This window comes from Delphinapterus leucas, chromosome 5 (assembly GCF_059928025.1).
Source record: "Delphinapterus leucas isolate spDelLeu-1000000601 "Yukka" chromosome 5, BTC_Dleu_Yukka2, whole genome shotgun sequence".
In the NCBI taxonomy this organism is placed as follows: domain Eukaryota; kingdom Metazoa; phylum Chordata; class Mammalia; order Artiodactyla; family Monodontidae; genus Delphinapterus; species Delphinapterus leucas.
Window position 1 is genome coordinate 94,886,663 of NC_143133.1, and position 144,179 is coordinate 95,030,841.

The window sequence follows — 144,179 nt, forward strand, 5'->3', positions numbered from 1 at the left end:
TTCTCCAGAAGACCTTTGAAATTCTCCAGCAATGCCTTTAAATTAAAACTCATGGAGTCTTATACATCTCAGTTGTCTTTTCTGTTCCATCCTCCATTCTTATCACAGCACCATCTGCTCCAGCCCCATACTTTCTTCTCCAGAAGACCTTTGAAATTCTCCAGCAATGCCTTTAAATTAAAACTCATGGTACTCTGTTACATGAAACTACTCAGTGACTTCCTATTGCATTTTTTCCCATCTTTATTGGAGTATAATTGCTTTACAGTGTTGTGTTAGTTTCTGCTGTATAACAAAGTGAATCAGCTATATGTATGCATATATCCCCATATCCATCCCTCTTGAGCCTCCCTCCCACCCTCCCTATCCCACCACTCTAGGTGGTCACAAAGCACCGAGCTCATCTCCCTGTGCTATACAGCATCTTCCCACTAGCTATCTATTTTACATTTGGTATTGTCTATATGTCAGTGCTACTCTCTCACTTTGTCCCATCCTCCCCAGTGAGGTGGATGGACCTAGGGTCTGTCATACAGAGTGAAGTAAGTCAGAATGAGAAAAAGAAATACTGTATGCTAACACATATATGTGAAATCCAGAAAAATGGTACTGATGAACCTAGTGGCAGGGCAGGAATAAAGATGCAGACCTATCTCATTTAAATCAAATTGAAAGTCATTTTTAGAGCCCACTTAGCCTACAAAATTTAGGTCCTACTTAATCCTAAAATTTATCTCATGTCATCCCTTCCCCATCCACTTCTCTGTTCTCACAGTAATCCAGACACAATGACCTTCTTTCTATATTTTTGAACAAGCCAGGCGATTTCCTGTAAGAGGACCATTGCATTTGCTATTCCTTCTGCCTGGTATGTTATTACCTAGCATCTTCCCATGGCTTTTGTATTATTCAAGTTTCACTTAAAACATTTCCTCCTCAGAGAGGCCTGATTCAACCTATCTAAAGTAGCTAGGTCCTTTCCAATTAATATCAACTTCATTGTTCTCACAGCACAGTATCTATACCTACAATTATTTGTTTACATATTTATGATTCTTCTTTCTCTACTGAAAATCATTGTAGTGAGAGCAGGGACCTTATCTTATTCACCATTTATTATCAGTGTTTAGAACAGCGATCTGCTTATGGATTCTCAATAAATATTCATTAAACATGAGAATGAATGAATGACCTGAAATCTTTCTTTAGTAGTAGTCTCGTCTCCACTGACTCCCCGTCCCATACCTCTGAAATGTATTCAGCATTGAATATTGTTTAGGACTTTGCTACTTTTATATCAGTTAGCTTTTACCTAATCCCTTTAACTCTCCACATCAGGACTCCCCAAACCCTGGCCTGTTAGGAACTGGGCCACACAGCAGGAGGTGAGCAGTGGGCAAGTGAGCAAAGCTTCATCTGCCACTCCCTGTCGCTCACTTGCATGACCGCCTGGACCATCCCCACCATCGCTCGCATTACTGCCTGAACCATCTCTCGTGTTACCGCCTGAACCACCCTGCCCCCCACCATGCGTGGAAAAATTGTCTTCCACAAAACCGGTCCCTGGTGCCAAAAAGGTTGGGGACCACTTGTCCACATGGTCACCCTGCATTTCACATTCCAGGTAATGCTGCACAGGCTTCCTTTGTTCATTTGCTTATGATTGCTGGGTGGGGCAGCATCACCTGTCTTTGGGGGCTGAGGACAGAGAGGTGGACACTTACTAAACCCTTGGATAAGTTCTTGTTTCCTCCAGAAGGTACTCACTTCCAGGCAATGTTGATTGGCAATATCCTTTAGACCATGCACAATCTTGTATAGAAGGCAAAGTATGGCAGTGTGAGTTTTTACAATCCCACCATGTTCCTAATTTATACATAGGGTTGAGGACATCTTACTAGAGAATGTGCTCATTGTCATAGCAACAATTTACAACTAATTTTGAGACATTCTTCCATGCTTGCTGGGAAGTGGTCTGGTGTTGGAGAGAGCAAAGACTTGAGTTTGGAAACTTTCATTCGGAGTTCCAACTTGGCCATTTACTAGCTGTGAGTCCTTGGGCAAAATATAATATTTTTCTTATGTGATTAAAAAAATGAAAATAGAAATGCCTAACTTACTTAGTAGAAATGCAAGTAAAGCCCCTGTCACATAGAGGATTATCAATAAATTGTGACTCTTATACTTCTGGCCATCAAATGTGCATATGACTCATGCCCATTTTGAGGTTAACATTTGGAAAGTGGGTAGAAGAAAGATATTTTTCTTCTCTCTTTTGTTCAGTTATGCATTTAATCAATAAACATTATCGTATGTCTTCTCTGTGCTGGACATGAGGCTTGACTGTGGAGGAACAAAGGTACATGATGGTAACATCCCTGATCACAAGCAGCTTACAGTCTAACAGGGGGACAGTCAAGAGACCAATAAGATACAGTATGATAGTTAGAGAGGAGAGTTAAGAAATGGGTTCTGTGGAGATACTGCATAGGGGCAGGGGGGGTGGGTCCACAAAATCCTCCAAGAAAATGAGTTCTAAGAATAAGAGAAAATGCCCAGATGGTAAAGGAGAAGAAGTTCCTTCCAGATTTCCATATGGGGAAGTTGCCTGTCTTCTTCATTAGACTGTGAACTCCATGAGGTCAGGTTCTTATTTCGTTCAGTATTGTATCTCCAGCACCTAGGACAGCGCCCGATGCACACTGGTCTTTCAATAAGTATATTTGAATGAGCCCCTCCAAAGCAAAGTATGATTAACTCTGTTCAGAAGCCTATATTAAAAGATATAGATGAGTTTTTTAACTTCGAATTGTGTGGAGACAATGAAAAAATTTTTTGAGGTTGACAGAATCCAGTCTATAATGAGAATGATAAATAATTTACTACACATTCATATTCAATGAATTATAGAACCTCACTATATAATGAGTTCAGGTATCAATTTATAGTTTCTCCTCACTAAGGAAGTGGTTTTAACCCACAATTAGTCTTGTTAATTGAAGAGACTATGTTCTGGCTCTGTCATATCTTCATTGTCAGGATGCAGTTATCCCACTGGGATGACCACATTCTGTCAGCCTCTCTTATTTCTGATTTCTTAGTCTTCGATCATGCCTGAAGCCCTTTGATCCAAACCAATAACACCATGCAAAATTCGAAGTGCCTATCAGCTTGCTAAAAGGAATCTATATGTGATGTCTTAGTCATTTTTCTCTTACTCCCAGATTGTCTCTTATTCTCCTAAGCAATTGTATTATCCTTGCAAAATGAATGTTCCATCAATGTTAATGGTGGAAAGGAAGTAAAAATCCCTTTGTTCATAAGAATCACTTTGTTTTTGGAATCTGAATTGTAAAGGAAACCTCCCTGCCTGCCTGCCACCCCACGAGCATAGCAGAGGCTTCGTAGTCAAATGCTTGGGTACAAATCCCAGCATTATCACTAACTATTCCACATACATTGATTTTGTTTCTTCATAGCCTCTTCCATTCTTCTCTCCACCCTACTCTCTACCTAGGGAGGCTGCTTCTATGGGGTACATGCATGGTATCAGGGATCTGGACCCAGTTAGATTTGGCCAATATGAGGCTCCAGCAGGAAGGTATTTATTCCCTTGATCCTCCTTCTGTGAGATTACCTATAGCTATCTATGTCCTTTGACATCAGTTATCTGCTCCGCTCCAGCACGCCCCCAGCCTGTGCATCTCTCCTTCCCTCTTGGGTTCTGATAAACTCTCCCACTCGGGGGTGAGGGAGAGGCCTGTGGTAGGGATAGTGTCAGTTTCAGTACTAGTAGCCCTGGCTTCATGCAGGATCCCTTGTGATGACCCTATATGCCATTCATTAATCCCTGCGTACATACACAAATGTTGCCGTTGTTTTCTGTTGGACTTCTGACTGATACACTAACCATATAAGCCTGGGCCCTAGCTCCTCCTCTTGCTTTAGTTTTCTTATCTGTAAAACAGGATTAATAATGTTACCCACATTGTGGGACTTGTGTTAGGATTAAATGAGAGAAATTTTGGCACTTAGTAAACACTCTTTAAAAGTTAGCTCTTAGCACTAGTATTATTTTGTTACGTGGTGACACTTTCTGTGAAGCATGATTAAATAAATAGCACGCTCGCAGTTTATCTTGTTGGACTTTGTTTAATCACCTCAGATCCAAAACCATGTTGGTTATACACGTTCTTTGAACCAAGGCCCAGGGGAGATATTAAGCATACAAAGTTAGATAAAGATATAGTCTCCAGTCTCCAGGGACCTTGAACACTACAATATAAAATAGTAAGTGCAGAAAGAAAAATATTTTTAAAACTGTTATGGGAGCTCAGGTAACAAGCAGAGGAAATTCCCAAGATGCTTCTATTTTCAGAGGGAAACATCATTGAATGTGAGGGAAAAAAAAGATATTGTTGAAAGTTTGAGGAGGGAAGATATAAAAAAATGGGAGTGTGGGAGAGGGGAAGAGCTTATCATAGACAATTATTATGCAAGCGCTATAGGTCCAAAGAAGTTTATGGTCATTAATATTTGTGAGAAGAGTCATTATAGTTTTCTTTTTTTCTTGCCAAACTCAGTCATAGCTATGCAAAAACAATAAAAGGAAAGTTGGATCGAAACAGTACTGGAATTTTTTTCAATGAGTGTAACAGGATATGTGCAAGGAATTTGAAGAGGTATGCAAGTGAGCAATTATGATGCTCCACCATGGAATCTTAGCTGTATAAAGCGGAAAACGAGTATATAAAGAGGGTAGTAAACATTGAAACATGGTAGTTTAATGGATCAGCAGTTCCAAAGATCTGAAAGGGCTTCCAGATTATGTGAGCTAGAAAAATAGGAGGTGGAGGTTCAGAGAGTGGTATGTTCGGAGAAAAGATTTTGGAGTCGTGTAGTTAAAGAAGAGTATACATTCATTATAGAAAATTTAGAAAATATCATGCTATAGAAAAACATATACACTATACGCATACACATTTGTGTGTAAGGGTGTGTTTCTGAAGTATTACTTTCCATTATCCATCTATCACTGTACCAATGATATAAGATTTAATTTTTGTAACTTCATATCTAATAATGCAAGCTCTGCTGTTTATTCTTCCTTTTCAAAATTATCTTAGATAATGTTAGCCACGATCTTCAAGGTAAAATTCTAAGGAATCAAAAGTACCCCATTGGTATTTTGCTTAAAATTTTAATACATTTATTTTATAATAATATATTTCCTTCAGCAATGTAGCCTCTTTATTTAGTTTTTATGTTATTTTAGAAAAGTTTTTCATAAAAGATGTTTGGAAGAATGTTATAATTTTTAAAAAGCATACTGCAAATAAAGATTGTATGCACAATAGCTAATAGGTTATTTCTAGTGTGAAACCAAGCTATTATTTTTTTGTGTAGATATTTTGTACTGGTTTCAGTTAGCTGTCTCTGATTTTCTAAGTAAATTATCATTCTATATACAAATATAATTTTTCTCCTTTCCAGTATTTAGAGCTTATATATACTTTTAATATTATTTTCATTCATTAAAATTTCCAGAACATTTTGGATACTAACAGTGAGATCAGACGTTCCTAAGTTCTTAACCTCACTGGTAATGCAAAGAAGAACCTTTTTAAATATGGACAGTTTTGTAAGCTGGGAGAGAAAAAAAGTTAATAAAGTCAATGATCTCCTTCAGAAATCAAATCTCCACCTGTCGAAATATGAGCAAAACTCTTGGGTTCTTTATGGTAAATACTTATAGATTGCAAAAAATAGCCACCATTCTTCACTTTGTCTTTTATCTGTGCCCCTTTGCAATGACACTTGGCAACTGCTCCCATCAAGAAGAGAAGTCACTCTGCCTGCGTCTTGAATCTCAGCTGGCCTGTGACCTGCTTTGTGCAACAGGATGTGGAAGGAAAAGTCTGCTGGTTCTGAGAATAAGCCTCCAACAGGGAGGACAAAAGCTGTCTTTCACATAACCCTGAGAAGTGTGTGAATAGTGAAAAGATATGTCTAATTGCAAATGAATAAGAAGATACAGAATTTTGAAATAATTATCAGCATAAAAAATTCAGAAAATAACTTGTATCAGAGAAATTTATAATGACAGACCTTTTGAAATGTTAGAAAACAATTGTTTGTCCAAACTTAGACTCCATTTGTAAAATCATTTCTCTTCCAAAACAAAACAATTCCCTAAAACTAATGATTCATAAAGGCATTCCAGAGTCTTAAAATTCTAGGCGATAAAATTCTTTCTTCATTTGTCTTTATCAGGGGGCATGCTGACAGTCTCAGTGGGGGAGTCACCAGTACTTAGCTTGTCTGACAGCTTTCATACTCTGAAATGGATGTTTTTGTGCAGCAACATACTGCTTAGCGTGCTTTTTGTTTAACTGACTTTGGCTTCACTCTTGAAAAAGTCCCATTTCGATGTATCAGGTTTATGCCTCCTCATTAGTGTTTGGCAAGAAAAATCAGGCAACACATGTACTCAACTCATAACAAGTTTATGAATTTGTATTTTAATCCACTTCTGGGAAAACACAAGCAGCCAGAGATCCAAATGATATGTTAATGGTCTAAATTGTACTTTAATTCATCTTTTCCCAACACGTGAGAAGTAATGAGGACCTAACTAAGCATTCCATAAGTCTTTTGATTCACATGTGAGGTCACAGATCATCTCAGTAAAATCTCAGGTTCCACATGCTCCTTGGTGTCTGACCCCCCACTTCAATTTCAGGAATGCTTGTATCTTGATATTGATCAATAGCTTGTTCTTGTGCTTTTCATTGTTATTTTTGTTACTTAAAAAAAAATCTGTGTCTTTTGCTTAGGTTGCAAATAAATGTAGACCATTATTCATGGTTTCAAATGAGTATCATTTGATTTACTGAAATACTTGTGTTGGTTGTAACTTGAATTATTCTAGAAAAGATTAAAGGGTCTTATCTAAGGACTATGAGCATTTTGGAAGTTTTCCTCTTATAAACAGCATCATCATTTAAAAGAGCCCTTCGATATATAAAGTATAGAGTTTTCATGTGTCTTTTGGGAAATTAACTCTGATTAAAAAGTTATTAGAATGAATAAGACCATATATTGTATGATTCCATTTATATGAAAAAAAATTCAGAAAAGGAAAGTCTATAGAGATACAAAGTAGATTAGTGATTGCCTGGGTCTGGGGGTGGAAACAGGGTTAACTGCAAATGGGCACAAGGGATCTCTTTGGGGTGATGAAAATATTCTAAAGCTACATTGTGTTTCACAGCTCTAGAAATTTACTAGAAGTCATTGAATTATACACTTAAAACTTTAGAATGAATTTTATGTTATGTAAACTATACCTCAATAAAGCTATTATATTTTTTAAAAGAAAAAGAAAGGTTAGTAGAGAAGTTTAAAACAATTATTTATAACATTTTCTAATTCCTATTGAAACAACAGAGGTATCCAAATAAGAAAGCTTTCAATTACTAAAATATGTCACACTCAAGCTGAAATAAACCTGGTTCTTCAAAGGGGCTCTGTTAACCTATTATATCCATTCTGGATGCCAGAATCATGATTTTACTGTCAATTAGGCCCATCCTGTATAATACCTGGAAAGATTGTTTAAATTTTAACTTCAAAATACATCCAAAGTTTTAACTGAGGATGACTAAATTTAACAAATGAATTGAACCATGTACTGCAACCTAAACATAATTATACAAACTTAGGTAATGGAATTCTGATATGATCATTCCATTTCCTTATCCCAAAGGAATTGACAAAACTCTTAACACAGTATAACTACAATAGTGACAATATAGTAAAAAGTTTTTTAAACAATAGGTAATATTTACTGAGGTTTTATCATGTACTAGGCATTGTTATGTGCTTAGCAAAAATAGTCTTATTTAATTCACACAGCAACCCTAAGAGGCAGGTGTTATGACCATTTTGTAATAGAGGAAACTGAATCTTAAAAAGGATAACTAACTTACCAATGTCACAAAGTAAGTAGGTGGCAGGGTCAGCATTTGGATCCAGGTCTGTGTGTCCACTGCATGGTGGTTAGGAGCATGGGCTTCATGGGAAGTAGGTGTGTGAGTGTATGTGCCCTACTCTCTAGCTGCATGTCCTTTGGGAGGTTCCTCAAACTCTCAATGCTTTGAGGTCCTACATTCATAAAATGAGGATAATAATGCTATCTAGCCATTATATATATATTTTAGAGAATTAAATAAGATGATAAATATAAAGCTAATATTTTGCTCAAAACATAGTGGGTTCTTAATAGATGATAGATAGTAGTATTAATGGTAGGAGTAATTAGTATTCACGTTGGAGGAAAATACACATTTTATAAATGAACACATTAAATTAATTAATCAAGAGCATTAGTTAACTTCATTCTAATTCTCTAACTTCCTCTCACCTCTTCTGTCTCATTGTTTTTCTAGTACCCTACACTGTGCTTTTTATTTTTAATTTATTTATTTATTTATTTATTTATTTTTGGCTGTGTTGGGTCTTTGTTGCTGTGTGCGGTCTTTCTCTAGTTGAAGTGAGCGGGGAGCTACTCTTCGCTGTGGTGCGTGGGCTTCTCATTGCGGTGGCTCAACTTTGTTGCAGAGCACGGGCTCTAGGCACACAGGCTTCAGTAGTCGTGGCACGTGGGCTCAGTAGTTATGACTCGCAGGTTCTAGAGTGCAGGCTCAGAAGTTGTGGCATACGGGCTTAGTTGCTCTGCAGCATGTGGGATCTTCCCGGACCAGGGCTTGAGCCCATATCCCCTGCACTGGCAGGTAGATTCTTAACCACTGTGCCACCAGGGAAGTCCCTACACTGTGCTTTTTTTTTTTTTTTTTTTTAATGAATTTATTTATTTTTGGCTGCATTGGGTCCTTGTTACTGTGCGCAGGTTTTTCTCTAGTTGAGGGGAGCGGGGGCTACTCTTTGTTGTGGTGCTTGGGCTTCTCATTGCGGTGGTTTCTCTCGTTGCGGAGCACGGGCTCTAGGCACAGGCTTCAGTAGTTGTGGCACGTGGGCTCAGTAGTTGTGGTTCGCAGGCTCAGTAGTTGTGGCGCACGCGCCTACTTGCTCCACGGCATGTGGGATCCTCCCAGACCAGGGCCCGAACCCGGAACCCCTGCATTGGCAGGCGGATTCTCAACCACTGTGCCACCAGGGGAGCCCTACACTGTGCTTTTTTAATGATGCGTTTCTAAAGTTAAATTTGTAATTTCCTGACTATCACCAATTACTATACATCAACAGTTCTAATCAGATTTTTAAAATAATTTCATAAAGCGTGTTGTTCATTAGGAAGATTTTTCATTTTAGCAATTTTTTTTTTAATTTTACTAAAAAGTTTTTTTAAAAATATACTTTTACACATATGTAACCATACCTGGAAAGATATGAATAAAGTAATTTTCACTTGGTCTGTACAGATTTTTGTGAAAACAGCTCCTTCTGAATATTTTCCTAGGTCTAAAATTATAGAAATTTTAGTTGAACATTTTGTTTTTATTGAAAATAAAAGCAATCATAGATACAATGATCACCAGAATTCCTGTTGGGAAAGAAACAGTATTTGCATGTTGTTTACAAATTGAGTGAATAGGGAAGAAGGTAAGGCTTTGGCAGCACCTAAATGTGAATTTAGCAGTTTCATGCAAGACAAAAGAAAGAGATTATTCTGTTACTCTGTAGAGTGGAAAGACAAACACGTAGAAGGGAGAGTTTGCAAGAAGGCTTAACCACAATGTTATAACAGCTTCAGGTGTACCACATAGTAATTCCATATTTTTATAGATTATACTGCATACAAAGTCATAATAAAACATTGACTATGTTCCCTGTGCTGTATATTACATCCTTGTAATTTATTTATTTTATATCTAGTGGTTTATACCTCTTAATCCCCTTCATCTATTTTGCCCCTCCCCCCCCCACTCCCCTCTGGTAACCACTAGTTTATTCTCTGTATCTGTGAGTCTGTTTCTGGTTTTTGTTATATTTGTTTTATTTTTTAGATTTCACATGTAAGTGAAAATATACAGAATCAGTCAGCTATACTTCAATAAAAAAGAAAAAGGAAAAAGAAAGAGGAGGCTTAACTAACTAAATGCTTAGGTCCAAGCAGGATTTTGGCCTCTTGTTTATTTTGGTGTGTTTTGTTTTGTTTTGTTTTGGGGGGTGTTCAGTTTGGTTTGGTGTAGAGACTTGCTGGATTTTGCAGGAACCTACTTAAGGGCATAGGACTTATGAATATAGAGAGGCATTAAGAGTTTGAACAACCCACCCAGAGACACACAGTGAACATGGAGGGAATAACACTTATACCCAGTTTGGCCTTACTTGAAGTTATCTAGCTTCAGAAAACCCCAAAATCTCAGGATTCACAAAAATCACAGAGCAGGCACTTAACTCTCACAAGACTAGAGAAGTGAGATTTGAAATTTATTCAGATTTCCATGGACAGAGGGCTTTAACACACATGGCAAGGATATATATAATAATGTAAAATAGTGAAATTATGGTCAAATATATATCATTTTAGACAATCAGTCATTTTATCCACAAGAACATTAAAGACTAAAGATGTTTAGGTACTTGACTAAGTTAAAAACTGAACAGTCAAGCTTGTATATTTTAATTCTTTACAATCTATATTTATTCTATAATATTTAAATATTTATTCTCTTGGATCTAGAACTTAATGAGAGAGATAAATTTACCACAGTGATGATGACTTATTCTACAGTTCTATCAATTTTTGCTTTAGCTATTTTAAGGCTATGTTTTCAAAGGTTCATTCAAGTTTAGAATTATTATATCTTTCTGTAAATGGAATCTTTCATCATTATCTAGTGACTCTCCATCTCCAGTAATGTGTTTTGCCTTAAAGTCCATTTTGCCTAATATTGATATGCCAATACCAGCTCTCTTTTGGATAGGAACTTCCTTTTGTGTATTCTTTGATTATTTAATTTTCAACCTTATATTTTACTTCATATTTTTGTATTCACTCTAATAATCTTTGTCTTTTAACTTAAACATTTGGCCATTTACACTTATTGTAATTACTTAATTATTTAAATTTATTATTATTGTATTAATTTGCTAGAGCTGCCATAACAAAATACCATAGACTGGGTAGCTTAAATAACAGAAATTTATTTTCTCATAGTTCTCAAGGCTAGAAGTCCAAAACAGATCAAGGTGTTGGCAGATTTGGTTTCTTCTGAGGCCTTTCTCCTTGCTTGCAGATGGTTCCTCTCACTGTGTCTTCACATGGTCTTTTCTCCATGCACACAACCCCCCAATGTCTCTCTGTGTGTCCAAATTTCCTCTTCTTATAAAGTCAGATTGCATTAGGGCCTACCCTAATGGGCTCATTTTTACTTAATTAACTCTTTAAAGGTCCTTTGTCTAAAACATTCTCTGAGGTACTCAGGGTTAGGTTTCAACATATGGATTCTGAGGGAACACAATACAGCCCATAATACTATCATTACATTTGTGTATTTTACTTGTCCTGTCTCTTCCAAATTTTTCCTCTCCCTTCTTGCCTTCTGTTTCATTGATTGACTGCTTTTTCCTCACTTTGTTTTATCCTCTAATAATTTAAAGATGATATACACTATCTCCTGTTGTGACCCAAATTTATACATACATATTTAGCAAATTCTAAAGTTAATCAGTATAGCTGCCCTCATTCTAAAAAATTTAGACACTCCAACTTTAACTCTGACAACTTTCTCCAAACATACATTTATATAAAAAATTTTAGGCATACTGTTATTTTTATTACAGAAGATACTGTTAACATTTGTTTATATTGACCTATATATTTAAAATATTTGATTCTATTCCTTATCTATTCTATTTTTTCTTATTATTCTACTCTTTATCTCTAACTTCCAGCTGGAGTCACATTCTTTTGCCTGAAGTACATGCTGCAGAATTTCTTTGAGCAAGAGGCTGTTGTTAGCCAAGTCTCTTATTTATTTATTTATTTGGTCTAAAAAATCTATATATTGTTCACCATAAAAGTGTTTTCTCTGGATGTAACTCTGGAGTGATTCTTCTTTTCTCTGAACACAGTGGAGATATTTTTTCATCCTTTATTTGTTTCTCAGCTTTATTTTGCTGCAATAGGTCCTGTTAGTCTCTCTATCTGAAAGACTGGATTTTGTTTCCTGTCACCCCCACCTGACATAATCATGAAATCTTTGCTGAGATTCTCTAAGGTTGGGCAAATACCTGCAAGACAAGGATGACTTTAGGGTTCTGCTTTCCTCTCTGGGCTCCTGCTTTCATTTATTTTTTGGACTCTGAGTATTCATCATTTTCTTGCCAGTGTATCAATGCATGTTACAAGTTATTTTTTAGATTTTATCCAGATTTCTTATTTGTTTTCAGCAGGAAGTTACAGTTACAATACCAGTTACAATATCTGGTATGCTATTCTGCTAGAAGAATAAGGCTGGTCCATCTCTCACTTAAAGAGAGAAAGACAGAGAAACAGAGAAAAAAACAGAGACAGAGAGAGACAGAGGAGCTTTCTTTTCTGTTAATAGAGTTCCATTTTGAAAGGAAAGGACTTATTTTGGATCTTTTTCCCCCTCTCAGTCCCTGCATGATTTGCCTTACATCAGGAGCAGCCTTGATTGAATAAAGATTACAAGCACCTTTCGTATTACATATGAAATATGTATAGCTCATGGCCTTGTTTAAGTAGGGACAGCAAAGTTAGTTATTGGTTTAGTTGTGTGAGAATCTCAAGAAGTCTAAGTTCCTATCCATTTAAATTTTGTGCTGTATAAACTAAAAACTAGGTGACTAAAAGCATGGAGAAATCCATATAAATTTAACTGGGAGTTACATGGGGGAAATGAGAAGGACTATGGATTGAGTTTATACACAATTGGGCACAGAAATAACAATGAATATTAGTTCATCCAGGCATATCTATGGGAAACATCACTAATCCAGTACAACCCTCCCTCCCCTTGGGCTAAGAAAGTGCCTCAGGATTCTTCTCAGCACCCAATGCTGTTCCATAGTAAGCTGGAAGATGAAGCATCAGCAGAATAACAAATAATTCTAAGCTGTGTCTCTGTTCCTCCATTTTTCTGTTGGCATATTGTTAGCAACCTGTTTTCATAGGTGTGGCAGGGGAAAGAATTATTTCAATTTTCTAAATTCACCCTTTTGGAAATTCTGCTATCTGAGGTGACCTGTGTTAGTGCTCCCTATAATTGACTACACAAAGACCCAACAAGTAACAATCCAGTAATTGCTCAAGAGGAACAGGAAGGCTTGTTTACAGGTTCTTCCAAATATAGAACTTCTCCATGAAATTCTACATTTTGATCTAGGTTTGGAAATGAATACATTATGAACTTTTCCAATTACACTTAGCGTTTTTTTCTTTTTCTTTTTTTCCTCCTAGAACTTGAGATCAATGTCTATTGGCTTGAGCAGGAAAAGGCTACAATTCTTCTACTTGCATTACCTTGTTTCCACTTTAGGGCCTTTCTACCAGCTGTTCCCTTTTCCTGATAGGCTCCTATTCTAGATCTTTACAAGGCTTACCTCTTCTTAGCCTTCAAGTCTTGGCTTAAATACCTCCTCAAAGTCTTTTCTGATTATTCTACCTAAAGTAGCCTTCACCACCACCAAATCCTCTAGCCAACCATCTTCTTTATTTGCTTTATAACACTTATCCCTCACTGTAAGTATTGTTTCCTTTTCATGTCTATTGTCTGTCTCTGCTTACCTAAACATAAGTTCCAAGAGATCAGGACCTTTACTGTCTTGCTTATCACTGTATCCTTGGCACATTCAACAGTGTCTCACATGTAGTAGCTGCTCAAAGATATTTGTGAAGGAATTGATACAAAGGAGAAATATGTACTTTCTGTATAGGTTTGACCTATAGAATTAATTTTCTAAAGAGATTTTAATTTGTAAAGAGGTTTTTTTTAAGTGGTTCATTTTTTTTAAACTATTTATTTATTGGCCATGCTGTGCAGCATGCGGATCTTAGTTCCCTGAACAGGGATCAAACCTGCACCCACTGCAATAGAAGCACAGAGTCTTAACCACTGGACCACCAGGGAAGTCCCGAAAGATTTTAATTTACAAAGAGATTTTAATTTTGTAGAGATTTTTTCTGACTCTTATGATAATAAAAAGAAGGGACCCCATTTCTCTATATATAACATAAAATATATAGCTGTTTAAGTGGAAAAAGAATGTAATGATTAGAAGGACAAACACATGAGCCTGGGTTTTAATCTGAGCTTCTCAATTTACTAGCTGTGTGAGGTACTCAACCTCTCTGTTTTTCAGTTTTTTAACTTGCAAAATGATGACAAAGAGAAGACAATGGGACTGGGAAAAAAGTAAATAATGTTTTATTTTCAAATACTGAAAATAATGTCTGTCCTTAGGAAGACGTCTATGAATTATTTATTGATATTGTTATATACAATTGCTATATATAAACATTATATGCATGTTCAGTTAACTTTTCATAAATTTCTTCACTGCCAGGAGAAAATAATAATACCTACCCCATAGGATCATGGTAAGTATGAAGCATAAAGCACTTAGAATAGGGTATAACACAGGTATCACTCAATAACTGTAGATTTTATTATCATGTAAAATTTACTGAAATGAATTTTGTTCATTTACTCTCTCCATTCTCTATTTTTCTATGTACTAGTCCGTGATCTTTATTCGTGACAGAAATTCTCATGGGCAGGAGGTGTCAGGATACATTGACTATGCCCACAGGCTAAAGATTGAAGATTTTGAAGTCTACTTTAGTGGAAAAAAAAGACTTCTTCCAAGACCCACAGATATGAGGTAAGTTGTGCACATTTTTCACAACTTCAATAAGAGAACAAGCTTCTCAGAGGTAAAGATAAGGATTTTTATTTTATTTTCTGGAACACTAATGTATATATAGCAGGAATGTGGTAAGAGTGGTTTGAATAAAAAGTAAATACATTTTAAAACAGGGAATGAACATAGATGCATATTTTCCATTATCAGCCTGAGGAAGGGAACTCTTCAGAGATGAGATAAGTAAATTCTCAGTGACATTCCTTTTAAATGATAAGTAGAGACTAAAATTTGCTACTCTCACATGGCTCTTGCCCTACTTGGGACTTCATCTGTCTAAAAGCCTCAAGAGCAGTCCATGGAACACATTCTCCTCCCACTTTTTTTTTTTTTTTTTTTTTTTTTTGGTCACCAACCAAAATCCAGGCCTCTGAGTAGCTCACCCTCATTTACTCTCACCACTGGCCTATTTGGTGATTTCTTCTACTCATGATTCTTTTTACTATTGACCCCTATCCTTTCCTCTGTAACCCTTATCCCACCACATAGGATCTACTCTACAAAGTCAACCTATTTATAGATCCCGATCCTTCTATCACCTCCTGAATAGCTCTCAAGCTAAACTTTTTATTCTATACCTCTCACTTATCACAGAACACAAAAGTAGTAGCAGCATTCTGCTTTAACTCTCCACTGCCGTATCCAGATTATTTAATACTTTTTTTAATTGGGGTATTAATGAGAACCTGCTGTATAGCACAGGGAACTCCACTTCACTGTACAACAAATTATTTGACACTTTTAACAACACTATTCCTCTGACATTCCTGCCCTCTTGTGTCCATCCTTCTTGCTATTATCTAAAGGCTTCATAACCCATCACCATTTCATGGACATACCCCTTTTCCTATCCAACCTAGATGCATAGCAAAATCATTTAACTTGCCTCTTGCAATAATCCCAGCTGCCCATGTCTTTTTGTGCTTTGGTTGTATCTGTCCTGATAACCCTCAAAAGCAGATTGACCCAATTATCCTCTTGCTTGCACCGTTAGCTTGACCCCTGGGTAACGCAGAAGGAAATTTTAAGAAATTTCACAAAGGTGTGGATGGCTGCTGCCAATAATTTATGGTCTCCAAACTCAGCCAGCCCCTTTTTGGCCCTCAGCCACCCATTTATTTGCTGTTTCTCAATTCGTAGTTTTACCATTCTCCCCCCCAAAATATTCTGAAGCTGCACCACTCTCTCAAAATCATTGTTCTCAACTGCTGACCCTGACTCCTGTCCATATTTGCCTCACATTTCACAGAGGACGGTAAGTCTAAACATAGAAACCAACACCTGATCTGTCTCTCTGTCAACCAAAATCAGCTTCCTCACTAGCTGGTGCCCCCCTCAGAGTGCCCTTCTGATTATTCCCAATCACAATTCCATTCTGGCTGCTACTGGCCCCTGGGCCCACCATCTATGTTCAGAACACATCTGCCCCTAACTCTTAGAACACCACATGCCCTCCTTCCCTCAGCCCACCTCTCAGAGGCCCAATTTGCTACACACTTGTCCACATTCTCCCAACACAGCAAGGCTTAGGCTTCCCCAAAGACCATGAGGGAGTATATGCCCTCAGAGTGACTCAGGCTTTTCTGGTGACATTTCTGAAATAAAATAAGTGGCTGCGCTCTCTACTTTTTGAAACAGTTTTTTTCTGGAAAAAAAAATTAGTAGTTCATTTTTATTAAGTGAAATATTCCTTTATACATGCATCTACTCTCACCACACTTTTCCAGATTCAGAGAGAAAAGGACTCCTTGACTTGGTTAGAGCTAATTTATTCAACTTGTTTTTTATCCTTTTCACCCTTCTTTTCACTGAAGCCATACTTTATCTATCGTTCTCTTTTTTTATATATATACATTCTCAAACTGACTCTCCCAACTGGCTCTTTTATCTTGCCTCTAAACATGCTGGAACCATTTCTATATTAAAGAAAAGAAATCCTCTACCTCTCTTACAATTTCCTGCTAAGCTCCTCAAAAGAACAAGTGTCTCCAACTCTCACTTCTCATGTAGGTGCTAACCCATTGTAATTAGCCCTCTGCCACCGTTATTTTTTTATTATTATTATTATTATTTTTTGCGGTACGCGGGCCTCTCACTGCTGTGGCCTCTCCCGCTGCGGAGCACAGGCTCCGGACGCGCAGGCTCAGCGGCCATGGCTCACGGGCCTAGCCGCTCCGCGGCATGTGGGATCTTCCCGGACCGGGACACGAACCCGTGTCCCCTGCATCGGCAGGCGAACTCTCAACCACTGCGCCACCAGGGAAGCCCCTGTCACCGTTATTCAAATGAAATAACTCCTGCTAAAATCACCAGTGACTGCCAATTTCAAAATCTTATGCACTATTTTTATTTCTCATCTTATTTAACTTCTCGTCATTATTTAATTACTGTTGATTAATCCTTATGCTGATTAATTCTTTCTTCTCAAAACTATTCAAATATTCTAACATTTTATGTCAGAATCTCTCATTGAACTCTTCCCTTGTTTATTTCATGCATGTTGGTAATCACCAGGGTTCATCCTTGGACTTCTTTTCTTACCATATGCATTCTCTTGAGTGATTTGATCACTTTTCTGGTAAACTATAACCCTAGCACAGATCTCTTCTTTATTTAAGACTCAATTATCCTATTGCTCGCTTGAGAACCTTCTGGGTATCCCATTAGCATCTAAAACTTATTTTCAAAATTAAAATCATTTTTATCTGTGAAACCTACTGTTGCTTCTGTGTCCCCTTTCTTGGCAAATAGTACCACCCTGGTATCCCAAGGCAAAATCCAAATGTTATCCTAGACCTCTTCCTCGCCATCACCACCACCTCTATAACTAATCTAAAAATACTAGATTCTGTTATATTAAAAGCTTTGTTTATATTAAAGCAAATATAAAATGTCATTTCACTTGTAAACACTTCAGTATGAATCTTCATGTGATAACATTTTAAATAAAACAATCATGACATTATACCTAACAAAATAATTCCTTAATATCATCTAACACCTAGTTAGTCCTTATTCATACTTCATTGACTATCTTAAAGTTATCTTTCCATAGCTGGTTTGACCAAATCAAAATCCAAATAATATTGTGTTATTCTTTTACTTTATAACAGCCCCCTTCCTCCTTTTTATCTTTTATGCTGTGATTTGTTGGAGAAACTAGGTCATTTGTCCTAAGAAATGTCATATTCTAAATGTGACTGATCGTGCTCATGCTGTTGTTTGTTACACACTCCCTCTATCCTCCTATTTCCTGTCAACTGGCTTGATGAAATTCAGTTTCAATTTTTTTTAGGTAAGTTTTTTTTTTTTTTTAATGTGAAACTCTGTGAGTTTGATCAGTGGGTTCAGGTGGTGTCAGTCTGATGACTCTATTATAAAGTTCCCATCAAATTTCACCCAGTGGTTTTAGCATACAATAATGAAGTCTTCCTAAATGTTTTTACTAAGGTTTGTGTAATGGTGATTTTCTAATTCTATCATTCATTCTGCATTTTTTAACTAGAATTCTTCCACAGAGAATAACTTTTCCTCATTGTTTATTTGATTGCCCTGAAATGGAATTCAATTCATGCAGAAAGACAAAATAAATGTTTTATTATTTTCCTTAGTTTATGAAAAAATGCAAAGCCGAAAGCACAAGAGTGTACAGATAGTGCCAAATTGTTTTCAAAGTGGTTATGCTATTTTATATCCACCAAAAATACTATATAAGTGTTCTCATTAGCCCTCATCCTTACCAACACATGACATCTACAAACTTTTTTTTCCACTGTGCTAAGTTATAAATGATCTCTCATGGTGGTCTTAATTTTTATTTTTGTGATTACTAGTCAGATTGGGGATCTTTTATTGGTTGTTCAGATTTCCTTTCTTTGAAGTATCTATTAAGACTTTTCCTCATTTTTTCTATTGGTTATTTATTCTTCCTTTTCTTATAAATTGTAGGAGTTCCTTTTGTTTTTTTGAATATTGATTAATCCTTTGCCTCTTATATATATTGAAAAATATAATCTTCCAGTATGTAATTCTCCTTTCACTTCCTTTACATGGACTTTTGATGGTCAGAAGTCAGAAATTTTGATAGATTAGCTCATTTTATTAATCTTTTCCTCAGAGGTTTGCATTTTTTGTGTTTTGTTTAACAAATTCCTACCTTTCTGGAAGTCATAAAGATATTGTCCTATAAAGTACTGTAGTTTTGCTTTTTATTTTATATCTTTAACCTACCTGAATTTAAAACTGTATATGGTGGTTAGGTAAGGGTGCACTTTTTGTTTTTGTCTTCCATATGACTAATAATGTGTCCTAGCAACATTTATTGAAAAGTCCACTATCCCTTCTCCCACATCTGCAACACCATTTGTGTCAAAAGTTGAGTTCTGTATGTGCTGGGTTGTTTCTGGGCTCACTCTTTTGTTTTACTGGTCTCTCCTTAAAATAATAAAATCTTACTCATTTGTTATATGTTCATAATAATTCTTGATATAAAGAAAGGCAATTTCTCCATCTGGTTTTTCTTTTTCAAGCGTATCTAGTCTATGCTTGTCCTTTACTCTCTCATATAAATTTTAGTCAACTTCAAATATTCACACACACAAAATGGTGTAATTTTGATTGGAATTGTTTTCAAGTTATGACCAATGTACCACTGATTGACATCTTTATGGTATTAAGTCTTCCATTTATTTATTTACATTTATTTATGCCCCTTTAGTGTCTTTTAATAATATTTTATAATTTTCTCAATTAGAGAGTTTTGTCATTTTGGGTTTTTTTTCCTCCTCGGTGCCAGATTTCTGAGCTTTCAAACAAAATTAGCTCTATTACGAAGATCCCACTGTAAAACTTTACCATGTTGAGTTTAATTTACGCCATCCATCAGAATCATACTTCAGATTTTTCACTCAAGAGATTTCATGCCATTAAATGACAGTTGTTACTAGAGGAATAAATAAACAGTTGTTACTAGAGGAAAAAAATATCTTTGGTATCCATAATTCCACACTTAGTTTAATTCAGAACTAAAACAAAGACTTTATAAAGCTTTCAAAAGGTCCCTTTCTATTTACTTATCTTTTGACATGCTGTTTTATTCTGTGTAGGAAGAGACAGTAGTTCTGTGATTAGAATCCTGCCTTGCATTTTTATTGTGGAAAACATAAATATGAGCAGACAGCTGCAACTGTTATGAAATGCAGCAGTAGAAAGGGCTGAGAACTTGATCACCTTGTCAATTCAGACTTCATCTTGACCATGTGTTTACAATTCAGTACCTTCCTTTGGGCATGATTGTGAATAAACTATAAGCAAATAGCATGTTACCATTTACCAAGTTCCTTTACACTTCCCTAGAATAACTTTGTGAAATAGGTTCAACAAGCATTATTCTTAACATCTGAGGGAGGATAAAAGAGGATAAATCACTTGCTAAAGTTCACAAGTGAAACAGTGATAAGTGAGAACAAGTTCTTAGGAATTCACTGCTTACTTCCAAAACACTCTTCTAGGTTTAAAAGCGTTTGTATCCTGAGGACATTTGCACTATGTAGAATCCTTGAGTTACATTCTGCCCCACATTTAGCTGCTTAAATTTCTGTATTTATGTATTGTTGAACAAAGATCTAAGGTCTGCCTGTCAAGCTCTACCGATCCCTCAAATAGAATGCTCAGGAGGAAATGAAAAAGTTCTCTTTGTGTTTCTCTTTGGAGAGTCCATGAAATATTCATACCCTTGACCGAGGAATGCCCCTAAATACTAAATCTTAGAGAGGTATTATTGTCAAATTTCCCTTGCCGTCCCATTGTCTGTTTTATTAAAACGTTGAACGTGCCAAATCTCTGAAGTTAGAACTATAAAGTTGCACTTATCCTGTGCTTAAATGCATTCTCATGAAAGCATCTGGTAACATATTGGCAGGTTCTGAAGTTAAAAAAAAAAAAGGAGTAAATGACTCAGTGCTTCTACAAGGGGTATATAAAATATTGCCTATTTTAAAGTTATTAATATTATTCCACATCTAAATATGGTGACCAAACATTAGAATATCAATTTAGTCTCTTCAACAGATATTTGCTAAATTTGAAAGAGAAGGGAGTGCTTTGGGGGGCAAAAGTGCTGATTGAAGAAGACTTGCCATAACCATCTAGCTCCTAGATATTCAAAGCATGGTCCATGGACCAGGATCACTGACACCACCTGAAAGCCTGTAAGAAGTGAAGGATCTCAGGCTCTATCCCAACCAGTGAAGCAGAAATGGCATTTTTAACATGATCCCCCAAATTTCAATATGCATATTAAAGTTTGAGAAGCATACTGTAGACCTATGCTGTCCAGTAGGGTCGCCACTAGCCATATATGGCTATTGAGTACTTTCAGTGTAACTAACCCTGAATTAAGATGTGCTATAAGTGTAAAATACACACCTGATTTTGAAGACATCATAAAAATATAAAATATGTTATTAATAAATTTACATTCACTATATGTTAAAATAATATGCTAGATATATTGAGTTAAATGAGATATATTATTAAAATTATTTTCACCTATTTCTTCTTACTTGTTTTTAGTGTGGCTACTAGGAAATTCAAAATGACATATATGGCTCATGTTTATGGCTCACCTTATACACACACACACACACACACACACACACACAGCACTGTTCTGGTCTGCTGGTCCCCAACCCAGAGGTTCACTCCCATCCTGATCTTTAGGACCAATACTGATCTTAGGTAGGTGTGATACAAGAAGTCATAAACTAGAGATCACCATTTAATAGGGTCTGGCTGCAGACATGTTTTATTTGGCCTGCACAATATATTTAAAAGTTGTGTCAATGTCAATGTTCTAGAAACAGGAAATGTCACATAAAATATCTTTGAGTTGCAGATTCTCCTAAAAACTGATAAGGTCTTCCCACACTGAGCCTACATTCTCTCATTCCAGCCATGATCTTGAATTAAATAGAAGCTGCTCCGTGAGATGGGGTATGTTCTCACCAGATTAACAGAGACTTGCCCACTCATACTAACTGCACTGTCATCCTTGAGTCACTCATTCAGATAACACCTATCAGATTCTTCTAGGCATTTGAGTTTGTGACTTCCGGTCTAAATTCCCACCTTAGGTTTTTAAAGTCATATTTGCCATTAGCCCAGTCATGATCTCCTTTGCTAGACCCCTCTGGGTGGGTTTAACTTCAGCCCTTGGGCTCTCTCAGGTTTTTCCATACCACTGTGACTGGTCTGAGTCAAAGCCTGAGATGGTTATGATGCTGATAAAAATTAACTGAGAGCTTACCGTACACAAGGCACTGTGCTAAATAATTTATATACATCATTTCACTTACTCTTTACAACAACCTTATGGGTTAGGAATACTTTTCACATTTTAACATCAAAGAACATGCATCATAGTGGTGTTAATTGGCTTAACCAAAGTTACACATAGACAGTTGCACTCACAATCCAGGACCAAATAGAAATCTGTGGAACCCCAGATGCCATGATTTTTTTTTTTTTTTTTTTTTTTTGCGGTACGCGGGCCTCTCACTGTTGTGGCCTCTCCCGTTGCGGAGCACAGGCTCCGGACGCGCAGGCTCAGAGGCCATGGCTCACGGGCCCAGCCGCTCCGCGGCATGTGGGACCTTCCTGGACCGGGGCACGAACCCGTGTCCCCTGCATCGGCAGGCAGACTCTCAACCACTGCGCCACCAGGGGAGCCCCATGATTTTTTTTTAATCGATGCTACATGATTCTACTTTAGGACTTTGTCATGAAAAGATATTTTCCCCTTTGGTCTCATATCCATATCCTAGTCATTGTCATATATTTCTTTTGCAGATGTGTATCTGACTTGACAAGACCTAATTTGGGGTTGTTTTTCAGAACTTTAAGCAATCCTGCTATCCATGGTTAAGACTGGGGAATTTCAGCCATCCTGTACCCACCCTTGCCACTTCCTCCTTTCATTGAGCTTGGCAGAAAACAACTCTTTGTGCTTGACCAGGCTTTTATTTTCAGTCACTATGAGTAAGAATTATAGTGTCCCACAGCTTTGTGTGTGGAAGAGCTCAGGACAGAATTAAAAGTGGCCTTTAATTGTGGCTTCAGCCTAAAAATCTTTAGGGAAAAAATTGGCCCTGACTTGTTGAACCTCAGTTACGTTCCAGGATACTTTTAGAATCTATTCATATGCTCTGAACTGTGGTTCACATAATTTTTGTAATATCTACATGGAATTCTTTTACAAACAAATTTAATTTTCCAATACTTAGCTCATTTTAGTTTTTCCTTATCCAAAGGTAAACACTAACTACTATCTCTCATGGAAGACTCAAGGATGGAGAAGAGAGATCTGAAAGATGGACTTCCTTCTGTTGGTCTATAAAACCCAAATATACTAGAATAGTTCCTACCGAATTCCTACTGAAATATCTGTCTACATTATTCTATGGTAGAATTCTATCTAGGCTGTTTGGCTTATTGCCTTAAAAAAAGTCAGAATCCCAGAGCAATTATCTGGTAGTATCTTTAATTGTCTAGAATGTGTTTCCCTGAAGATTGTGTCTCTGGGTAAACCTTAAGTGAATAATTAGAGATCTGAGACAACCTCTAGTTCACTGACAACATTTACTGTGGTTGTGACAGTATTATTCTTTACACAAGATTTTTTCCAGCATTTAAAAAAATTTGGTAAAATATACATAGCATAAAATTTACCATTTTAACCATTTTTAAGTGTACTGTCCAGTGGCATTAAGTACCTTCAAACTGTGCAACTCTTCCAACTTTTATTATAAAATTTAAAAAATTTTTGAAAAGTTTGAATAACAGTACAATAAATGCCAATATACTCACAACCTACACTGAACAACTGTTAACATTTTTCCAAATGTGCTTTATCTCTCTTTTATATGTTGGTGTGTGTGTATGTGTGTGTGTACCATTTTAAAGTAGCTTGCAGATTTACCCCTAAATGTTTCACCATTCATGCCCTAAGAATAACAACATTCTCCTATATAACATTACCATTATCATATACAAGAAAATTAATAATTATTTCCTATTATTATCTAATATCCAGCTCATATTCAAATTTTCCTAATTGTTCCAAAAAGTGTTTTGTAGCTGGTTTTGTGAACCATCATCCAAACAGTATACAAAAATTGCATTACTTATGTATTTTGACTCTTTTTTATTCTAAGATAACACCTTCTCCCCTACTTTCCAACAAGGTATTTTTTTCTTGGTCGTGATATTGTTTTTTTAAAGAGATAAGGCCAGTTGCCTTTTACATTGTCCTGTATTCTGGATTTGTCTGATTGTTTCCTTGGAGTATTATTTGATTTGCTTCTCTCATATCTGTATTTTCTTTAAACTGGGAGGTAAGTCTAAAAGCTTGATTGTATTAAGTGTAAATATTTTTTCAGTAAGAATTCTCTATTGGTGACAACTGTGTATTGCATCATATCAGAAGGTGCTTAATGTCAAATTGTTTTATAGTTAGTGATGCTCAATTTGACCCCTTAGTTAAAGAAGAATTGTTAAATATTTCTTCTGAAAAGCTATATTTTATTTTCCTTGGGAAAATTTTATAGTAGCTAAACTAGTATGAACTTTTATGTATTTGTTTATTTCCTATTTAAAATCTATGTTTTTTAAAAGAAAGACCATTAGTAGCAAATTAACCTTGATATCCAGAGTTTTTTCATTTAATTTTCTAAATCAGAAAAAAGACAGTATTTGTTATAACAGAATTCAAATAAAGTTATACTGTAGAGCTGTCAGAAATCATAAATAATTTCTAATATGTAGATAAACTGTGCACCAAAACTGCACTTGTTTATGGAACTCAGAACCATTTTCCTAGAGAAACTATCAGTCCATTCCCTAGGTCAACTCACAAAATGCCAAACCCATTATTTCTTTTGAAAAATTAATTTTGTTTTATGTAGCAAGAAGAAACTCTGTGACAGCAAATAATGTCTCCACCCTCTTGCAAGTTCCCTGCCTCACGTATATGGTGACCATCCCATTTGGGTTAATTAAATAAGTAGGGACACACCATGATAATCTTCCTTCAGGTAACATATCTGTGACCATCATGGAATCAAAAAAGGAAGGTAACATGCTTCAGGGAACACATCTTGCTCTCTGGAGTAGTAGGCAAGATCAGTTCCTATTCTTTGAATACATGCAAATCAATACATTCCGGGTAGATTCTGTTCAAAAGTCCAACATTCATAACTGGGGGAACACTATCAATCTGGTGATGATTGAAAATCTAAATATCTAAGGACGCTTACGTGTAAATCTCACAAGTGAGAAAAGGATTAATGGCTTGCTTAAGCACAAAAGGGTAAATGTAATAGAAGTGATGTGAATTAAATTTTTACATGATCATGCTGTCTCTAGAATTAAGAGGAAACTATGGAGAGAGTAAAGATAGAAGCAGAGAAAAACAGAGGCTACTGGATCTAAAATGTCAACTTTCTCAATGGTAGTCCAGTAATTCCATACACTGGGTTTTCTGTTAAAGTTGGTCTAATCATGGGTCCTTAAACTTCAGCATACACATGAATCACATAGAAGACTTGTTAAAACCAGATTTCTGGACCCTACTCCCAGAGCTTTTAACTTAGTAAAATTAAAGTAAGACCTGAGAAATTGTATTACTAATAAATACTCAAGTGATACTGATGCTGCTAGTCCAGGCACCACACTTTAAGAACCACTGGTCTAGAGGATGCCTCTACTTCCCCCTGTCAATGCCAGGCATCAGGGCTGCCTGAGGAAAAGCTGGATCTGCATAGCAAACAGTGACAGTTTTATTTCTTCTTTTCCAATTTGGATTCCTTTTATTTCTTTTTCTGTGTTGAATAAAAGTGGCAAGAATGGTTGCATAGAGTGAGAAATTAGAAGTTTTTAACAAGGAATTAGAAAATATAAAGAACAACCAAACAGAATTAAAGAATACAGTAACTGAAATGAAAAATACACTAGAAGGAATCAATAGTAGACTAAATGAGGCAGAAGAATGGATAAGTGAGCTGGAAGACAGAGTAATGGAAATCACTGCTGTCAAACAGAAAAAAATCAAAAAGAATGAAAAGAAATTAGGACAGTTTAAGAAACCTGTAGGACAATATCAAGCATGCTAATATTCACATTACAGGAGTCCCAGAAGGAGAAGAGAGAAATAGCTTGAGAAAATATTTGAAGAGACAATAGCTGAAAATTTCCCTAATCTGGGGAAGGAAACAGTCACCCAAGTTCAAGAAGCACAAAGATTCTCCTACAGGATTAACCCACAGAGGGATACACCATGACACATTGTAATCAAAATGACAAAAATTAAAGAGAGAATCCTAAAAACAACAAGTGAGAAGCAACAAATAACATATAAGGGAACTCCCATAAGGCTATCAGCTGATTTTCAGTAGAAATTCTGCAGGCCAGAAGGGAGTTGCATGATATACTTATTATATATACTTAAAGTGATGAAAGAGAAAAATCTACAACCAAGAATACTCTACCCAGCAAGGCTCTCATTCAGATTTGATGGAGAAATCAAAAGCTTTACAAGCAAGCAAAAGCTAAAAGAATTCAGCACCACCAAACTAGCTTTCCAACAAATACTAAAGGATCTTCTCTAGGCAGAAAAGAAAAAGCCACAACTAGACACAAGAAAGTTACAAAATGGAAAAGCTTGCTGGTAAATGCAAATGTACAATAAATGTAGGAAATCATCCACACACAAAGCTAATAGGGAGGCTAAAAGACAAGAGTGGTAAAAATCATTTGTATCCACAATAAACAGTTAAGGAATACTCAAAAAAATTAGATGTATAATATAAAGTCAAAAATGGTAATCATGGAGGGAGGAGAGTACAAATGCAGGGTATCTAAAATGCATTTTAAATTAAGAGATCAGCAACTTAAAACAAGCATTTATAAATACAGACTCCTATACAAAATTCTCATGGTAACCACAAAACAAAAATCTGTAATAGATATACAACAAAAAAGAAAAAGGAACCCAAACATAACACTAAAGATAGTCATCATATCACAAGAGAAGAGAACAAAAGAAGAAAGTGGAAAAAAAGAGTTACAGAAGCAAATCCAAAACAGTTAACAAAAAGGCCATAGAATGTACATATCGGTAATTACCTTAAACGTAATTGGACTAAATTTCCAATCAAAAGACAGAGACTGTCTGAATGGATACAAAAACAAGACCTGTATATTTGCTGCCTACAAGAAACTCACTTCAGGGCTTCCCTGGTGGCGCAGTGATTGAGAGTCTGCCTGCCGATGCAGGGGACATGGGTTTGTGCCCCGGTTCTGGAAGATCCCACATGCCGTGGAGTGGCTAGGTCCGTGAACCATGGCCACTGAGCCTGTGCGTCTGGAGCCTGTTCTCCACAAAGGGAGAGGCCACAACAGTGAGAGGCCCATGTACCGCAAAAAAAAAAAAAAAAAAAAAAAAAAGAAACTCACTTCAGATCTAGAGACACATACAGACTGAAAGTGAGGGGTGGGAAAAAGGTATTCCATGCAAATGAAAATCAAAAGAAAGCTGGGAAAAAAAAAAAAAAGAAAGCTGGAGTGGCAATTCTCATATCAGACAAAATAGACTTTAAAATAAAGACTGTTACAAGAGACAAAGAAGGACACTACATACTGATCAAAAGATCAATCCAAGAAGAAGATATAACAATTATAAATATATATGCAGCCAATATAGGAGCACCTCAATATATAAGGCAAATGTTAACAGATATAAAAGGAGAACTTGACAGTAAAACATTAATAGTGGGGGACTTCAACACCCCACTTGCATCAATGCACAGATCATCCAGACAGAAAATTGATAAGGAAACACATGCTTTAAAATGACACATTAGACCAGATGGACTTAATATTTATAGAGCATTCCATCCAAAAGCAGCAGAATGCACATTCTTTTCATGTGCACATGGAACATGCTCCAGGATAGATCACATGCTGGACCACAAAGCAGCCCTCAGTAAATTTAAGAAAACTTAAATCATATCAATCATCTTTTCCAAGCACAAGACTGTGATGCTAGAAATCAACTACAAGAGAAAAAAACACTGCAAAAAACACAAACATGTGGAGGCTAAACAATATGCTATTAAACAACCAATGGATCACTGAAGAAATCAAAGAGGAAATAAAATATTACCTAGAGCCAAATGAAAATGAAAACACAATGATCCAAAACCTATGGGATGTAGCAGAAGCAGTTCTAAGAGGGAAGTTTATAGTGATACAATCTTACCTCAGGAAACAAGAAAAATCTCAAATAAACAACCTAATGTTATGCCTAAAGCAACTAGAGAAAGAAGAACAAACAAAACCCAAAAGTTTTGTTTATTAGTAGAAGTTAGTAGAAGAAAGTTAGTAGAAGAAAAGAAATCATAAAGATCAGAGCAGAAATAAATGAAGTAGAAACTAAAAAACAGTAGAAAAGATCAATGAAACTAAAAGCTAGTTCTTTGAAAAGATAAACAAAATTGATAAAACTTTAGCCAGACTCATCAAGAAAATAAGGAAGAGGGCTCAAATCAATACAATCAGAAATGAAAAAGGAGAAGTTACAACCAACACTATAGAAATAAAAAGGATCATAAGAATCTACTACAAGCAACTATACACCAATAAAAGGGACAACCTAGAAGAAATGGACACATTCTTAGAAAGGTACAATCTCCCAAGACTGAACCAGGAAGAAATAGAAAATATGAACAGACCAATTACCAGTACTGAAATTAATTCGGTAATTTCAAAACTCCCAACAAGCAAAATTCAAGGGCCAGATGGCTTCAGAGGTGAATTCTACCATTTAGAGAAGAGTTGACTCCTATCCTTCTGAAACTATTCCAAAAATGAAAGAGGAAGGAACACTTCAGAACCATTCTATGAGGCCACTGTCACCCTGATACCAAAACCAGACAAAGATAACACACAAAAAAAGAAAATTACAGGCCAATATCACTGATGAACATAGATACAAAACTCCTCAACAAAGACCAGAAAACCGACTCAAATAATACATTAAAAGTATCATATACCATGAGCAAGTGGGATGTACCCCAGTGATGCAAGGACTTTTCAATATCCACAAATCAGTCAATGTGATACATCACATTAACAAATTGAAGAATAAACACCATATGATCATCTCAATAGATGCAGAAAAATCTTTTGACAAAATTCAACATTGATTTATGATAAAAACTCTTTGGAAAGTGGGCATAGATGGAACATAATAAAGACCATATATGACAAATCCACAGCTAGCATCATTCTCAATGGTGAAAAACTGAAAGCATTTCCTCTAAGATCAGGAAGAAGACAAGGATGCCCACTCTTGCCTCTTTTATTCGAAAACTAATTAAAATTTTAGTATAATCTTTCGCTGTTTTCATAAATGTCCAAGAATATAGAGTGTGATATGTACAAAGTGTCTGAATTTCCTTCTGGTTTTTGTATAGAAGTGATTTCCTTTATATTATCAAATTTCCATTTGGTTCTACTTTGTTACATAAAAGGAGTGTGTAGGGCAGTAAGTCGGGATAAAAGAGCTTAAAAAATTTAGAACTTGAACTGACAAATTACTTGTAAAATTAAATTCATTCCAGTTCTACTAATTTATGAAATTGAATGAAGCAACGTGAGACCAGTTTCTTTAAACAATATATGATTTCATTTTCAAATGTTACAAAATTTTTCACATAAATTTCAAAACCAGAACAACAATTTGAAAAATCAAGCTGATCTTAAAGATTTTGTTGTAAAGAGAACACTCTGTGTGTTATTTTTTATTTTCCCTACCCCTACTTTTAGGAGTAAGGCTGCTCATTTTAAAAGAATTAAATAATTCAGTTCAATTTGATGATTTCTCAATTTTGTTTTCATGAGCAAATGAGAATAATGAAATCAAAATCCTGATTCAATTATGTCTTACCTTTGTCTATTTCTATAAGAGGATCCAGGAACATACAAAGATTTCACACCTAGCCCTAGGCACACTCAGCTGAAGAAGGCAAACCCAACTGCAGTTTGCCTGAGCATTTGAATTCAGAAACAATTAATATAATTCTTTGATTTCCTGACTTTCCCACATTAGCACAATTAGATGTTATTTAGCTATGGAAACAGCAATACAGTGTATATATTCAAACTCTCACACACACAAATATTGTAAAGGCTTGTTAACACATTCATATTCTGAGTCATTTATGTTCCATCACACATAAATTTGTAAAGGCACAACAGAAGGGAAGTTAACTTGATGACATGCATCTAAAAATTCCATACCAACATTTTTATTCTTTAACTCTCAGGATCTTTACTTTATATCAACATTTATATTTGATTTTTACTTATTTTTACATAATCATTTTTTGAGAAAGAATGTGAACCAGATAAGCCCTCAAGCTGTGTAATTCCGATTCATGAACACACCTTACAATCTGGTAACATGTGCATGCACTTCTGTGCCAAAATTTAATGAAATGGAATAATGGCACTTTAAATGGTTTAGCATCTTTAGCCATAATCCAGAATTCAACCTCTCATTTCCCTCCCTTACCTTCAAATAAGGAAAGCAATAAACAAGTCCAACATGAAAAGGCAAGTCATTGGGAATGCCAACAATCCTTCTTATTAGTTCCCATAAGCTCTGTTCATTATCATCCATCTGAATGGAAGCCTGCATGTCCGATCCTTGGGATTTTACTGTTTAAGTTGGAGAGTATGCTGGTGCTTAAGTCCTTTGTCTGTGATGAACTGTCAAGAAAGTGCAGAAAAATGAACACAGTAAAAAAAGGAAAGGAAATTATTGCTTTAGTTTATCAGCTCACGTTGATTGAAGCCACTTTAAAGGCATTTGGGTGAAATACTCCGTAGAAATTATTTAATCAACCTTTAGTAGAAAAGAACAAAATTAGAAACTCTCTCAATTTGCTGGAAAGGTCCATTTTCTTTATTTCCAAATGCATACTTTATGTTCTTCGTAATTTGAGACCTTGTCTCCACTAGTTTTCAAAGAATACGTAAGATTTGAAGGATGCAGAACCAGATAATGATGTTTGGTGCTTTTCTATAGTCAAGTTTACTTGAATACCTGCAGAAAATAAAAACATACATGTGTATATGAGAACTGTCACAAGGAGATTTCAGTCACTGTGTCTGTGAAAGCCATGTAGGATTAAACCATAGTTTAGACTTGTGTAAAGATGAAAATGAGCTATTTAGCTCATCTGGGAAGCAGCTGTACAGAACTGTGGAAGGCAGTGGTAAGGAAAAATCACTATTACGTAAACAAAGCAACAGAAAGATGGTGAAAAGGGTAAAGGAATAAGAAATTAGAATCCATTCAAACAAAACTTAACTTGGATGAGTGAGGAAGAAAGTCTTTTTCTGCCAACTCAGTAAATGTTTAATCTGGAAAAGCATGCTTCCACATCTGGCTTATGTTTAATATTGTAAATATTATCTCTTTGATTTTTTACTTTATTTTTGATGTAAATATTTGTTTATTAACAAAAATAAAATAAAAATCAGTGGAGATATTATTAATATTACAAATGCTAGATATTTCAAAAAAAATATTCAAAATACAAAATAATACCTGTTTTCAAACATGTGCTAACAAAAGCCACTAAAGAAGAAAATTGAAAATATTGGAAATAATAAACCTTTTTATTGTTTGAATATGAGTCACCTAATATATTAAATGCTATGAAAGAAAATTCTCTAAATGACCAGAGAAGTAGTCATTTTGGTATACTTGCAATACAGCATGATTTTGAAAATGAGTATAAATCATTTAAAAGGAACAAAGAAAGTAAAAATCATTCACTTGTGTTTATCTGTTTGAGGACAGTATTATAATGTTTTGTATGCAGGAATGAACTAGCTCCAAACTGAATTGTTTCTTAATTTTCTGAGTAATTACTCTGAGGGAGGCTTCTACACTTCAAGTCAGCCATACAGATTAGCATGCGTATGCCAAAGGCTTCCTGGCCCTTCTTTCTTGGGCTTCCAAAAGTCAGGTCATGTGTAAGTCAGTCCACAAAAAGAAGATAAATGGAATAAATTGGAGGTCTACCTACCCAGAAAGAGAAATAAGTGAAATTGAGCAATAACTTTCCTCTGCTTCTGCATGTAAAAATAAAGATAATAACTTACGTTTGTGAAAGAGACATGTACCACAATGTTCATTGCAGCATTATTTACAATAGCCAGGACATGGAAGCAACCTAAGGGTCTATCAACAGATGAATGGATAAAGAAGTTGTGGCACATATATACAATGGAATATTATTCAGCCATAAAAAGAAATGAAATTGAGTTATTTGTAGTGAGGTGGATGGACCTAGAGTCTGTCATACAGAGTGAAGTAAGTCAGAAAGAGAAAAACAAATACCATATGCTAACACATATATATGGAATCTAAAAAAAAATTGGTTCTGATGAACCTAGGGGCAGGACAGGAATAAAGATGCAGATGTAGGGAATAGACTTGAGGACATGGGGAGGGGGAAAGGTAAGCTGGGATGAAGTGAGAGAGTAGCATTAACATATATACACTACCAAATGTAAAACAGATAGCTAGTGGGAAGCAGCTGCATAGCACAGGGAGATTAGCTCAGCGCTTTGTGACCACCTAGAGGGGTGGGATGGGGAGGGTGGGAGGGAAGCACCAGAGGGATGGGATATGGTATATATGTATACATATAGCTGATTCATTTTGTTACACAGCAGAAACTAACACAACATTGTAAAGCAATTATACTCCAATAAAGATGTTAAAAAAGAAAAAGAAACTAGGGAGTGAAAGTTGGACAGGGGACAGGATATTTACTAGTGTCAAAGTATCTTCCCACAAAAATACTTATTAATTACAAAGGGAAAAAGAGAAACTTTATAGTGGAGACATCTGGGCAATGCCACCTTACTCTAGTGATCAAACTACCAGGCATGGGGCAAATCAACTTCAAGTGCCCCTCAAGGGGATGCAGCATCACACATCATTCTATCAATATGTAGTTCCTGCCCAATACGCATAATCTTCATGTTATTGTGAAGACACATCAGACAAACACAAACTTGTGGAGTCTACAAAATAACTGACCTGTAATCTTTTGAAATATTAAGGTCATGAGAGTCAAGGGAGGGCTGAGGACCTGTTCCCAGAGACTAGACAAAGTTAGTTGCAACACATGATCCTGGATGGATCCCTTTCCTAAACAACATTACTGGGAGAGTTGGAAAAACTTGAATAATGTCTCTGGGTAAAGGGTACATGAGAGTTCTTTGTACTGTTCTTGTACTGTTCTGTGAGTTTGACATGATTTAAAATGAGAAAGAATAAGAATTATGTTGTTAGAGTTCCTGAGAATGTACTATTGGAATAAACCCTATTTGGTCACATGGAAAGAAAAAATAACTTACATTTGTGAGTTTATAGCACATTTTCACAAAAGCATTTTGTTGTTTTAATGTTCTTCACCCATACATTTTATTTCACCTAGTAATTGTAACACAATGACTCAGAATAATAAAATGTTATTATTATTAATCACATTAATATATAATATTAAAATGTTATAAATACTATAATAAAATATCTACAATGTATTACAAGAACACAGATTAAGGTGTGATTAATTAATCACTTGGGGGAAGTACAGGAGAGGCTGCTGCAAGAAAATAATTTGGCTTGTCCTTGAAAAACAAGTAGGAGTCTATGTAGTAGAAAAGTGGAGGACGGGGTATTCCAAATAGGAGCAAAAGCTCATGAGAAACCACGACAAATTTTAGGAACAGTGAGTAACTGATACCTATTCAGCAATCTTGGTCTCCTTGATACATCATATTCTAGGACCAAGCTGAAATGAAATATAATACACATAGAGAAAGAGGAAGGTAGGCTGGCAGGAGGTTTTTTAGCTGGTATTCCAAAGCAGTTTCTATAATTGTAGAAGAAATTAAACATTTTTAAATCTTTGTCATGAAATTCAGTAATAATATATTAACACCTGCTATGAGCTAAGCTCTACTTGTCAGTGGGAATTCAGCAATCACCAGTAAAAGGCTAACTTCTCTTGAAGTGCTTATATTCTGGCAGATAAGACAGAAACAAAAATTATTAGATATAATGACCAAGGTTCTTAGTTGCAGACAACAGTCTACTAAATCTGGTTTAAGCACAAAGAGGTTTAATATAAATATTAATAAGGATTTAATAAGAATATTTATATAACTTATAAATATATAACTTCATAAAATCATTTGGAGGACTGAAGAAACAGACTCCAGACTGAGTTTCTACACTTAAGTCACACTGCAGAACTGAGCTGGCAAAAAGCTGCAACTTCCACCACAATCAGGAAACTACATTATCAAGAAGCTTCTAACACTGTTGACAGCTCCAGAACCATGCTGGTTCTGCAACAATCAGGAGCTGCAGTATCTTGAATTTTCTGCCACACCTGTCACTTCTAGAACTGTGCCTTTTCTGCCAAAATCTGTTTGAGCAAAACTGTTCCTTATGGCCCCACATAACTTATTTCTAAATTAATTACCCCTGTGAGAGCTTCTAAATGGTGGAAACTAAATCACATGGAAAAACCCAGCTGCAAGGTAATTTTAGAAAAGTAGATTTTAGGCCTCCCACCTCAGCAGTTCAGGAAGGCACACCAGAAAGGGATTAGAATGGGTATTGAGCAAAACAATCCATGTTATCTGACAAAAGTAAATGATGAGTAAACTGCATGACTTACAATTTGTAATAAATAATTTCAAAGAAATAAATAGGAGGCTAAGAGAGAACAAGCAGGCAGGAGTTGCTCCAGATAGGATGAGTAAGGACAGCTTTTCTGAATAGGTAAAATGTAGGCTTATTCCTAAAAGAGGAGAGTGCTTCCTAACTTTCCACATGAAGAGTGAGGAAAGATGATTTTAGGCAAAGAGATATATAGAGTCTAGTAAAGAGTAAGATCTCTAGAACTAAACTGGGTCAAAAACTTTCTCTGCCTCTTGCTTACTTTGTGATCTTGGGCAAATTACTCAAACTCTCACATTATTCTTGTTTATAAAACAAAGATAATAATAACACTACCAAAGAAGGTTACTGTGAGGATTGTATGATTTAGTGTGTGTAAAGTACTTACAACAGTGACTGACACATAATATGTGTAATAAAAACGGTTGTCATTATCATTAACTTTTCCTACATGTTAAGTCTGAGTTACCTATGAGATAGGTCTAGAGATACAAATTTGAAAGTATTCAACAGAAAATTAGTATTTAAATCTCTGGGAAGGAATGTTGCTAACTAGGGGAAAGAATAGAAGAGATATAATGTGAAAATGCCAAATTTTAGATGTTGGGAAGGGAAAAGAACCCAGTAAACTAAACAGAAGGAAGGTACAGTGGCATAGAAGGAAAAGCAGAGCCCAATCATATGATGGAATTCAGCATAGTGATTAAAGTTAATAACACTCTTATGTACTTGAAAGTTGCTAAGAGAGTAGAGCTTAAATGTCATCACAAAAAAAGAAATATTAATTATGTGATGTGATACAGGTATTAGCTAACACTGTGGTGGTAATCATTTTGCAGTATATAAGGGTATCAAATCAACACAGTGTATACCTTAAAGTTATACAATGTTATATGTCAATTATAACTCAGTAAAGCTAGGGAAAAAAGAATGAAGAAGTGCCATCTATTGATTAAGATGAGCATTTTAAAAAGTCCATTGTGTCTGGAAATGTGGAGAACATTAGTGAACTTTATAAGAACAGTTTCTGTCATATGGTGGTGGTATTGGGAAAACTGTATTGTAGTGGATTGAAAGGCGACTTGGCGGTGGAGAAAGAGAAACAGCATGAGTAGAAAACTCTAGAAGTTCGATGAGAAAAGAAATCAAAGTGGAAGAAATTGCAGGTGTGTGTGTGTGTGTGTGTGTGTGTGTGTGTTGGTAGGGGTAGATGAGAATAGTAGTCAATCAAGGAAGAGAGATATGAGAACTAAAAAAGTTCTTTAGGACAAGATAGAAGAGTAAAAAGGAAACGGAATGGCATTCAAATCATCCCATCCTATGTCATTCTAAATCAATTCTTTCATATTTTTCTCTTATATGTATACATGCCCATTTCCTATAACTACACAATGATTATAATAGGGAGGTATTAAAATAGCAATGTCCTTGTCTGGTTATATGCCTTATATTTAAAGAGCCTGGGCTTTGGAATCACTCAACCTTCATTTCTAATTCTGGTTCTGTCATCTTGGACAAGCATTTGACTTCTATGACCCTTAGTTTCTACATCTTATAAAAGTTGATAAATAATATCTTCCTCAAATGATAGAGGATCATATGATCATATGGTATCGCATGTAAAGTACCTAGCATGAAAACTAACCCATAGGAGATGCTTAATATATTAAGGCATTGTTAATTATTTCATTAAGTGCTGAGTGTCAATGAGTAGTGAAGTTGGTTTAAAAAATGCAAGATTAAAAGGAATTTATGAAGGCCAGTAAAAATGTAAATTTCATAGACCACCTATCATGTGGAATATACTTTGAGAAAAATACATGAAGTGCTAGAATAATTTTGGTTCTAAAACTGGAAAATGGACAGTTGTGAAACAGCATGGGAAAAATCACAAGTCACCACCATAGTAAGCAACTATGCACAAATCAGACGGCAAGGTTGCGTATTGAGGCAGGACTCTCCCTTTGGGCATGAAGGGGTGGAGAAGGAACGTGGAAGGGTAAACAAAATATACCCAATGCAGAATAAAACAGTTTCAAGTATAGAATCTGTAGCATAGACTAGAACATGCACACGTGCGCATGCACACACACACACACACACACACACGCGCGAACACATTACATATTAAGCAATTTAAATTTTTGAAATCCATTGCTTTATCAAAGGGTTGATTTTTTTTAGCAGCCCTCAGGATCTGCTAGAGACATTCTCTTCTCCCTTGGATGAAGCAGCATAATTATGTAATGTATGTTACTGGATATTCTTATTAAACATTCTGGGTCTTTCTGAGGGTGAAAAAAGAACAGAAATCATTTGCTCTCACATTCCATCATAGTAAACATTTTCAAGAAAGATGTTTGCCTTCACTTTGTCAATTCTAAGATGTTTATGGTCCTTAGGTATTGCCACAGGTATATGACAGCTTGTTTTATCTGCTTGGAACTTTAAAACCCACTGAAATTTGGTCACTGCAAATATTCATCTTATTCCACTGTCTAGAATGACAGGTTTCTGGACTACAGATTTAATAATTATTAACATATTATCCTCTTGGCTCAATCCCTGTCAGCTATTTGTCCAACTCTCTCATTTCTTTCAGATATGGATACCTAGTTTAGCTTAAATATGACTAGAGACTTATTAAGCCGACAGTTTCCAAAGAGAACTCTAAATTAATCTTTCAAAGTTTTAGAATAGTTTTCATTTTTCCTTCTCAAAAATTGCCAGGTAAATTCTCCCCCTTCTTCCTGAGTTGGCCAATTAGTTTTTGCCTTAGGCTAATGTTTTCTTTCCCTCTCCGCATACTCTGATCTCCCCATCTCTAAAGTTACACACTTTTACACATATTCAAGAGTGGAACTTTAAATAGTAAAATTGTGATATTTTTCATCTGAGTCAGGTTCCTCCCTCTTTCTCATTGTGAGATGCCCTGAAGTTACATTTCTCTGTGAGAAAAGTTTGAACATTTTCCCTAAGGAAGGAGAAGCTGCAGAACATGTAACCCAGAGAGCCCTTTCTTTCTCTGGGGCCAGGATGGAAGTAAGAGCTGTCTCAAATATCTGCATATCTACAATAAACATGTGGCAGAAGATGGCTCCTGGTTTTTAGTACTGTTCTTTTTTTTCAAATCTGATTCAGGTAATCTCTAGTTAGGACTGCAGTAGTCAGCCCTCAATATCATCCATGGATTTAACTAACTGTGGATCAAAAATATTCAGAAAAAAAAAAAAAAAAAAAACAGTTCCAAAAAGCAAACCTTGAATTTTCATACTCTGGCCACTATTTACATAGCATTTAGATTGTATTTACAACTATTTACATAGTATTTACATTGTATTAGGTATTATAAGGAACTGAAATGATTTAAAATATACAGGAGGATGTGCATAGGTTATATGCAAATACTGCATTACTACATTTTATATAAAGGGCTTGAGCATCCCTAGATTTTGGTATCTCCAGGATGTGGATGAGGGATGACTGTACATCATCAGCCTTTGGTGAAAAAAAAAAAGGATGGTTGGTTTGCTAACCACAGAAGAAATGGTTTCAAGAGAACATCACTTTTTATAAATGCAGATTTCTGGAAGTAATTTTTAAAGAAGTTGATAAACAACTTTTTACTTCCAATTAGATTTTATAACTGTTCAAATACAAGAGTAAGTTGTTTTTACAGAGTAAAATGGTATACAGACATACCTCATTTTATTTTATTGAATTTTATTTTATCTTTTTATACAGCAGGTTCTTATTACTTATCTATTTTATACATATTGGGGTATACATGTAAATCCCAATCTCCCAATTCATCACACCACTGCCCCCAGCCACTTTTCCCCTTGGTGTCCATACATTTGTTATCTACATCTGTGTCTCTATTTCTGCCCATACAGATGAACCAAACCAGTTCATCTGTACCATTTTTCTAGATTCCACATATATGTGTTAATATACGATATTTGTTTTTCTCTTTCTGACATACTTCACTCTGTATGATAGTCTCTAGGTCGATCCACATATCTACAAATGCCCCAATTTCGTTCCTATTTATATTACATTGTATATATGTACCACATCTTCTTTATCCATTCATCTCTTGATGGGCCTTTACGTTGCTTCCATGACCTGGCTATTGTAAATAGTGCAATTAATATTGGGGTGCATGTGTCTTTTTGAATTATGATTCTCTCTGGGTATATGCCCAGTAGTGGGATTGCTGGGTCATATGGTAGTTCTATTCTTAGTTTTTTAAGGAACCTCCATACTATTCTCCATAGAGGTTGTATCAATTTACATTCCCACCAATAGTGCAGGAGGGTTCCCTTTTCTCCACACCCTCTCCAGCATTTGTTCTTTGTAGATTTTCTGATGATGCCCATTCTAACCGGTGTGAGGTGATACCTCATTGTAGTTTTGATTTGCATTTCTCTAATAATTAGTGATGTTGAGCATCTTTTCATGTGCCTCTTGGCCATCTGTATGTCTTCTTTGGAGAAATGTCTATTTAGGTCTTCTGCCCATTTTTTGATTGGGTTGTTTTTTTTGTTTTCTAATATTGAGCTGCATGTGCTGTTTAAATATTTTGGAGGTTAATCCTTTGTCCATTGATTCATTTGCTAATATTTACTCCCATTCTGAGGGTTGTCTTTTCATCTTGTTTATAGTTTCCTTTGCTGTGCGAAAGTTTTAAATTTCATTATGTCCCACTTGTTTATTTTTGGTTTTATTTCCATTACTCTAGGAGGTGGGTCAAAAAAGATCTTGCTGTGATTTATGTCACAGAGTGTTCTGCTTATGTTTTCCTCTAAGAGATTTATAGTTTCCGGTCTTACATTTAGGTCTTTAATCCATTTTGACTTAATTTTTGTGTATGGTGTTAAGGAGTGTTCTAATTTCATTCTTTTACATGTAGCTCTCCAGTTTTCTCAGCACCACTTATTGAAGAGACTGTCTTTTCTCCATTGTATATCCTTGCCTCCTTTGTGATAGATCAGTTGACCATAGGTGCGTGGGTTTACCTCTGGACTTTCTGTCTTGTTCCATTGATCTATATTTCTGTTTTTGTGCCACTACCATATTGTCTTGATTACTATAGCTTTGTAGTGTAGCCTGAAGTCAGGGAGTCTGATTCCTCCACCTCCGTTTTTTTCCCTCAAGATTGCTTTGGCTAATCGGGGTCTTTTGTGTCTGCATACAAATTTTAAGATTTTTTGTGCTAGTTCTGTAAAAATGCCATTGGTAATTTGATAGGGATTACATTGAATCTGTAGATTGCTTTGAATAGTATAGTTATTTTCAAAATATTGATTCTTCCAATCCAAGGACATGGTATATCTCTCCATCTGTTTGTGCTATCTTTGATTGCTTTCATCAGTGTCTTATAGTTTTCTGAGTACAGGTCTTTTACCTCCTTAGATAGGTTTATTCCTAGGTATTTTATTCTTTTTGTTGCACTGGTGAATGGGATTGTTTCCTTAATTTCTCTTTCTGATCTTTCATTGTTAGTGTATATGAATAGAAGAGTTTTATGTGCATTAATTTTGTATCCTGCAATTATACCTAATTCATTGATTAGCTCTAGTAGTTTTCCGGTGGCATCCTTAGGATTCTATCTATATAGTATCATGTCATCTGTAAACAGTGACAGTTTTAATTCTTCTTCTCCAATTTGCATTCCTTTTATTTCTTTTTCTTCTCTGATAGCCATGGCTAGGACTTCCAAAATTATGTTGAGTAATAGTGGTGACAGTGGACATCCTTGTCTTTTTCCTGATCATAGAGGAAATGCCTTCAATTTTTCACCATTGAGAATGATGTTTGCTGTGGTTTTGTTGTATATAGCTTTTATTATGTTGAGGTAGGTTCCCTCTATGCCCACTTTCTGGAGAGTTTTTATCATAAATGGGTATTGAATTTTGTCTAAAACTTTTTCTGCATCTATTGAGATGATCATATGGTTTTTCTTCTTCAATTTGTTAATATGGTGTATCACATTGATTGATTTGCATATATTGAAGAATCCTTGCATCCCTGGGATAAATCCCACTTGATCATGGTATATGATCCTTTTAATGTGTTGTTGGAATCTGTTTGCTAGTATTTTGTTCAGGATTTTTCCATCTACTTTCCTCAGTAATATTGGTCTGTAAGTTTCTTTTTTTGTAATATCTTTGTCTGGTTTTGGTAACAGGGTGATGGTGGTCTCATAGAATGAGTTCGGGAGTGTTCCTTCCTCTGCAATATTTTGCAAGAGTTTGAGAACGATGGGTGTTAGCTCTTCTCTAAATGTTTGATAGAATTCACCTGTGAAGCCATCTGGTCCTGCACATTTGTTTGTAGGAATATTTTTAATCACAGTTTCAATTTCATTACTTGTGATTGGTCTGTTCATATTTTCTGTTTCTTCCTGGTTTAGTATTGGAAGGTTATGCCTTTCTGAGAATTTGTCCATTTCTTCCAGGTTGTCCATTTTATTGACATAGAGTTGCAAGTAGCAGTCTCTTAGGATGCTTTGTATTTCTGCAGTGTCCATTGTAACTTCTCCTTTTCATTTCTAATTTTATTGATTTGAGTCCTCTCCCTCTTTTTCTTGATGAGTCTGGCTAATGGTTTATCAGTTTTGTTTATCTTCTCAAAGAACCAGCTTTAAGATAGCCTCATCCACCAGAGGGCAGAGAGCAGAAGCAAGCAGAACTACAATCCTGCAGCCTGTAGAACAAAAACCACATTCACAGAAAGACAGACAAGATGAAAAGGCAGAGGGCTATGTACCAGATGAAGGAACAAGATAAAACCCCAGAAAAATCGACTAAGCGAAGTGGAGATATGCAACCTTCCAGAAAAAGAATTCAGAATAATGATAGTGAAGATGATCAAGGACTTCGGAAAAGAATGGAGGCAAAGATCGAGAAGTTGCAAGAAATGTTTAACAAAGACCGAGGAGAATTAAAGAACAAACAAACAGAGATGAACAATACAATAACTGAAATGAAAACTACACTAGAAGGAATCAATAGAAGAATAACTGAGGCAGAAGAACGGATAAGTGACTAGGAAGACAGAATGTTGGAATTCACTGCTGCAGAACACAATAAAGAAAAAAGAACGAAAAGAAATGAAGACAGCCTAAGAGACCTCTAGGACAACATTAAACGCACCAACAATCGCATTATAGGGGTCCCAGAAGGAGAAGAGAGAGAGAAAGGACCCAAGAAAATATTTGAAGAGATTATAATTGAAAAATTCCCTAACATGGGAAAGGAAATAGCCACCCAAGTCCAGGAAGTGCAGAGAGTCAAATACAGGATAAACCCAAGGAGAAACACACGGAGACACATAGTAATCAAATTGGCAAAAATTAAAGACAAAGAAAAATTATTGAAAGCAGCAAGGCAAAAACAACAAATAACATACAAGGGAACTCCCATAAGCTTAACAGCTGATTTCCCAGCAGAAACTCTACAAGCCAGAAGGGAGTGGCATGATATACTTAAAGTGATGAAAGGGAAAAACCTACAACCAAGATTACTCTACCCAGCAAGGGTCTCATTCAGATTTGATGGAGAAATCAAAAACTTTACAGACAAGCAAAAGCTAAGAGAATTCAGCCCCACCAAACCAGCTCTACAACAAATGCTAAAGGAACTTCTCTAAATGGGAAACACAAGAGAAGAAAAGGACCTACAAAAACAAACCCAAAACAATTAAGAAAATGGTAATAGGAACATATATATCAATAATTACCTTAAATGTGAATGGATTAAATGCTCCAACCAAAAGACACAGGTTTGCTAAATGGATTCAAGAACAAGACCCATATATATGCTGTCCACAAGAGACCCACTCAGACCTAAGGACACATACAGACTGAAAATGAGGGGATGGAAAAAGATATTCCGTACAAATGGAAATCAAAAGAAAGCTGGAGTAGCAATACTGATATCAGATAAAATAGACTTTAAAATAAAGAATATTACAAGAGACAAGGAAGGACACTACATAATGATCAAGGGATCAATCCAAGAAGAAGATATAACAATTATAAATATATATGCACCCAACGTAGGAGCACCTCAATGCATAAGGCCACTGCTAACAGTTATAAAAGAGGAAATCAACTGTAACACAATAATAGTGGGGAACTTTAATAACACCTCACTTACACCAATGGACAGATCACCCAAAATGAAAATAAATAAGGAAACAGAAGCTCTAAATGACACAATAGGCCAGATAGATTTAATTGATATTTATAGGACATTCCATCCAAAAACAGCAGACTACATTTTCTTCTCAAGTGTGCACAAAACATTCTCCAGGATAGATCACATCTTGGGTCACAAATCAAGCCTCAGTAAATTTAAGAAAATTGAAATCATATCAAGCATCTTTTCTGACCACAACCTATGAGATTAGAAATGATTTACAGGGGAAAAAATGTAAAAAATACAAACATGTGGAGGCTAAACAATACGTTACTAAATAACCAAGAGATCACTGAAGAAATCAAAGAGGAAATCAAAAAATACCTAGAGACAAATGGCAATGAAAACAAGATGATCCAAAACCTATGGGATGCAGCAAAAGCCGTTCTAAGAGGGAAGTTCATAGCTATACAAGCCTACCTCAAGAAACAAGAAAAATCTCAAATAAAAAATCTAACTGTACACCTAAAGGAAATAGAGTTAGAAGAACGAACAAAACCCAAAGTTAGCAGAAGGAAAGAAATCATAAAGTTCAGAGCAGAAATAAATGAAATAGAAACAAAGAAAACAATAGCCAAGATAAATAAAACTAAAACCTGGTTCTTTGAGAAGATAAAATTGATAAACTATTAGCCAGACTCATCAAGAAAAAGAGGGAGAGGACTCAAATCAATAAAATTTGAAATGAAAAAGGAGAAGTTACAACACACACCGCAGAAATACAAAGCATCCTAAGGGACTACTACAAGCAACTCTATGCCAATACAATGGACAACCTGGAAGAAATGGACAAATTCTTAGAAAGGTATAACCTTCCAAGGCTGAACCAAGAAGAAGTAGAAAATATGAACAGACCAATCACAAGTAATGAAATTGAAACTGTGATTAAAAATCTTCCAACAAACAAAAGTCCAGGACCAGATGGCTTCACAGGTGAATTCTATCAAACATTTAGAGAAGAGCTAACACCCATCCTTCTCAAACTCTTCCAAAAATTTGCAGAGGAAGGAACACTCCCGAACTCATTCTATGAGGCCACCATCACCCTGATACCAAAACCAAAGATACTACAAAAAAAGAAACTTACAGACCAGTATCACTGAGGAAAGTAGATGGAAAAATCCTGAACAAAATACTAGCAAGCAGATTCCAACAACACATTAAAAGGATCATACACCATGATCAAGTGGGATTTATCCCCGGGATGCAAGGATTCTTCAATATATGCAAATCAATCAATGTGGTACACCATATTAACAAAGTGAAGAATAAAAACCATATGATCATCTCAATAGATGCAGAAAAAACTTTTGACAAAATTCAACACCAATTTATGATAAAAACTCTCCAGAAAGTGGGCATAGAGGGAACCTACCTCAACATAATAAAGGCCATATATGACAAACCCACAGCAAACATTATTCTCAATGGTGAAAAACTGAAAGCATTTCCTCTAAGATCAGGAACAAGACAAGGATGTCCACTCGCACTGCTATTGTTCAATATAGATTTGGAATTCCTACACTTGGCAATCAGAGAAGAAAAAGAAACAAAAGGAATACAATTAGAAAAGAAGAAGTAAAATTGTCACTGTTTGCCGATGACATGATACTATACATAGAGAATCCTAAAGATGCCACCAGAAAACTACTAGAGGTAATTAATGAATTTGGTAAAGTTGCAGGATACAAAATTAATGCACAGAAATCTCTTGCATTCCTATACACTAATGATGAAAAATCTGAAAGAGAAATTAAGGAAACACTCTCATTTACCATTGGAACAAAAAGAATAAAATACCTAGGAATAAACCTACCTAGGGAGACAAAAGACCTGTATACAGAGAACTATCAGACACTGTTGAAAGAAATTTAAGATCATACCAACAGATGGAGAAATATTCATGTTCTTGGATTGGAAGAATCAATATTGTGAAAATGACTGTACTACCCAAAGCAATCTGCAGACTCAATGCAATCCCTATCAAATTACCAATGGTAATTTTTACGGAACTAGAACAAAAAATCTTAAAATTTGTATGGAGACACAAAAGACCCCAAATAACAAAAGCAGTCTTGAGGGAAAAAATCGGAGCTGGGGGAATCAGACTCCCTGACTTCAGACTATACTACAAAGCTACAGTAATCAAGACAATATGTTGCTGGCACAAAAACAGAAACATACATCAGTGGAACAAGATAGAAAGCCCAGAGGTTAACCCATCACCTATGGTCAACTAATCTATGACAAAGGAGGCAAGGATATACAATGGAGAAAAGACAGTCTCTTCAATAAGTGGTGCTAGGAAAACTGGACAGCTACATGTAAAAGAATGAAATTAGAACACTCCCTAACACCATACACAAAAATAAACTCAAAATGGATTAGAGACCTAAATATAAGACCGGACACTATAAAACTCTTAGAGGAAAACCAAGGAAGAACACTCTTTGACATAAATCACTGCAAGTTCTTTTTTGATCCACCTCCTAGAGTAATGGAAATAAAAAGAAAAATAAACAGATGGGACCTAATGAAACTTAGAAGCTTTTGCACAGCAAAGGAAACCATAAACACGATGAAAAGACAACCCTCAGAATGGGAGTAAATATTAGCAAATGAATCAATGGACAAAGGATTAATCTCCAAAATATATAAACAGCACATGCAGCTCAATATTAGAAAACAAAAAAAAAAAACAATCAAAAATGGGCAGCAGACCTAAATAGACATTTCTCCAAAGAAGACATACAGATGGCCAAGAGGTACATGAAAAGATGCTCAACATCACTAATTATTAGAGAAATGCAAATCAAAACTACAATGAGGTATCACCTCACACCGGTTAGAATGGGCATCATCAGAAAATCTACAAACAACAAATGCTGGAGAGGATGTGGAGAAAAGGGAACCCTCTTGCACTGTTGGTGGGAATGTAAACTGATACAGCCACTATGGAGAACAGTATGGAGGTTCCTTAAAAGAGTAAAAATAGTATTACCACATGATCCAGCAATCCCACTACTGAGCATATACCCAGAGTAAACCACAATTTAAAAAGACACATGCACCTCAAAGTTAATTGCAGCACTATTTACAATAGCCAGGTCATGGAAGCAACGTAAAGGCACATAAACAGATGAATGGATAAAGAAGATGTGGAACATATATTCAATGGAATTTACTCAGCCATAAAAAGGAATGAAATTGGGTTATTTGTTGAGACATGGATGGATCTAGAGACTGTCATACAGAGTGAAGTAAGTCAGAAAGAGAAAAACAAATATCGTATATTAACCCATATATGTGGAACCTAGAAAAATGGTACAGATGAACTGGTTTGCAGGGAAGAAATAGAGACACAGATGTAGAGAACAAACGTATGGACACCAAGGTGGGAAAGCCACAGGGGGGTTGGGAGTGGTGGTGTGATGAATTGGGTGATTGGGATTGACATGTATACACTGTTGTGTATAAAATTGATGACTAATAAGAACCTGCTGTATAAAAAAAAAGGAAAAACCTATTTATTAAAAAATTATTAAAAAATAATAAGAAATAAACAAACAAAAAAAACTTTAAAAAGTTTTAAAATTTTTTTCTAAAAAGCACCAGCTTTTAGTTTTATTTATCTTTGCTACTGTTTTCTTTGTTTCTATTTCATTTATTTCTGCTCTGATCTTTATGATTTCTTTCCTTCTACTAACTTTTGGTTTTGTTTGTTTTTCTTTCTTTAGTTCCTTTAGGTGTAAGGTTAGATTATTTATTTGAGATTTTTCTTGTTTCTCGAGGTAGGATTTTATTGCTATGAACTTCCCTCTTAGAACCACTTTTGCTGCATCCCATAGGTTTTGGGTTGTCATGTTTTCATTTTCATTTGTTTCTAGGTATTTTTTTGGTTTCCTCTTTGATTTCTTCAGTGATCTCTTGGTTATTTAGTAATGTATTGTTTCGCCTCCATGTGTTTGTGTTTTTGACGTTTTTTTCCCTGTAATTGATTTCTAATCTCATAGTGTTGTGGTCGGAAAAGATGCTTGATATGATTTCAGTTTTCTTAAATTTACTGAGGCTTGATTTGTGACCCAAGATGTGATCTATTGTGGAGAAAGTTCTGTGTGAACTTAAGAAGTAAGTGTAATCTGCTGTTTTCAGATGGATGTTTTATAGATGTTAGCATTTCCCTTATGTATTGAGGTGCTCTCATGTTGGGTGCATATATATTTATAATTATTATATCATCTTCTTGGGTTGATTCCTTGATCATTATGTAGTGTCCTTCCTTATTTCTTGTAACATTCTTTATATTAAAAGTATTAAAGTCTAATTTATCTGATAGGAGTATTCTACTCCAGCTTTCTTTTGATTTCCATTTGCATGGAATATCTTTTTCCATCCCCTCACTTTCAGCCTGTATGTGTCCCTAGGTCTGAAGTAGGTCTCTTGTGGACAGCATATGTATGGGTCTTTTTTTTGTATCCATTCAGTGAGCCTGTGACTTTTGGTTGGAGGGTTTAATCCATTCACATTTAAGGTAATAATCAATATGTGTGTTCTATTACCATTTTCTTAGTTGTTTTGGGTTTGTTTTTGTAGGTCCTTTTCTTCTCTTGCTTTTCCCACTTAGAGAAGTTCCTTTAGCATTTGTTGTAGAGCTGGTTTGGTGGGGCTGAATTCTCTTAGCTTTTGCTTGTCTGTAAAGCTTTTGATTTCTCCATCGAATCTGAATGAGATCCTTGCAGGGTAGAGTAATCTTGGTTTTAGGTTCTTCCCTTTTATCACTTTAAGTATATTGTGCCACTCCCTTCTGGCTTGTAGAGTTTCTGCTGAGAAATCAGCTGTTAACCTTATGGGAGTTCCCTTGTATGTTATTTGTCATTTTTCCCTCGTTGCTTTTAATAATTTTTCTTTGTCTTTAATTTTTGTCAACCTGATTCCAATGTGTCTCAGTGTGTTTATCCTTGGGTTTATCCTGCCTGGGACTCTCTGCCCTTCCTGGACATCAGTGGCTATTTCCTTTCCCATGTTAGGGAAATTTTTGACTGTAATCTCTTCAAATATTTTCTTGGGTCCTTTCTCTTTCCCTTCTCCTTCTGGGACCCCTATAATGTGAACATTCACGTGTTTAATGTTGTCTCAGAGGTCTCTTAGACTGTCTTCATTTCTTTTCATTCTTTTTCTTTATTCTTTTCCACAGCAGTGAATTCCACCATTCTGTCTTCCAGGTCACTTATCCGTTCTTCTGCCTCAGCTATTCTGCTGCTGATTCCTTCTAGTGTATTTTTAATTTCAGTTATTGTAATATTCATGTCTGTTTGTTTGTTCTTTAACTCTTCTAGGTGTTTGTTCTTTAATTCTTCCAGGTCTTTGTTAAATATTTCTTGCTTTGCTTCCATTCTTTTTCCAAGGTCCTGAATCATATTCACTATAATTATTCTGAATTTTTTTTCTGGAAGATTGCCTATCTCCACTTCATTTAGTTGTTTTTCTGGGGTTTTATCTTGTTCCTTCATCTGATACATAGCCCTCTGCCTTTTCATCTTGTCTATCTTTCTGTGAATGTGGTTTTCATTCCACAGGCTGCAGGATTGTAGTTCTTTTTTCTGCGTCTGCCCTCTTGTGGATGAGGCTATCTAAGGGGCCTGTGCAAGCTTGCTGATGGGAGGGACGAGTGTTGGGTAGAGCTGGGTGTTGCTCTCATGGGCAGAGCTCAGTAAAATTTTAATCCCCTTTTCTGCTGATGGGTGGGGCTGAGTTCCCTCCCTCTTTGGCCTGAGGCGACCCAGCCTTGGAGAATAGAGGCTCCTCAGTGGGGCCAATGGCAGACTCCAAGAAGGCTTATGCCACAGAGCACCTCCCAGAATCTCCACCGCCAGTGTCCCTGTCCTTGTGGTGAGCCACTGCCACCCCTTGCCTCTGCAAGAGACCCTCCAACACCAGCAGGTAGGTCTGGTTCAGTCTCCCCTGTGGTCACTGCTCCTTCCCCTGGGTCCTGATCTGCACACTACTTTGTGTGTGCCCTCCAAGAGTGGAGTCTCTGTTTCCCCCAGTCCTATGGAAGTCCTGCAATCAAATTCTGCTAGACTTCAAAGTCTGATTCTCTTGGAATTCCTCCTCCCATTGCCAGACCCCCAGTTTGGGAAGTCTGAGGTGGGGCTCAGAACCTTCACTCCAGTGGGTGGATTTCTGTGGTGTAATTGTTCTCCAGTTTGTTAGTCACCCACCCAGTGGTTATGGGATTTGATTTTACCGTGATTGCACCCCTCCTACTGTCTCTTTGCAGCTTCTCCTTTGTCTTTTGATTTGGGGTATCTTTTTTGGTGAGTTCCTGTGTCTTCCTGTCAATGATTTTTCAGCAGTTAGTTGTGATTCTAGAGCTCTCACAAGAGGAAATGAGCACACGTCCTTCTACTCTGCCATCTTGAACCAATCTCCACACCTCATTTTGTTGTGCTTTGCAGCTATTGCATTTTTTACAAATATAAGTTTTATGGCAACAGTGCACCCACCATGTCAATTAACACCATTTTCCCAACAGCATATGCTCACTTCGTGTCTCTGTATCACAGTTTTGTAATTCTCCCAATATATCAAACTTTTTCATTATTTTTATATTTGTTATGGTGATCTGTGATCAGTTGTTTTTGATGTTACTGTTGCAAAAAGATTATGACTTGCCGAAGGCTTAGATGCATGATAGCATTTTTTTCTTTTTTTTGGTGGTATGCGGGCCTCTCACTGTTGTGGCCTCTCCATTGTGGAGCACAGGCTCCAGATGCGCAGGCTCAGTGGCCATGGCTCACGGGCCCAGCCGCTCCATGGCATGTGGGATCTTCCCGGACCGGGGCACGAACCCATGTCCCCTGCATTGGCAGGTGGACTCTCAACCACTGTGCCACCAGGGAAGTCCCATGATAGCATTTTTAGACAAAAAAAAATTTTTTTTAAATCCTACTACTTTATTTATTTATCTTTTATTGAAGTATAGTTGATTTACAATGTTGTGTTAGTTTTAGGTATACAACAAAGTGTTTCAAGTTGTTTTTTCTGATTATATTCCATTATAGTTCATTACAAGATATTGAATATAGTTTGCTGTGCTATACAATAAATTCTTGTTCCTCATCTATTTTATGTATAGTAGTTGTATGTGTTAGTGCCATACTCCTAATTTGCCCCTGTCCTTTCCCTCTCCCCTTTGGTAACCATAAGTTTGTTTTCTACGTCTCTGAGTCTGTTTGTTTTGTATGTCGATTCATTTTTATTCTTTTTCTAGATTCCACATATAAATGGTATCATATAGTATTTGTATTTTCTGATTTATTTCACTAAGTATAATATTCTCTGAGACCATCCATGTTGCTGCAAATGGCAATATTTCATTCTCTTTTATGGCTGAGTAATATTCCATTGTATATATATATATATGTACCACATCTTAAGCCAGTCATCTGCTGATGCACACTTGGGTTGTTTCCCTGTCTTGGCTATTGTAAATAGTGCTGCTATGAACATTAGCAAAAAGTATTTTTAAATTAAGGTATGTACATTATTTTATGCACACTTTGAAGACACACTTTTTGAAGACATGCTATTGCACAGTTAATAGAATACAGTATAGTATAAACATAACTTTTATATGCATTGGGAAATCAGAAAATTTATATAACTTGCTTTATTGTGGTATTTGCTTTATTTTGATGGTCTGGAACCAGACTTGAAATATCTCTGAGCTATACCTGTATATAGGACATTATGGTAGTGGATTATTGAATTATATTTACACATAAACATGCCATCTATGTATACATATTATAAATAATCAGTGGATATTATTATGCTTCAAATAAATTGAGATTATTTCAATATTTTGGTATAATTTCATATAAAGCATTACACTATAACCAGGTCATCATGATTTACTAGACTCTTAGGAATTCTCAGTCAAAGATAAGTCTTTTAAATGAATTTATTGGCAAAGACAAAGTGAGAAAACCTAAATCTTTGGTGAGATGATATTGAAAGTTCCTACCTTTTTGGATAGAGGAGACTATGGAATGTTACAAAGCATCTTTCATTTTGACAGCTGTTGCCCCACTGGGACACCCTGACCTCAGAATTCAAATCACATGTCTGTCTGCAGATGTGTCAGGGATAAGAAATCCTCAGTGTTGGTGTTGTCCATGACCATATATCATTGGTCTGCATAGCTGAAGGAGAGATTTTTCCTAGTGGTCCAACAAAGAACCTAAAATTCCAGAGAAATTGGGGAATGGAAAAGGGAGAAGTTTACCTCTGTTTATTATCCAGAAGGCAGATTTCTAGTTCTATCACAGTTACATAGAAAAAAAATTAAAATCAAATACAAAGAACTTTTCCTAGATGTTCTTATCATAACACTTATTTTCATAAGTGTTCTTATCATCACCCTTATTTTGGTTGTAATTATAAAGCTAATTTACCTTTAGTGAAGACAAATAGTATACAAAAGTATAAAGAAAATTAAAATCATCCAAAATTTTATCACTCCAAGATATTACTGTTATTATTTTGATATTTCCTTCTGGTATCCCTTTAGTTGTGAAGATATATAATTAGCAATAGCAAAATTGATATTAATATAGGTACACATAAATATGTAGATCCTAATACAGGTTTTTTCAAAATTTGAATCATGCTGTCATACAAGATTATTTCAACTGCTCTAGTAAATTCTTTTTTAGAGCACAGATCTTCCTCAACTTATAATGTGGTTATATCCCCATAAACCAATTGTAAATTAAAAATATTGTAATTGAAAATGCATCAATACACCTAACCTACCAAACATTATGGCTTATCCTAGCCTACCTTAAACTGCTCAAACATTTAACACAGGGGCCCCCAACCCCTGAGCCACGCAGCAGGAGGTGAGTGGCAGGCAAGGAAGCAAAGCTTCACCAGTATTTACAGCCACTCCCCATTGTTTACATTACTGCCTGAGCTCCGCCTCCTGTCAGATCGGTGGCAGCATTAGATTCTCATAGGAGTGCAAACCCTACTGTGAACTTCACCTATGAGGGATCTAGGTGGTGTGCTCCTTATGAGAATCTAATGCCTGATGTGAGCTGGAACTGAGGCAGTGATGCTAGCACTGGGGAGTGGCTGCAAATACAGATTAACATTAGCAGAGAGGTTTGACTGCACAGAGACCATAATAAATCAATTGCTTGCAGACTCATATCAAAACCCTATCAGTGAGTGGCAAGTGAAAACAAGCTCAGGGCTCCCACTGATTCTGCATTATGCTGAGTTGTATAATTATTTCATTATATATTACAATGTAATAATAATAATAGAAATAAAGTGCACAATACATGTAATGCACTTGAATCATCCTGAAACCATCACCCCACCCTGGTCTGTGGAAAGATTGTCTTCCACAAAACCGGCCCCTGGTGCCAAAAAGGTTGGGGACTGCTGATTTAACAGTAGCCTGCAGTTGGGCAAAATCATCTATCAGAGAGCCTATTTTATGATAAAGTGTCAAGTATCTCACATAATTTATTGAATACTATACTGAAAATGAAAAATAATGGTTGTATGGGTACAGAATGATTGTAAGCATATGGGTGGTTTATCCATATGTACTTGTGACCACATGGCTGACTGGGAGCTGTGGCTGCTGCCACTGCCAATGCCCAGCATTATGAGAGAGTATCATACTGCATATCACCAGCCCAAGAAAAGATCTAAATTCAGAATTCAAAGCACAGTTTCTGCAGAATGAGTATCACTTTCACACAATTATAAAGTCAAAAAATTGTAAGTTAAAGCATCATTAAGCTGGGGACTGTTTGTAATTATTTTATTTGTTGTAAGAAAGTTCCTCAAACATATATCTGAGAGGCATCTATCAGTCAATTCAGTGAAACCCATTAAATAATTTTGATTATCTATAACATACACAGCATCTGTGTACAACATACACAGTGTAACACATAGTCATTAGTCTCAAGAAATTTTTATTACTCCCTGCACTTATACAGGGATTCATAGAAAAATAAAGTTAAACAATTTATACTTAATCAGGAGCATAGAGAAACATTTCTGAATTGCCCAAAAACACATACACTTAGTAGAAACTCTATCACTTTTTATTTGGCAATACACTTCATAGAGGTAATATTATTTCAAAATGATTTGTATGATATACTTGTGTGCTTTAGATTCTACTTTAAGCAATACATGTGCAGTGCAATTAGCTAATTATCTATGGATTTAAAGTAAAATTGAAGGTTTCCCAGTTTCAAGTGTATAGTTTTTGGAAATGTTGCCTTCATTGCTCTCTGCCAAGCATGATGCTAAGTGTTATCTGGCTTAATCCTGAAATTCAATTGGAGGAATGACATGTTTGGTGTGAGGAACCCTGAATCCAAGCAATGCATCTCAGAACATGGTTCAAAGTCAGGTGGGAACAGCTTCAACTATTTTTAGAGTCGTGGAGTGCATATTGGCAAGTCAATGAGTGAGGCCTGCTGCAGTAATGACATAAAGACACCTGCCTCTCTCCACCCCATCCCACCCCAAGGTCCTGGTCAGATTGGCAGGTAGGGTCCTTTTGCTTGGATGCTATGGGGAATGGTTTAAGAAGCTCTACATTGGATAATTTCATCTTTTTGTTTCATACCCTAGTTAAGGGGATGCTCTTTTCCCCCTCATTTTCCTTGAAGGACTTTTCCTTGGGCTTTGCCTTTCCTCACAATTGGTGTGGTAATATCTGGAGAAACCTATATTGGCGACCAGGCCAAGATAAAAGGAACAAGGAGGCTGTTCAGCATGTTTTTTATAGGCCTTAAGTCAACCTGGTCTAGGAAAGCCATCCATGGTTCAGCCTAGCTCTCAAGGTAATGCACTGGAATTTGGGACAAAAGCCTAATAATAAAAATCATCCACGTATACATCTTAGTGAGAAGAAGTGAATCGTTTGATATGCAGTAAAACCGATATTGATCCTCAGGGAAGCCGGTGAGGTGATATGTGTCATAAGAAGCAAACATGAGTATCTTAAGCCTTTGTCACAGGCGATAAAAACCATCTACTGAATATGAGGAAGAAAGCATTGTACGGTGGGAGATGAATACAAAATGGTTTTGCAATGTGATAGGCTGTTGTTAGAATATCCAGCTTTATGATATTTTAAAAGTATGTGTGAGATAATGAAATTCTACATGAGTTTGTAATAAAGACATGATCAAAATTGTATAAGTTAAAACAATTTTTAAAAGACACAGTACTCCCACTCCCTATACTTTATAAATTAAAGTTCCCCATTTCTTGAAATTAGGAAAAACTGGAAATGCTTAATTACACTAAAAGAGCACTCCTTGGTTACAATGCAAACCTATGTACTACTTGCCAACCAACTTTCATCATTTCAATTATTTGATCATTTCAGTCCATCAACTTAATTGTAACTATATTTGAATCTAGTCCATTCAGTGAAAAAAGCCAGGAATAAAGGAAAACAGCTATTAAACCAAACTTACTGGTGAGTTTGCCCATAGATAAGGACTGCTATCTAATTCCTGCTCTTCAACAGAGACTGCTGGGCTGCTTTCCATTGTTCCTTCTAATCACTAAAATAGTTTTTAACCAGAAAATATATCTTTTTTAAAAGACTAGAATTCTAAAGACTTGGATGTACACGGCAGTAATGTTCTTAGTACTCAAAGAAAATCTCCTGACAGTGTTTTTACTCTGAATCTCTCTCACCCAGAAAGGTTCCCAAAAATACATCAAGTTCACCAGGAGAAACCTGCCAGGAAGCTTAAGGGAGCTCATGCCCCATCACCTTGTTGCTGCAGTGGGGAAACGGTTCTTTTAGTTACTGTTAGCTTTCAATGCAGTTTCCCTGTGGCAAAGGGCTCGTCCTTGCAATTTTACATCATGCTTTTTCACCTTGAGATTAACAGGCAAATGCAAAATGGTTTCAAACTTTGCTTCAGGGAGCCTGAAGGGTCTTGTTCATTGGTGTTGGAACTTCTCAGTTCTCACAAACGCTTCTACTACTTTTTCAGTGGTCCCCAATAATCACTGTTAGCGAGTGCGTAATGAACTCTGGTGTTTCAGTTGAGACACTTTACATCTGTATATGACGACGACTTGACTGCAGGTAGTGGACAAATCCTGCGGGTTACATTTATCAACGCTGTGAAAACAGCCGCAAAACACAGTCAAGTACGCTTAATTTATTTTGCTGATAGGATGTCCCATAGAGTTTAAACTTTAAGAATATTTTTTTGAGTTCAAGTTTTGTTCTCCACCGCTTCTTTGTTTAATATTCTGAGAATATGGGTTTAGCGTGACATTCCTACCTGCTTAAGTAACAAGGTTTGGGAAAAATTAGTGGAGAAGTGATCCAAGATAGAGTTGCTCCCATGCCAGGATTTTATTTTTCCATACTTTGCTTTGGTGATGCACCTGCCCCTACACATTAGAGTCAGGAGAGAGAAAGCATTTCTTTAAGAGCTGATTCTCATTACATCTCCAGATTAAAATGACCTTTGGAAGTAAGTGTGCAAGCCAAATTGCGTTGTTGGTATTGGTGTACTATACCTTGTGTACTATCGCTAAGGTTGTTCAAATTGTCAATTGACATATTTGCTGAAGCAGTTTGCAAGTTTATTGAAGTTATCTTTAGGTGTTAATGCTCACCTCTTTCATCACCACTTTACTCTTGTGCATGATCTATACCAAAAATATAACTCTGGATCTAATGCAAATGTTTGAAAATGCATTTTAAATTTACACACATTAACATGCATGTGTGCGCACAAACACACATCTGAACTCACATTCTGTCCTAGTCCCACCTGATTTGAGCCCTCAGGTAATGAGAGTCATGCCCTGATGCTGACATTATGACCCAAACTTCTGGAAAGTCTCATAGCATGGTAAAGGCTTTTTACTCTACCAAATATATACGCAACTTCATTAATTCTCACAATTCTCCCCAATTTTCCAAATGCAAAACCTGTAAACACATACTTAAAACATACGTCTAGAGTGGTGGCTGTGAATTTAAATCCAAATCTATTTTACCAATTGACTTTATATTTTTTACTACTTGAATACTAACAATTAACTATATTTTGTTCAATAGTCACCAAACTTTAGCAAGTGCTTGGGCTAGTTCATGGTTGCAGTAAAAAAGGGTTCAGTATTTTCTAGAATTTATCTGGATATTTGTTACAAGATTTAGTTTCCTTCCAGCTATGGCACCAGATTAAAATTTGTAATTTAATTGTGACAATCTTAATGATAAATTCATAATTAGCTGTTCTAAACAGATATGAAAAATGAATCTATTATGTAATGGTCTAATGATTCCAAAGGAATACATACCAGTAATATGTATTTTAGAGTCCCAGGAAACATCTAAATTTGATGTACAATGTATGCCTTGCTGTTGTAAATTTTTCATTCTGAGAAAGTTTTTTTTATTATGCCTTGCCTTTCTTAAACTTCCAAATTAAAAAAAAAAAAGCAATTTGGATAATGTAATAAATGTTCAGTAACACTTTATCTTACAAACTTTTCCTAATCTTTGGCTTTCAGTTTTTTGACTCATCCCAAACTTAACATTTTATTCTTAAAATAAGTATTTATATTTAAAGTATTTATACATTTACAATTGAGCACTTCAAGAGTATCTAAATAAAATGAAACATAAGTGGTTTGTTCCTTTTTTGTTTCTCTGCCTCTGGTCAGATCCATTATTCAAAGTTTTTGCTTGATTTTGTTTTTTTTTAAGCCACCTTATATATAAAATATCTCCTTTTCTATTGCAATCACTCTTTTTTCTAACCTTTCGCATCTTTTTCACTCATACACTCCTCCCATTCTATTCTGCCAAACTCACTTCTGAAGACATTATTCTGACATAAATACAAATTGGTTTTACAAGAATTTTCATATCAAATATACTAGTGAATGTGTTGATTAAAGAAGAAAGAGAATCAAAACATTTTTTGGTTTAATTTTATGACCAACACAGGTGTTGGATAGATTCGGAACCAGGTATCTATTCCAAATAGCAGATTTTTTTCTTTTTTTTTTTTATCATTTATTTGTCTGTATGCTAAAAAGAAATTTAAGTTGAGTACATTCATCATCCAAATTGATGTCAGGCTTAGGTTGTTAGGAAAAAATTTGGCTGCAATAAGATGCTGGTCAATTCCATAAATCTCATGATGACTTTCATGTCATACCAAAGCACATCACACCAACCTTTAAAACCATACCACATACCAGAGGAAGGAAATCAGAATTGCTTCTGTCAGGATCAACATAATGCCATAAGAAGTACTTCTTGAAAGGGAAAATGATTTACAAAAAAGGAAGAGGCACTTGTTTTACATTCAAGAAACCTGTGTCTATTTACTTGGACTTTTTTTATACCATGCAAAATGGTTTACTCTGTGACATAACTGACAAAGAACTCTCTTTCACAAGCAGAATTTGGCTGGAATTATCTAAAGAAAAAAGTGCGTATTTTCCTTTTTTTAATTTAAGGAATGCTGACCTCAAGGCAATAGACCAACATTATTTAATAGCTTCTTTTTTCAGAGAAAATATTAAGCATTTGATCCCCTGAATGAAATGTTTGATTTATTGAGAAGATTAAGTATTCTGTGGGCCTTCCAATCTGTCAGAGAAAAAACAAACAAACATACAACAGTAATGGCATGCTAGTGCCTAATAGAGCTAGATGCACTGGAAATGCAAAAGAAATGTAAGATACAGTGCTCCTTCTCCAAGAACTTATTCTACCTCCACCAGCATAATTAACATTTAGGCTGCAGTTAGAGAATACCTGGGCATCAGATTATCACCACACACCTGTCTTTACCAGGAGACAGGCAAGGGACTCATGGTCAATGGGAATGAAGAAGGTACAACCCTAGATCCGTATGACCTAAGACAGACCTAGGCAAACAATATGTCATCTTATTAGTCAGAGTCAAGAGAGAACATTAATCGGAAGAGCTAATTGGCACAGTTGAGCAATAGTGTTGAAAGCCCTTGGAGAGGATAGACATGACCAGTCCTGGAACACTGCCTTCTTCATTGCGTGGGACCTGTGGAGGCCATAGAGTGCTGTAGACCTGAGCAGGGCTGCAATCCTAACAGACAAAGTTGACACATCCATCAGGGGTAACCTGGTGTCCTGAATGCTTCCTGTGTCAGACATAAGTGAGGCTCACTCAAAATCAACTTCATCCCCATTCTTAGCAGCACAATCTCTTGTGATCTCATGCTAGAGGATCCAGCTACTGGGTCTAGGAAGACTCTGAAAGTATGAAGCCTAGAGCTCCTCGAGTCTTCTGGTGGATCCCACAAGCATGAGTTAGGGATAAAGGAGGGTCAGAGAGGACCTTCAAGGGGAAAAACAGGGACCAGGGAAAACACAGGTCTTGGTGATCTGATTCTCCACCCATACAGCACTGCCTACCACAGTTGATCTCCACCACTAAGTACCACTGTAAGGGTATTTTGACATTTTTTAGAAGGGCACTCCAAAGAATAGGGGCCCCTGATATGTAAGCCCTGCTTCCCTGGGTCTAGAAGCAGTATTGCCAGAAAGAAGGGCTGGATGGAGCTAGGCTTGGAAAGATAGTAAGGATCCAGATAAGAATAAAGAAGGACTTGACAGTAAGCGAGAAAGAAAGGTTGGAAGGTAGCAAGAGAGAGATCCCAAATGAGAAAGAAGAAAATAAATTACATGAAGAGAAGCAGGGAAGAGACTAGCCAGTCACTACTTTAAGGTGAACTGAAGAATTGTGGTGAACACTTTGGACTGGCTCATTTGTTTTTGGTTCCAACTTCCATTTAATATGCCTTAATGTGCTATGGAATCTGGAGCTAAAAATCATATTGCTCAGACTCCAGTACAGCTAGACTCTGAAAAATAGGTTTCCCTACTTCAGTTTGGATGTGTGTTTATGGAGAGGGAGGCGGGTGGTGAGCATCCAGTTTGGGAGTGTGAACTATGGCTCTGAAGGGGGTAGAGGGAACTGGAATTGTAGAGGCAGCTTCCTCTTTGGGCAGGGGGCTTCCCAATTTTGACAGAGGCTGAGTGGTTCTGAAACCCAGAGTTATAGAAGGAGTTTCCCTCATTTGGAATGCAGTTTCTTTCTTTATTTCTGCCTTTAATCAGTTTATTCTGTAATCTACATACAATAAAACTTCCTGATTTTAAAATGTACAATTTGTGAGTTTGGGCAAATGTATGCAGTCATGCAAATACCACCAAATACCACCACAGTCAAGAATCAATGTAGAACATTTTCATCACCCCCTAAAATACAACTTTCACCCCTTTGTAGTCAATCCCCAACCCCCAATCTGGCCCTGGTGGTCTGCTTTTTGGTACCATAATATGTCTTTTTCCTGAATTTCATAAAAATGGAATTAAACAGCATGTAGTCTTTGAAGTATGGCTTCTTTCACTTAGATTAATGCTTTCAGGATTCACCCATGCTGTTGCATGCATCAATGGTGTATTTCTTTCTATTGCTGAGTAGTGTTTCATTATATAGATATGCCACAATCTGTTTATTCATTAACAAGTTGATGGATATTTGAGTTCTTCCCAGTTTGTTGCTAAAATGAATAAAATGGCTATGACAATAAACAAGTCTTTCTGTGGCCATACGTTTTTGTTTTTCTTAGGTAAATACCTAGCAGGAGTATTGTTGGATACAATAAGCTCATGTTTAACATTTTAAGAAACTGCCAAACTTTTTCCCAAAGATGCTGTAACATTTTCTGCTTCTACCGGCATTTTATGAGATCCTCTTGCTCCACATCTTTACCAACATTGGTATTGTGAGGCTTTTTAATTTTGGCTACTCTACTGTGTATGTAGTGTCAGTTTCTTAAGCTCAGCACCATTGGCATTTGACGCCAGATAATTTTTTCTTCTGTTTATTGTAGGGTGTTTAGAAACATGCCTGTCCAATAACAATCCTCTAGTTATAACAACAAAAGCTGTCTCCAAACATTGTCAAATGTCCCCTGGGGGCAAATGACCACCTCCTTATTGAGAACCTCTAATGTAGTGGTATATCATTGTGGATTTAATTTCCATTTCTCTAATAATGAAGACAGTGAGCATCTCTGAATGAGCATATATATAGGATTCTTCAGGTTGCCTGTCTCCTTAATTGAGCTTTGATAGTTTGTGTCTTTTAAGGAACTTGTCAGTCTCATCTAATTTGTTAACTTTATTTAACAGAAAGTTATTCATAATAGTCCTTCATTATCCTCTTTACCATCTGTAGGATATGTCTACTTTCTTTTTTCTTGATCAAGCCGACTGGAGTCTTATCAATTTTATTGATCTTTTCATGGAGCAAGGTTTTAATTTCATAGATTTTTCTCTCTGTCATTCTTCTGTCCTCAATCTTACTGATAAAAGTACACTTTTATCTTTATTATTTCCTTTTTTTCTTAGATCATTGATTTGAGATTTTTTTTCTTTTCCAGTATAAGTACTTATTGCTGTTTCTCTAAGCACTGCTTTAGCTTCATCCTACAAATTTTTATATATTTTTTTCACTTTTATTCATTTAGAGTATTTTTTAAATGCTCTTGTGATTTTTTTCTTTGATCCGTGGGTTGTTTTAAAATGTTTGGAAATTTCTCTCAATTATCTTTGTAAGCATCTTTATTTCATCTTCATTTTTGAAAGATATTTTTACTGTGTATAGAATTCTAGGTTGACAGATTTTTTTTTCCTTAGGTACTTTAAAGATGTCACTTCATTTTCTTTAGCAGACAGTTTCTGATGAGATATTGTCTATCATTCTGATCCCTTTTTTTAATCTGCACATAATGTATCTTTTTCTCTGGTTTTTAAGATTTTTCTTTTCATCACTGATTTTCTACAATTTGGTATATTTTCCACAATTTTTGGTGTATTGCTGCCTTGGTGTATTTTTTTTAATGTGTCTTCTACTTGAAGTTCATTGAGCCTCTTACAGCTGCAGGCTTGTAGTGTTCACTAAGTTTAGAAAATTTTAGGCCTCTATTTTTTCAAGTATTTTTTTCTGAATTCCCTCTTTACTATCCCCTCTGGATCCTCCCTCTCTTTCCTAACCTCCTTTGAGGACTCCAATTACACCTTTGTTAGCTCACTGAGCTGTTAAGTTTTTGGATAGCTTCTATTGCCGTGTCTCCAAGTTCACTGGTATTGTTTTTCCTTCTGCAGTGTCTAATCTGCTATTAATTCCATCAAATTTATTTTTTATTTCCAATACTATATTTTTTCTCTTTACAATTTCATTTGGGTTATTTTCATATTTTCCATGTTCTCTCTTTACCAGGTACATTGTTAAGCATATTTAAAACATATATACTGGCTCTTTTATAAATTAGGCCCATCATCTTTGTCACTTTTGAGTATATTACCATTAATTGATATTTTCTTCTGGCTGTGGATCACATGTTCCTACTTCTTTGTATATCTAGTATATTAATTAGAACTGGGTATTGTGGATTTTACATTTTTGGGTGCTGGATATTTTTGTATTCCTTTAAAGAGTGTAGCACTTTGTCCTGAAATGTAATTAAGTTATATGGAATCAGTAAGATCCTTCTGACATTTGTTTTCAAGCTGTGTTTGGGCAGATTCAGAGCAATGACTCTGCCCAATAACCCAGATATTATGATACCTACAGTTCAGCTGAAGGGAACCTGAACTACTTTAATCCCTTGGGTGAGTTCTGGGAACTCTTCCTCCGATACTTTAATAAATTCCTTATTTTTCAATTCAGCCAGGGCAGGTTCCAGAAAATTCTAACAGAAAGGGAATAATGGTTGCTGGGATTATATACTTAGGAGAAAATAAGTTATAAAAGACATTGAAAGTCTAGCTGAGCAGCCAAGTTACAACTCAATTCAAGTGTAAGGATGGAACTATTATTGGTTTTTGAAAAGGTAACTGATAAAATACAAGGGAATAAAATCTGGGGTGAAGTAATTTGTGTTGTGTATTCAAAGAAAGAAAGTGTGGAAATAGGGAGACCAGCTAGGAAGTTAAGTAATCCAGCATTTCCCAACAGTGATAAGTGTGGAGCAGTAGAGAGAAGGTGGTTACTATGAGCAACATTTGGAAGGAAGAAATTATTGAAAGGAAAGGCCTGGTGACACACTGGGTATAAGATATTAGGAATGGAAAAGTCAAAGCTGACTCCAAGATTTCTAGCCAGGGTGATACTAAAAGAAATGGGCAAGGAAAAATAGCTTTCAAGAGGAGAAGACGAGCAAGTTTTGGACTTGCGTTTCCTGATGAAGGTGGCACGTCCAAGTAACCATGTCCTGGAGGCTGTTGAAAGACAACTGTGTTACAGATAATTGATCTGGGCAGGAGACCTAAGTCTAGACAAAAAATGACATGGTCAGTATGGATGAATTTAGTCACTTCTCAAATGCATTACCCTTCAAAATTCTATCCTCATATCAGTCTTAATTTGGTAAAAGAAAAACTAATAATAATATTTTCTCTGTTTTAGATTTTGAATGTCTTTTGGTTTCTAGATTTGAAAAGGAATTAGAAATATCATAATAATTCAAGGGAAGCTATTCTTCTGTGTAATTACTTACACAAGTATTGGAAGCCTCACGTAAAATGTTGTGTTTGAGGGAACTCCAGCTCATATTCTTTACCAGAATTTTGGCTAACCTTCAGATAAACAAGCCTCCAAATTGTTCAATAGTCACCGCCAGCAGTTGCCAGGCTAATGCTTTCATTTCCTTTCCATGGCACATTTCCCAAAGAATCTGAGCCTTTTGTGCTTTGAGGAAGGATTTCATACAGCATAAATAGGCTCTAAAAACACAATAGATGATTCTTTTGCTCATTTCATAACACAGACAACTTCCAGAATACATCACACAGTTTTCTGTTCTGTATAATTTCCTAGGGTAGCAATCCATTCACCACTGTTACTCTAAATTAATCATTAGACAAAAACATAAATTATAGCATTCCAGGGGACTTTAGAAATCACCAACTCCAGATGCTTTCCTATATAGATATAGAAATTGTCGGTAGGAAATGGTATACTTTCCTGTCCAGATTAATGACACAGTTAGAACTAGAATTAAATGTGATGTCTGTTCAGTGCTACATGCTGTACCATTAGCTCTGCTCCTTGCAAATATTTTTAAAGCCTCTCTTAAGATAGGAAGATGCCAATCTAGCATGATTTTTTGATTTCTTCACCTTAAATGTTGGTATCTTACATTGCCCTGGTTTTCTGTTGCACTCATAAAGCAGCTGGGTAACACTGGGTAATCTCCAATTGACCTACGATGATTCAGTTGAATTCACAACACATCTGAAACAAGCATTTTGCCTATATCTCTTTTGTTACTGCATGCCTTGACTCTAATTACAAGATGAATTTCTAGTTTCCATGGCTGTGAATAACAAAGTAAAATTTCCCCCCACTTTACAATGGTGGGGAAAACTAACAAATGATATAATCTAATTTATGACTAATCATATCTAGCTTATCTTTGTAGACCCCAATTTACAAATGATTTATATTCCAGAAGTTTGCAAACTGGCTATTAGAAATATTTACTGTATTTTTCCAACAATATTACATATCGAAGTCAGATCTGTTCAATGATACTATTACTTCTGTAGTGTGTTGTGTGTGGGGGGGTGTCTGTAAACTTTAATGGCAAACTGATAACTGTCTTTTATCTATAGTAGTGGTTTTATGTAAAAAACATTTTATAAGTTCTAATGTTTATGCTTAATATCTAATATAATAATATATCTAATATAATTAATAATATATAATATCCAATAACATAATTTTCCCACCCTAAAGGTAAAAAATTTCCTACGCTACTCAGGCACAAGTGTCACAATCCAGCTCCAGTAGACGAAGAGAGGGGGATAGGTAAGGAAGACAGGCTGAATGGAATCTTACAGGCAGTGTCTGGGCTGCCTCAATAGCAGCTTCCCCTGAATCAGGGGAAACTCTGGGTTCAGGGAGGTGGTTTCTGAGGATGTAAGTTCTACTTACAGTGTCCATCTGTAAGGAAGCTAAGTAGAAGTAAAAGATCTGTAGACTGTGATGTGGCTGAGGTCTCCAGCAGCAGCACAGGCCCTTCTGTCAATCAGGAGGGTAAAGAAAGAGCCCACACACAATAGCACGTGTAACTGTTGGTTGTAAATTGTATGAGCAAAAGCCAGAGACTGTCTGTAGTTTCCACAATCTGGCACTGAACCCAAAACCCTGAGGACTTAGATTTATTTTCTTCTTATTATTTCAGTAAACGCACATTTAGTTCTAAATGTTAATTCCTAAAGCATACTACAAGCAGCAAATTACAAAACAGAATATTCCTAGTTAGAATGGTTTCCAGATTCCACAATTCAGGTTATAATCCAATGTATTATATCGGTATTTAGCCTCCATATGTTTTAATAACCATGTTGAATTACCATGCAACCCTCTAATTCAACTTACTGGACAAATGTGGTATATGAAGTTCAAGAATTTAGCCTCAGGTCACAATCATGTCTAAGACAGAAATGCAGTCATCTGCGGTTTTCAGCACATTATAATTCAAATGGGTAGAATTTTCTGTTATAATTTCAGGCTATTGCAGTGTTTTCCATCTTCAGCTCTTACTATGAGACCCTCAGGTGAAACTGAATTATCCGTTACTTCAAGTTAAGCAGTCCTCTCATTTTACAAGCTACATGAGAAACTATTTTCTCTCTGAGTCAAATCCATGACTCACAAGTTCAATATCTGGATCATTTCATTTCTAGGTGGGCATCATTTTCTATTGTTTTGGTCCAGGTTTATCTGGTTCACATAGAATCAGGACATCAGGTTCATTAAAGGAAAATTTATTGGGTCTATAATTCCAGGCCAATGTTAGATACTACTATTGCAAAGATCACCATCCAGATAATATCAAAGGGAGCTGTAATTTTCTTACATGAACCTAACTCCCTCAGGTGTCAAAAGTAGGAGGCCTACCCCAGATCATTTGCATAGGCAGGGTTTGACGTGCCCCAGTGTACATGGGCCTTCTAGGATACCCCATCTCCAGCTCCACAATATAGGCCACAGACATAACTTCTCTCTTAAAGAATTATCTAACCTGTTTTTTTTTTTAAATTCTTAGTAAAAATTTGGACTTGTAAAACCTCCTCTATGCAAAATACTACTCTTGTGTGATGCACTTCTCCATCTCCAGCTCCACCCCAGGATCTTGCACTGAAGTTACTTCTACAATTATACATACCTTTTCAAACTTATAGAGCAAGACCAATAATCCTGGTCAAAATTCCTTCCTGACAAGTAAGGTCATAAGCAGATTTGTCAATATCCATCAAATGAATATGGAGCTGGACTCCTAGCTCCTCACTCTGAATGTGACTCATCTATCTTTTCTCCATTGAATACACACTAGATCCCACTGGAGATGAAAGTATTTCCTAACTAAACCAAATTGAATCAATGCTAAGCAAATCAAACGGGGGTGGGTCATATAGAATATGAGCCAGATTGTAGTGTCGGTGTACCTAACCTGCTTCCTGGACTGCAGAAGAGGCCAAGATTCGTGACCTAGGTCTTCACATGATGCCTTTAGGCCTTGAGAGGGTATGCCACTTCGATGTCCTCTTACCCTCTAGTTCTAGCCCCTTCTCCTACCTTCTTTTCCCATAATGCATCTTCCTTTTAGCTCCTTTCTGTGTGATGTCTCTGAGCCAGCCTGCCCTAAGATATGTGACTTTTACTACAAAATAGTGACGCCTCAGCCTCCAGTCTCTTTACATTACTTTTTAGTAATGTCCAGAAGTCCCCTAAATATCCATGACTTCTTTCTGCCACAGGAAGCGAGAAGCTCTGGCCTCAGTTTCTAATACTTTTAGGAGTATACATGGGGATTTGGGAAAGGAAAGGTTGAGATGTGGTTAAGGTAGGGATGAGGACTTCTATTCTTGGCTGTGGCTAACTTTCTAAAAGTAACTGAAAGTAAACCCAACTTACCAATAGAATATTATTTCCTTATCAAGTGTTACTCAACCTAATCCTTCTAAAACCTACAAAGTACTTCTATTAACCTGACTTTTATTCTATTTCTCATGAATTAAATAACCATTTTCTTATTTATTAATATGCACATTTGTCTCCTTCCAGTCTACATTTTCATGACACCGTTTCCCCCATATTAATTGACAAATGCAAGCACCAAGCCCAGTTCTCATATCCTTAATCTTTAAATAGTTCAGTTTATCCTCCCACATGTCTTTATTTTATTTTCTAAATTTCTATTTATGAACCTACTATGCATTGGGCATAGCATTAAGTGATTTTATAAAAGATAAGATACAGCTCCTTCCCTCAAGGAACACATTGTCCAATAAAAAGTTAGAGACATAGAGAAACAATTATAAAACAGTTTAGAAATAGAAAGATATAGATATGCCCAGGGCATATCCAATTATAGAGGAAAATATAGAAAGAATTCATGTGGGTAAAAGACAGGGCATTCTAGAGGAGGTGCCGACAGAACTCATTCTTAAGGAATGCATAGGCGTTTCCAGGCATGGAAGATGGCGAAATGGCATTTCAGCAGAGGGAACAGCATGAACAAGGGCATAAAACTAAAAAACAACAAATGCCATAGGAAAGGAACTATTCACAGTTCAAGGTTGCTACAGCATAAACCTCAAACTGGGAGCTATAAGACATGAAGGCCCATGCAAACCAAATTAAGAAGCTTGGAATTTATGCTACAGGTGATGGTGAGTCATTGAAAGGGATTTGCATCGGGAAGCAACGTGGTTAAATCTGAGCACGAGAAACACCCTGGAGGCTGTGTTGAAGATGGACTGAATAGATATAAGACAGGAAGAAAGGAGACAGACAAGCTAAGGGCCTGGATTAGGGCAGTAGCGAGGGAGGCAGGATGACCAGGGACCTGATATGAGAAATATTAATGAAGGGAAACTGGCAGAACTGAGTGGAAGCGGGCTATGTGGAGAGGAGAGAGGAGAGTCAAGCCCAATTCCAGATCTAAAACATGAATATCTCTATAAACAGAGGTACCAACAAGTATAAGAAAGAAAATTCAGGGCAACAGTAGTCCAGGGGGAAGATCAAGGACTCAGTTCTGGATATGTTGCATTTAAAGTGCCAGTGGAATATCTAAAATACAGTAGATAGATATATAATTCTGAATCTCTGAGATGTCCAGGCAGAGAAATGGATGTGGAATTTTAAAAATATAAGTAGTAACTAACACAATGAGAGAAAATGAAGTTATCCAAGGAGGTCATTCTTTATACCATTAGCAGTGATAATGCTCCTTTTATAGGAGTACCAGTTTTGTTTACTGTTTTTGACGAATGACTATTATTATTTTGTGTATATGTGAATAGCACATATGTTTTGAGGTAGACAGTTGACAAATATCATTAACTTTTACTTTCAAATTAAAATATATAAAGGTAAGGAAACAGGTACAACTCTTTTTCATGGTTTTATGACTAAAAGCTTGAGAGGTAATTTTAAATATATTTCTCAAAAATAAAACAATAACTTACTGTTTATAGATGGATTTCATGTCAATTTTTAGTGTCCCAGATAAAAACTCAAGAGTAGTCTTTTTTCTCAAAATCAGCCCCCCAGTTTATACTTCAAGATTTTTCATATAATCTTGCAAAGCATATCACGTCCAGACATACTTGGAAACAAAAGAAAACCATGTATTTTATTTATTTAATATATGTATTATAATAAAGAGTTTTCTTTTTCCTCTATTTAAAACGAAACATTTTGCTCTTTTTGGACTTAAAACTATTGTATGCTCATTGTGGAAAACATGTAAACTATAAAAGCATATGAAGTATAAAAGAGAAAATCAAAATCTCTCCTAACTCAAAATCCTGAAGGGTTATAAATGTTAAAATGTCATAAACAGAAAATTTTACAATTATTTTAAATGTTATAAATATAAACAGTATACATAGATATATAACATATAAAATATATGTATGTATAACATACATAGACACACACATATATATTAGGAAGAGACAGAAGATTGGCTATTGGGCAAAATTCTGTTCAGTTCAGTGACTGTAGGTCAAATGTGTGCCATATAATCAGTTACATGCCTGCTACTTGCTAAACAAAGGCAAGAGCAGCAAAACATCTACATTTTTCTTAAATAACCTATTCCAAAGGGGAAAACATCACTAGCTCAAGGAGGGTTTCCTTCCTGGTTGTTACGGGCTTTGCCTTCAAAGGATTGCTGCTAATACAAGTTTGCCCCTAGCCAATCAGGGAGGGGGTTACAGACATTCTCAGGCTCACCTGTTTGTGGAGTTGGAATTGAATCTAACTGGGTCCCAAACTGTGTACCTCTCACCACATCTACCACTATCTCTTCCACTACAACCTTTCACTTTTGCCTTTCATTATAGTCTCTCAGGATATATATAAAACAGCATGTATAGTATATGTGTCGCTCTAAGGGCCAGTAAGCATTCAAGAACATATTTGCCCTTTTTTACTGTGATGTTACTATAAAGAGGGAAAAGTTCTATCAAAGGTGGCGGCAACTGTCAAGTAGTCAATCGTATGTGTAGGTGTGTTCATGGATGTGTTTTTTTGCTGTCTTAGTGTATATATGCAACTCTGAATCTTATATAGTAAGCACTTTATCTTCTCTCTGAAAATTCTTCATGGATATCAGTTACAACAGCTGCCAGTACCTCACTTTATGGTGCTGTCTTTAGTTAACCAATTTTCAATTATTAAGCATTATTTCAAAATAATTTCAGTGCCCTCTAAGGCTCTTTGTCCTCCATTGGTTGAAGTCTCAGGACTCCTACAAAATATGGACCTTGTTTGGATTCTGACTTGAGCAAACTCTATGTAAAAAAGAAACTAATAAGACAATTGGTGAAATTTGAATGGTAACTGGGTACTTGGTGGTATTGAATAATTATTGTCATATTAAGGTATGATAAAAACTGGTAGTTATATTTTTAAAAAGGGCTATCTTTTAGAGATTAAAGGAAAGCTGTTTCTCTACTTATAACACTTCTGACACCTGATATGGGGTGCGGGGTTTCCCCTCACGAATTTTCCAACTCTCAGGACACCAACTGGGTCTCCTCCAATTCAATGCAAGTCTGACACTAACTACCCAGAGTTAGAGTCAGACTACACAGGTTTAAGGTCTCAGTTCCACAAGACTGCCCTCATTTCAGATGCTAGTTGAAAGCAGTGGGTCCCCAAGTACCCACGGTTCTGTCCAAGATGGCTGCAAAGTCAGGGGTTCCCACCACCCACTTCCCCCACCTGGTTTGATAAGTTGCTAGAACAGCTCATGAAAGTCAGGGAAATATTTACTTATGTTTACCAGTTTATCATAAATGATATTATAAAAGACCCAGACAAGGAGGTTCATAGGGTGAGGTCTGGAAGGGTCCAAGAGTGCAGGAGTTTCTGTCCTGTAGAGTTTGGGGTGCACCATCTTCCTGGCACAGGGATGCATTCCCCAACCCAAAAGCTCTCCAAAATCATTGGCCACTGGTGAATCTCTAGCTCCTCCAGCCAGCCCCTCTCCCCTTCCTAGAAGTTCAAGGGTGGGACTGAAAGTTCTAACCCTCTAATCACAAGGTCAATTCCTCTGGCAACCAACCCCCATCCTGAAACTATCTAGGACCCCACCTAGAGTCTGCTCATTAGCATACTCTCAGGGATGGTTGAAAAGGGCTTATTTTGAATAACAAAACATTCTCCTCGCACTCCTACTGCTCAAGAAATTACAAGGGTTTATGGGAAGAAGACCAAATATATATTTCCTATTATATCACAATATCACAGAAATCCATACTGAAGTTTTTTCAGATGAAATGATATAAAGTCCAGAACTTGCTAATTTGGTTGGTGGGAGTGAGTTTGTGGGAGGGGAGAGATGAAACTGAGGGACGCTTTGTGGATAATTATTGATGCTAGATAATGGGTACATGGGGATTTGTTACTCCAGCCTCTACTTTTAGGTGTGTTTGAAATGTTTCAAAAAACATTTTTTTAAAGGGGAAGAGGAGATGCCCTGAGTCTCTAAATAAATACTCTAGATAAACATTTTATAAAAATTACCCAGTAAAGTGCCCTCCAATATTTTCTACTCCATTCTACACCATTCTGGATTTTCATTCTGACTGTGGCCCAGCAAATTGATTTTGCAATTCAAAAATAGTTCACAACCACTGTTCTCTACATGTTCTACCTCCCAGTCTGCATTTTTCCCACTACTAACTCCTCATCACTACTACTAGTTGCAGACCCAGTTTAAGTAAGAATTTGGCCTTCTGACTGCCTAGAATAAGAGTTTGGACCACATAATTTGATTTCAAACCATCACTTTTATAAATAATACTGTGAAGAGTCTTTATGTGCATACATCTTTGTCTATAGTACCTAGAAGTGGAATTGCTGGGTCAAGTGATATAAATACTTACAAGACTTATTATGCACATTGCCAAGTTGCTTTCCAAAAATGTAGTAACTTGCACTCTCACAAGCTATCAATGCATGGTCTCATGGCACCCTTGCTAGTAGGAAGTATTGCACGCTTCTTAATTATTCCCCATTTTAAAAGTCAAAAACATTCTTTTTATTATTAGCAAAGTTTATGCTCATTTCAATTATTTCTTGGTTATTATTTTATTTTCGTGATCTATCTATCCTTGGTCTCTCCCAACGTTAAAAGTTAGGATCATTGAAATTTTAAAAATTACTCTATAAGAGAGTTTTATAATTTATACCACATATTTTCCTTATTTTTTGTTTGCCTTTATTTTTATTTATGACTTCTCATGACATAAAAATATTTTAAATTGTTATGAAGTTAAACTGATCTATCTTTTCCTTTAGGATTTCCTCCATTACTTTTAAGCTTGAGAAACCCCTTGGTATGTGCCAATCAAATAAACAGTAACCTACATGTGTTCCCTTTCATTTCCTCTTGGAGACTTTGTAACATTCAATGTGTAGTCTCTTTTGGTCTTCTTACTCTATCTTTACTGAACAAAATATTGCTAATTTACCTTTTTACATTTTGTCATTATTATCAAGTTCAAACACTTGTCAAAGGCATATCTTACCAGCTTTCTTAAGGGTGAAACAATGGATTTTTAAATGCAGTGTGTTTTACCCAACTCTAGTAATCTCTGCCACTCAGTTTCCCACGGGGTGCCTGATGCTCCGGTCATACTGACAAGAGAGTTATGCTTTGTATAAACAAAGGAGGTTGCTGAGTATGTGATGTGGTTAAAGGACAGTCAGGAAACTGCCTCACCTCCCACACAAAAATGTGTCCTCTTAAAAGTGACAGAGCATACAGCCCGACAATTAGAGATCCACGACATTGGCAAATGAAAGAAGTCACATATTTTGTGCTAATGTATTAGTAGTTCATAATGTCCTGAATCAAAGCTCTTAGCAGAGCAGTGAAGACGAAGGACAAAGAAGGTGACAGTAGACCCAAGAGCAAAAGAGAAGCTGATGCTGAAGATGAAAGTCAAGTCATATCCCTCATGGCAGTCTCATGGTAGTGGAGGGAAAGGTTAAACATTTGTTGGAAATAACCAAGTGCCAGGTACCACAAGAAGCTCTAGGAGTAGTCAGATAAAGCTGATTCCTACCCTAATGAGGCTCACAGGCTAATTGAGAAGACAGAATAGTAAATCAATTGTTACAGGACAGAACTTTTGTTTCTGTTAGTAGGTAACTATTCATCCCGGAGACTGGAATATAAATTAGACTAGGTGAGGGTTGCAGGTTCCCTTGGGAGGTATTGCATGATATCGGATTTGGAGAATGAGTAGTACTTAACTAGGTGAGAAAAAGAAATGTGTAGAGGACAGTCCAGGCAAAGAAAACAGCATGTCCAACGGTAGAGAGGCACTGGCAGGGCCTGGAATGACATGTTTAAAGAAATGAAGATAGTGGGAAAAGCTTAGGAGAAATCTGGGGCTGGGAGTGTGTGGGGCGGCCAGAGAGGCAGCTTCCAGGTTTTGGAGAGTTTGTGTGCTAAGCTACAGAGTGTGTTTAGAAAGCCATAGGTGTCAGGAAAATATTTTAAGCAGGGATGTAATAGCTAATGCGATATTTTTAAAGATATCTGTGATTGCAAGAACGAAAGATGATAGGGGATGCAGACAAAAGGGGGAGGGGGACTGATTGTGAAGGTATTGTATTAATTCAGGTAAGAATTGGCATAAGATGCAGCACTTGGAGAGGAGTATGTGGACATGAGAGGTTATGGAGATAGCATCTATGAGACTTGATGGGAGACAGGATGCAGGGTGAGGAAGTGGGAAAAGCCTGAGGTGACCCACATTTCTAGATTAGGTGAGAGGGTGGATAGTGGTATCACTTACTGGTGACTCACATTCATCAGATCATGGCTCATAAACGTGATAAGACATTGTTTCTTCTGTTTCACTGTTAAAAAATATCAAAGGAAGAAGGAAAATCATTTGCAGGAAAAAGGCTAGTGTAGTAGACAGAGCTCTGGTATAAAAGAACAAGTAAAAGGTAACGGTCTCACTTGTAAATATAAATCATTAAACACTTTATTATTTAAATAAAGAAGGCCTTCAAGGGAGATATGTCAGTTGAGGAAGGAGAGCTGAATGAGCAGCTCTGATTCTTTCCACTTAATGTTTTGCCCCCTCAATTCTTACTACCTTCACCACGATGGGCCCCAATGAATAGCTGCTCCCATTTTCATTCTGTCCCAGAAGAGCCAGCACATCTTTTCTCTTTTTTTTTTTTTTGTCTGCTTTGGGTCTTCGTTCCTGCGTGTGGTCTCTCTAGTTGCGGCAAGCGGGGGCTACTGTGCGTTGTGGGGCACGGGCCTCTCATTGAGGTGGCTTCTCTTGTTGCAGAGCATGGGCTGTAGAGCGCAGGCTCAGTAGCTGTGGTGCATGGGCTTAGTTGCTCTGCAGCATGTGCGATCTTCCCAGACCAAGGATCAAACCCATGTCCCCTGTATTGACAGGCGGATTCTTAACCATTGCGCCACCAGGGAAGCCCCAGACATAAACTTTTTTGAAGATAGTTTTCCATAGCATGTACAGAAATACAAAATTGTCCAATGAAAAGTCAAAGGCTATGAAGTGTTTGGCTTCTCTTTCTGCCTAAGGTTGTTTTTCTACTACATGGATTCTCATTGCTTTCATCTGTCTTGTTTCAGTGTTATTTTTGTTATTTCTCCCTGATCGCATTCTATTTATAACTGATATTCTGCTTCACCAATCTCGAGTACAAAATGTACAAAAAGTACATTCCTTTTAATATTCAAAATAAATTTTGAGCCTCCGATCCATCCAGCCTCCCAACTGTGACAAAATGTTTATTTCATCCTCAACAGACTCCCTTAAGCTAACTCCAAAGCACTTACAATGCCTACTGTCTTAGCTTTCTAATGCTGAGTAACAAATTACCACAAATTTAGCAGCTTAAAATAACACTCATGTCACCGTCCACAGGTCGGCACAGTGTGGCTGGATTCTCAGTTCAGGGTCTCACAAGACTGAGATTAAGGTGTCAGCAGAACTGCATTCCTTTCTGCATGCTCTGGGGAAGAATACACTCCAAGCCCATTTAGACTGTTGGCAGAATTCAGTTCTATCTAGTTATAGAACTGAGGTCCCCGTGGTCCCTCCATCTTAAAGCCAGCAACAGTGCATCCAATCCTTCTCATACTTTGAATTTCTCTGACTTCTGGCTTCCTTTTCTCTTTTGAAGGGCTCTTATGGTTACATTGTGCCTATCTGGATAATCTAGGATTTCCTCCCAATTTTAAGGTCAAACAATTAGTGAAGTCCTTTTTGCCAAGTGACATAACATATTGCGGATCCAACCCGAAAGAGCAGAGATCACAGAAGATATTTTGAATTCTACCTACCAAGCCTACCTGTTCCAAAGTGAGTAAGTCTTGGTTACTATCTTTGAAGGACACAAAGTCACAAAACCATCTTCAGTAGCCAGGGAGCCGCCTTTTAACACGTTGTCCCTGTTGAAACCCAGCCACCTAGAAGCTCAGATGCCTTTCCTTTCTAGAGAATTGTGATTTAAGCACAGAAAGTCTAATGTTCTCAAAATCATCTTACTTGTGCTGCCAAATGATCCCATTTCCTAGACAAACATACCATACCAGCCAGATAATGCCTAGCAAAACTCCTATCCACTTACGAAAAGTACTTTAATGACTTGGGGTTCTACTGCTAATCTGGGTGATGTCTCCAAGTATAACAGGAGAGAAGGAAGTCTCTCTCCTCCAGCATTAAGTTCCTCCATCATAGCTTCACTCTAAACCTTGTTTCATTAAACTCACTTATAACATAGTTCTAAATTGCACATCTCTTTTAGTTTACACAAATTCAAAGCCATTTTATCTGAAAGCACAATTACAGTGCCTGAGCCTGGGGGAGTGGCCAGTCTCCCTCACAACATACCTACACTCCAGTTTTCCTTTCTGGTTTCTTTCCCTGGTCCCTAGGACCCAAGACCCACCATGATTTCCTCTCCCTAATATACTGACATTTCTTTAATGAAAAGCCTTGCCTTGTCACATAGTCATGACTAGAAAATTCTAATTCTAGAAATATACCCACAGATATGAAGGAAAACTATGGTGATTACAGGGCAGAATTGGCATACTACTCATAGAAAGATCAGTAAACCTAAAGAACATCGCAATATTCATAATGTAAAAGGTTGCTGAGTGGAGCAATAGTTCAAAATATTCACAAAATTTGAGTTTGTCGAGACCTTCCAGATAGAAAGAGTATGTTAAGTCAAAGAATGTTTGTTATTTTTAAGTAACAGAACTCTAATCTTGTAATTCCAGTAGAAGCAACAGAGATTACTCATCTATACAATCTCCTTAGCCTAAGATAAATGCTCGCTAACCCCAAAGAGAACAGTTACCAATGATAGCCATCACATTTTGGTTATTTTCTCATTCCTTCCTTGCATTTGACAAGGGGGATCTCCTCATTGTTTTTTCATGCCTTCTATTCCTTTTGGTTCTCATGGCACTGTCTTACTCCTCGTACATTCGTATGCAATTCTCTGTCTCCTTCTCGGGCTCGTCTCTTATGTATGCTCAGTGTAAACTGTGACATCAAAAACATAAAATGTGCCTACAAATAACAAACGTTGGTGAGAATGTGGAGAAAAGGGAACACTTGTACACTGTTGGTGGGAATATAAATCGATATAGCCACTGTGAAAAACAGTATGGACGTTCCACAAAAAAATGCCATAAGATCCAGCAATTCCACTCTTGGGTGTGTATATGGGGAAAAAAATGAAAACACTAATTCTAAAAGATACACCCCAGTGTTCATAGCAGCACTATTTACAGTAGCCAAGGTTTGGAAACAACCCAAGTGTCCATCAACAGATGAATGGATAAAGAGGAGTTGGTGTATACACACACACACACACACACACACACACATACACACACTCACACAATGAAATATCACTCATACATAAAAAAGAATGAAATTATGCCATTTTCAACAATGTGGTTGGACCTAGAGTATATTATGCTTAGTGAAATAAGTTAGACCAAGAAAACCAAATACTCTATGTTATCACTTATGTGTGGAATCAAAAAAATAAAACAAACAAATGCATATAACAAAACAGAAACAGACTCACAGACATAGAAAACAAACTTATGGTTACCAAAGGGGAGAGGGAGGGGAGAAGGGACAAAATAGGAGTATGGGATTAACAGATACAAACTACTATACATAAAATAGATAAGCAACAAGGATTTACTGTATAGCACAGGAAATTATATTCAATATTTTGTAATAAACTATAAATAAATACCCTACCTAATACATCATTATTCTGGACATTAAACAAGAGAATAAACGTGAAAGCTCTTTTTAGGTCACAAAGCACTACATCAATGTAAAATAACAAGTGTCAGTTGTCTCAATAATAATATCAGAAAGAGAATGAAATTAAGTAGGGCTCTCTGGGACACCCACCCCATCCCTGTACCATTCCTTCAGGTTTCTGCCTTGGGAAAGTGCTTTCTTTGCAATCTCTTCACCGGGAATGGCCACTATGGGACTAGCTACTGGCATTCTTGCTTGACCTTGAGGTTCTCACTCTATGATTTGCAACTGAGAAGTTGCAAATACTTCTCAGGTTGTTTCTAATACTTGCTCTGATTGCAAAATCAGAAAGAGCTTTGTGTAACTCATAAATCTATCTCCATAGCCTCACTATGGGAAGATATGGTTATAAGTACATCTGTGATTACCACCTGCTTCTTTCCCATTGCATGGAGCTAGCAATGAAGCATTCCAGACATCCCACCAGAGGGCTAGGGTCTTCAGTGAGGAGGCCAGCATAGGAGTATAGAAGCAGTTATGGAATACTTCCTCAGAATCTTTCCCTGATAAGTCCCCGTTGGGGGCTTATCACAAATAGTCAAGTATCCCAGGTATTATATTACATTCATCTCTCCCTTAGCACCTTCCATAACCAGTCCATATACTTGACATTGCACTTTGGGTTCAGAGCACATAATATGATGAACATGATAGACAGGTGCCCATATGTTTTCTGACTCAAATGAAAATTAAGAGCAATAGCCTACTGGCAATGAACACTCCCTTCTATCCACTGCCTTAAAGGGATAGGAAAGCCAAACTTACCAGCTCTCCTTGCTTCCTTTGCTCTGAGCCACTCTGTCCCCAAAGGGAATGCACACCCAAACCTTCTGCACTTTGGTAGAAGACAGTTAATAATCACATTTCATATTCAATTCTCAATTCACGGCAATTTGCTTTCTGCCTCATTAGCAATAAACTACTGAATATCTCTATAAATGTTAACACTGATCATGAACATTTTTCAGTTCTTATCTAATCTAACTTTTACTATCCTTTCTACCTGGAATGCTTGGCCCTGCTTCTTTCCATCAGGAAAATCTCATTAGAAATATATTTCAGCAAGATATGTATTGTTTTTGACCTCTACAGTCCAAAAATACCTCACACAAATTTCTATTGTATCATTTTTCATGCTGTATTATAATCCTTTGTTTGCATTTTTGACATGTTGAATTGAATTGAATGACCCTTCTGACTACCTGTCACTAGGGCTTTTAATGTTCTCAATTATTTTAATAATTACAGTAGGTTGTTCAACAGTTATTTATATTTTCCCAACTGGCATATGCATTTATTAAATAGCTGATTGAAGTTAGAGATACATTATATAGTCATGAATAGGAGCCAAGTTAACTAACTTATGGAAACACTAAACTTTAGATTTCATATTCTTACCAACCAAAATAACTGATCAAACCTATATTTTTACATGGAATATGATATTTCAGGAAATTAGTTTGTTATAGAATGTTTTACTGCTTTGATATTATTTGAAAAATAGAAAAAGAACAGGAGTGTTTATTATTCTAGATTAAATTTCATGTCTCTATACCACAATTGCAATTTTATATAATATAATTTTTCCACAGCAATAAAATAAAATAAAAAGTATCAACCATAAGAAAACATGTTTTAGCATTTTTTAAACAACTTTATCATATTTTTGGCAAATCCATGGCAAAACTTTGGAAACATTTTGCACAAACATTGGATAAATCAGCTCTAAGACAGCAGTGTTTAAATGGTTTGTAGGTGTAGAGACCACACATCTCAGTTTTCCTGGCATCGTCTGGGCTTACTCTTATTGTGTTGGCACAATTAGTAGCAGCTTGCTTCTTTCACAGAAGGAGCCTAGTTTGGAAAGTAAAATTGTAAAGCCATCCTACTTACAGACTGTCTACACAGAGATTAAAAAGGAGACAATAATGTTTAATGCTTAAATGTCCCCATGACGCTCATAAAATCCCCTGAATTTTCATTTTTCAATAGAAATCTTTTTTTTTTTAAAGAAGTGAACTATTGGTGTAAACCACTGTCAGTTGTTTTTTTGTTTTTTTGTGTTTCTTTTTATTTATTTATTTGGCTGCATCAGGTCTTAGTTGCAGCATGTGGGATCTTCGTTGTGGTATGTGGGATATTTCGCTGCTGTGAGCAGGCTCTTTGTTGCAGCATGGGGGCTCCGGAGTGTGCGAGCTCAGTAGTTGCAGCACGCAGGCTCTCTAGTTGTGGCACATGGACCTAGTTGCCCTACGGCATATGGGATCTTAGTTCCCCAACCAGGTGTCGAACACACATTCCCTTCGATGGAAGGTGGATTCTTAACCACTGCACCACCAGGGAAGTCCCTCAATAAAAATCTTTTGATTTCACAAAAACCGTTTTTGTAGGTTTTTAATTTTATTTCTGTTTTTTACAGATTTCCTTTAAATATGAATATCTCTCTGTCCTAAAAATTATATCTTATAAATATTCTTTATTTTTCTCTCAAATGAAATTTTTTTTAACTGTATAAGCATATTCAAGTACTAGGTACTGTAAATGCCTACTTGTCCAACAGTTTAAAACCCAAAAAGATTCCATAATTAATAGAGATTGAAACATCTCCCTCCTAATCATTATGAACTATTGGTTATATTCATGGGGAAAATCTCTTAGATGGTAATAGCTTCTATTTCAGTGATGTGTTCTCTGTGATTTCAAATTCCCTGTTCTTGTGGTAGTGATCTTATTTTTTCCCTGTGCTTTATGTACTGGAGACTACAATTGTTATAGTCATTATTTTTGTTCTGTATTCACCCCTAAGGCCTTGGATTGCCTTTAAATGTATTTTTAAGTGCAAATTTTTCTAATCTTTGATAGCATTGTCCATTTTGTGCTTTCATGATTTCCCTAAATATGCCATTTCCACCCCATTTGAAGGAAGATATTGAGCAAAACTAGGGCAAAGTATTCTGGAGACACGGCTTTGAAATTTACTCCCCCTGGTGGTCCAATGCTCTGTTGTCGTGTAATGTCATAAAAATATTTTCTCTGGTATCAGGAGTTATCATGTAAAATAGATGACAAACAGGTAATTGTTTCCAAAAACATACATGAGGACCCCCTTATCACTTAGTGAACAGATTTTACACATATTTATCTCAATTCATTATCCCAACTTATTTGTATAAGTTGTGTATAAGTACACTCTCATACAACAAAATGCCCAAACCTTGGATGCTTTTCATGGGGAGCAAATGGAAAATTGTTCTTTTATTCCTAAACCTTAAATAATTTCACAGAAGTTACCCCTTAAGTTCTTCTATCTATTTTAGATACAGTATGTTTGAACTTTTCTACAAGTATTTTCTAGACGTGACCACTTAGACGTAAATTAAAATAACATGTAAGAACCCATTGAATCAAAGGAGGCTTTCATAATAACAGTCTATTACCATTGTAAAGAGCCTTTGCAATATATAGTTCAACCTCTAAACTTTAGATAAGAGAAAATTGAAACCACTGCATGAGGGTTTAGATTTCCTAAGTCCCAGATCAATGTTCTAGATCAATTCTCTTAATTACATTTTAAAATAAATTTTCTTGCTACTTCTTTATTTTAATTCTGTAATAATTAAAAATACGGTAATCAGCTGTATCACAAATAATAATAGAGATGGACATATATCATTAATTTAGTCAATGAACATTTATTGAGTGCTACTTTTTTTTTTTTTTTTTTTTGCTGTACGCGGGCCTCTCACTGTTGTGGCCTCTCCCATTGTGGAGCACAGGCTCCGGACGTGCAGGCTCAGCGGCCATGGCTCACGGGCCTAGCTGCTCCGCGGCATGTGGGATCTTCCCGGACCGGGGCACGAACCCGTGTCCCCTGCATCGTCAGGTGGACTCTTAACCACTGTGCCACCAGGGAAGCTCGAGCGCCACTTATTGATAGAGAGAGTACAGCAAGTTTAAACAGGTTTGGAAGATGGGAAAAATTTATTTTCTAATATGTTGAGATTGAGGAGTCTATGATTTATCCCAGTGAGTATTTACTTGAGCAAGTCATGTGGATAAGCAGCTCAGGTGAGAGAACTGAGATGGAACAGCGGTCGAGGTAAGTTGGCATAGAGAAGATAGATTTAATTATAATATATTAGGAGAAAAGTGTGATGACCTGGAGAGAATCTAAGTTTGGGGAAGTTTTTAAATCTCTTTTCTCTTCTTTCCTTTCCCCTTTTTATTCCTTTCTTTCCTTTTTTACTTCTTTCTCTCTCCCTCTCTTTCTTTCTTTCTGTCTTTTCCTTGTTTAGCTGAAATTTATGTTTGTTAGTTCTAGGAAAAGTTTTATAGTGAACAAATGGATACCAAGGGGGATAGGTGGGGTGGGATGAATTGTGAGATTGGAATTGACATAAATACACTATTGATACTATGTATAAAATAGATAAATAGTGAGAACCTACTGTGTAGCTCAGGAAACCCTACTCAATGCTCTGTGGTGACCTAAATGGGAAGGAAATCCAAAAAGGAGGCGATATATGTATACGTATAGCTGATTCACTTTGCTGTACAGTAGAAACTAATACAACATTGTAAAGCAACTGTATTCCAATAAAAATTAACTAAAAATAAAAGAAATCAAGAAACAGCAGATTAAAAAGAGCATTTGGATTGGTGACATCAGCAAGATAGCAGAGTAGGAAGCCCTGGACTCTCCTCCCACAAATACACAGATTCAGCAAGAATTCCTAGACAAATTCCCTTTGTGATAAATCCAGAAACTAATTGAAAGGTCCCTGTATCCCCAGGAAAATGCAAAGCAAGCCTCACCAAAGCCAGTAGAGAGGTTTGGGACACCCTCTTACTGGAATCCCTACTGCCAGCATAGCACCATACTATGAAAAAGAAACACCCTAACTCTCAGCTTCTCCCAAGGGAGGCAGGGGTTGGTCTGTGTATCCAGACTCCCAGCTCTTCTAAGGGGGGGGGGGTCCCCAGAGGACTAACTTCAATTTTGCCAGTCTTGGAGTTCTGGTGGGCCAGGCACATTCCATGCACCTGGAGGAAAATGGCGACAGCAGCTTGGGCTGGTAGACATCATACATAGATCTTACTCCCTGCTCATCACATAGCAAGTGACAAAACCCAAAGCTGCCTGCTTCTCCCTGGGGAGGGAAAAAGTTAGAAGAGGCCAGTGAATCTCTGTCCAGGTTGCTTGGTGGAGGTCTTCTCCTGTATAAGGCCAGTCCATGAAGACTGGGAGAGATGCCTACTTTGTCTAATATGCAGGCAGCAACACAGAAAGTCAAGGAAAATCAAGAATCAGGCAAGAATGTTCTCCCCAAAAGGAATAAGATAAATCTCCAGATACTGACACTAAAGAAAGGTACTGATAGTATACCTAAAAGAGAATTCAAAATAACCGTCATAAAGGTGCTCACTGAGGTCAAGAAAACAATTCATGAACAAAGGGAGAAATTCAACAAGGAAAAAATATTAAAAAGTACAAAACAGAAATCATAGAGCTAAAGACAATAATTAAACTTAAAAAAAAAACCCACTAAAGTGTTTCAACATCAGACTAGATTAAGCAGAATAAAACATCGATGAACTCAAAGACCAGTCATTGGAAATAATTAAGTCAGAGAAGCAAAAAGAAAACAATGAAAAAGAGTGAAAAAACCTTAAGAGAGTTATGGGACACCATCAAGGAACCAATACACATATTATGGGATTCCAAGAATGAGGAGAGATAAAGGATGAGAAAAATTATTTGAAGAAATAATGACTGAAAACTTCCAAAATCTGGGGAAGGAAATGGACATCCAAATCCAAAAAGCTTAAGGGACACCAATCAGATAAATCAAAGAAATCTACTTCAAGACACACATTATAATTAAATTGTCAAAAATCAAAGACAAAGAGAGAATTTTGAAAGAAGCAAGAGAAAAACAACTTGTCATATCCAATGGACCCTCCTCGCCTTCTTATAAGACAATTAACAGATTTTCAATAGAAACCTTGCCGGCCAGAAGGGAGTGGGATGATAGACTCACACTGCTGACAGAAAAGAGCTACTACCAAAGAGTAATATGCCCAGCATAACTGTCCTTCAAAAATGAAGAAGAGATAAAGACTTTCCCACACAGAAAAAATGCTCAGAAAGTTCACCACCACTAGATTTGCCCTACAAAAAATGCTAAAGGGAGTTCTTCAAATTAAAATGAAAGGATGCTAAAAAGAAACATGATAGCATAAGAAAGTATGAGACTCATTGATAAAGGTAAATATATTAAAAAAATTCAGAGTAGTGTATTACTGTAATGGCAGTGGGTAAATCTCTTTTAATTCTACTATAAAAATTATAAGACAAAAGTATTAAAAAATAATTATAACAAAAAAGTTAAAGATACACAGTATGAATAGGTATAAATTTTGAAAATAGCATGAAGTACATGAATGGGAGAAGTTAAAATGTAAAGTTTGTGTATGTGATTAAACTTGTTATTATCATCTTAAAATTAACATTTACAACTATAAGATATTTTATGTTAACCCCAAGGTAACTACAAAAAAATGCTTATAGAAGATACACAAAAGAAAAAGATCAAGTATTCAAAATATATCAATAAAAAAATTAACAAAACAAAAAGGAAGACAGCAAGAGAGGAAAAGACAGACAAAAGAACTCCAAGACTAACAGACAACAATTAATAAAATGGCAAGAGTAAATCCTTCCCTATCAATAACTGCTTTAAGTATAAATGGATTAAACTCCCCAATCAAAAAACAGAGTGGCTAAATGGATTTTAAAAAACAACACTCAACTATATGTGGACTAAAAGAAACTATTCACAACAGTCAAGATGTGGAAACTACCTAAATGTCCATTGACAAATGAATGGAAAAAGAAAATGTGGTATATACATACAATGGAATATTATTTAACCTTAAAAAAGAAGGAAATTCTGCAATATGTGACAACACGAATGAAACTTGAGGGCATTTTGAAAAGTGAAATAAGCCAGTCACAGGAAGACAAATACTGTATGATTTCGCTTATATGAGGTATCTAAAATAGTCAAATTCGTAGACTCAAAGAATAGAATGGTGGTTACCTGGGGCTGGGGAGGAGGGGGAATTGAGGAGTTAATAATCAACAGGCATAAAGTTTCACTTAAACAAGATGAATAAGCTATAAAGCTCTGCGGTACAGCATCGTACTTACGGTCAACATAATGTATTGTACACTTAAAAATTTGTTAAGAGGGCAAGTCTCCTGTTAAGTGTTCTTACCACAATAAAATAAATATTTTTAGAAAAAGTACTTGTTTTAGATTCTATAGACTAGGTCTGAGACTGTATTCTAGTACTTACTAGTAATGTAAACTTCAAATTTTTTATTATCTTCTCTTAGCTCCAGTTCACTCATCTATATAATAGGAATAGTAATAAATAATATGCAGGGTTCTTACTAAAATCAAATTAACCTACATATATATAGGAATATCATAGTTCTGTTGTATATTAGATACATCTTCTCATATAGAATTTTTTATGGCAAAGCCTTTTTATAGCTCCTGCCTCTTTAGGATCCTGCTTTCTCTACTTTTCCCTCTTCACACCATGGAAACATGTTCAAGAATATTTCATCTTTTTTTTAAAAAAAAGCTGACCTTTAATTTTTTATATCCCCAGTGCTGCCCTAGTTTTCTTGTTTACTTTATAACTAAATTAATAAAGGAATTTTTTATTCAGTAATCTGTTCCCATCTTCCCCTTAAATTCTCTATAACTGAATTTTGCTCCCACCATTTTACTGCAACTGCTTTTCCTGTAATATCCTTCCAAGTGCAAATTTTGATGAACTCTCTTCATGCCTTATCTAATATATGAGGCATTTGACACTATTGTCTTTCTTAAAGTACTATTTCTTGATATATTCTCCTCTCTTCAGTTTTTGCAACAAAGTAACTCTTTCCTGGTTCTTTCTGATGCTTCAGATCACTGTTTTTTACTCTCCTTTGCTGATTCCTCTCCCTACTCGATAAAATTGATGTTCCAGATTTCATTCTTATCTCCATCTTCTCCTTTGTCCATCTCAGTCACCTCTTTGAATTTAAACACTGCTGATACTTCTAGATACATTACTCCATCTAAGAAAAGTCTCTAAGTTCAGAAATTCATCCATTATCTATTTCTTCCATTAATATGCATTTAGCATCTACCATTGTGAGGCATGGTCTGAAAAAAGGAATTGGAAATAGGGCAGTAAACAACACAAACCAAGATCCTTGCTTTCATTTTCTTAGATATTTCATAAGGATTTCAAGTTCAAGACGTCTAAAACTGAACTACACGCCCCCCACCCCACCTCCTACAATCTGTTCCTTACCTTGTATTTTAGTTCCTAGTAGATAATTCCATCCACTTATGTATTCAAACCAGAAATCTGAGAGTAATCCTAGACTCTTATCTCATTGATGTCTTTCTCATAACCATTAAATCCACTTTTCAACGTCTTCTCAAATCCAGTCCCTCATCTTCATCCACAAGTACACTTCAAGATCACCTGGGCTCTGCATGTATAAAAGGGGATAATTTTATGCCTACTTCATGGTGTTGACAATAAGGTTGATGAGATAATAGATTCATTAGTCTCAGAACAGTACCCAACACATGTGTGGTGCTTATTAAATAAGTGTTAGTTATCTTTATTAAATACTAATAATTATTAGCTATTAGAATTGGCATGTGAGATGAAACCTGGTTCCCTTCCCTGCCTAGTAAAACAAAAGTATTGATTAACAATCCAAATCACTTCATCAAAAGTACCAAGTGCTACACAAATTAACTTTTTCTGATACAGTGTATATATATAAAATCTGCCTGTATGACTCAAGCATTTTATTGGGATTATGTATATCCATATATCTCAGAAATATATGTATGTGTATATATATATATAGTTGAGGATCATACCCATGTCCCCTATTCCAATTTGTGAATCTCCTAACTGAACAGCCAGGAGAATAGAGGTCAATTTATCTTCTTTATTATGAATTAAACTGAATTGGGGGACCCAGCTTGGGTGCATAGTCAAATTGGCTTGTAATACTTTTACCACTGGATTGAATTTATCACCAGTACTATAGGCTGCTCTCCTATCATCACCCTATTGGGCATTGAGCCTGCCATGATAAACTTCACTCATGAAAGCTGGCTAAAGTGAGGACCTAGAAAACCATGAATGTTTAGCTCCTTTTCTCAGTTCACTAATCAGATAGTCATTCCTGCTCTCTTGCAGAGGCTTGATTAAACAGACAGAGATGGTTGGAAAACCACTTTTCCTAACTCTGTGCCTCAGAAAAGGCAGACACTCCAATGTCTTGGCCATAGAAGGAGTAAGAGGGGAAGAGAGAGAATAGTTCTCACTAATATGCACCCCCAAAGATATAAATATATGATCTATATAATCAGTTTTTTCTGAGTATTAAAAAATTTGAGGGTAAACATATTACATTTTCAGGTAGTAGCAAAAAGGTGATGCCTCAGAAAACAATGTAATTCAGAGTGAGTTTAATCAATGAAATCTACTCTTTCAAAATGAAGAAGAGGAGTAATAGAGGGAAAAACAACCCAGAAATAGGATAAGGGGAAAATGATTAAAAATAAATATTACAAATATTTGAGAGGCATACTGGGCTGGGAGCTCTACATGACTTATCTCTGTGGCTGTCATTTTAAAAGCAAACATAATATTAGAAATGTGTTAATGGGAATAAGATATGTAAAAATAAGTGTATTGAGGATACTTCCAATGAACATAACAGCATTATATTTGTTTTTGACAAGTAAGTATAAAATGAGAGATGGAAAAAAATAGAAAGTTTCCATAGACGAACCTCCAAAGAAGGGATTGAACAGGCAATGTTGAACAGTAGAAAGAACATGCATATGCTTTGAAACACACAGATCTGGGTTGAAATATTAACCCTATGATGTATTAGTTGCAGGGTGTTAACTATGCTAGTTGAACTCCCGTAGTATCCTTGCCTTGTCTGTGAAATAAGAGCAAATTCATATGGGTGTTGTTTTAGAATACATCACATCATGCCTGGCCTCTGGTAACCTCTCAAACACAAGTAGTTTTCTTACTGCCTGGGAAACATATTATTGAAAAATAGAACCTTAAAGAAATGAATTAATTTGTTTTGAATGAAAAGAGGTGACTTAGCCTGCCTTTCCTTCCAGTAAACAGTCTCTTAATACCCTGAATACTCAATATCCTGAAGAGTCTGAACTAGAAGAAATAGCCTTAAATTGCATCAGTTTTCTTCTTGACTTCCTGGGAATATGATACTGGAATAGGTCCTAGGTCCTAGAGTGTCCAAACCAGGAAATCATGCAAAACAGTCATAAACATGTATCTAAATGATTTGAAAATAACCCAGTCTAATCTTTTCTGCAAGAATTTTAATCACACTTGTGGTCTACATGGTTGTATAGACTGTGATCCTATCCATTTATTTTGAAGCTGAACTGCCCCAAATATTTTCTGAAATATATTTGTCAATTTAATTCATTATGCATATTAATTCCTAATAAATATTTATTTCTATAGTTTTTACAACTGGGACAGTCATGTTGCTGTTTGGAATTCAACTCCCAACTACCAAGTGATTGCTGATAATCCAGAAGGCTTACTTTTCAAATACAAAAGAGACAGAAAAATTCTCAATGTGGACCCTAAGGTAAGTCTGCTTTTACACTTAGGTATCTCCTCAAATTTTATTGTATCTCTACCATCATTCAAAAATTATTAAATATTTGACGTTAAGCTTTTAAATTTAGAAGTGAAAAGATATGTGGAAACTTAGAGCATCTACTCTCCTTAAAGAAAAAAACTTCAAAACAATAAATTATCAGAAATCAACAAAGAAGAATTTGGGAGGAATTTAAATGGAACTCACATGTGGGAACACTTCTCCATGCCTGACAGCAGAATTAGGTAAGGGAGCCAGTGACAGCAAATCTGTTTGCTCTGATTCTAGGGAGTCCAGTAACTTTCTGCTCTGAAAGGGGAGATGAGTCATTTAGGGAAGAGAGACTCTCACCTCACATACGTACCTTTTTTTATGTGACTAACACTGAAAACAGTGTTGTGTTTAGTGCATTTCTGAGCATTAACTTAGAAAATACATTTGATTTAAATATTTTAAAAACATGTGCCATGATATTTTGAATTTGTTCAGAGACAAATGTTTACATCTTACATATTTTCAAAGACTACATTTACATCATGACTTTTAATCATGATTTGTCATATAGCTGGGGGCGAAGGTTGAAACGTAAAAGTCGTATGTGCTTGGGTTGCTTTGGTGGGTTTTTTTTCTAACTTTTGGAAAACATGTTACTCACATGACAGTATCAGTCTAAAATCCAAAGTCAAGAGAAATAGTTCTTCATAGTGAAGGAATAAAATTGTGTGATATGCCTGGGGTAGGTAAAGGATGGACCGAAGGTAAAGGGGAGTCTTAATCTAAAACCTTTTCAAAAAGTTTTTCAAAATAAAAAATATTTAGTTTCATATCCACTTAATGTAGTTCTTTGCTCATAAAAAGTACTTAGTAACTATGTGCTCAAAAAATGAATAAAGGAAATTTTGTAGCATGAAATAGATTCTTGTCTGAATCAGATACAGCTTCAAACATAAGAAACCCCAAGCTGGTGACTTAAAGAGAAAAGAGACTTCTTTCTCTCCCACTTGTATGTCTATATAGTGGCTGTCCAAAGTTGGAGTGGCAGCTACACTGTCATCTGGGCCAAGGTGGCTCTCATCCTCTTAGGCCAACATAGATCTCCAGCCAAAACAACCACCTTTTAAACAGAATGTATGGAAGAAGGTGAGTAGGTACAAAGAACATGCCCCCACTGCCTTGTAAGGAAGTTTCCCCAAAGCTACCACACTCATGGTCACTTATGTTCCATGGCAAGAGCTTAGTCACACGGCCATATCTTGCTACATGGAAGGCTGGGAAATGTAATCTTTATTTAGGTAGCCATATGTCCTGCTAGAAACAAGAGTTCTACAAAAGGGAGAAGAGAGGTTTGGGTAGACACCTAGCAGTTCTGTTACTAGATTGGCCTTATGGAACCCCCCACCCTTGTGCCCTAGCCTGGCTGAAGACCCCTGCCTTGACAGGGGAGCTTCTTTTCCTGTTCAGATTTGCACAGGCAATAACAAAACTGATGCTGGGATTGAAATAACACAAGCTTTATTCAGTGACCAGAGAATGGAGAAGCCGGAACTTAGTTCACAAATCAACTTCTAGTCAGGGGGTGATCAAGGCAAGATTTTTAAAGGTAGGGTTAATGACAGGGAGGCATATGAATTGGCTTTCTGGGAATAGGCGGGGTTCTTCCTGGAACTGGTTGCCACCTTCTTTTTTTCCTTCTATGGTGCGGTACTTCCTGTTATGGCCACCGGCAGGCGTGTCACTTAGCATGCTCGTGTATTACAATGAGTGTATGATGGGGCTCAAGGTCTACTGAAGACCAGGTCATCAGCCATTTTAGACTTGGCCGGTTCTAACCAGTTCTGGTGGTCTCCTGTTTTTCTCTTCTGGTGGTTTCCTGTGAGACAAAGATAACACTTCCCCACAGCTTACGTTCCCTCGGGGGAGGGGGAGAGTTAGAGTTAACAACCATGGTGACAGTTTCTGACACAACGCTATCTCCTTCAAAAGAACACTACTCTTTTTTTTGTTGTTCTCAGGTTTCTCATTAGTGAGATGAGGGACTGGACCTGAACATCAATAGGGCCATATTTATTATGAATCTATGAATAGCGGAGAAGTTTATGAGTGCATTTTCTCTCTGGTGGTGCCTCTATACCCATCATAGATGGGTGTCAACATGTTATCATTTGAGGCAAATTACAGAAAACTTAATAAATATCATTCACAGAGTCTTTTCCTTTTTGAAGGCTAAACTATGTACATAAGAAAAGATATAAATTGATTTATAGCATCATTAAGATGTATGAAACAAATTTTTGAATCAGTTTTGAATGATATCACACAGACTCTTTTAGGCCTCTATTTTAACTGATGCCATATACATATATCAAGAATGTATGTCATGAATTAGAGTTTTTGTCTATGTCTTTGAAGAATCATTATTGAATCCAAACTGCTGCTTGACTGGTTCAAATAACTTTAACTAAAACACACATTTACAAAGTAATCAATCATGATCTTTCAAAGACTTAGTCCACAATCCATGAAATATAATGCCTTCCTCTTTTTTCCTGGAAGATTTTACTTATAACTCAAAAGATTCCTGATGAGTCTGAAGGAAAGTTACTTCCAAAATCTTGGAGAATGAACAAGGATTTGGTTAATTAATGATAAAAGTAAAGAATTATTGGGTGAGACATCCAATGATATTTGGGTACTTCTATTTCTTTAAATTTTATTTTAAGCTTATCTTTTTAAAGATAAAAACTTACTGGAAAAGAATGTCGGTCTCAGCATTAATAAACAAAATTCTAGGCCTTACTTTACTATTAACTGGCTGCATGGCCTTGAGAAATTCACTTTACCTCCCTAGGCTTTACTGTTCACAACTGGAAGATGAGAGTCTATTGTTGTTGTTGTTATCATTGTTTTCTGATCTCTGGAGTCCTTCTACAGGCTCAGACGTGATTCACAGAGATTCTGACTCAACTGGGCCCAGAAGTACATATTTTCATAAGTGGCCAGTGTGATTCTGCTGTAGATTTCCATGAACCATAATTTGAAAAAGTCTTATCTATAAAAACACAATAATCTCAAGAGATCTGGTACTCTGTTCCCAAACACAAGTGTTCTCAAACAAAATATAACACATATATTTTCATTTTTATGGACTAGATATAAAAGTAGCATGTACATCACCTACCTGATTTCTTAGCTTTTTCACCCTCGTCAAAGAGCCATGATCCTTTTATATTTCATGCATCCACATAGCAGCTCTTACAGGCCTGCAGGAGAGTCAAGAAATAAGCTAATATGTCAAGTTTTTTGAACTACAAACAACGATACGAGTTACATTTTTATAATCAGTATTCTTCTTAATAATTTTGCTGACAATTCTTCCTAAGATGAACACCTTCTAATAACTCCATAGTTAAAGTGCTATAAAATGTTGTAAGAACAGCACAACTCAACTCTCCTTCAAGTACTCTCTTTGAAATATTTTATGCTTAAAATTAAAGGGGTCAAGATAAATGAAAAGTGGAAACACTGGTAAACAGGATATGTTTCCTTTGTACAACACAGATGTAGACTCATTAATTCTGAAGTATGGTTCCTATGAAACATAGTTGTTTGTGAATGGTAAGAGTGGAAAAAAGAAAATTGTGCAGGTCTTAGAACAAGTAATATGAGTTCATTGGTTAATAAATTCCCAATGCAATAAGAGTTTGGTTGCACTGAAAACAGGACCACTGGCTTTAACTTCCCTGCAGCTGTATAACATCTGGAACAAATAAGGTCAGTTTCTACTTTTGAGTGAAGAATGCTTGTCTAAGTGATTCACACCCACCAAAATGTTTCCATTGTAATACCTTTAGAAGGACTGAGGGGACGCAGTTTGCACTCACTCCTCTGCACTATCTGGACAAATGAGAAAAACTAGGCATTTTTCTTTTGCTTTTAGGAAACATTAACCTGAAAGAGTTTGCTTTGAGTCTTAGCCTAACATAGGTGGTCTAAAACCTTCATGATCTACTAATAAGATGAGAGATTGTATAAAATGGTTAAAATAGGAAACATCTTCCACAGTTACACCAGCGTTTTTCCTTTCCCCTCCCCTATTTTGTTAACTAATGTGAGAACCTATCACCTGGAAAAATGTCTGGTTAATAGGTACTTAATAAATATTCATGGAACAAATGATTAAATGAATGATTCCCTCCAAACACACAAATATAATGCTATAGTAATTCAAAGTTGAGGAGTGGATTATGTCACTGATGCTTGAGATAACAGAGATAGCTAGAAAGGGTACAGTCACACCACTCTGTATTGATCCAAGTAAGTCAGAAAATAAATTACAGGAACTTATCGGTGGAAACAGCTAGTGTTGCCATAATTGTAGGCTTTGTTGAGGTTATGCAGAAACCTTTATTTGGTATGTGCTTTCAAGTGTTCTTGTGCAGTCCCAGGAATATGTAATTTAATCTGTCTCAAATTAAGACTGTTAAATTAGAATATGTTTTTGATTTATGAACAAATTGACACAAACAGGTTAAATGACTTGCTCAAGGTCACAGAGTTCATCATTAGTAGACTCTAGCGATGGAGCTTAAACATAAATTTGAGACAACATAGGGAATGTAAAGATGAGCAAGAGTTCAACCCTTGCCCTTTAAGTGCTTGAAAGATTTTTAAGGAAACAGGCATGTAAAAAATATAACTGCAACATAAGGAAGAAAGTGATATGTTGCAAAAAAGAGAAATGCTTTGGGGATTCAGTGGAAGAAGAGATGACTTTTGATCTTAGTCAGGAGCCAGTGGAAAGGAGACGGTGAGGGGACAACATTGGGGATTATTAGGTGATTATTAATAGAGGAGGTAATCTTTTAACTGAAATTGAAGAATGATTAAGAATTGAACTCATAGAGATGAAGAAGATAATGCCAGGAATGAAACCTATTAACAAAGATAAGGTTGATGAGTGTAAAACAAAGGCAAAGAAAACCTAAATAGTTCAGTTTGGCTGCTGAATTCATTTGGAGAAGGAGCAGAATGGGAATTGAGCATGGAAAGGTCATGAAAAGCCTTGAATGCAAGACTGATGAAGACCTTGGAGTAGACTTGACAGGAAATAGGGAAATATGCCCAGGCTCTTGTGCAGGGAAATAACAGGAAGAAAGTTGTGTTTTAAGGAGATTAGAGGGTGTTGATTATGACAGACTAGGGAGAAAGACTGGAGAAAATGAGAGCATAACAGTAATCCAGGTGAAGAGCAAAGAGAACCAGAATTAGGGGCCGTACCCCAGTTAGGATGTTTCTGAGTTACGTTTTTAGTATCACAACTACCTGGCCATCCAGGTAAAGACAAAACTTAGAGAATATATCAATGAAGAAAAAGTGGTTGAGGGATCTCACTTTACTCCAACACTTAGGAAAGAGAAAGAGAGTTAGTTCTAGTGCTGGATGAGTATAGAGAAAAAGGTGGATGGATGTTAGTCAGTCTGTCGCCTCTTCATTCTTCCTTCCATCCTCCTGTTCCTCGTCTGATGTTTACTGAGTAACTACTGGGCACTGTGAGGTATAAAAAGTGGACCCAAAAGGTGGGTTTCTTGCCCTAAAAAGCTTATAGGTTAATTGGTGGGCGGGTGAGAACATAAAATACGCACAGAAATGGCAAGCTGGAAAGTGACCTGAGAGGAAAGAAAATGCTCCAGGAATTCAAAGGAGGCAGAAGTTACTTTGGACCTAAGGCATTCAAAAAAAAGTTAGTGAAAGAGATGGCATCTGAACTGGATCTTGAAGGATGAGTATGGTGAAAACATGAGGACTGGAGCAGAGGAGTATTCTGATAGGAAGGAACATCACATAAAAGGTGTGGAAGCACAGAGCATGCGGCTACATGGGAAGGGAGAGGAGCTCCTTTTGGCTAAAGAGTCATTCTCAGCATGGGCCAGACATCAGAATCACCCAGAAAGTTTTAGAATATTTGATCCCCAAAGATTCATCCCCAAAGATTCTAGTTTAATTGGTCTGGGTGGAAGGCCTGGGCATCCATACTTTTTAAAAGCTCTCAGGTGATTCTTAACTGCAAGCAGGGTTGAGACCAAGGTACAGGAAGGAGAGAAACAGCAGAGAAGTTTTGAGAGAAAATTGAACTCCAAGAGTGGAAGCCAAATCTAATGAGTTTTTGCCATTCTGCACAGTTCAATGAAAATCTGTACCATTTGTGTTATAACTTAGAATCAAAATTTCTGAGTACAAAAATGATTAAGACATTTTGAAAGGAGGTTATTTTTCCATTGGCTAAACTCCAATTGGTGTTCAAAAGAAAATCAATTGTATGATAAATGTGAAATTCAGTAAGACAGAGGCTCCTTTTTGTTACTTTGTTTAGTGTCTAATAGAGTGCATTTGAATATAGTTCCCTGATAAATAGCTGATAACAAAACAAGCAAACAAACAAACAAAAATGTTAAAAGATCTTAGAGATGCGTGGTTTCTATTAGATGTAAGAAATTGAAACAAAAGACATTATTATAGCATAAACCTTTCTGGTTCACCCTGAGTGTCACAGAACTTGGACAATATGCAATGCAGACCGTGCATTGATTTAGCAGGATGTATTTCTTTTCTCTTTACATATCAATACTCCTGTCTATACAGCAGGCGCTCCCCAACCCAGTCTCCCCTTTTTGAAAATCACAACTGTTCAAACTTAAAAATGTGCTACTTTGGAATGCAAACTGTTATCACAAGAGCTCTTCATCAACATCCAGCCCACCATGGCTTGATTAGTAGCAATTTCCTTCACTTCTATATAGCATTTCCCCTTCCTCTCTCCTCACGCCAGCCAATCAGGAGAACACTAAGCTCCACCCCCTAGAGGTTCAAACTGCATAGGTCTGTGGCAAGGCCCAGGAATTTGTATTTTTTTAATATTTTATTTTATTAGAGTATAGTTGATTTACAATGTTGTGTTAGTTTCAGGTGTATAGCAAAGTGATTCAGTTCTACATTTATTTTTTTTTTTCTTTTTCAGATTCTTTTCCCACATAGGTCATTACAAAACATTGAGTATAGTTCCCTTTGTTAATACAGTAGGTCCTTGTTGTTTCTCTGTTTTGTTTGTAGTAGTGTGTATATGTTACTCCCAAACTCCTTATTTATGCCCCACCTTACCTGTCCCCTTTGGTAACCATAAGTTTGTTTTCTATGCCTGTGAGTCTATTTCTGTTTTGTAAATAAGTGCATTTGTATCATTTTTTAGATTCCAGATATAAATTATATCATATGATATTTGTCTTCTGTTTGACTTATTTCACTTAGTGTGATAATCTCTAAGTTCATCTGTGTTGCAGCAAATGGCAATATTTCATTCTTTTTTATGGCTGAATAGTATTCCATTGTATATATATATATATATATATATATATATATATATATATATATATACCACATCTTCTTTATCCATTCATCAGCCAGTGAATATTTAGGTTGCTTCCATGTCTTGACTATTGTAAACAGTGCTGCGGTGAACATTGGGGTGCATATGTCTTTTTGAATTATGGTTTTCTCCAGATATATGCCCAAGAGTATTTTTAAATGCCTCCTCAGGTGAGCTTAAAGATTAGCTGGATTTGATATATACTGCTTTTCATAGTGATATATCATTAGCTATTGTTTCACCTTACCATATGTCCATAAGGTAATCAAACTTCATTCCTCTAAAACACCTTTTAAGTCAACAGTATTAATTTTAAGTAGTCTAAATTACACATTCCTGAGACTGCACAAACTGACTACAAAGTACAAACCGTACAGCAAAGGCTTCTGGATAACCTCCACAGTAATATGAATGACCGCAGTAGATGCTTCCACTGATAAATTGCCGCTATTTTTCCTTACTTACTTGGATCATTATAGAATAAGGGTGATGGTACTCATTCTTGCTGTCATGGCCTCATCAAGAATCATTTTGTCAGGTAGGTTTGCCCAGAGGCTTATATGAAACATACATGACAGAGACTTATAAAGCATAAACTGAAACGTAGGGCAGAAACCCTTTCTGGTCTCTAGTGCTAGCATATGGCAGGTGCTTAGTAAACATCTGTGGAATGAATAAACTGAATATTAAATATTTGCTAAAGAAATGAATAGCAGGGCCAAAAATATCCTGGAAACTTTTGAGGTTAACTTTAAACTATTTTAGGATCTTAGACATTTGAAACATATGTAGAGTTAATGCTATTTTTAAAGAGTTGAAAATTGCCAGAGTAATCGACTCTGGTGCTTTTCTGTCCTTGGTAGGTGAGTTAACCCTGGGGGTCCTTTGCTGAACTTTGGAGTGCTGATTCTAGGTGTCCAGGGCGATGGCACTGTGTTAGGTTCTTGGTATTTTATTATTTTTTAAAATGAATGTATAGTCATTATCGTATATGATACAGATGCAAAAAGACACAAAAAATCAAAAAGCCACATTTTACTTTTTTTTCTATGAGCAAAACAATATCTAGGTGAACAACGTTTAAAATTAAAAATAACTTCTAATGAAAACATATGTTTTTGTTTTGGGGGTTTTGCTTGTTTGTTTGCTGAATTTAGAGGATGATTCCAGCAATACCTCCTCACAGCTCCTCTCTCCTCTGTTCCACAACCCCCCACCCAAACACTTGCTACTATTAATAGGAAAGGTGTTAATTGCCTCCTAATTCTGCCTCCCAGTTCACTGACTATGTTAAAATCATCTGGAGCCTGTCACAGGCTGAAATTTCTCTTCTCAAAATGGTGGCCCATAACATTCCTACATCCTTTCCGCAGATGGTTCGAATTTATTCTCTTGAAGCTCCACCCTCACTGAAGGTCCTCAGTTTTACAGTCTGTCTTTTTACAGGGCCAAGGTATATTTCCTATTGGATAGTTTTAAAAAGAACCCATATTGACTAGAATAGGTTTAAGAGAAGCTATGATTTCTTCAAAGTCTCCAACAGCGTTCCCTCAACTCCATGCAAACTTGAATTAATGGGGCAAGGGATACTTACTGAATCACCAGCACCACTTTCTTGGCTCCTGGATTTTCCTCAGAGAGCTCTTGTAAAAGTTGCTTTTTAACAGTGGCACAGTCACAGTTATTAAGTAAAGCGGAGGCCTTGCCAACTTTCTGGTTTTGCTGCCCAAATTATTGAATGTTTGGTTGATTATAGCCCTAAAACACCCACATACTAAGAAGCTTTTAAACATTTTCTCCCCTGGGCAATCACCTGGTATACCTGAACTGAAAGTCCACCACATATAAATTAAGTATTTACTCAACTAACTGCTAAAATCAATGGCCTTGAGGAATACATTAAAAATTACACAACAGAGCTTGGCTTTTATGAATTAAAACTCCTAAAGCTTAAATGTGATGACCTCTTCTCAACCCGGAAAACTGATTTTAATTTTTATGCAGTATTATGCAACAACCCCTAGAGATAAGCACATTGTTGTTAAGTGTCCAATATATGAACTCATATATAAGGTGTAGCACAGAAAAGGTGAGCTGGAGGAAAGAAAAAAATTAAATATATAATTTTAAATTATATATATATATATATATATATATATATATATCAATGCTTAGTAATGAAAGTATGAATGATAACCCTTCACTGTCCAAGTTGAATATCTGCTGTGAAAAGAAAAGTACATATTTCAATAAAACATACATGACAAAGGAAAATTGTTGTTTTAAGCCTCCGACTAGGAAAGCCTAATCAAACATTATGCCAATGGTAAAACAGGCCAAAACAGAAATGAGAATGGAGAAATTTGAGGAAGAGAGCTTTAGCCCCAATTCATGCTCACTTTTTTGCAAAATTTGTCACAAATCAGGACAAGGAAGGAAAGAGGGGAAGGTTAGCTTCTTGGCTAAATGAAAGGTTTAAATAAGAACAAAATAATTGTTTCCTTCATGATTTCAAAGACTGATTACTAATGATAGAGAAGCAGGCACCAGAAACACAGAGTCAGGCATGGAGTCATTGTTGGTGCAAGACCACAGTTAATGGATCATTTCTAATTCAAAGAGAGCATGATTTCTTCTGGGTCTCAACAGCTGAACACATAGTCAGCTCCTTAACGATTCACCACCCCAGCAGAAGCTTACAGTTTCTGAGTCACTAAAATCCTAAAGCAGGTTGAGGGATATTGAAATATATTGGAACATGGAACACACTAGCATGAATAGTGATCAAGTCCATTGGCAAGAGAGAAAAATCTCATGTTGATAACTCCTAAATGGTTATTGCTGCTTGGGATGTCTTCAGCATAAATATTGGTGGCCTCAGTGATACACATAGCCTCAAATAGCTGAAGCAAGAGTAAAAAACACAATAAAACAAACAAACAAATGGCAGCCCCAACTTGGTAACCCAGAACACTGCCTTAACAAGCACGTGAAGCTGCTCTCCAGAGAATAGGTTTTTAACCTTTTGGGAAACACAACTTATTTTAACAATCTGATACATTTTATGGATTTGCTCAGAAAAGAAAATGCACACATGGGGCCACACACAGAGTAATATAATAATATTTTAGGATATTCACAAGACCTGTCTAAGTCTCTTAATGAATTCCACTTGAGAACTGAAGACCTAAGGGCTCTCCAAAATGCCTGGGATCAATTGAAAGGGGCTAGAAGAATAACAGGACAAGTGGGAAAGTGTGGGGAATAACCACCAGGACTCAGGCAGGGAAAAGCTGTTTAAGAGGGGCAATAGGTAAAATGAGTTGGAGTTAAATAGATCTTATCCGCTTCGTGATTAAGGCAAATTACTTAACCCCTTCGGAGCACTTCTCTACCTCGGTTTTCTCATCTGTTAAATCTGTAAAAAACAACCATTTTACACAAGGCTGTTGTGCTGATTAAATGAGAGAACGTGTTTAATGTGCTATTGAATAGGTGCTCTGTGAATAGATATTGTTTCCTGGTGGTGTATCAACTTAGAAAAAGATGAAAGTTCTAAAAGAATTTCATTTTTTTATTGGAATAGTTAAAAACTGGATATAATCCATATGTCCATGACTGGGCAATGATTAAATAAATTATGATACATCATCACAGTGAAATAGTATGAAGCAGCTTTAAAAATGAGTTAAAGCTATACTTATTGAAGTTGATGTGCTAGTATGGATAGATGCTTATTTACACTATTAAATGGAAAAGGCAAGCTGTAAAACAATATTCTACCCTGTAAAGTACTCATCATTTATATAAGAATTTCCCACTGATGGACATTTAGGTTGGTTTCTGTTTTTCTCCCTGAGTTTAAATAACAACTCTCTATAACCAAGCTTCTGATTTTTTTCTTTAAGATGGACTCCTAAAAAGGAAATTGCTTAGTCAAAAGATACATACATTGTAAAGCTTTAGAGAGATATTGTCAAATCACTTGGCAGTTAACCCATATCAATTTACAATTATACCTGAACTGTTTAAGACTGCCCCCAAACCATGCTCTATTTATTTTGCATACTTTTGAAGCTTTGTTAATTTTATAGTTCAGATTAATTGAGGGTCACTTTGATTTTCATTTTCAATTATTATCAGGGATGAACATTTCTTTCACATGCATGTTAGTATATTGCCCTCTACACACTTTTCTATGGAGTTTTAGTAGGGTTTTTTTTTTTTTCATTAAATTTAAAGTATGAAAGGTAGAAAATCTTTGGCTTTCGTATTTCTTCGTTACACATTCCAATTTAGATATCTATCTTTTCACATTTATAATATTTTTGGCATACAAATTTTAAATTTTATATAGTCCAAACTATTGATTCCCCTTTCTGATTTCTTCCCATGTTTCTATGTTTAAAAAGATTCCCATACTAAGAATGGGCAAGTACTTAATGATATTTTCTCGTAGATTGGTTTACGGTTTCCTTTATACATTTAAATCTATAACTTTTCTCAGATTTTGTAGAGTAAGGTTAGGGTCTTTTTACTTTGTTTGGTCAATTATTCTTTTTCAGCAATTTATAACCAATGATCTTATCCCAGTGTCTTGTTTTACTCATATTTTATATTTGGCTTGGAGTCCCCATCTCTCCTGGGACCTAGTAGTGACTTCAGGCAGAAGTCTTTTAGCAAGTCCTTACAGTGCTGTGAACTTGGAGTCAGAGTTTTCTAAGTGCAGAATTTTCTCAACCAACTGCATTGTTCATTGTTGTTGTTGTTGTATATTTTAGATTATTTCTAGCATTCTTGTTATCTATCATTAAGGATATAGATATAAAATGAGCATGTATCAAAGATTTTTAACTCATTAATTAATGAGGAACTGGTAGATGTTACTATTGATTCCAAGAAGAATTCAGAGCAGAGACATATAAAGGGAAAAAGAAATTTTGAAATGAATTTACAACTAGATGCAAAACTGGTCTATCAAAATCAGTGCAAAACTTAGTTGCAGTCCATCAAACACAACTGCTTTGCATTTATACAGACAAGAAATATTTGCATTATTATCAGATTTCTACAACTTACAGAGTTGTAATATCAATCAAAGGTGAGAAAACCTAAATCAGTGAGTAGTCAAGATAGTCACCATTTGTTTTTTGCCGTTTCACAGTCTCTCACAATTTTCCCTGACAGTCTCCTCCCCTCTTTTTATCATAATAATTTCAAAGAAAGATTATTCTTATAAAATAAAGCTGGTCTCATTAGAGTTGGCTGATTTTTTACATAGGTGAAGTAAAAATTTTATTTACCATATTGGACACCTTAAGTTGCCCATCTAAACCCTAAATCCATACAATTTTGAACAAATACTAAATTAAAGTGTGCTTGGAAATTTTCATAAGAACTCTCAAGTTGGATTTTTAAAAACCTCTATTATTTGTTGACTTGAGGCTAGGAAACCAAGCCCAAGGAATGCTCAAGTTAGTTACACAGAATATATAATATTCTTGGACTTTTTAAGTCAAGAAATAGGCCAGAGCTTCGTAGACATTGCTTCCATAAGTAAAGTCAAACTTAATCCCTGAAAAGAGTGGCTGTTTCTACCTGATTAAATAAGCATTATTTTCAAGTATGACATTCTAGTCAAGGCCCTGATTTTATAATTTGTACAATTATATTATGTACAATTATAGATGACAGAGCATTGTTGAACCTGTGCAAATAACTAAATGGCCGTGGAAAGTAAGGAGACTTAATATAAATTTCTGAATCCTGGAAGAGAAGTGGGAATCAGATATCATTTTAAAATGTTTCACTTCAGTTTACAAAAGCAGACTTTACTAAATTGCAATGGGTTACATATTGCTTAACAAGAGAGAGATAGGGTAGTTCTTATATATCTGAAAATAGAAGCTTAAAAGAATATCAAGAATATTCCAGACAAATAGCCACAATATAATTTCTCTTATTAGTTCGTTCAGTCTTATTATAATTGATTCCTGCTCCACTGGATCTTTGGTTAGCTGTCCTATGCAGTCCTCTCGTTTGGCCAAAACAGGACCTGGAAATCGGCGGTGCAGTTTGGAAGTTGTCTAATCTATGTCAGCCCAGCTTTGAAGTGTCAATAATTGAAGTACCTGGTATAGTTCTTTTCTACAATATTCTGACACTTTTCTTCTTAGTTGAAGACACAGATTCTCACCTGTAACTATAAGAGAGACTTCAAGGAAGCAACAGAGTAAAACAATACCATCTGTAGGTGATAGGGACTTAAAATGGCTGAGTGATTTATTACTAATAATTTTCAAATGTGAACAGTCTGATGAGGGTTCATAATAAGAAAAATGCAGAAAACAAAATGGTTAGTGCTTTCTGTGGTATGCAAAACAAAGATGATAAAGCCATTCCCTGCCCCCCCCCACAAAAAAATATGACAAACCATCTAAGGATAATGATTAAATTTATTTTAAAAGAAGTTTGTGAGTGCTGTGCTTGATTCGGAAAAATAGATGAAAATAATTTTATAGAGGAAGAACTATTGAGATATGACGTAAAATAATCCTGAGATATAATTGTTTATAACAGGAACATCAAGTAAGAGGTTCAGTAAGTCTGCAGTAAGACCTAAACATTTGTATCTTTAAAAACAAGAGCTGGGCTTCCCTGGTGGCGCAGTGGCTGAGAGCCCGCCTGTCGATGCAAGGGACACGGGTTCTTGCCCCGGTCCGGGAAGATCCCACATGCTGCGGAGCGGCTAGGCCCGTGAGCCATGGCCGCTGAGCCTGCGCGTCCGGGCCGCCGAGGCCAGTGAGAGGAAAAAAAAAAAAAAAACAAGAGCTGAAATTATGGCAGATAACATTATACTACTGTTGTCTAATATCATCAGGCTCAGTACCACCAGAACTCTGCTAAATACAACAAAACCTGATGGAAATATTCCTAAGAGTTGCAATCAGTGTTTTCCCTGAGGGTAAAGCCATATTATAAGACAGGAAGGGCAATGACATAACTCCAGGGACTTCCCAAAAAGCACACAAAATATCTGAAATATTTATGTTAATAACATTATACCTATACAAATCTAACCTCGGCAAGGCTGAGCACCTCTTCTGCTTTAACAACTCTTCCCACAGAATTCTACAGAAAAATCTAATTCTTTCTGGCACCTCTTTTCAAAGGTGAAAAAATAAATCTTTGTGATTTTTCCAGGGTCCCTCTGGGAAATCGCAAATATAACTTCTGGTGTAAAATATATCTGGAGGTTTTATTTAATTTTTCTATACTTAGGATCCAATAATGGAAAGTCAAAAATCAGGAAAAAAATTATCACAAGATATTTGGACACTTGATTAAGATAGGATCAGGGTGCTACAAAAAATAATACTGAGTTAACTAATTAAACATTTAAGACAATAAAACATTTAAAAATAAACATTACATTAACATGATTGTAAAGAACCTTAGCTCTTTATAAGTGAGGAATTTTGGTTCTTTGTTTTCTTTTATTTGTTTCTTATTCTTTTCTTTCTTAAACAATCAAGGATGTAATAAATTCATCATAAAGCACAGAAAATTATTCTTGTAAGACACAATTTGCTACCTAGACAGATTACACAGAAGGTATAAAAAAAAAGAAAGAAAAGAAAAGACTTTCATATAGTAGGCAAAGGAATTAGCCAGTAATGAAGTCCATCAAGACAGGGCAAACTTAACTAAAATTTTAGCACATTTCATCACTTCTATTCAGACTCAAGTACTATAAACCAAGGAAAGGAAAATTTACTTCCAAATTTTGTCCTTCATTTTGCTTTTTCATATCACAGCAATTCTCAGGAGATCCATGAACTCAAAATAATTTTTATATTAATAGTAAGATGTTATTTCTGTTAACATTTCAATTATATTCATCATAGCTATAATCAAATGAATCAGTATTTTAAATTTGCTCAATTTCCACTTCAAGTATGGTAAATATTGACAGTTATAATCCACATAAAATTTCTTTGTGGTCTTCAGTAAGTCCCAAGATTTTACAGAGGTTCTGAGATAGAACAAAAGAGAAAAAAAGAAAAGCCTGAAAAGCACTACTATATATACATTATATAGTTATGTTTAATATATATTGTGTATAATTATAACGGTGTATAGCAGTGTTTTTTTTTAAGATTTAATTTTATTTATTTTTGGCTACGTTGGGTCTTCGTTGCTGCGCGCAGCCTTTCTCTAGTTGCGTCAAGCAGGGGCTACGCTTCGTTGCCGTGCGCAGGCTTCTCCTTGTGGCGGCTTCTCTTGTTGCAGAGCACAGGCTTCAGTAGTTGTGGTACGTACGTGGGCTCAGTAGTTGTGGCTTGCGGGCTCTAGAGCACAGGCTCAGTAGTTGTAGTGTACGGGCTTAGCTGTTCCGCGGCATGTGGGATCTTCCTGGACCAAGGATCAAACCCGTGTCCCCTGCATTGGCAGGCAGATTCTTATCCACTGCGCCACCAGGGAAGTTCCTATAATAGTGACTTTATATATATAAACATATATAAATTATAAATATATAAAAATTATATAAATTATATTTATAAATATATAAATTATAAATATATAAATGTATGTTATATATAAATGTGTTATATGTGTATATAGATATGTACAATTACTACTATATACTGTTATAAAGCCTCCACTATAGGATATAACTACTTTCTCTTTGAAACACAAAAGCAAAGAGACAGTGGTATTAGTCTGTCCCTATTGCTTATGATGTAGTCTCAACCATTCATATTAATTGTGATTTTTAACCAAAGTAACTTCTATTTCATAGAGAAAACTAGAGGTGGATAACTAAGTACTGTCTCTCTCCCAAAAGCATTTTAATAGACAAGCCAAGTTTATATTACATCTTTGTACAGCCACACACAGATCTTTTTAAAGAGACAAAATGAACAGTTCATTAACATGACCCAAGATAGGAACTTTCCATTGGATATAAGCAAAGTATATAAACTTAAAATTATTCCTAATAATTAGGCATCAAATTTTCAGTATTCTATGATAATTAGAAACTATCTGGATATCATATGAATATTCATTATGTAATTCAACCTAACAGCCGTCTAAGTTTTTATATTACTTAAAGATCTGGGGAATTATATTCAAGCTGACATAGTAAAAAACAAAATTACTGTTGACATAAAGTTGTCAGAAAAATGATTTGATTTTGTTGAATACAGACTTACATTTCTCATTATCTTAAAGATTGTGTCGGAGTAACGTTAGCTTATTTGACCAGTATATCTCAATAAGTTTAAAAAAAGTAAACCCAAGTACAGTAGAATAAATTGTATATGCTTATGTTATACCTAACATTGATAAATCAGAGGACAAGCTGTTTGCATTAAACCAAAATTATTACAGTAGTCTGATTTACCAAATATTTATCTCAATTATATGACCTTAAGTTGTTTAAACATTTCTGTGAGAATAACTTTTTAAGGATAGCACATTTAAAGTATCCAAACTTTAATTTCCATATTTTCCTGGAAGTTTATAAATATTTGACTTACATAAGAACTTATTTGTATAAGAACTCTATAGGCCAATCAGAACAGAGTTTCTTTAATTTAGGAGAATTTTAAATCTAATTTATGAATTCCTCCAGAGATAGGAAAATATTATATACTCACACATAAAGATGTAAAGGTCTTTCTGAATTCTAAGCATATATACACACAGACATGTAGGAAACGTATAGCTTCAAATCTAGACATTAGCCAAAGTTCAAAAGTAAATGCAAAGAAGTTACCAGTCCATATATCAAAGAGTTGTCCTCTTTCCTTATGCACATGGGATTCTACTTCTTCAAAGTAGACAAGTAAACAAATAAAGAAAAACTGCTAACAAATCAGATTCTCTGTTATCTCTCCCTTAAGAAAGAATAAATCTCGGTGATCTATTAATCTATTTACAGAGATCACTAAGGTTAAGACGTAAAATCAAATTTCGAATCATTGTTGTCACCAATGGGGAATAATTTATTCATTGTAAAAGTTCCGAAAACACAAACAAAATGCAAAAATAGCAAAAAAGAAAATATGTAAAATTAATTTACAAATTGGTACAAAGCAGGTCCCAATACAGGGCAATAATCAATTGCATGCCACTGGGCGCAATTAATTTGCATCTTTGTAGACAAGAATATATTGCATTATTATCAGTTTTCTCCAACTTAAAGATTGTAAAATGGCACAAAAACGTAGACGGATAAGCCACTCGAGACACCCACTCTTTTTGTTGTACCCATTTCAAAATCTTTACAATTTTACAAACTCTATTTAACCAAAGATGGGTCAAATATATTCTTTCTCACTAGTGTAAGAAAATGAATACTATGGGGAAAATGCAATATCAAAGCTTCTCTCTAGTCCCAGATCTAAATTTCTTATCATCTCTTCCTACAAGAGAAGGAGAGAGAGCGAGTAACATCATTCTTTTGTACTTCAAATATAGAAAAGGCCCAATGACTAATATTTTGCAATTGTAGATATTGTCTGACTCGTTTAGCATCTGTTTTCTCTTACCAGTACCACATTGGTGAACACTTGCCCCCATAGGCATTCCCTAGGAGCCTGTAAGCATGACAGACTATCGTGAATAAAGGCAAAGGACCAAACCTTTTTTCACAGATTACAATACAAAGGGGAAAAAAAGTAGATCAAATAGTTTTTAAACTGATAAGAAATTTTTTATGAAACCCACCAGGGACAGGTAGTTAGTTCCACTAGTCTGAACCAGTTCCAAACTTGAGACATTTTTATTTGACAAACTTGAAATCAAGATAGCATTCTTTTTGACTTATTACCCTGCAATCACATGTGTTTACAAAACCCTCCCCTGGGGACTTTGCAGAGTTAGTGACCCATGGGTTTCAGCAGAGTCTAGACAAGCATGAACCTGGGGAACACTGCTTTGATCCTAGATATTTTCAATAATGTCACAACCCAGGGCCTCAAAGCTCCTGATTGGAATTATTACCGCTCCTGAGAAAAAGAATCTGGGGGGAAACACAAACATATCTCCATGGCCACAGCCTTCTTAGTTCTGTTTGCTACAACATTGAAGCACGAAGAAAATTCATTTAATGCTAATTATTTACATGGACTGGACTGATTAACGATATGATTTATGTATTTTAGGCTCAACCAGGTGACAACTCTACTAGAACCCCTATCCAGACAGAGCTCTACATACAAGCTGTCATTTTTGACCACGTTTCCAGAAGAAAGACTTAACTACCAACATGTTAGATGGTTTCCTAATGGTTTGCTAAATTTAAATGACTCCTATAACCAGAAGCAAATTAGAATAATAAATGAGTCCTGTAGCTATAAGGCAAATCAGAATAATAAAAGTTGATAAAGAAATTAGAAAGAAAATCATGATCTTGACTATCTGTTTTGTGGTACAAATAACTTCTTAATCTGATTTGAGGTTTTTCTAATTTTTTTTCCCCCTAAACACTGAAGCTGACTGCAATAGTTCATGGGAGAAAATCTTGTTGCTATTTCAAAGATATAGTAATTAGTGACTTCTTTTGTACCTCAGATTTTCCACATGTTTCCAAATGTTCCAAAAATGTTCTGGGTCCTACTATTGCCAAATATAGCAGGCCAAGCCTTATACCACATGGCAGTGCTAGCTCCCGAAATCACTGGAAGACAGGCATAAGGAAATATAAATACAAGGTTTTTAGTAGCACTACATGAGTAAATATAATCTGAAATATCCCATGAGATGATGTATAAAATGATTGAAGTGTTTGATATGTTTATGTGCCTGGACAATATGAACCCCATGACAATAAAGCTGAGAAAATGAAATCTAAAGGAAACCAGAAGATTTTAGAGAAATAAGGACCTCAGAAGAGTGAAGAACATGTTGTCCTAATATACCCCTGCAGGTGGCTTTTGTGCAGAAAAGATGTTCAGAGGCCATTTGTGATTTAAGATTCATATTTGGTTCTTCCTCTTCTCCTTCCCATTGTCTTTCTTCCCTTTCTAAACAATCCAGTTCTAAAGCAATAAGGTGGAGCCAAGCAAGGTAGAAGTCTGCTCAGTGGGTATGGGGGTGGGAGATCCTGGAGCAGGAATTCCCCGGTTACAATGGGGTGACAAGGCTGTATGCATGGTGGAGGTGATGGTCTGGCACGAGGTGTCAGATCTCAGTCTAGGTGAGTAGAGTCGTGTTAAATTAGAATTGGATATATTGGTGTGATCTTATCATTTTCAATATATACAACAGGTACAGAATACATGTTAATGTGTGTATGTCTGCATATTCCAATGCTCCATCCGCTGAGAGGGCCTTGGAGCAGCAGCACGCAATATCAGTGAGCACAGCACACCTAGCACCCAGATCTTAGTTTCTCAACACCATTTTCTGCCAAAGGGAAGAAGGGATCCTTAGAAAAATGACTGATTCCAGGGCTGAGGCAGGGAAAATAAAAGAGTCTGGAATCTCTGTGCCAGAAAGCAAAGCAGTTCTGGAAAAATGAAGGGGACTTATCAAAAGGACACAGAATCCACCTTGAAAGCGTTCCCACTGGCCAAATCTGGGACAGTTTGAGCATCAAAATAAATAGTGATAACAACAGGCATAAAATAGGAAACCATAAGTCTATACTGATCTATGTAAATGAGTAATTGATGAGGAATGGGATATTTACATAGTATCTCACATAAAATACTTATTAATTACACAGGGAAAAATGGAAAAGCCTGAAAGACACCACTTTCATAAGTGATCAAAGAGAATATGATTAGTAATGAGGTGAACTGAATTTGTTCCCCACCGAAGAAGATGCAACAGAGGAACTCAGCATCCCTTTTGTAATAATCCTGCCAAAGTTGCATAACCTGAATCTAATCAAGAGAAAACACAAACCCAAATCCAAGGACATTAAACAAAATAACTGGCTTGACGTCTTCAAAAGTGTCAAGATCATCAAAGTAGAAGACTGAGAAATTGTCCCAGATTGAGTGAGACTAGAGAGACAGGATAATCAAATGCAACACAAGACTCTGAGTTCCATTCGTACCGTATAAAGGGAATTTGGGGACAACTGGTGAAAATTGAATGATTTCTGAAGATTAGATGGTAGTAATATAAAAATGTTTATGTCCTGATTTTGATGATTATGTTGTGGTTATATTAGAAAATGTCCTTGATCGTAGGAAATTACACTAAAGCATTTGGGAGTCAAAGGGCATCATGTCAGCAAATTATTTATAAAATTTTATGGGGAAAAATTATTTGTGCTGTACTTGCAGCTTTTCTGTAAGTCTGAGATTGTTTTTGAAATAAAATAATTTGATTTATTATACTTATCAGTTCAAAACTCTACTTATACTTTAAGTATGTATACAAATTAGTTTGTTCTATCTATAGATTTGATGAAATTTTGGCAATCATTTTTATTTCTTCCATAGTTCAGTTAACTAAATTCCTTTAAACATTTTAAATTTTATTTATGAACTTCATTACATTCAATTTTCTAATGAATTCAAATTTCCAAGTAACAAATAAGCTTTCATACACATTTAAATAGCTGCCATAAATTTAATAAATTAAAATTGTAATGATTCATGTTCTCTTAAAGTTTAAATATAGTTTACAAATTTATAAAATTTCAATTTAAAATAGTCTGAATTAACTATTCAAATATCACATTTTATTTTATTTTTAAATAAAAGTAACTTCTATCAAGATTTAAATTTCTCTTAATCCCTTTTTTCTAGGAGCTGCCTCTCAGCTGATCTAATTTAGATATTTTCTCTTTTTTTTATTGAAGTATAGTTGATTTGCAATGTTGCATTAGTTTCAGGTGTACAGCAAAGTGATTCAGTTATATATACTTTTCATATTATTTTCCATTATAGGTTATTACAATATATTGAATATAATTCCCTGTGCTATACAGTAAATCCTATTGCTGATCTATTTCATGTATAGTAGTTGGCATCTGTTAATCCCATACTCCTAATTTATCCCTCTCCTCCCCATTTCTTTCCCCTTTGTAACCATAAACAGTAAGCCCCCTACATACAAACCTTCAAGTTGCAAACTTTCAAAGATGTGGAAGTACGTTCACATCTCCAATCACGTAAGTTAGTTCACGTGCCTGGTGTACATTGTCATATGTGTGCATCCTCTACAAGTGGTTGCGCTTTTGTGTACTTTACTGTACAGTACTGTATAGAGTACAGTAGTACAGTATCTTTATTTCAAGCCCAGGATGTCCAGAAGCAAGCGTAAAAGCAGCGATGATGTAGCTGGTACTGCTAAGAAACGCCAAGCGATAACAATGGAACTTGCTGTGCATAGCAAGGAGGAAGAGAGACAAGAGGAAGAAGAAGTAACTGAAGAACTGAAGAGATTCACAACACAACAAATGGCTAGGGGATTTTCTTCATTTGAGGAGGCACTGTTAGTTTTTGAGGCACAGGACCCGAAAGTAGAATGGTACACAAAGGTTGAAGCAATGCAACCTTCTGCAAGGTTCAGAATGCAATCCAGTGCTACCATGTCATCTATGATGAGAAAAAAAGAGCTACTATCCAGACATCACTGGGTCGTTTTTTCAAGAGAGTAGAAAGAATAGAATCCAGCAAGGAACCAGAACCTGTGCCATCAACATCAGGCATGAGTGAAATTGTAGCTTGCCCTCCGTCTCCTGTTGCTGATGATCCTTCAGCTCTACCATCTCCCACCTCCTCCCCCTCGTCCAGTCAGTAACTCTTCTTGCCTGTTCACTCGATGCCAGCCCCTGGATGCCAGCTGTTGTTCTGTACTACTGTACTTTTCAAGGTACTGTACTGTGAGATTTAAAATGTTTTCTTTATTTTTTGTGTTTGTTTGCTTTTTATGTATTATTTGTATGAAAAGTATTGTAAACCTATTACAGTACAGTACTATATAGCCAGTTGTGCTGGTTGGGTACCTAGACTAACTTTGTTGGACTTAAAAACGCACGCTCGGAACGGAACTTGTTCTTGTGTAGGGGACTTAACTGAATTTGTTTTCTATGTCTGTGAGTCTGTTTCTGTTTTGTAAACATTTTAAACTGGAAAAATAATGCTTACCTATTAAATACTCTATCCTCTAATATGCCAGTGTTTCTTAAATGTTTTAACTATTTTAAATATTTTTAAGTGTAGGTATTTCAAATATTTAAAATACTTTGTATATTTACAGATTATTCCTATATTTAGTCCCATGGTTTAAGACACAAAAATTAATTATGTCATCACAAGTAATTTTTACTTTACCTTCTGAACTGAATTTAATGATAGTAAATACTGAACAGAGATTTGAGTTAGGTTATGGGATGTTTTTGTTTGCTAGGGCTGCCATAACAAAATACCACAGACTGGGTGGCTTAAACAACAGAAATTTATGTTCTGACACTTCTGGAGACTGTAAGTCCAAGATCAAGTTATCAACAAGTTTGGTTTCTTCTGAGGCCTCTCTCCTTGGCTTGCAGACGGCATGCTTCTTGCTGTTCTTTGCATGGTCTTTCCTCTGTGCAGGCGTCCCTGGTGTCTCTCCACGTGTCAAAGTTTCTTATTCTTGTGAGAACAACAGTCAGATTGGATTAGAATCCACCCTAATGACGTCATTTTAACTCAGTTACCTCTTTACACACCCTTTCTCAAAGTACAATCACATTCTGAGGTACCAGGGGTGGGGGGGGGGGCGGGGTGGAGCTTTAGCTATGAATTTGGGCACAATTTGGCCCATAACACGGGTTGTGGACTACAAATACCCAGGACATTCTCATGATTAGAATGTCTCGTTCAATGCTAAGCCAAGTCTGGACTTCTGAGGGTTCCTTCTGAGGTTCATGTCTTTTAAATGTGGATGGCCTTGGATTCAGACGTCATATTGCCTAGTTTTGTAGCCTGATTTAAGTTTGCAGCACCCACCCAGGTTGACTGATATTCAAGGTTTCATTCTATTTCTGATTTTTTTCATATTCTTTCTGTCAACAGAGCCACAATTCCTATAAATGTTTAAATAACATCCCATTTTGTTGAGCTTATCTCTCACATCTTACCTTGCTCTGTGGTCGCAGTACTGAGGTCAAACTAATGCAACTATTAGTAAGTGGAAATTCCTTTTATGGAAGCTCATTAGGTTGACTTTTACCCAGTAAAGAAGAGAGAGCAATTAGAAAGCTGTTGTGCCTGAGTCCAGGGTACACGAAGAAAGTAATTTTAACTTGAAGTTAATGGTTGAATGCAGGGCCAAGGAAATGGAATATGTGAAATGAATGTGAGAATCAGCAGAACAGCGGGCCAAAGACACAGGACCAAAGAATGAGCTAGCCAAGAGAAAGGAAATGAAACCAGAAATCGAGAAATGCAATACAAAGTAAAGAGCATTAAGAACCAGACTGTTTGGCAAGCTGATGTTGGTAATGGCCAAATCACTTTATCTCTCCAGACTTTGGCTCTTGAAGGTCCCTTCAAAATCCAAAACATCTATGATTTCTCCTTGCTGTTTTTCTAATCTATTTATAGGCTCCCTCAGATGAACAGAATAACCTTGCTAGGTAAGTGTCATTTTCTCCAAGTGATAGTTTAAGTGTATTGTCCAAGACTCTAGTTGCAAGTGATGGCTAACCAATTTGAAGCTTTATTATAAAAACACTGAGGGGTCTCCCAGAACTAAAAGGAATATGTCTGCATCCCAGGAATAATCATAATCAAGCACTTGAACACTATCAGACGTCCTGCTCTACCTCATTACTGTATTTTTCTCTGTGCATCATTATTCTCTTCCAACAAAACAGCCTCTCTGTTTCTCCAGACACACTTTTCTCTCTCTTCCTCTCCCCCTTTCCCTCCCTCTCCCTCTTCCTCTCTCTCTTCCTCCCTCTTTCCTTCCCTCCCTTCCCCCTTCTCTTTTTTCCCCAAGTCCTTCTCTTTTTTGCCCAGAGAAGGGAAACTTGACTCAGCATCAGTCAGGAGCCAAGCCCCACTAAAATCTAGAACGGTCAGGCTGGGAAGATTTATGTTCTCCTTAATACAACTATAACAATTTTGTGAATGAATGAGAATCTTCAGAAAAGCAGGTAATTCTGTGACAAAACAATGCATCCAGTTCAATGGAGTAGAGAGAGAGTGTAGGAGAGAGAAAAGGGAGAAGTCTGGGATGCTAAGGTACTCAGTCATTGGAGTAGCAATTCATTCTTCCTCTTTTCACTGGTGGTGACAAAAGCAAGAAAAGCAGCAGTGGCAATGTGACTGGATGATTATTCTTTTTGTATGATTCCTGCTTTATAACACAGCTTTCTAAGATAATAAATTATACAATTAAACCTGCCTGATCTATGACCAACCTCCTCAAATGATATTGTATTTTCCAGAATAATATGATTTAAACGATCGACAATAACCAGAAACTATATTAATCTCAAGGAAATTAAAAAGAAATATCTACTTATTTAATTATAGAGGACACACTACTTACTCATTTGTTTGTTTCTTGTGAGCCATATACTCTTCCAGGGGCACAATAGTGAATAAGTGCTTCCCTCAAGAAATTCACCAATATGGATTAAAAAGAAATCTGAGGGATCTTATGCTTTTATTTTTGTTGCTGATACTGCTGCTATTATGGATGGATTTCCTCCTCATTACAGCTACCAATAGATTGTTACAGGTGTTCCATGGATTGGCCAAGACTTTCCAGAACCATATGAAGTCATGAGGATGACCATGCTGGTTTATTGGGAATACCACTAGGGAAGTATTTCCCAAAGTATGTTCTGTAGCACACTAGTCTTTTTAAAGTATCTTCCAAAAAATAAAATTTTCTGTGGTCAAATAAGGCTGAGAAATTGCATACCACAGATTTCTCCTAGAGACTTACAATGTGACATTTTATTGACTCTGAGAAGTTCCAAAATAAAGACAGCTCTGTAAGTTTGTTTAAGTTCCCACACAAATTGTCCACTGATCAACACCTCTCCATTTTCACCATCAAACACCTATTAGTGTCTGAGTTACCAGAGGCTTTCTGTTGTTGTTTGCAAGCCACAAAAACAAATCTCACACATTTAAGCAGATATAGGAGTATACTAGAATCCAAGGAATGGTTGAAAGCTAAGACTCAGGAAAGAAAGAATAAAGAATTCTGGAAGCCTCTCTGTCAAACACTGTCAGTAAATAAAGCAGAGCTCCATCCACTTCCCAGTCTCTGTCAATCCCAAATTTCAAATTCTCAGGAGATGGAACCTGATCAGCCACAGGAGGTTCAGGTGTCCCCACTGCATCAGTCAGCAATGGTCAAGGTCGGATGGTAGACATAACACTTGGAAGTTCATCCCTATGTCTCAAGGGCTGTTTCTAGAGAGGGGGAGATTATCATAAGTTGGGAAGACACCCAAGAAATATCTACTATGAAATCTCTTGAAACTAGCAACACACTTAGTTAAAAATCATTAGTGTGATGTTGACTCTTGATTTAATATTAATATTTTAATCTGGGGGGAAATATACTCCTATTCCTAATGCTGCTTTGAGACTTAACCAGGAATGGATGTCAGTATTTCCTTCCAAATGCAGTTTTGCCATCAGTTGAAATTATTATGAATAAAATTAAGTTATACAGTGTGCTATGTGTATAAATTTTGAGATGTCTTCCAGGTAAAAATGCTTCTTGAATTATTTCTTCAATAGACCATCCAAATTGTTTTGCTCATATATTATTTGAGATTTCTGCAATTCTATTTATGAGAGTGCTTTCTATGTATGTAGTTTTCCTCTTTGCCAATAACAGTTTATTTATGGACACTGGATATTGAATTTTATGTAACTTTTTTAATTAATAGAATTTAGTTTCTTGGATAAGTTTTAGGTTTACAGAAAAATTGAGCAGAAAGTATAGCTTCCATATACCTCTTCTCCTCATACTTACATGGCTTCCCTTGTTATTAACATCTTGCATTAATGTGCTATGTTTGTTACAATTAATAAACCAAATTGAAAAATTATTAACTAAGTCCATAGTTTACATTAGGGATCATTCTTTGTGCTGTCATTCAGTTCTATGGATTTTGACAAATAAGTACTCTTTTGTATCCACCATAACAGTTATCAAAGCAGATATCCAAATATCGAGCCCTAAATATTCCCTGTGCCCAGGTACTCATCCCTCTCCCCCTATCTCCTTTAACCTCTGGGAACCACTTATCTTTTTACTGTCTCTATAGTTTTGCCTTTTCCAGAATGTCATATAGTTGGAATCATTTAGTACATAGCCATTTCAGAGTGGCTTCTTTCACTTAGTAATATGCATTTAAAGTTCCTCCATGTCTTTTCATGGCTTGAGAGCTCATTTCTTTTTAGTGCTGAATGATAGTCCATTGTCTGGATGTACCACAGTTTATTTATCCACTTACCTATTGAAGCATCTTGGTTGCTTCCAAGTATTGGCAGTTATGGTATAAATCTGCTATAAATAGCCATGTGCAGGTTTTTGTGTGGACAGGTTTTCAACTCATTTGGGTATATATCTAGGACTGTGATTGCTGGATCATATGGTAAGACTATGTTTAGCTTTGCAAGAAACTGTCAAACTGTTTACCAGAGTGGCTGTACCACCAACAGTGAATGACAGTGCCCATTGTTCTATATCCTTGTCAGCATTTCGTGTTGTCAGTGTTTTGGATTTTGGCCTTTCTAGTACGTATGTAATAGTATTTCAGTTGTTTTAATTTGTAATTTCCTAATAACATATGATATTGAGCATATTTTCATATGCTTATTTTCCATCTGTATATCTTCTTTGGTCAGGTATCTGTTCAAATATTTTGTCCACTTTTTAATTGGACTGTTTCCTTATTGTTTTAAGTGTTCTTTGTATATTTTGGACACAAGTCCTTTACCAGGTACACTTTGCAAATATTTTTTTCCCAATCTGTGGCTTTTCTTTTCATTCTCTTAAAGTATACAGTATAGTTTTTTCATACTATCTTTAAAAGACTCTTTAAAAATCAAAGTTGGCTTTTTCCATATTTGAGAAACGTTTTTATGTAGAATTTGGACTATCTTTTTTAAAAAGTTTGACATAATTCTCAACAGTAAAACCACATGGCTCATAGCTTTTCACAAAAAAATTTTGATTATTTCTGATAAGAGAAAATAATGCTTTTTATTTCTTGAGACAATTTGAATGTTAAATTTTTCTCAGATATCTACTGCATTGAAATTTTCTAATATATTTTCATAGAATAGTATATAATATCTTCATAGTATATTTCCTCTATATTTTTCTGTGATATCAAATATCTAATTCCTATTTTTAAAATTTGTGTTGACCTTTTCCCTTAATTATATTCATAAGATATTTGGTTTTAAAGAGCTTACCATTTTATTTTTTAATTGATTCTGATTAATTTTATTTTAATTTTTATTCTTCACCACATCCTTCTTTATGCCTTTTTAGGTATGTTTTGTTGTTTTTCCCAAACTCCTTGAGTTGTGATTAGTCATTTATTTTTTATTTCTGTTTTTTTAAAATAATGAAAGCTTTTAACACAAAATCTTTCCTTCTGAGAACAGCTTTGGCCACAATCAACAAATTTTGAGACTTAGTGTTCTCATTTTTCTTATTTATTAAGTACTCCACACTTGTAGATTTGCACTTGCCTTTAGCACAAAATTTTTGTTGAATCCTTTTTTAATTTCAAAGTAACCGTAATTACTTTTATCTAAGGTTGTGAACATGATTTCTAATTTTACTGCATTGTTGTCAAAGAACCTTGCCTTTATAGCTCCTACTTTGGGGATTTTATTGCTTTCTTTTGTCACTTAGCTTAGAGTTAGTTTTATTTTTTTAGTTTAGTGTTCCACAGATGGTTGAAAAAACTGAGTATTGTTTTAATATGCATTTAAACTTTATTAACATATTATCCAAGTACCTATATCTCTTGTTTTATGTGTATATCTGTGTATGTATGTACATATGTATGAATGTATATATTTTGGCCCATCAGAGGCTAACAGAGATATAGTCAAGCTTTCTACTAAAAAGTGTTTATTATTCCTTGTAAATCTAAAAATTTTTGTTTAATTAATTTTGAAACTCTTCTTTTGCTGTTCTTCATGGGCATTGTCAGCATTGGTTTTACCTTTACTAAAAGAAAAGAACCTTCAATTTCCTTTTTTTTTTTTTAACCTGCATCCTATTTTTTTCTGAAATTTAAAATACCAACCCTACTTTATATCTGTTTTTATTTGTCTGATAAATAAGTGCCCAATTTATTACCACTCCCAACATTTTTCAGTACTTATTAATGTAATCTTAAGGTATAAGGCTATATTATTTTCATTTTTAATATATTCTCTCTTTCAATAATATTTACTGAAATTTAAAATCAGTTTTATAGCAATATTTATGATAGTTGTTCTCAATTCTGTTTTTAAAGTGCTTGAATGTCACCTTCAGTACCTTTATAAGGGACTGAAGTTTTTATAGAATGAAATCTCTATTCTTAAATTCTAATTTTATCAAGTAATTTCCTTTTTTTTTAATTCCAAAATTACATTTACCTTCTCATGGCAAATAACTCAAACAGGATTGAAAAATAGAAAACTGGAAGTCAAGTCCCCTCCCTCATAGGTCGGGGGTGGGGAGTGAAGTGAGTTAGATGCCTGGGCACAAAATTTAAGGAGGTACTTAATCTCAGGGTGCTTCCTCTAACCTGTAGCCTAGGTGCCTAATTCACCTCACTGTAGGTCTGGCTCTGCTTTCTTGTACTCAGTCCACTCTAGAAAAGACTACTGCTAATGGTTTCTTCTCTCTCTTTCCAGGAAATTGTCTGTGGTTGCATGTATATGTATGTGTGGCTTTTTTTCCCCTAAATACTTGGGATCATTGCTACATGCCACTTCTTATTGCTCCATACTTAGAATGAAGGTCACCCACTCACTTCAATAAATAGTAAGATGCCTGCTGTTGTAGTTATTTACGCAAGACAAAGACCAAGAGAACATGAACATATTTTAGTCTTCCTAGGTACTACATGCTGTTCCATTGTAGAAATGCGCCATAATGTTTTTAACCAGTCTGGTATTTATGGTATTTAACTGTTTGTTGTCACAAACTATACTTTTGTTAACATCCTTTTTTCATGTATTTTTCTGCCATGGAGTGAATTTACATGTAAGAGAAATTCCTGAACATAGAACTGCTGGGTCAAAAGGTATGTCTAAATGTTTATGGGTATTATCAAATTGCCATCACAAAATGTTACACCAGTTCATAACCCTAAAGTGCATATGAAGGTGCATCTTTCTCCTCACTGATACTGCATCTTAGCGATCTTTTCATTATCTGCCTCACTAATAGGTAAATATTTGTTTTCCATTGTAGTTTCATTGTATTTATTTAATCATAAATGAGTTTAAACATATTTTTATGTATTTATTGAATACCTTTATGTATTTTTGCATTTTTGCCTACTTCTTATTTTGATGTTCTTTATTTTCTAATTGATTTGGGAAAGTTTGGGATATATAAACAATTCTTTTTTTCTGAAATATGTGATGCAAATATTTTTCTCAGTTTATTGTTATTTGATTTTCTATGGTAACATTTGTTGTGCAAAAGGATTTAATTTTTAAGTAGTCAAGTTCAATTGTGCTTAGCTTTTGCATTTAATGGCAGAAAGATTTCCCCACTCCAAGATGGTAATAACATTAAAATTTTTCTTATGATACTTTTATCGTTGTTTAGATGTACATTTTTGTACATTTGTGATTTATTTTGATATAAGGGATGATGCAGGAAATTTAACATAATGTATTTCTGAAATAGCTATTAATTTGTCCCAGTATTTTTCAAAATAATTCACTTTTTCTTCACTAATTTAAAATCCCAAATTTATCATAATAAATTCACCTGTTTTTTAGTTCATTTCTAGTATCTCTATCTCATGTATTGCTGGGTCATTGCATGCTTTAATTTCTTTTTTCTTATAATAGCTTTTAATGTCCTTTAGAGCATATTCATCTTCATTACGTTTTTTATAGTTCACACAATAATTTTTTTACATTATCTTTAATATTTTCAAATTCCAAAAGGTCATATAAGGAATGTACGTATTTAGAATAATATCTGTCACATAGTAAATACTCAATAAATTTTAGCCACTTAAATTAATTGTCCAATGAAGTAAAATCTATCTAGACCTTGGAAGATGGTGACATTTCCACTGTCTCCACTCACTCTGCACTTGGATGTTGCTTGAGTTATCTACTCACATATGTTCCTCAACCACAGCAGAACGCATGCAGCTGTCCTTAGCAGTCATTTATATTGTGTATCTGTCCTAGGCTGAGTTAGGACTTTCTCCTATGCTCATCATGCCAAGCACCAAAAGATATTGTGACAATTGTTATTCCCAGCATGCACTTTTACCAAGATTCTTCTTATCTGCTCAAGGGTCTTGTACCTGGGGCATACATACACACTACTGCAAGGATTCCTTCTTCTTCTTGTGCAGTTATTTTAAGAGTGGTAAAATAGTGGTACACATGTGAGAGAGCAGTGCTTTTTTTTTTTAATTTTTATTGAAGTATAGTTGATTTACAATGTTCTGTTAGTTTCCGGTGTACAGCAAAGTAGTTATACATATACATATATACCCTCTTTTTTTTTTTTTAAGATTCTTTTCCCATATAGGCCAGAGTACTGAGTAGAGTTCCCTGGGCTATACAGCAGGTTCTTTTTACTTAACTATTTTATATATAGTAGTGTGTATATGTCAGTCCCAATCTCCCAGTTTATCCCCAGTAACCATAAGTTTGTTTTCTACATCTGTGACTCTACTTCTATTTTGTAAATAAGCTCATTTGTACCCTTTTTTAAATTAGATTCCACATATAAGCAATATCATGTGACATTTGTCTTTCTGTGTCTGACACTTCACTCAGTATGACAGTCTCTAGGTACATCCATGTTGCTGCAAATAGCATTGTTTTGTTCTTTTTTATGGCTGAGTAATATTCCATTGTATATATGTACCACATCTTCTTTGTCCATTCCTCTGCTGATGGACATTTAGGTTGCTTCCATGACCTGGCTATTGTAAATAGTGCTGCAGTGAACATTGGGGTGCATGTATCTTTTCGAGTTATGGTTTTCTTAGGGTATATGCCCAGGAGTGGGATTGCTGGGTCATATGGTAGTTCTATTTTTAGTCTTTTAAGGAACCTCCATACTGTTCTCCATAGTGGCTGTTTTTAAATTGTATTCTTCAGAGCCCTGAAGGTACGGTTAAAAGCCTTAAGGACCATCTCAAAGTGCAATAGAAAGCAGAGCTAATGGATCTCCAAGACTCCTGTGCATTTTCAGCTACAACAGCTCTTTATGTTTCAAGAAATACTTCATTGGGACAAATGATGAAATTATTTTTAAAATAAAGGTTGGGGAGGAGAGGACAAGACAGCAGAGGACTCCTATCCAACCCTCTAGGTAATATAGACCAAGGTTTCTCAGCACCAGCACTATTGATGTTTTGGGCTAATAGCTTCTTTATTGTAGAGGGGGATATTCTGTGAGCTGTAGGATGTACAGCAACAGCTTTGGCCTCTAGCTAGTAGCAATCCTTACACACTTGTAATAGAAAAAATGTCTGCAGACATTGCCAAAACTCGCATGGTTGGCAAAATCGTCAGCAGTTGAGAACCACAGGTATAGATCTTGCCTTTGCATCTTGAGGCCATAATAGTGGGTGTGTGAAGCACCACATATCTTTCTTCAGTTTGACAAGTTTGCTTTCGATAACATGTTTTTCAATCCATTTTATCAGACTTTAATTAATAGGGGTTCCCTCCAGGCTCTGTTAGATTTAATAATTTAGTGTTTATAAGGTTAGGAAAACTGCATCAAGTCCTCCTAGTGTGATAGCACTTAATACCAGCCTCCTTGAAGACTTTAAATTGTATGGTACTGCCATAGTAAACAGAAAATTATTAGTTAATGATGAACAGCAAATAAACATAAATCAAGCAATGTTTTCTAATTGGTGGGTTTCAGCCTCCAATAGCCCATGAAAACATGCATAAGAATTGGATGCCTGGTAACTGATACCTTGAATCAGTCTTTATTTTACTTTCTCACCGGACCAGTTTGGATCTCAATTTCTCCAATATTTCATTTGCTCTGTTCTTACACTTTGGACAATACTTGAGTGAATACTACCAGCTTTCAACTCTTCCTTTTGGTTCTCCCAATCCTTGCCACTGATGATTCTTATTTTTAAAATATCTGTTTTTAAAGATCAAAACTGTCAATTTTGAAGAAAAGATATTTTATTTCATTTTCAAATGGCTCATAATGGAAAAAAAGAACATTATTTGAAAGATTTCCCCTTCTCAGGCATAATTTTCTTCCAAAAAATATGAACATTCAGCCAGTAATGTGTTGTGGTTATTTCTTTCAGGAAATCAAATAAGTAGGTGTTTGCTAATCTCATTATGTAATAAGTAATATTTAAAATTGAAAAATAATTTCTGCTTTTTCTTGGCAGTTTATTAATTCCATAGCTGGCATGTGATAATGGGGAAAAATGTGCTTACTATGCAAGTCATAACCACATGTCAAAGTCAAAAGGTCAGTAAGCTTATAAACAAAATTTTTAGTTTTTAATTTGCCAATTTTGGTTTATTTTACATCTTTATTGGAGTATAATTGCTTCACAATGGTGTGTTAGTTCTGCTTTATAACAAAGTCAGTCAGCTATAAATATACATACATCCCCATATCTCCTCCCTCTTGCGTCTCCCTCCCACCCTCCCTATCCCACCCCTCTAGGTGGTCACAAAGCACCAAGCTGATCTCCCTGTGCTATGTGGCTGCTTCCCACTAGCTATCTGTTTTACATTTGGGAGTGTATATATGTCCATGCCACTCTCTCACATCATCCCAGCTTACCCTTCCCACTCCCCGTGTCCTCAAGTCCATTCTCTACGTCTGCGTCTTTATTCCTGTCCTGCCCCTAGGTTCTTCAGAAACTTTTTTTTTTTTTTAGATTCCATATATATGTGTTAGCATACAGTATTTGTTTTACTCTTTCTGACTTACTTCACTCTGTATGACAGACTCTAGGTCCATCCACCTCACTACAAATAACTCAGTTTCGTTTCTTTTTATGGCAGAGTAATATTCCATTGTATATATGTGCCACATCTTCATTATACATTTATCTGTCAATGGACACTTAGCTTGCTTCCATGTCCTGGCTATTGTAAATAGTGCTGCAATGAACATTGTGGTACATGACTCTTTTTGAATTATGGTTTCCTCAGGGTATATACTCAGTAGTGGGATTGCTGGGTCGTATGGTAGTTCTATTTTTAGTTTTTTAGGGAACCTCCATACTGTTCTCCATAGTGGCTGTATCAATTTACATTCCCACCAAAAGTGCAAGAGTGTTCCCTTTTCTCCACACCCTCTCCAGCATTTATTGTTTCTAGATTTTTTGATGATGGCCATTCTGACCGATGTGAGGTGATACCTCACTGTAGTTTTGATTTGCATTTCTCTAATCATTAGTGATGTCGAGCACCCTTTCATGTGTTTGTTGGCAATCTGTTTATCTTCTTTGGAGAAATGTCTATTTAGGTCTTCTGCCCATTCTTGGATTGGGTTGTTCATTTTTTTGATATTGAGCTGCATGAGCTGCTTGTAAATTCTGGAGATTAATCCCTTGTCAGTTGCTTCATTTGCAAATATTTTCTCCCATTCTGAGGGTTGCCTTTTGGTCTTGTTTATGGTTTCCTTTGCTGTGCAAAAGCTTTTAAGTTTCATTAGGTCCCATTTGTTTATTTTTATTTCCATTTCTCTAGGAGGTGGGTCAAAAAGGATCTTGCTGTGATTTGTGTCATAGAGTGGTCTGCCTATGTTTTCCTCTAAGAGTTTTATAGTGTCTGGCATTACATTTAGGTCTATTAACCCATTTGGAGCTTCTTTTTGTATATGGTGTTAGGGAGTGTTCTGATTTCATTCTTTTCCATGTAGCTGTCCAGTTTTCCCAGCACCACTTATTGAAGAGGCTTTCTTTTCTCCATTGTATATTCTTGCCTCCTGTATCAAAAATAAGGTGACAATGTTTGCGTGGGTTTATGTCTGGGCCTTCTACCCTGTTCCATTGATCTATATTTCTGTTTTTGTGCCAGTACCATACTGTCTTGATGACTGTAGCTTTGTAGTATAGTCTGAAGTTCGGGAGCCTGATTCTTTGGGCTCCATTTTTCTTTCTCAAGATTGCTTTGGCTATTCGGGGTCTTTTGTGTTTCCATACAAATTGTGATATTTTTCATTCTAGTTCTGTGAAAAATGCCACTGGTAGTTTGATAGGGATTGCATTGAATCTGTAGATAGCTTTGGGTAGTATAGTCATTTTAACAATGTTGATTCTTCCAATCCAAAAACATGGTATATTTCTCCATCCATTTGTATCATCTTTAATTTCTTTCATCAGTGTCTTATAGTTTTCTGCATACAGGTCTTTTGTCTCCTTAGGTAGGTTTATTCCTAGGTATTTTATTCTTTTTGTTGCAATGGTAAATGGGAGTATTTCTTTAATTTCTCTTTCAGATTTTTCATCATTAGGGTATAGGAATGCAAGAGGTTTCTGTGCATTAATTTTTTATCCTGCTACTTTACCAAATTCATTGATTAGCTCTAGTAGTTTTCTGTAAGTATCTTTAGGTTCTCTATGTATAGTATCATGTCTTCTGCAAACAGTGACAGCTTTACTTCTTCTTTTCTGATTTGGATTCCTTTTATTTCTTTTTCTCCTCTGATTGCTATGGCTAAAACTTCCAAAACTATGTTGAACAATAGTGATGAGAGGGGACAACCTTATCTTGTTCCTGATCTTAGAGGAAATGGTTTCAGTTTTTCACCACTGAGAATGATGTTGGCTGTGAGTTTGTCATATATGGCCTTTATTATGTTGAGGTAAGTTTCCTCTAGGCCTACTTTCTGGAGGGTTTTTATCATACATCGGTGTTGAATTTTGTTGAAAGCTTTCTCTGCATCTATTGAGATGATCATATGGTTTTTCTGCTTCAATTTGTTAATATGGTTTATCACATTGATTGATTTGCGTATATTGAAGAATCCTTGCATTCCTGAGATAAAATCCACTTGATCATGGTGTATGATCCTTTTAATGTGCTGCTGGATTCTGTTTGCTAGTATTTTGTTGAGGATCTTTTCATCTATGTTCATCAGTGATATTGGCCTGTAGTCTTCTTTTTTTTTGACATCCTTTTCTGGTTTTGATATCAGGGTGATGGTGGCCTCATAGAATGAGTTTGGGAACATTCCTGCCTCTGCTATATTTTGGAGGAATTTGAGAAGGATAAGTGTTAGCTCTTCTCTAAGTGTTTGTTAGAATTCGCCTGTGAAGCCATATGGTCCTGGGCTTTTGTTTTTTGGAAGATTTTTAATCACAGTCTGAATTTTAGTGCTTGTGATTGGTCTGTTTATATTTTCTGATTCTTCCTGGTTCATTCTCAGAAGGTTGTGCTTTTCTAGGAATTTGTCCATTTCTTCCAGGTTGTCCATTTTATTGGCATATAGTTGCTTGTAGTAATCTCTCATGATCCTTTGCATTCCTGCAGTGTCAGTTGTTACTTCTCCTTTTTTCCTTTCTAATTCTATTGATTTGGGTCTTCTCCCTTTTTTTCTTGATGAGTCTGGCTAATGCTTTATCATTTTTTTATCTTCTCAAAAACCAACTTTTAGTTTTATTGATTTTGCTATTGTTTCCTTCATTTCTTTTTCATTTATTTCTGATCTGATCTTTATGATTTCTTTCCTTCTGCTAACTTTGGGAGTTTTTTGTTCTTCTTTCGCTAATTGCTTTAGGTATGAGGTTAGGTTGTTTTTTTGTGGTGTTTCTTGTTTCTTAAGGTAGGATTTTATTGCTATAAACTTCACTCTTAGAACTGCTTTTGCTGCATCCCATATGTTTTGGGTCATCGTGTTTTCATTGTCATTTGTTTCTAGGTATTTTTTGACTTTCTCTTTGATTTCTTCAGTGATCTCTTGGTTATTAAGTAGTGTATTGTTTAGCCACCTTGTGTTTGTATTTTTTACAGATTTTTTCCTGTAATTGATATCTAGTCTCATAGAGTTGTGGTCGGAAAATATACTTCATACGATTTCAATTTTCTTAAATATACCAAGGCTTGATTTGTGACTGAAGATATGATCTATCCTGGTGAATGTTCCATGAACACTTGAGAAGAAACTGTATTCAGTTGTTTTTGGATGGAATGTCTTATAAATATCAATTAAGTCCTTCTTGTTTAATGTATCATTGAAAGCTTGTGTTTCCTTATTTATTTTCATTTTGGATGATCTGTCCATTGGTGAAAGTGCGGTGTTAAAGTCCCCTACTATGATTGTGTTACTGTCGATTTCCCTTTTTATGGCTGTTAACATTTGCCTTATGTATTGAGGTACTCCTATGTTGGGTGCATAACTATTTACAATTGTTATATCTTCTTCTTGGTTTGATCCCTTGTTCATTATGTAGTGTCCTTCTTTGTCTCTTGTAATAGTCTTTATTTTAAAGTCTATTTTGTCTGATATGAGAATTGCTACTCCAGCTTTCTTTTGATTTCCATTTGCATGGAATATATTTTTCCATCCCCTCACTTTCAGTCTGCATGTGTCCCTAGGTCAGAAGTGGGTCTCTTGCAGACAGCATATATACAGGTCTTGTTTTTGTATGCATTCAGCCAGTCTATGTCTTTTGCTTGGAGCATTTAATCCATTTACATTTAAGGTAGCTATTGATATGTATGTTCCTATTACCATTTTTTTTTCTTTTTTGGGTTTTTTATTGTAGGTCTTTTCCTTCTCTTGTGTTTCCTGCATAGAGAAGTTCCTTTAGCATTTGTTGTAAAGCTGCTTTGGTGGTGCTGAATTCTCTTAGCTTTAGCTTGTCTGTAAAGGTTTTTATTTCTCCATCAAATCTGAATGAGATCCTTGCAAGGAAGAGTAATCTTGGTTGTAGGTTTTTTCCTTTCATCACTTTAAATATGTCTTGCCACTCTCTTCTGGCTTGCAGAGTTTCTGCTGAAAGATCAGCTGTTAAGCTTATGGGGATTCCCTTGTATGTTATTTGATGTTTTTCCCTTGCTGCTTTTAATATTTTTTCTTTGTATTTAATTTTGATAGTTTGGTTAATGTGTGTCTTGGTGTGTTTCTCCTTGAATTTATCCTGTATGGGACTTTTTGTGCTTCCTGGACTGATTGACTATTTCCTTTCCCATATTAGGGAATTTTTCAACAATAATCTCTTCAAATATTTTCTCAGTCCCTTTTTTTTCTGTTCTTCTTCTGGGACCCCTATAATTTGAATGTTGGTGCATTTAATGTTGTCCCAGAGGTCTCTAAGACTGCTCAACTCTTTTCATTCTTTTTTCTTTATTCTGCTCCACGGTAGTTATTTCCACTATTTTATCTTCCAGGTCACTTATCCGTTCTTCTGCCTCAGTTATTCTTCTATTGATTCCTTCTAGAGAATTTTTAACTTCATTTATTGTGTTGTTCATCATTGCTTGTTTCCTCTTTAGTTCTTCTAGCTCCTTGTTAAATGTTTCTTGCATTTTCTCTATTCTATTTCCAAGATTTTGGATCATGTTTACTATCATTAATCTGAATCCTTTTTCAGGTAGACTGCCTATTTCCTCTTCATTTGTTTGGCCTGGTGGGTTTTTACCTTGCTCCTTCATCTGCTGTGTGTTTCTCTGTCTTCTCATTTTGCTTATCTTACTGTGTTTGGGGTCTCCTTTTTGCAGACTGCAGGCTCGTAGTTCCCTTTGTTTGTGGTGTCTGCTCCCAGTGGCTAAGGTTGGTTCAGTGGGTTGTGCAGGCTTCCTGGTGGAGGGGACGGTGCCTGTGTTCTGGTGGGTGGGGCTGGATCTTGTCTTTCTGGTGGGCAGGACTTCATCCAGTGGTGTGTTTTGGGGTGTCTGTGACCTTATTATGATTTTAGGCAGCCTCTCTGCTAATGGGTAGGGTTATGTTCCTGTCTTGCTAGTTGTTTGGCATGGGGTGTCCAGCACTGTAGCTTGCTGGTCGTTCAGTGGAGCTGGGTCTTAGCATTGAGATGGTGATCTCTGGGAGAGTTTTCACCGTTTGATATTTCGTAGGTCCAGGAGGTCTCTGGCGGACCAATGTCCTGAACTCAGCTCTCCCATCTCAGAGACACAGGCCTGACACCCGGCCAGAGCACCAAGACCCTGTCAGCTACATGGCTTCAGTGTCTTTTTCATTCCCCCTCCTTTCTGCAAGATGAGATTTGAAGAGACAAATAAATAATGCGCTCACTCTCCAGTTGCCTCAGGACCAGGACTACAACTCCGAGGAGGCTGCATTGCATACAGAGCAGTTCCTTCCCAGAATTCCTGCCAATTATTTTTAAATTGGTCAGTGTTTCTTTCAATTTATCACTGTACAAAGGATTAACTATTATAATGATGAAAAATTCCAGTCTAAGTCCAAAAGTGTACTAAGGAAACTGAAAACTTAGAAAATCAGATATAAATGGCGGGGTTGGGTGGGGGTGTGGAATCAAATAAATAAAAACCTTCAAGAGACTCCTGGAAATGTAAGTGATAAAAACCTATGTTTTTGCATTGCTGTACCTAAACGAACATTTGCCAAATTCTACAACTGTTATTGTTGACTGTAACTCTGCCCAGCCATATCTGTAATGCAAAGTAAGAAGGTACCCTTACTTACTTCTTCCACGCCATACACACCAAAACATCCCAAAAACCTTCACCAGCCTTAGTCTTAGAAGATACAGGTTCATTTTCTGATGTTCTACCCCCTGCAGTTTACTTGAGTAAGTTCTTTAACTGCTCTGGGCCCATCTTCAGCCATGCAGCTCTCACGTGTCATAATTCCTTGACTGCAGTCAAACACAGTTTAGAATATTGTACAGGGCCTCTCCCCACTTCATATGGGTTTAGGAAGAGCCTGTGGGCACTCATCCAATTGTCTCCTGATGAGAGTCTGCATGCACCACATAGCATCAACCTGAAGGCCTGCATCTGACACTGTCACATACTGTGAAGTGCCTAGAAATATGAATATTCACTACCTAAGCAATGACGTTGTTATAGTGTGTATTATTTATTTATTCATACAACAAATACTAAGCACCTACTATGTGCCAGGCAAGCTTCTAAGCCCCGGGACTGAAGCAGTAAACAGTATAGTCAAAGCCCCTGATCCCAGGGATCTTACCTTCCAGTGAGGAACACAGACAATAGACAAAGAAACAGCCAAGGATAGCATTATTCTATAACTTTCAACTGTGCTTTTAAGATTGAGGAAAAAAAAAAAAAAAAAAAAAAAAAAGATTGAGGAACAATTGTAGCATAATATAAAGAGCTATGATTTTGGACTCAAGAGACCTTCATTTGTGTGCTAGTTTATTCACATTTTAGCTGAATTATTTTAAGAAAATCACAATTTAATTTTCCAATCTTCAGATTCCTCACATGAAAAAAAGCGATAATCATATACATTTTGTTAGAATTAACTGATATAAGACCTGAAACAACCCCTTGCAATAAAATATTGAAAAAGAGAAACATATTTACAAAGTTAAAGTCATCTTCAAAAAGTACGTTCTTTTTCAATGCTATGTCTTCTTTTAATTGTCCTTTTTAAGGCTAGTGAACAATTCAAAAATACCCAAAAGTGCAGAATTCTTCCTGTTGCCCATTGTAAAGCATATCCTGATGTTCTGTTAGCTTCAGCAGAGCATCAGTAGGCAATGGCAGAACAACACGGGCGCAGGGCCAGGAAAGAGGTGGCTAAACCCCAAATTAAATACAGATGATCCTATCTCAACTGTTAGCATTTTTGAGATGCAAACCAATACCCTGATATTAGACTGAGATTCCAATGCTTGATATTTTGATATGTTTCTTTGAAATAGACGCAACCCACTTAAAAAATGCCAAAGAAATTTACTAAACATAATGAAATTTAGGGTGGAAATATTAAATGCCAAGTCAAATGCTTGCATTGCATTCTGAAAGCTGACAACATAAAATGAGAAAATATTATAGATTAGAATTCAATTTGGGGACTACCAATTTTCCTCCATTAATTGTATTCATTTGACAAGATGCAGTCTGTTTTTTATTTTTACAATGAACATTATATAAGGATGTTTCATCTAAGTTGTTGTATCACATAGTCAGTAGGGGTATGCATAGCCCCCTGATACAGGAACATATATTTTTACTGTAACATTTCTGTGCCTCAGCCAGTCTCCCAAAACTCAGATGCATTTTACCAACTGCCTGTTGAATTTTTCTGCCTGAATAAGTCATGGCACATTAAGCTCAACAAATTCAAAATGGAATTCGTAATATTTCTTTCTAAACTTTGTACTTCTCCTGATGTTTCCATTCCCATTGATATCCTACGATATCCAAGAACTTCTACTTAGTTCAAAGTCTGTCTGGTAGATCTCCAATCCTGTGTCAATTCCTCTTTACATTCTCAGTGCCACTGCCCTGGCCCAAGTCCATCCTGTTCCTTACCTAGGGAGGATCAAAAGCCACCTAATTAATTCCTAAGACAAGCCTCCTCCCAGTTTCAATCCACCTACATTGTGAAAGACAGAATAATGGCCCCCAAAGATGGCCACATCCTAATTCCCAGAACCTGTGACTTTGTCACCTTACACAGCAAAAGGAGACTTTGCAGATGTGATTAAGTTTAAGGACCTAGACATGGGGAGGTTATTGCGGATTATTCAGGTGTGCCCAACCTAATCACAAATTCTTAAAATCAGAGACGCTTTCCTCCTGTGATCCGAGGACAATGTGACTAAATGGAAAAGTTCAGAGGATGTAAGGTTGCTGGCTTTGAAGATGAAGGGAGGGGGCCAGAGACAAGGAACGCAAGCAGCCTCTGAAGCTGGAAAGAGAAAAAAAAAAAAAAAAAGGGCAGGGAATCATTCTCCCCTACTGTCTCCATAAAGGAACACAGTCCTGCAGACACTTGGATTTTAGTCCAGCAAGACCTACATCATACTTCTGACCTTTATACAGGGCTAGAAGATAATAATTTTGTGTTGAGACACCAAATTTGTGTTAATTTGGTACAGCAGCAATTGAAAATGAATACTCATGTGCTGCTAGTTTAGTCAATTTAAGAACATCCCTATGCTCTTATACCAGCTCGAGACTGTAGCAACCATTCATCTGTCAAGTGTAACTCCAGTGAGCCAACATTATATATAAAAGAATTTATAATTTTATTGTAGACATCTTCCACTATTTCCCTTCACCGTTACATACCTAAGAAATGTCTATAAGCTACTCTCCAAATCGGTCCTTCACTTTCCCACCACTGTGCCTTTGCACATCTTTTGTCTGGTATTGCTTCCTCTTCATCGCCACTTGCTGAAATTCTAGTTGTCTTTCAAATTCAAAATCCATTGCCATCTCCTCCAAGTGGCCTTTTCTGATTTCTCTAGCAGGAGATGAATCATTTTCTCTTCTGTGCTTTCTTTACCCTGTTTATGTCTCTTAATTTTGTTTTAGTTCCTTCTAACTTCTTAATACAGAAATGTTGTTTTGCCCTTATTAAATCTATGAGCTTTTCAAGAACAAGAATCTTGACATTTATCTTTGAACCCCCAATGCTCTGAGTTCAGGTCATTGTAAATAAATACTCAAGAATTTTTTTGTTGAACAAAAAGAATAAAAGAATGAATAAATAAATGTGTAGAAAATGCACACATTTATGTCATTTCCTCATGACTAAAGAACTGGTATAACATATCTGATCTGCTTTAAAAGGAACACTTTAGATTTTTAAAACTAATTTTATTGAATTATCTTTATGGTACTAAAGAGTAAATATCATATTACAGTTTTAGAAGGCAGTCATAATAAAAATCTGATACAACAGTATCGTCTGGGTCTCTCTGTAACATACAATGCAATAAACATTGTAGATAATCTTCAGACCATGACCATTCTTGTAGTCTGAACAATTTCCCTATGGTTGATATGGTTCTTTAATGATGCTCCAATGTTTGTTTCTCCATTCTCTGATTTCCTTATTTTTCCATATTTTGAAAATGACAATGTTGTTGTCTCTAAGCAACATCAGCCCAGAACCCTAGGCAGACAGAGTGAGACAAATGTGCCAAACATATGGATGACAGGGCAATGATTTTCCCAGAAATGATAACCACATAAATGTTTTAAGGATGTCCTCCTTGGCTTTGGGACTTTTTTGCCAAAGAAAGTGCAAATTATATGGGCTGAAGTGGGAGTCATACAGAGGGATAAGGAAACTGGTTCAATATTTTCAGAAAAGAGAATCACCTTCTTGACATAGAAAATAACTTCATTATTCCTACATAATATTGACTCTACTTCTAAAAGGGCACTGTTGGAAAATGGTATTTCTATGAAACAAGAAAATCAGTGTTGTTGGAACTAACAACATTTACGAGACATAAAGGGAGAAGTAATTCAATTACATTGGGGACATTGTGTATTGAATGCCTGCTCTGCTGGGCACTAGAGGAGGAACTGGGGACACCAAAGCTAATAATATAGGGCTTTGCCCACAGGAAGCTTAAATTCTCAGCCACTTCGTACTTGTTTAATTCACTTAAGGGTCTGATGGGCTTTCCATGATTTATTTTCAATGATTCAACTTTTGGTGAATTAACCTGCTTCTGAGAAATTCTAAGAATTTCTGAGAACTGAGAACATAGTAGTAGGAATAGATAAATAAATGATTTTAATTAAATGGGGTAAAGAGTATGACAGAAGTTTTCACAAGATTATTTGATAGTCTAAAGAAGATGCACCAAGACAGCTTTCTGGATGAGGCGATACCTAAGATAAGTCCTAAAGAAGGAGAGGAAAGACCCAGGCAAAGGTGAGACATCTATAGGAAAAGACTCAGAGAGAGAACAGGATGTGTTTGAGGAACTCTGCATAAACGAGGCTTGTTGGAACAAAGTGTCTGCAGCAGGATGTGCCTGGCGAGATGGGAAGAAGAGGTGAACAACAGCCAGATCATGAAAGGTCTCCTGCATGCTACCCATGCATTTGTATTTTGTATTGACAAACCTGGGAAAACTAGACAGAAAAAGCTGAAATATCAATAGGATTGAGGTAAGACAGAATGGAAGAAGGGGCATTTTAATTAGTAGATTAGATGACATGGGATCGAAGAGAGAAAAGGAGAGGCTTGGTTAGTTCTTGAGCTTCTGCAGAGATATGACTGGATCACTCAGTGTAATGGAAACATTGGAGCTGGAGAGATGAGAGACAAGAAGGTCACTTAGGAGGCACTTGCCATAATTCATGAACGAATCATCAGGGGGTGACAGAGGTCTAGAAAGAAGAAAACAGATGTGAGAAATATTGGGGAAGTAGTATTAACATGATTTAGTGACCTATTGGCTATGAGGGAGGAAGACATTGCAGATGACCTAGCGATCTCCAGCCTGGGAAACTGGGAAAGTGATGATGGCATTAAGCGATAGTAAACCTAGTGAAAGTGGCACAGAGTTCATGGCGGAGGTGGGAGAAAAGCTTGCTTTATTTATTATGTTGACTCGCACACATTAGCCCAGCATCTTCATGGAGCAGCTGAAAATTATCCAAGAGCTAAAAGTTTATAATTTAGTATGATTTTTCATTTAAAATGTTTTCTAAAATGTTGGCCAAGCATGTCATTAATACGTAAAGAAGATGCACAGAAGTGGCTTTTGTACCACTCTCAGAGTCGTTTCTATGTAATTTTACTTGGCCAAAGGAAAAGGCATTAATATTTGCCAAATACCTGTTATATGCAGGCACTGTTTTAGAGTATTTTTGCATACTATGTCCTCTAATACTCGCAAAACTTGAAGAAAATGATGTCCAGGAAAGTTCAGGAAACTTAGAGGTAGTCATCTCCGACTATAGCCTAAACCTTAACTTTGTAAGTTATGGGCTCTCTGTGCCCAGGGCCACAGACTAGCAAATGCTTTTCTTTTCTGAGCACAAAGGTAGGCCATAGACAGAATAATACTTTATCTTTGAGGGCACTTGGCTTTGTACATCTTTGGTAAAGTGGTAATCCTTTTGGTCTTGTGTGTGAAAGGTTAAAATTGTAATATATCATTTGGACACTGGATGGCAATATTCTAAACAGGCTAATCTACTTCCCTATGTTGGGGACAGTCTTACACCGGGTTTGCATAATAAATCTTCATTTCTGAAATCCTATTCAGTCTCTGGCTTTCTGAGCCTTGTATGGTATTTTTGCCAATAGAAAATAGAAAAACCAATTTGGCTAAACCTGCCAGTCAGTCCATCCAAATACTTGCAACAGGTCAATCATATTATCCTTAATGAAGGAAATGATATACACAGGATATTAACTCCAGGAGGCTAAGAGCTAAGTTTTCTCGTAGTGAAATTAAGAAGCTGAACCCACTCAAATAATTTCTGCCCCAGTGCAAAATGTGAGCATCAATAATTCTGCAGCATTCACATCCGATGAACATATTCTGAAATGGTTGTGGTCTGGGTGTGAATATGTTTCAATGTCCCCAAAATTGGGGAATCCGTGATCATATGGATCTGTTTGGGGCAGCATAACACCAGATTAGAAACTTGAGGCGGGAGAAATGAGAACAGTGTCAGTTGGCTGGAGTTTGGTATTAAGACAAAAGGAGAAGGATTGTGCGTGGAAATGAGGCAGAAGGGGCTCATTATCTGATTTATCTGTGCATGTATAAGACTTTCCCTGTCTAAAAGAAGGAATATAGAGCTGGGTGTTTTTTTTTATGTTTTTTGTTTGTTTTGAGAGATTCAAGGATGTGACTTGCAGCCAGACTTGTACAATTTCAGAAAGTCATACGCCAGGTCCCTCGGTGGTTCATACTCCAGGAAAATTACCCAGTTTCTCCAAATTTTCAGAGCTAGATCTTAACAATAGATTAGAAATCAAAGCTAATGAATAAATTCCTGAAGCCAGCCATGTGTCATAAAAGCACAGATCTTGGCCATTTCCCTGGCCAGTGTCTCAAAATGGTAATAACCAAAAGCACCTGGTGAAGCTCAGCTCTTGGGAACGGCTGTCAAAGCTGAACCTGCTTCAGGAGCAGGTGTGTACTCATCTATAACAGCTTGCTCTCCGAAACTCTCCTAAACTGCCATTCTCTTTATAGTGCAAAAGTGATATCATGAAACACGGGGGAAAATACTATACCTTAAAATAAACAAAAAGCACAAGCCGCAAAAAGTGTTCCCATGTGAAAAGCATAAAAATCCAGTGGATCTTAAACTCGACTCAGTAATTGGGAAAGTCTTTCAAAAATAAAGCTACATTCTAGCTCTAAGGAATCAACATCTTCAGGCAGTGGCACATTCATATACTGTCATTAGAAGTCATGAGATATCCCCTTTCAGTTAGGTGCCGTGGCCCAGCCCAGCAGGCAGCACTCTGGGGGAGGCTCCTTTCAAGACAGCTCAGACCTAGCCACCGTCCGAAATGTCCCTGATCTTCAGGAAATGGCATGCTCTATTTCTCCACCAATGGGCAGCTTACCCAGCTGTGGCCTGCTTTCCTCACCCTGCTAGCTTCCCACTTTCATAATTCTCCAGGTGGGAAGCAACCACTAACCCCTATAACTACATACACTCCTGACCACTAGAGAACATGCACTGAGATCATACCTGATGCTTTGGTCCATGCCCATAGCTGTGCTTCAGCCTAGTCAATATCTGGTGCATGCCTGCCCAGTCTTCTTAAGTGTTTCTTGACTTAGAGACTCTCCTTTGGCTGAGAAAAGAAGTACCCTCTTCTCTTCTCTGGGAAGAGAAAAGTCAAAATATTTCCTACTGCGCTTTAACACCCTGTTCCACAGATATTTAAACTCAAGTCTGCTGAGTTCAATAATAAAAATATTGTGATGGTTAATTTTATGTATCAACTTGACTAGCCATGGAGTGCCCAGATATTTGGTTAAACGTTATTTCTGGTGTGACCCTGAGAGTGATTTTGGATGAGATTGACATTAGAATCAATAGACTCACCAAAGCAGATTACCTTCCCCAATGTGGGTGGGTATCATCCAATCCATTGAAGGACTGAATAGAACAAAAAGGCTGAGTAAGAAAGAATTCTCTCTCTCTCTCTCTTTCTCTCTCTCTCCCTCTCTCTGCCTGACTGATTTTGAGGTGGGACATGGGTCTTCTCTTGTCTTCTGACTTGGACTTGCATTGAAACTTTTATCTTTGGCTCTCCAGGTTTTCACCTGGGCTCAGACTGGAAGTAAACCATCAGTTCTGCTGGGTCTCCATCTTGCAGACTGCAGATCTTGGGACTTCTCAGCCTCCGTAATTGTTTGATACAATTCCTTTTAACAGATAGATAGATAGATTGATCGATCGATCGATAGATAGATAAAAAGATATCCTGCTGGTTCTGTTTCTCTGGAGAACCCTCATACAGATATGTAATTCTTTCTCAACACTCCCTGTTAAACTGATTCTGTTGGCCTGTTCTCTTACCCACACCAATTCCCCACCCTAGACTCCATGAGGAAGAACTTATCCTATAACTTTTCCCTTCTCTGTTTACTGCAGAACAATCTCAACTAGCTTGCACCAACTCAGTTGAGGTTAAAATGTATCTACTATTCGGAGACCTTTCCTGCTAGTTGTTAAAGTTTTGGTAGCTTGATGTTGGCAATCGTTTAGCATTCACAAAATTGGTGAATGCTAAAAATCAGGATTGGGGGGAGGGGATATAGTTTTACTAACACCAGTCAAAGAGAATAATATAAAATTTGTCTTAAAACTACCCCCTCCCTAAGGCTGTGCACTATACTCTAAGCATAAATGTTACCTTAAACGGATGTTAATAAAAAGTTTTTTAAAAAGTAAAGTAGTAAAAAAGTTAAAATATGATAATACCCCATTCCCCTAACCCCAAGACTATGGCTAGCTTTAGGCTTGGAAACCTATCTTGGAAACCATGACAAGCATCTTGTCTATTCTCCTTTCTTACTTTTGTAATTCTCCTCTGCAACTCAGTACCTGCTGTTTCTGATCTTTCTAAGGTGGGACTTCAAATGAAAGGAGCTTGGGGAGAAAGAGCACAGCTTTAGGTAGCTGGTGCAGTTGTAACCTGGCATTGGTTCCCCATGACTGCAGTGGCTGCACAGTCACTATAACTCTTCTCCTACGGGTTTCTTTTGAGGTCAGAGTTTTCAGGCTGGAGACCTCCAAATGGTCTCTGGCTACTTCTCTGGCTGATTGTTTAGGTCATTCTTTCAGCCTTTGGACTCAGACAGTCCAGCCTTTTATTGAGGTTACATGGCCCTTCCAGGCAGTCCTCTTAGATGAGATCCCTTTTAAGATGACTCACAGTAGAATCCCTTCCGCTCACCTACATTTGCCTCTTCCTGCATATTCTCCTTCAGAAAATAGGTACTTGCAGTCCTCAATCTGCTCTGTCCCTCAAGAGTCTCTTGTCCTTGACGTTGCAAACATGAGTCAAAGTCACTGTGTCCTCCAAACCCCAGATAGCACAAGGCAAGATCTCTAAGCAATTCTCTTGAAGTGTCCTTTCCCAAGCGGGCTAATGTGAAGAGGAAGGATCACCCAAGTGCCCCTCATTGGGGAAAGGAACCCATACAGCAGAAAAATGACTTTCTAAAAATGTTGTTCTCCCAATTTTTTTTATTGCCTTGTGATGAGCCAATAGCAGCCACACAAGCTTTATGGCTTCTCAATACAACCTGTATAGACAGTCTGGCATCTTGCTTTACTATGTAAGGAGAACTTGGTACCTCTATTATTGCTCTAGGAGCAATAGCTCTATTGCTTTGGAGCCTCAGCAGAAATTCTGAGATAAAAAAGTCATATTTAACATCTTATTATATATGTACCTATAAATATGTTTGAATTAATATATAAAATAACTTGAGCAATACATATAATTATTACAACTTAACCTCTGAGGAAAAGCATTTGGGGGATATATATGCTTTTTACTATATAGTTTTCTGTCGTATGCAGTTTATTTCTACAAGGTGGGTGTATTAACATATTCTGTTTTAAAAGAACAAGATGGCTCTGGTGCCCATTCAGTTTTAAGAACCACTGACATCTCAGTATCTATTATTTTGTTTAAGTAACTTACTGCAATCTGTAATACTTCCACTATTTGTGTATATTTTGACTGTCTGCCTCTCTCTCTAGACTGTAATGTCCAAGGGCTGTTTGTATTTTTTACTAGCGTATCACTGGCACTAAGCAGTTAGTAGATGTTCTTTGCTGAAGCAAAAATGAGAGACAGAAAAACGGGAGCTAGTAGAAGTGGTTACCCATAGTTGGTGGGTATGAGATAGATGGGAATCGCAACAGTGCTCTTCAACGTATTTTTTTTTAACTGTTTGGTTTTTTAATGTATTACATTGTTCAAAATGAGAGGTTTTGAAAAAGAGAAAGCTGAAACAGATAAAGGGGAAAAATGAATATCTTCTTTGACTTAGTAGCAGTATATATGTGTGTGTTATTATTTTCTGAAGTTTTGGTATTGGTATGTATAAATATTTCATAATTTGTAATTTTTAAGGAAAAGGTAAAAATTAAAACACCAGATGATGTAATAGTTTTAAAAACATGTGGCTTTGAAGTCAGAACAACAGCAAATCTGTTTTGTGCCACCCTCTGTCACCCAGGCTGAGCTACCAGAGACTTTAGGCAAGTGACCACTCCATTTGTAAAATGAAGAAGATGGCAAAATTACAATATATGGGTGTTGAAGTGCCTTGTGAAATCTAACGTAGGATGCAAATATTAATATTTTTTCTTATTATTTCAAATTCTTTAAATTTGCGACTACACTTTCTTCTTCTTTATATACTCCCCAACCATTATCTCAGTACCCAATTACAGGACTGTTATCTTTATTTACTGAATATAAACTAAGGTTTTTCAAGGTTGGCAATACAAAATAATCTCCACATGGGAAAAAGTCAGTAGGCATTGTAACCTTAACTTTTGTCTCCTTGGAAATGCATCCTCCATATGAGAGAAAGGCCGTTAATTATGGCTGCCAAGAGCGCAGCATCATCCAGGGCCACTTCTGTCTTGTCAATGTGGCCTCAGTGTTCATCCATGACTTCCCTTGCCTGCTCTTGGCATGACTGGCAATAAGCCAACACATTAAATAGACTTTACTAAGAACTTGGAGATAGTGAAGGAGGAGAAGAAAGAAGAAAAAAGAAAGAGGAGGAGGAAGGAACCAACACTAGACCAAATAAAGATTTTAAACTCTCGATAAAAGATATACTAGGGCTTCCCTGGTGGCACAGTGGTTGAGAGTCCGCCTGCCAATGCAGGGAACACGGGTTCGTGCCCCGGTCGGGGAGGATCCCACATGCTGCGGAGTGGCTGGGCCCGTGAGCCATGGCCGCTGAGCCTGTGCATCCGGAGCCTGTGCTCCGCAACGGGGGAGGCCACAACAGTGAGAGGCCCGAGTACCGCAAAAAAAAAAAAAAAAAAGATACACTAAACCAAATAATCTTATTTATAAAATTTGCTTCCCTTTCAGAAATTCCAGACCCTATCCCCAGCCTAAGCAATTGCCTTGCCTCCATGTAGAGGATTCTGTATTAGCACCCATAGTCAGAATATGCCCACTGAAAGACATTTTTACAACTGAAAATGCATAGTCAAAGAACAGGACACATAAACACACTCACACATACACACAGCTGTCTTTGATCTTAAACTTAATAGAATTTCAAGACTTCTTAACCAATACATTTCTGAACTATTCACCAGATAGATTAGGATTAGTGTCTCAGAAACTCAGAATTTTAAAGGGGTTCTCAGCTTCAAAGAACAAAATCTTTACTTGTTTAAGTTTGATGTTAATAACACGATCCATATTATACAATTTAGTCAAAGTAATTAACACATAGAGTAAGCTGAAGAGTTGCATTTTATGATTTTCTGTGGTCTAAAAACACATGCCTATTTTCCAGTTTAAGTAAGATTTAAATAGCAGGGAGAGAGAGTTTTTCTAGGGTTCTATAAAGTTCAAATATTTCTTATTAATTATAACATAAAACTTAAAGAAATTGTTTTTGTCCCTGGAGAGACATTTTTCCCTTACCTATTATTTAATTACCTAATATTTTAATAGAGATAGTCTTAAACTCAGGAAGTGAAACAACATAGAAAAGACGCATAAATCTCTTGAGGTATAAATGACCTCGGGCACAGATCAAAAACATTACAGCCATTATTATTATAAGAGAATGAAACAGGGGCTTCCTAATCAAATTAGTGAAGAAAAAGAAATAAACTTGCCACCGCCAAATTATGGTATTCGGTAGTATTGAATAAATTCACTTTCTAATATGAGTATACCATGAATCGTGTCCAATTATGTAATTTGAAAACTCTACCCAAAAGAAACAGAGTGTAATCAACACTCATTCAGAAGATAATCCAAAATTCAAAAGAGGAGAACTTGTTCTCTCAATGCATTTAAAGTGTTGAATATCCATCACATTTTTTGAATAATACCAAATTAGTCCAAACGGCAACTCCTTAAGGATCCAACCATTTGTGATCCACTTTCAAACAAACATTGCAGCTTCTAGATCCCTTCCCTGTAGAATATATGTGGGCAAAATTTAGTGGCATCCAAGCAGCCCAAGGTATTAGACTATCCCCTACCTATTTATTAATGCATTCAAAGTACATCTAGTAAGTGCATATCACATACCAATTTCAAAGGTGTGAAAGATATCACCTGCCTCTATGGGGCTTACTAAATAACAAGGAAATGATTAAACAAGCAATAGAATATAATGTGGTAATAATTGAGAGATACAGTATTCTGTAGAAGTACATGGCAGAAGTAACGAAATGTGTCACGGGATCTGTGGGTGTGGAAGGGAGCAAACTCCAAAGAAGTGATCTGAAAACTCATGTGTGGCTTTCTTCCCCATGTCTCCATTCATTTTCTCCTCTATTTTTCTTTTTTTTTCTTTTATCTTATTATAAATATTTTTCTTTTTCTTTTTTTTTCTTGTCCCAACCTGCCTAGTATTAGTTCCTTTACTCTTGCTACAGTTGGAAATGACCTAGGACTTGACCAGCAGTCCTCTTTGCAGCTAAAACTCACTGAATTCAGATCCAAATTCAGTTTCCTAAAACCACACAGAAACCTATGGCCTTGCTAAGTGAGTGAGCACTGCACTTGTAGTCAGAAGATCTGGATTTGAATCCTGTTTTTACTGAGTAGTAATAGCTGTGTGGCTGAGGAGAAATAGCCTCTCAGAGTCTCAGAGTCTTCATCTTCATAATGAACGTAACTTACAGGGATGTTGAAAAGAGAAATGTAGTGAAAATAGTGTATGAAATAAAGAGTCAAATGAAAGGGAATCTTATCATCCAAGAAACAAGTAAACCAAAAAATGTGTATAATTCGACTCACTCGTGAGATGTTTTAGGAGACTTTATTTTGAAATACATGAAAACTTATACTGCAGTTATGCCATCTACAAAATGAATCACATGGCAGAATTGAGATAGCTGGGGCTGTACTGTGTGTGTTTATTTTGTTTTTAGTGGATTTTGTTAGTGTCTAAGTGTCTGAACATGTCTAAGTATCTTAACATGACAGAGTTTGGAGAATTATTTTTTTTAAGACTGTACGTTCATCATATATCCTACTCTTTCCATTTGTATAGCTTTTTAAATGATAGAATGAAAGCTTCTTACAATGTAAATCCCGGAAGCTGTCTTAAGCTTAGAATGGACTTACTTAATTATTCAAAATACATAGACATGGATTTATATTATTGTCGACAATTTTTTTAAACATCTAAAAAATACTGAGTAGTTATATATATTTGTATTTTATAAAAATATTTTGTCTACTTTATTTTCTTGTAAGATAATTTTTAAGTTTCCTTTTCTTTGGACAAGGCCATGTTCAATTCAGGGCATTTCAGGAAAACTATCTACCTCTATTTTCTTGTTGACTAATTCAGTCACTCTTTGAACAAATATTTATGGAGGAACTAGTATGTGCCAGGTAACCTTTCAAGGGTTATTCCATCTCACTCTTGAGACAACACTGCAAGTTACACATTATCCCCCATTTTAAGGGTAAAGATCCTTGGACAGAGACAAACCAAATAAAATTCTGTCAAAAGCACATATAAGTGTTCTGTTACCCATATCTTTGTGGAATTAGTTTGCTCATCTAGGCACACTGGGCAGTAAATGCCAAAACCTGTTCTGAACTGTTTTTCAGTGGCACCCCATCACTGTAAAAAAAGCACTTTGGAATCACTGTGTCTTGGCTGAGGGCACTCCACCAGATTTCCACTTCACACAGCGAACGCAATTCGATAGAACCCGGGAAGAGGGAATAGGAATTCTACTCCTATCTAGACGATCTGCCACCTAGTGGTGAAGTCCTCTGAATTAGAAGTTGGGTGCTTCTGGATTTCTAAATTATCTGCCCTTTTGTTTCTCCGGCTTTCAAAAATGGTATTGGCAAGTATTTTTCTCCTTCGTTTCCTGCTTTTTTTAACTTATAAAATACAAATTTCAGTATTCCTCACCAAATGACAAAAGTAAAGTGTTTGGGAATTTTCAGAGGAACAGTATTTTTGCAGACACTGCAGTTTGCCAAAAATTCTGAAGTCGAAGTCTGAAGAAGAATGAGACTTACATTAAATGGCAGGCAAGAAGTCTATCATTTCTAAGTCTTATGTAGGTATATAATTCTGTATTTTATGTTACAATCCTATTCTTCCACTGAAACATTCATAATATTGAGATTTGGAACCAGGATGAGATTTTGATTTGGAGTGAGAATGAACTGAGTCACTCATTCTCAGATAAAATGCACACAGTCAAGAGCTCCATGACTATCTGTGAGACAGATGGGAACTCCTGATGCATACCAGGCAACTGTTCTTCAGCAAAGAAAACAAAAACCCAGGTGCAGAATGTATTGGAAAAGTGCAGATGGGCCTTCAAGGGTGTTCACTGTTTACAAGAAAAAGGAACAGAGCTCTCATCACTGAGTGACCACTCTTCCTGGGGATCTATTTCCCCCAGCTGGTCTCAAGCAGCATATCCCCCCAAAGGCCCAAGCAGCAGCTGTCAATAACCTCTGGCCCTTCAAAGGGAGAGGCTGGGTGGCCACTCTCCCCCTGTCAAGACGTGCTAATTACGTGAATGCTGAGAGTCAGAGACTACACACTAGAACGGTTTTTCCATAGCCTGTCTGCCTCTCACATATCTTTCTCTTGTCTTCAGTCTTTTTAAGGAAAACAATTTCCATCTGTTTCTATACAGATTCCTGGCATCTTTTCCATCCAGTTGTATGTTATCAGCTCCCAGTTCTGTCTGAAACATGCTGTTATTTCCCCAAATTGAAATTGGAGAATTGAAAGTCAACTATAAGGAGAGGAATTTGGAAAGAGAGAAGGGCCCTCTTGATACCTACCCTGTGCCAGGTGCATGTCCATCATTTACAGATGAAGCTTCATTTGATCATCATCATAACCCCTACAAGAGAATATTGCTGTTCACACTTGATGGGCAAAGAAACTGAAGCTAGGGGAGAGTGATACTCTCCACGACTCTCTAATCTCTCCTCTCCTCGTTTCATCTTTCACACTACTTCATTTATCTTTGTAAAATTCTGATTATTTCATACTCCACAGCCCTTCCCTTATCTAGTCAAGGAAGTACAAACTGCTCTGTCTGCCTTTTAAGATGTAGTCTCAGCCTGACCTGTATCAGCTGTATCCTGGGTTTCTGCCCTTCCCCACACAGCTAAGGCTTCTCTCACTTACCTATCTTACCCTTTATTCTCGCCCTTCTCCCAGGGACATTTTACCATATTTTGCAAATCAGCACAAATACCATCTCCCTAGTGAAATCTTTACTCCACCTTTAGTATGTGTTAAATCCATTATAACTCTTAGCATGTTAAACTTGTGCCTCTTAGTCCGTTAAAGGTGATGTTGAACTATCTATGCACACACTGAAAACCGTCACCAAAGTGCAATATTATAATGATCTCCACGGGACACTGTATTAGGCATAGGTAAGGAGAATTAGAGAAAAGAGGATGAATTTCTGACCTTGTCTAGCTGGGTTGAAAGAGAGAGAGAAACAGAGAGTAGAGAACTGAGTCACATAATATAATATGAAATTAAGTTTCCAAGTAAAAATCTATTATCATTCTGTTTTGTCTAGAGGTGTTGAAATCAAAGATTTTCAGACACATGTGCTCTATAGGGATGGCTCTGGTGAAGGAAAATTCATATTGCCTCCCTACAATTGATGAGAACCTATTCATTATCTCATTTTATACATAAGCAGAGATGTACTGATAAATGTTTAACAATAGGCTCTCTGAAATAAAAAGGGAGCCTTGATCTGTAGTCTTTGCCAATTTATTTAGTGTAACTATTTCTACTACTACGATTTCAATTTCAAACTACTGATATGACATCTCTGATCACGGCGTTAGAAGAGTTATGCACACCGGGCTCTTAGGAGCTGGTACAAGCCCCTCCAGCACACCTCTCTAAAAGCCTATTATCCCCATTAAGCAGGTGAGGAAACTGAGAGTCAGAGAGGTTTTATAACTTGTGCAAGACCACCTTGTAGATATATTGAAGACATGTGCTTTCAGTCTGACATGTAAGATTACAAATTCCGTTCTTTCCTGCTAGAGCAGACTGTCTGGACAGAGTCAATAAGTGATGGCATTAAGGACATTGAACACAGACACTTCTCAGTCCCTTGATGCTTCTACCAGAAGTGGGGAAGCAGAACACAAGGGAATAGCCACACAGTAGACAAGTCTTCGATAAAATCTTTCAACAGGAGAGAAATATCTGGTAGCATTTAGTGATGATTCTCAGAAAGAGAGAGGGATGAACAGGAATAGAGGTTTTGCCTTTGCACATCATCTTCCCTCTACTTTTACAAGCCCTTCATTTTCATAGAAACGCACTACTTTCCTTTAGGCCTTAACTTAGTCACACAGTGCATTTCTCCCTGTAGTTTGTATTTTTATCCCTCCCTCATTTCTTCCCTCCGTCCCTCCCATCACTCCTTCCTTCCTTCTTTACTCCTTTCTTTCCTTCTTTCTTACTTCCTTCCCCTCTTCCTCATTTCTTTCTTTCCCTAACACTATTTTATTGTTGCTTTTTTGTTATCAAGTCTGAAATTATATACGACACTGTTTACCAATGATGTATACCACATATAATTCATCCTGCAAAAGTCATTTGGCCAAATAGGATACAAAAAGTAGTCACAGGGTCAGGATCTGTTAATGGGGGAACAAAAATGTGTTGTGAGGGTCAAATAAATTTACCCAGAGGCATATAAAACACTCCCATTGAAAGTTTGGAGTGAAAAATTAATTTCTGGGATAAGCAGCTGAATTTTGACCCTTCTCAGTATGTACAAACCAAGGTTAAGGTCTAAATGTTCATGCATATAACTTTCAGATCTTAATATCTTACAGAGAAAAAAGATTATAGTACTATAAAGAACGCACAAAGTACACTTCCTTTTATTCCCATAATGAACCTGCCTGATACACTGTTTAACACCAAAATGAATTTCTAACTTAGCCTTTATAAGAAAAAGGACCAATTCTCTGATAGTTGACGTTGCATATCAAGTGAAATACAAAACTACTCATGACAAAAAGAAGCCATCCAGTTAAATCCAATGAGGCCACACACTCAGAAATCACTTTGTAGCCCTTGGCTTTTGGTCTAAAGTATTCCCAAGGGAAGAATCAGCCCCTCTCCCACCCACCAGCACCCTCTTCACGTCTCCCATTTGTCAAGCCATTTGTCAGCACACAGCAGTCTCCAAAGCGCCTGGACTTTGTCAGATTCTCATCTGGGAAGCAAAGCAAAGCTGTTAAAGTCACTCACACAACCTTCTTACAATGACCAGAGCCTATTCTCCAAGAAACCTGCCCCTCCTGAGCCACACTCATGGAACAGAGCTCTCTGAGTAGCTGTGACACATCTACCTAGAGAACCATTAAAAACTGGAGGAACCGAAGGTACAAGAAACAAGAATTGAGACCTGGCTCTCAGTGTCTCCAGGCCTCAGTTTCTTCATCTTTACATTAGACAGGATCTGGACCAGATGATTTTAAGGTCGTTTTCAGCTTCAAATCTCTATAACACAAATAAGGGCATCACTAGGGTGTAGTTTACTTTTTTAACTTCATAGATAAGATTCAGGGATTCTACAAGTAAAATAAAGTATTTTAACTTCGGGGATGTTTGTCCCAAACAGACTAAATGTGATGTACCAGTGTGTGCTTTGGAACTTTGCTTGGTCATCTTGGAAATTCTGAAACAAAGGATATATAAGTAAGAGATCTCAAGAAGGGATGCCTCCTGTCTATGCAGGAGGGAAAGAGTTTGATTTCCAGTTAGCACCCACAGTGGGTTAGATGCTTGAAGGAAGTACACTAAGTTGGTAGCATCTTGGTGGGGTGACATTTTCTATGGTCTAGTCTCGAGCGTTCATGGTTTGGAGCATCTTGATAGGTGCTTCACTTCTCTTTGAGATGAATAGGCTCCTAGAGCCTGCCTCACACTGATGAAATAATAATAACTGCCACACAAGGACCCTGTCAGGCACTTTCCCCACAGTACGTATTTTAGTACTCACTAGAGCTTCATCAGTCCCATCTTATACAAGATGAGGAAGCTGAAGTTCAGAAATGTGGAGAAATGCCCCAAATCATACAAATTGTAGGAGGCAGAGCTTGGTTTCAAACCCTGGTCTCCCTAATTATGAAGCTAATTTTCCCTGATATGCCAATACAAAGTGTAGTCCAAAGACTACCTGCAT

At 36.3% G+C, this 144,179-nt stretch overlaps 2 non-coding genes across 2 annotated transcripts; one reads left to right on the plus strand and one right to left on the minus strand.

Annotated features, from left to right (window-relative positions):
* Positions 1 to 14,050: 14,050 nt before the first annotated feature.
* TRNAR-UCU (transfer RNA arginine (anticodon UCU)) lies at positions 14,051 to 14,123 on the minus strand. The gene has a single exon. It is a non-coding gene; the product is annotated as a tRNA-Arg (tRNA).
* A 34,480-nt stretch (positions 14,124 to 48,603) lies between these two features.
* Positions 48,604 to 109,888, plus strand: CFAP299 (cilia and flagella associated protein 299). The gene is made up of 3 exons (XR_016393342.1): positions 48,604 to 48,894; positions 86,597 to 86,726; positions 105,333 to 109,888. It is a non-coding gene; the product is annotated as a cilia and flagella associated protein 299 (transcript).
* The last annotated feature ends 34,291 nt before the right edge of the window (positions 109,889 to 144,179 follow it).